The following is a 144,179-nucleotide window of genomic DNA, read 5'->3' on the forward strand; positions in this document are numbered from 1 at the left end:
TAATTCTATTCGAATTAAAGCTGAAATTTAACGAATTTTCACCATAAAACTATATTTATTTAGACCTTTTTTTACTAATGACTCTTTAAAATAATTTTTAACTATTTAAAAGATAATTTTAAAAAAATATATGAGTCGTACATCTAAATTAGATATTTAAAAATATATAAATAGTTTTATTAAAAATCAAAATTTGAATAAATTATCAAACCAAGCCATAAATGATTGGGTCAGATGAGGTTCATTAATTAACGGTTGAGATATAATATTTGAAGAATATATTATTTATGGAATATATCTTAGATATTATATATTAATATTCTTTCTTTTATGATTTGATTTATAGTATATTTTATTTTATTCTCAATATTTAATTAGTTTATATTTTCCGGTATTAGTGATTAGTTTATATCATATTTAAAGCTTATGAATATAAATGAGAACACCTTTCGATTCTAATTCTATTTCTCATTCTTTAACATTTAATAAGAGTTGGATTGAAAATCATAGAACGAGAATAATTGAGTTAGTCTAAAAATATTTTAATCTGACCCACTCAACTCACAAACACTTCTCCACGTCATCGAAAAGTTTGGTCTTGTGATTTTGAGAAAAATTAAAATTTAGTTCATATAATTTAAATATTAAAATTTAGTCCATATTTTGGGGCGTTTTAGTTCGAGTGAGTATAAACATGATTTTGGTGAACAATCATACACCCCGTATTGATACGACAAGAATAGTAAAGACCTAACTATTTATGAGAGTAAGTAGAAGGGATTTGGAACATGGATACGACCATAGACAACACATCTTGTATAAGCATGACTGAGACATCCAGCACAAAACCACAGACAACACACCTTGGACAAGCATGACCATGATATCCTCCCCCCTCCTCCCCTCAATTAGTGACGTCCCTGTCAACCGACTCTTCAAAAACTTAGTAGTGTAGGATGAGGTTGGCTCCAGGTCTCTCGACGCGCTTCCAGCTGATCTTTGCCTTGAGGAGTCTCTCCTAATCTGTCAGGAACGGTTAAAAACCACTTCTTGGTTTGTTGATTTTTTGTGTCTTCTCTATCAGAATCTCCTTCTTTCTTTGCGATGTAACCCTTCAAGTTACTAATGTGGACAACATGGCTAGTCTACCTTCATGGGAGCAATTGGATATGATGCATTCTCGATCCTTTGAATGACTTTGGCTAGTCAATAGTGCTTTTGTACCGGTCGTTGGTTCTTGTTATCTTGAAATCAGAGTTGATCTAAACTCAACTTTATTAGAACTGTTTCTCCATTTAGGAATTGTCGTGGCCAAAGCTTTCGACCGACCCTTCTCTTCATCTATCTGGATGCTATTCCCCCTCCAGCGGAGGTATTGGATTAAAGTCTCTTCAGAAGTCATTTAAATGTCTATAGATCTCAGCTAGCTCAGGCTTAGCCATATGACACGCATCTGGGGCAGACAATCTCGCCCCAACATAAAATCAATCTTGTGATTTTATCTGCCCAGGTAAAGATAAATACTTTGTCTGACTTTCTGATCTTGCATCGTGATGTTTCTATTGCGACTGTGAGGTTGTTGAAGTTAGCTCACTCGATCTTCTCTCTTCAACTACGACAACGTCAACAAGCGCGGATGACAATGTCGCCATGAAGGTCATGGAACCGGAGTTAGGGTAGTAGCATTTACGCGTGTTTAGTTAGGGTAGTAGAAAAATAGGGTCATTACAAAATAGATGTATACCATGCTAGCCTCCAAACACGACAACTTTTGAATAGATCCTTCTCAAGAATACTACAAACCGTTCAACTAAAAGAGCATTAAAAAAATAAATGACACACAATTGGTTGTAATCTTTTTCACGTTAGCTAGTCGAGTTATTTGAGTAAGTTAAATATGACCGAACAAAATTCGTGACGTACAGCTTATGAGTTGAAAGTCGATATTCGATTTACGTCAACAAAAAAAAAAAAAAAAACATAAAATAAAACGAAATACACAAAGCTTTATGACGTGTGAAAATGAGAAGTTGTAAAGAATGGAAAGATGCTATATGACAAGCTTTGAGACATGATAAGACATGAGATATGAAACACGACAAGAGGATACATATGACAAAGTATGTTTGAAAGTTTGACCAACAAGCATTTATGACGTGCACACTTTGACTTTGACTTTCAAATGGGATATATGGAAACTTGAGTTGGAATTCGGTGTACTGTCTTTGTTAAGGTAAAATGAATGATGGGAGGTGGTTAGAACCCCGTAATTGATAGGAGATATTGTCCACTTTGAGCATAAACTCTTGTCTGAGTAACTTTTGACTCCACTTTCGAAGCTCACAATTTCTTTGTTCGACATTTGAGGATTCTACCGATATGGCTAAATTAAGAGCATGACTCTGATACCATATTAGTAATCACGTACCTCCAAAAATGATATGATATTGTCCACTTTGAGCATAAGCTCTCATGGCTACGCTTTGTACTTTTCCAAAAGGTCTCGTAACAATGGATATATATTCCTTATTCCCTAAATTAGCCCGGACTCCCACCCAACAACATACACTTAGGAGAGAGAAAATGTACGTATGAATATTGGCCAGAAGTTTTTCAAGTATGTACGTTAGAGAATACAGACAGACTACATTTTCAAATCTATATATATATAACTATCTATCATATAACTATATATATAATAGTTTTTATAGTAGTTGTTTACGGTAATAACCATTTACTTTATATGTCATTTACCGTATATAGTTTTAACGGTTGAATAAACAACAGACTCCATGACCTAACATAGTTTTAGTTCGTTTCTATAGAGATAAACTCAAAACTTGATACTGTATAAAAACAAACTAGGTCTCACAAACTACAAAACTAAGTTCGATTAACTCTAATATAAAAGTGAGATTCTTTAGTTTACTAAGTCAACAGCTGCTCCATTGCATCATACTTTAGTGTTTTGAAGCTAGTCAGATAATCCATATTTTGACGGCTCTAGCTTGACGTCTTGGTTGATCTAGTTGGAGTTTGATGTTTTCAGATAATTTCCTACAATTTTCTAACTCTCCGAGAGTCATTTCTGACTCTTTTGGAGGTGTTCGACACAAAGTCAATGTCAAAGTCAAAGCCATCTATTTTGATCTTAAACAAAAACAAAGACTTGAAATTTGCATACAACTTAGTTTCTCTTTATCCACAAACCAACCACATATATATATATATATATATATATATATATATATATATATAAAAGAATTATTCTTTCTAGCGTGTGGGTTTGTATTTTATATAAAAATATTTTTAAATTTTTTAAAATTTTAGTAATATCTTTAAATATTAAAAAATTAAAAATTTAAAAAAATATACTGCTCTCAAAATATTCATTAATATTCTTAAAATTTTTAAAAGAAATTTTTTTAAAAGAAATTAAAAATAATTTTATTCTAGGACTGAAAAAACCATTATTACTAATGAGAACTTTAAAAATAATTAAAAATTTTAAGAATAGTTCATGAATATTTTTTTAACGTAACATTAAAAATAAAAGTATTTTTAGAATTAAAAAAAAAAATTTAAGATATATTTGAACTTTAAAATATATTAAAGAGTATTTTTGGTACATTTTTTTCCAAGTTAAAGATATTTTTGAAATAATATACAAAATTAAGTATTTTTCTTTAAAAAAAATTTAAAATTTAAAATTTTTTAAAACTTTTTTTTTTTAACAAGTTTTAGATTTTTTTTTTAATTTTTTTTTTTTTTTATATTAACTTAGCCTCTGAAAAAATAATAAAATATTATGTACAGAAATAATAAGAATTTGATTTAAACTAAACTAAAAATAATAAATAAATAATCATGATAACCACAAATTTCAAAATTTTCAAATAAAAAAAAAAAAAACAAAACAAGAAATAGAATGATTTCAAATCGTATTTTTTACGTCAAAAAATTTAATTTCATTTATAGTTAAATTACTTATTAATCTTTATCCTATTTTAATTTTTTTATTAATAAATCAAAACAAAATACTCATATTAGTAATTTTTATTAATAATTTTTCCACTAAACATAAAATTTTAAATACCTAATTTCAAATACTTCTTATTTTAATTATTTTAATAGAGATAAATAATTTGAAATAATTTCTCAAACTCTCTTGCGTGGCAAATTTGTAACATTTAATCTACAAATAAACCCTTTAAAATTATCTTAATAAATTAAATATGTTTTAACATAATTTTATTTCCAAAATATTTATGACGTAAAAAACAAAAAAGGAAAACTATTTTTTTAGAAGGTTCACAAATAAGGTTCGATAAAATTAATGAAGACAGGTAATATTCACATTAATAGAAAATTGCTGTAATAATATACTTTCCTTTTTTTTATTTTTTTTAATGATAAAAACAGCTAAGAATAATAATTATATTTAAATAGAAAATAAGGAACAGCTCATTGATGGCTTAGTTTGAAAAACAATGATTAATTTTAAATTGGTTAGAATTTGTAACTATTTAGATTTTTGCAAACGTAAGGTCGCTCCTGTATTATTATGAGATATACTCTTTTGTGCGAAAATAATCGTTTAAAACATTATTGTAAAACATTGTCATGAACTTACGTGTTTTATAAAAGGTTTTTAAGGCAAAACAACGGATAAAATAAAACATAAATACCCTATATTTACACGTAGTCAACAAAATTAAATACATCTACCTATGCATGTGTCATGGTTTTCGAAGTCATGATGTCGCCGTTAGTCGTGCAGGGGAACCTTGCCTTTACCTGTAAAAGATAAAAGTAGCACGTGACTTGAGTGTTTTAAGAAATATTCAGTAACTGATCTACTATTGAGGTTAGATGCAAGCACATACAATGATGAATGGAACCTATAATTGAAATTTGTATTCTCATAGGTGACTATCCTAAGCGGGTCATTGGATGTGATTTACTATTCTACACATGGCACGTTTATGCGAGTATGGACCTACCAGTCGGTTCGCACACCTCCTTGACCTTTTTTCTGGTCGGGCTAGCATTCTCTAGTGCTTTTGTCGGACACTCGGTTGGAATAGTGACCGTCGTAATATTATGAAACATAATAATCATTTTCCTTCTCATAATATATACGTTCTTACACATCGTAAATGAGGAATAAGCATGAAACATACAATAATGCATGAGGTCCCAACCTCATTTATCAAACCATGTAAAAACAACCCTCACATTTTCCTTCCTATCATGTCATTTTTATAGCATAACCTTTAAAACATATATCGGAGTTATATACAGTATCGAAACATAATGTCGCATTCATGTCATATTCTGTACATAACATGCCCTCCAACATACCATATCATACCATGCACATATCATATTATTAATCGTATCACAATATGCATCATATCGTCAAACATATCATATCATACACATGTCATATCATAACATTTATCGTATCATAGTCATATCATATCACAAACACATTGTTTCATAAACATTTTACGTACATCAAACATATGACACGTACAATCCACGGTCACGTGTCATCATACAAGACACGAACTTCTAACCATGTCGATAGTAAGACACTTATCTGATTAGGTTAAGTTGTTGTCACTAATTTATCCTTAATCAAAATTTGATTTTGTCTTTTGAAATTCAAATCAACCTATGTGAGAGGACATCAGTTTCGCTTTCGCTTTAATTTACAACGGTCTATGTGCTAGACTTAATGTGAACATTGCAATCATTCTCTCAACTTTTTTTTTTTTTTTTTTTTTTTAAACTGTCCGATCCTAAAATAATTTTAAACTATAATCTAAATAATTGCAACAAAATTACAATTAAAAAAAATGGGATAACAAACTATGAAGGCACAACATAGTGCAGGTAGATGGAAACTTTTTTTTTTTTAATTGATTAATTAATTAACTAATTTTGTTTTATTTATCATTTTATTATTATTATTATTTATTTTTAAAGGTTTTAGTTCAAGCAAAAATCACAAAATTCATTAACTTAAACAAAAATAGAGCTTTATTTAGGATTTAGTTCGGTAATCCTAAACCCTAAATCTTAAACCCTAAACCCTAAATCTTAAACCCTAAACCCTAATTTTAAAAAACTAGAAACTAAAGCAACTACATAAGCAGAAGACTGAGTTGTGCACCATGACCCGAACATTCGCCACACCTTAAATCACTATTTTCAAAATAAATTTGAAAAGATAGAATAAATGAACTAAAACATAAAACATGGGTTATTAACAAATGTACACAAGAATTATCCAAATCTGCTCTCATTGAAGCCTAAATGGTATGAGATAGAAGAGGAAACTTGAAGAAATAATAATGATATTATTTAAATGAAGAGTTCAATAGCATACAAATTCAATGAGTAATACCAAAAAAAGCCTAATCAAAGTTGAACTTCACCCCAATAATGGCTATTTATTTCAAAATTTCTTAGACTAATATGGTAATACAAAACCGAATAAGGAGCTTTGATGGATGCTACAAAGAATGGTTGTGCCTAAAATGAATGCTACAAGACTTTGAGGGAAAAAAGAAAAGAGCAAAAATGGAATGTCAATATGAACAGCAATCAAGGAATGAAGGAATGAAGGAATGAAGGAAGGAAGCAAGAAGCGAGAGCTACGTGTACAACGTTACGACGTCTCTACGATATCCTCTTACGATCAATAGCCTCGGCACATTCTCAACCAACAAGTCCAAGTACTCCATATAGAAGTAGGCAGGATGGTTGGGCGGAGGTGGCGGGAGGCTGACGAGCACGACCGCAGCCATCCTCGAGTATCTCAGAATGCTCGAGTTCAACTTGAGAGTTGTGTTTAGAAATTTCTGTACTTGTTTCTCATTCACATTCACAGGCTTCCCATCAGCCATTAGTGTGGTTGCTCTGCTTTCAGCAGCAGCTGCCTTCATTTCACCTAAATAACTAGCAATCCTGCCTTGACCAGCGGTGAACGCTTCGATTGATTCGTCTTGTTGCCCGCCCTCCACTTGTGTGGTGTCCCATGATTTGATCGTTATAACGATCACCTCGGCTTGCATCCGAAGATCATACAAGAACTTTTTGACATCAGCTTTGAGGGCCTCGGCATCAGAATCCTCCTCAGCAATGCAGAACACCTGAATCTTACAGCTTTCAAAGCTCTCCTTTGTGAGGAGAAGCTGAGAGAGGAGAAGCATAAGACCACCATCCCTCACAATCCAATACAAGTCTATAGTTCCATACTGCCTCTGATATTCATTAGGCCATTCATCCAGACCCTTAACAATCACAACAGCCTTGTTAGCATCAATGCAGTCATTGATTATTCCAACGAAAGTAGCAGGAATCTCGGTTAGATTTTCGCGACGCCAGATTTCTGGATATCGCATAACTATGATATTAGGCTTGAGATTTCCAAGACCCATCGTCTGAACAATCCCCCTGAAGCCTTCAGACATAGAGGGAGCCACAACAATCTCTGCCACACCTTCACAACGTTTGTAATCAATATATGTAGCAAGCTGCTTGCAGGCAGCTTTGGAATCTTCAACCCGCTCATGGTAATCTCCATCTAGTATGGACACAAATATGGACATTCCACGCCCTTTTTTCTTCATGCAGTTTGCAAAGTCCGCAAGTTTTGGGTGACAAGGAACATTTTCTGGCAGCTTTCCCCATGGCCGGCAAAATATCAACGGTATGGGATACCAATTCTTTGGGTGAACTTGGCTCGCTGTAATTTGAATACATTTCTATATTAACGACAGTACCAAACATCTACGACAGAACACATTCATTCATATGTAAGCCAAAGATAGGGAACAAGTCACCACAGCCATCTCTGCAGCACAGCTGTCACACACACAAACAACAAAGAAGAAAAAGAAAGGCACGTCGCAGTGTGTGTGAGATCCCACATCGGTTGGGGAGGAGAACGAAACACCCTTTATAAGGGTGTGGAAACCTTTCCCTAGCAGACGCATTTTAAAAACCTTGAGGGGAAACCCGAAAGGGAAAGTCCAAAGAAGACAATATCTACTAACGGTGAGCTTGGGCTCCCGGCATAAGAAGGGAAACATATTAACCTCGGACAAATACAGATTCCTAGGAGTTGGAAATTTAACATAAATGGTAATCCAAATTCTAGGAACCTTTGACATGATTAGTAACCCTATCGCACTGCTTCAATCAGGTACAACAAAACTAATAACCAAACACATCTATAACAGTGCGATGGGATTAACTCAATAGCTAAATCAAATTAGCAAGCGGCCTCCACATAGAACAAGTTAAAATGAATATGTACATAATTGAAACTAAGCACTATCATAAAGCAAATGACCCACAAAATAGAGTCAAGATAGCATTTATTGAAAAGTGATAGTAGTATGCTCACCTCCAAGTGAACGAAGGCTGCGGAGAGCAAGTTGGAAATATGCACTCTTGAAACCATCACCCCAGTCCCCAGCCTTACCTCTAAGGCACACATAATAATATATAAGGCTTGCAAGGGCTAGAGACACTATCGTGAATGACCATGAGATCAAGAACATTATCACTGTAAACAAGAAAAAGAAAATCAAGTAAAAGACAGCTCACAATAGTTGGTTTTAGTGACTAGCATAACGTATCCGCTATCCAACAAATAACATAATTAGTTGATGCAGATTTCTCAATCCTAAGATTTGAGGAATGCAAGTAGTTACATGTTCGATAGAAACATCAGAAGGTCATTTTTCATCCATAATATATAGAACTTGCAACAATTTGATAAATATGTCACACGGATTATAATGCTATTCATCATTGAACTTGGTGTACCAAAGAGGTACTCTGAAATTTCTCGAGTAAAGAAACAAAATAGAAATCAAACTTGTTAGATATGATATTTGTGAAATTTTCTGAACTAAAAATTAGAAAAAGTAAACAATACGAAGCACCTGAATCTAAAAAAGTCACTCAGTACGTATATGAAAGTATAGCCTACCTACACAAAGTGATGCTCCAAGAAGAGAGAGGCTCCAGTGATGAAATTTCCATCGTGGACGCCAACTGGGAGCATCTAGTAGATCCAAAAGGAAGCAGGATAAGTTCACGCCAGCGTAGCACAATAGGAAAAACATGGTTACGGTTGGTGTGATAAGATCAAGATTCCCAATTATGACACATCCGATGCAGAGAATTGCAGTAAAGAGGGTTGCAAAGTATGGCTCACAGCCATCTTCTACTTTAAAATAGTTTAGAATGGGTAATATATTATCATTGGCTATGGCTGCTAGTAAGCGGGGGGCTCCTGTCAAGCTCTGAAGAGCAGCTCCAAGGGTTGATAAAATGATTCCAACATAAATAATTGCTGGGAAAGGCCACGCGACTGTAGCAGTAAAAAGCCTACATAAGAAATTATAATTCACTATAGATTAGAAACATTCTGAACTGCTCAACTGAAGCCTACATAAATACTGTATCAATATCAAATTCCTCCCTCCCCATCTCTAAGGACTGCTCAGCTTTCCATTCATTATTCAACTTTGAATCTGACGCCTAACAATGATTTGTAAGGGGAAAAAACATAATGCTTCAGCTGTTGCATATTCTTAGAGATCTTTGCAATCCAAATCACTCACTAGTAAATAGTAATAAATGAACTATGGATAATGCGGTGGCTCAATAGCTATAAGCCACACAAGTGGTCAGGTCTCAGAACTGCCAATGATCAACATTTACATTATTTCACTTGGTACTATGACATATTACCTATCTGTTAACAATCTCTTTCTGGTTGCCAGTGCTCCAAACAACAGCACAGAGACCAGATACAATATAGTTGTCAAAAGAGTCGCAAACAATGTTCCCATAGGAATTGAACGTTGAGTATCCTTCAGTGAAGCTGATCTATTAGAACCAGCCATTATTCCCGTCACAGCAGGGAAAAAAAGACCAACCAATGCACTGCAAGAGAAGGACAAAAGTAGAAAGCTAATCCACAAAAATTTCCTCGGCAATAAGTAATCACCATTATACTTTTAACCACTCAAGAAGCTAAAAGAAATGTTAATAGTTATGCACATAAATAGGTAGTTTGAAATTACTACAATCAGTGGTCCATTAGCATCGTGGCAGAGACCGCGGGGGGGGGGGGGGAGGGGGGGGGGGGGGGGGGGGGCGGCGGGGTAGTAAGAAAATAAATCGATAAAATACTGTGCTTTGCTTTAGGATCATCAATGGCAACTAAGTCCAACATCCAACAATCCCAATTTCAATAAAACAAATGGTTCTCACTATCACATAAGTGAGAAAAACAATTTTTGACTCCAAACTGTAGAAATTCAGAGAAAATATATAAAATTAACTATAAAAAATATGCAAAGGCTGAAAAAAATAACATCCAAAGCTTACTTGAAATTCCAATATACGTTTCCCTGAGGATCGGGAATTCCAGCACTGTTAGTCATCTGATAATCAGAACTCCAATTTTCTTTAAAAGTATCCATACTCAACCCTGTGACACCATCTGAATAACATTGCAAAAGAAAGCACCAATTTAATTCTTCAAATACATTATGCACACCGTTGATAAAAGTGACGACAAATTAAATAACCTCATTGTTCAACATCATGTCATTGAGACTATGGCCTCCTGACGATTAAATATATATATATATATATATATATATATATATATATATATCAAGAATCATTACATCCAAGTTTTCATACAAAATTTATTTAAAGCTAAATAAACCACATGAAAGCCCAACACAAATCTCTATTCTTTGCCGCAAAAGGTCAACCAGGTATTGTTTCTTGTTCAAAAAACAAAGTTGAACAGAAATTTCCCAATCTCAATGACACATAAAATAAACTGACACCGAAAGTACAAAAAATGTAGGAATCAAGGTTCCTAGTATGACATTAGTAAACAATTTGTAACATCATCATTCAACCTGTCAGCTGAAGAAAAAATGAACCATTGAAACTATCATCTCATCAACAAAGCCTCATTATGTAATCTCAAGTTACCAATGCCTAAATCTCCAAGCTCCACAAACATAGAAACTACCTCGCAATTGACCAAGTGGAATCTTCTCCCCTCATTAATTATTTCCCACAAGAAATTCTTCATAAGCCTCTCAATGACCTTGCACTCCAAAACACGAATTCCAAGCAAAGGAAGATAGTAGCTAGGAATTTCATTCAATACAGGTTGGATATAAGATTGACCAAGAAACCTATAGTGCATAGCAAAGTTCTAGAGAAAAATGTTGTTAATTCATGAAATGGAACAAGTATCAAAATAAAAATTTAGTGCATCATATATATCGTAAACAACATAAACGAAAGTATAGTTTCCTTCTCCTGCTTCCTTCTTCACGCTGTATTCCCACTTTCCTTTCCCAGCAAAACTAAATTCCTTTGCTGGTAATTTGTAAAAAGGTTAAAAGGCCAGCTGTTCCACTCACCACACACTTGTATGAAGTAATTAATTAAATTTATTCACGTCTGGCCTTCCAGATTCCCATTTTGAAATTTCAATAATATTCTCCATGGGTCTTCGTACTCCTTAATCCTTCCTTTCTACCTTTCCAGTTTAACTCTTCTTTCTATCCTTTCCTTTCCCTCTGTCTTTCCAGTCTTCAGACTTTAGTCATGCACGCAGGCCGCATATTCTCTCCACCCTTCTTCTTTAGTAATTCTTATTTCTTTGAATCTGGCAGGGGAAGTACTTCGTCACTTGGGCTCCGAAAAAAGTTAGATCGATGAACACTCTGAACATGCCAGAAATGATTCTCCAATTTCTTTGATTTGTTTTCATTTTTCACTTTTTTTATGATGTTTATTTGAGTTGGAAGGTTTTGATTCAGTTCGATTCATACGATTCCAATGAAGAAACATATGTTTTAGCTCATTTACGATTCAAAGGCACGATTGAATTATTTGGCTTGCGTTTTAATCTACCTCGTGCGATACAACTCGTGTATCGTAAGAGTTAAACAATAGACCTAAGTGTAGTGCTTGAAATCTGACAGGTTGACCATTCGATACATGCAGAATGCAAACCAAAAGAACCGTCAAGTGTACATGGGACCCACATATTTAGAAGAATGACATGCTCATAAGATATTATTTTTCATTAAAAAGGAAAAAAGAATCACCTGCAGGGTCGTTTTTCTTGGCCAGAAAAATTCCAAGAAATATGCAAACTACTGAGAACAAGACTGGAATAAGGAAAGCAGGAGCAACCCTATTAATCATTTTCACACCACCAAACACAATGAAGCACAGAAAAATCGTCACGATAATGCCATAAACTTGCAAGTCATGTGAACTTGGACTTTGAATTGGTTCAACAGTTGATCCATTAACTTTTGTTACAGTCTCTGCATCGCAATAACAAAATGATCAACGTAATGTGAGAAGTCTCTACGGTAGATTTTAATTACACGTCTTGCTAGTACCAAATATGCAAAATATCTAGAATGCCATAGTGTACGACACAAAAAAAAAAATTGTAATAGACAAAAAACCATTTGTGGGATGGCCAATAGCCCAAATGACAAAGTGAAAAGTTTTAAGGAGAAGGTCAGATATTTTGTAATAAATCTTACAATATTGCTACTATCTAAAACAGCATTACAGAACTCTATATGCTTCTGTATAGGCCAAATGTTTTAAATTGGATTGCCATCCAATCCTTTAATGCAATTCCACCTCTTAATAATATTATTTGGTTTCATATGAAAAGAAAACCATCATATGTCGTAGAGAATATAGTCAAGAGAATAAACTAGAGTTCTAATGCTTCATATGTAAAAAAAATACAAACCTCACATGTCAGACAGATAAATCCTTGTTATAAAATAGAAATTAAAGACTAAAAATTACAAATGTATACATAATACAAGTCATAAATGAAAACTAACGAGATCCACAACTGATAATAATATATAAGGCTAAGGTAGACACGGGATCATTTCCTGTCTATAGAAGCAAAGATTCCCTTTACCTCTGAATATCCCTGCAGATGGTACAGCATCCAAAAATGTTTCTACAGCTCCCAACACATAACTGAACCAGCAGATTGGGGAGAGCAGAAGGGGGAAATGCAGAAGTTAACATAAAAACAGAGCTGGCGCAAATTATAATAAATAAATAAACAAAAAAAGAAGCAACTGGACAATAGAACAATGGCAAGACTACTGCAACTCTGAGGTCTTTATATTACACCAACCAGAAAAATTAAATTAAACATGTATACTTACAGAGCACCAGCAACTGCATTTCCGAGAAAGAAACATAGCCCAATGCTAACTCCAACCTCTGGACCAAGGGCACGACCTATCAGATAATATGGTCCCCCACCCTAGAAAAAAAAAACAATAAAAAAAACTTAGAAGACCAAACTAATGGGACGTGCATTTTAAGTGACAAATCACTCGACGAACTGGGAAAAAAAATATTTTCAATTGATTAAATTATCAATACAAAATCTTTAGGAAGACCTACTTGTAAGTAAAGATTCGTTTGTATTACTATTTTCAAAGAAAAAGGGTATTTTAGTAGTTTCATTTCGTGCTTTTGCAAAATTTGTTTGCTTTTTTTTCTACAATTAAAAAAAAAAAAAAAAAATCTAAGAACCAATTTCTTTGATAAAAGGAAAACACTAAAAAAGGGGGAGGAGATCCAAGCCCTAGACCGAGGGGGTTATAAAAAATACACCAATTGATTAAAAGATAATTCAAACTAAATTTGTTGAATGGAGGAACAATTTTATATCAACAGCCAAAAAGGAGGAGATTCAAGAAAAAACCTCAAAGGGCCTCTCTTTGTCAATAAAACCCTACTGCAACTTTCAAGCCAAAAATACCAAAAATTAAATAAAGTTGACACATCGGATATGAATGTTTTCATCTAATTTTTCTTTCTCATAAGTAGAAAGAAATACAAATCAGTTTGTATACCTTAAAATTGTTGAAGCCAGTTGAACTAAAAGGGCATCATTGAATATTTTATAAATGCTGCTGTATTCTTCCTCATACAAATTAACGCTCTTAATAGTTCAATGACAAATAATATATATATTTGAGAAATTATAGATATAATACAGTTAATCACGCTCTTACTAACAGGTATAAAATCCACTAGATTCGCTCACTTCAAGACTTTAAAATTAAGAAGGTTAAAATTTCAACCTAAGAAATGTACCTTCATTGCACCATTAGTTGCAATAGCACTCAGTGAAATTGAAGTCAAGAACGTACATAAACCACAAAATGCCACCAGCACTAATGACTCACCAATCCCAGCCATGCCGACAATCCTGCATTTTTGTTCAATATGGAAACATCTTTCATCTAGATAAGAAAGTATACAAAAAAAAAAGTCCCTCCCATAAAACAGGACCCAGTAAACAGGCAACTGGCTAACTATTACAAGGAGGAACCCCAATTCTATGAGCCAACATGGGTCCTTAAATATTTCGAATTATTTGAAATTGAAGCTAAACATGATTGGTTGAAGGCGTGTTACTCGTTCAAATACAAATATTTTCTAAAAGAACTGTGCCAATATCAAAAAGATTTTGACACATTCTATCCCTACCCGTACCAAGAGCAATTTGGTCCTGTTAAGCTGAACCAGCCATCGAGGCTTATCCACAATCGATGCCAAAGCTTGGCTTCATGCCTAGCTAGGTATACTTTCCAGGAACTCAGAGACCAAACGGCAATTCCTTCGTCTATACGCTAAAAAATTTCATACTACACTCTTCTGTCGTCTTCATCATATCTCTTGGGTCTTAAACCCTTTATCTAAAGATAACATAAGGATGGCCTTAACTTGAAAGGAAAAGCAATGTTCTCTTGATTGATGCTGTTTAAGAAATCTCTTGGGCGTTAAAGTTAGAATAAACTTCTGCAATCTACAAAACAAAAAGGGGGAAAGAGATCGAAAGGAGGTTTTTGACTTGACCAAGTTTCATTGCTCTTCTTGGAATTCTTTGTCAGATGACTTCTGTAACTATTTCTCAGTTCCTAATTAATATTAATTGGGATTTTTATTTATTTATTTATTTATTTTTTTTTTTTTTTTTTTTTTTTTTTTGTTAACTCTTGGTAGGAAAAAATGGATTTTGATTGTAGCTAATCATTGTTACCATGAAAAGTGTCTGTTTTTCTTAAATGGAAATAGATAGAGGAGATTTCAGCTAAGGTGCTTTCTCCAATTTAATTTTTAACGAAAGCATATGCCCTCCTCAAGGCCAAGACTCCGGAGACATCAAGGACTAGGACTTCACTTATTTAAGCTCATTGAAGATTTGAACATGCAACCTTTGGCTAGGTATCATTCAAAGACCGTATGCCATAGGCAACAATGGGTCCTAAGGGTTTTCTTCCTCCAATTTCATGTATTGTGTTAAGCATAAACATGTAAAATACAAAAACAACAGGTGGTAATTGCGTTTAAATGAAATACTTACCAAGAAAATCGAATATAGTAAATGATTCCCAATATGTTCTGTAAGCATGGGATAAATACACCCATCAATGTTCCCGATTTGACTTCCTCGTTCTGCATCAAATGTTGCAAGACGAGCATTAAAAATATATAATTCAAAGGTTAAAAGGCAGCAATTAAAATTCTACATCATTTTAACCCACTAATAATTTCTTACATGCATGGTGAAAAAAATGTTTCCATAGCACAGAAAACAACACAAGATTCCTCAAGCTACTATTTCAACGATAAGTTTATGTTGCTAGAAGAACCTATTGACGCCAATTCCATAAATGAAACAAGAAAGTAAAACAAATAGAATCGGCCACTTTCTTGGAAAAGTATCAGCACCACAAATTTCTTATGTAAACTACAAATTTGGTAGGTTTTGAAAGTGAGAATTTAGTCCATATCATTTTAAATATTAAAACTAGTTCTTAGAGACTCTCTACGAGGATTTTATCAAATCATAGGAACTATTTATGTGATTTTGTCAAAACATGAGGAAAAAAATTCCTTTAAAATCACGATGACTAAATTCTAACTTTCTCTAAACCATATAAACCAAATTTGTTATTTAACCAATTTCTTATATTACAGCCAGATCAACAATATTATATACATAGAAGCTTCAAGATTTACTATCATAAAAATCTATTAATTAGATGTAGAGAAAATTGATCCCAAATCAAATGAAACCAAAGATTTCTGACTAGACTTCTTCTGGTGACATTTTCTTTGTTAACAAGAATCTTCTTCTAGTAACATTAAACTTGGCAGATCAATGTTCACTGCAATTGGCCAATTTCAGGCTTGAATGCCAGCTACTTACCAACAAAGTTAGTAGTAACCGCCCCAATGTTGCAATGACAGGATAACCTAAAATTCATGTGCTCATGTTATTTATAAATCTACGTTGAAAAAAATATATTTTTGAGAAAAATTTATCAATTTATAAATCAGGTGAAAATAAAGAATGCATTTGTTACAGCTATCAAAAATTAGCTTCCATCACCGATCGTAAATAGTGTCAAGATCATATTTGCCCAACTTGATATTGATATAGGGGAAAAAATTGTTTCACATATCATTTCACCATCATAGTCTTTTCTCCCCCAAAAGTTTTAACCAACATTCTCGTTTCAATGGTCTCAACATGATAGATAAAATAAATAAATAAAGTTTCACATTCCCTCACTAACAATGACCACACAAAAACAAAGCAAAGCAGTCACATGCTTTAACTTCCAAAATTCTCATGAACAAGTAATATCTCTTAAGACAGCAGTGACAATTCACGATGGATGTTTATGGGGTACCCAAACTAGATTCCAAGTGCTCATATTGTCAATAAATACTACTGTAATTCATTGGAAACTTGATGATTTCTTTGCCGTATGTTTTTCCTTTACTGTTATTTAAGTAAGTCACTCCATGTGAGATGCTCCATTGCCTTCACTGTTCTTTAAGTAAGCTACTCCATGTGCTATTCTTCATGAAATAAATAGGAGACCCAACCCTTAAAACTTTTGCTTATCCTTAAACACCCTTAGATCCCTTTCCAGCAAGCTGATCCAACAAAAGAAAGGAAGCCCACTTGCCAAAATACCTTTCCTCTATCACCAAAGCATTGATTTATTAAATTCTCCAGCATACCCTACATTCCCGACTTAGGGCCAACACAGTCCCAAATAATTGCAGGAAACTGGATCAAACCTTCCTTGGAACAAAAACAGCTACAAAGGATGATCCGTATCTTCTATCTCTTCCTTACAAAATATATACCAACCTAGAGGACCTCCAGAAGAAATCCATAGTGTAAATTCTCCCATAAGCCACGAGCCTTTAAAAAAACACAACTTCTAAGAAGATTTAACCAGCTGAGGTGCAAAGGACACATGGATGAAGAAGTGATATGTTCTTAAGAAATAATTGCAAGAGAAAAAAACTCAAAGGCTTTAGGGGACCAGCAATATGATCCCGAAGATCAAGATGCAAGCAAGACCTCTAAAGGAAAAAGTTCCCATCCCCCATTGAAGTTTTACTATGTCCAGGGAAACCAACTGTGCGACAAGACATGGACTTCCATGCCTTCCTACAAGTGCCACAAGAAGCCACATTTGCATTAACCATAGACATCAAACCCATTTTTACTTATAATCTCGTCCCACAAAATCTTAAATGCTATTGGAGAGACCCATGAGGTGAGGCCTCCTAAATCCTGATGACTAAATAAGCACCCACAAACCACCATCCTCCAAAAATCTAGACATCACCTTCCACAATTAACCAATTGAGATCCCCTTTCTCTTCCATATTTTTCCATAAGTGACCTTGCATGAGATTCTCAAACAAAGATCCAACTGCAAAAAGATTGTACAGATAGAAAAATCTTTATTCTCATTTGTGGAAGTGGAAAGTTCCAAAGAAGGTCCACTTCTTCGCTTAGCAAGTCATTAAGAGTAAATATTTACTATTGAGAAAGATGTGTTCTTTGATTGGTCTGTCATGCTGTATTCTTTGTCGGATGGTGGAGGAAGGCCTTGACCATGTTCTCGAATTGTTTGAAATTATTTCTTTGAGGTGTTCGGTTTGCAGTTTGCTAGTCACATAGGTCTTCAAGAGATGATCGAGGAGTTCATTCTCCAACCGCCATTTTCAAAGAAGTGGAGGTTTTTGTGGCAAGCTAAGATTTATGTTGTAGTGTAGCGTTTGTGGGGCGAGAGGAACAATAGGACCTTTAGAAGGCTTGAGAGGGACCCTAGTAATATGTTTTCCGGTGTTGCATGCTTCCCACTGACATCTTGCAAAGGCTTTATAGAAGCGAAACATTATGTTAATAGGTCTAAAGACTTCAAACTCTGCATCTGCTTCCTCTAATTTTTATAGGATAAGGCAAATGAAAGTCGAATCCGTTGAGCCTCTCTCATTCAATGAATACCTTTAAAAAATTCATCTTATGTCCCATCTTTCTTAAATGAAGGCCATAAAAAAGCCATCACAGCCAGAAACTTTAATCCACTCAAATCTAATAACCACCCAGCCAATTTCCTCAGGGGAGAATCTCTCTAGCCACTCTCGTGGTTGCCAATAGCCCTCCAATTCCAAGAAGGGTTTGTGAATTCCGCTTCATGTCTATATAGATATTTTTTACACTCTGACTGAAAACAATATAAATATCCAGATGGAGAATAATAAGGAAAATAACACAATGATGCAAGTTAAGATAGTTCACCTTTGGCAACCCCTGAGAGATTGAAACATTCTCACCATCTCGAGGACTAGAAGGTGCTTGAATTTGTTCCCCCATCATACTATAATAGCAACAAACATACTAGTAACGTTACACAAAATTTAAACTGGGTAGTTGAAAAAATTTAAGTCGAACGAAAATCTCCAAAAGCAAATTGAACCATATAGAGAGGGATAATAAGCCTAGAAACAGTTTTGGGGGCTGACTCCACTCGAATTCTATGTTAAAGGTCCTCTCATAGATGCATTTAATAGATATAAAGAATTTTCTGGCGAACTACACAGACAAATAAAAAACACTGTACCTCTTAAGGCCTAGAATATTGACAAGAGAATCAAAACCAAAAAACTCCAGCTTGGATTCTCCCTGGGGGCCATTAATTTCGACGAGAGTAAGAGAGTTCCCTTCTTTTCCATCAGTGCCTGTCTGAGAACCCACTTTTACCTTCCTGCCAAAGAAGCAAGAGATAAAACACTCTACAATTCAACATTTAATCTAAAGCCTCCAGAAGCTAATCAAAACCAGGAAAAACGCATCTTATCAATACAAATTTCTGCGTCCAATAAACAAATGTAAGACCCTTAATACATAACATCATGATAACGATTAAGAAACAACGCTGCAAATCCAAACGCAAAATTCACTCTGCCAAATTCAAACCCAACAAGTAAAAGAACAGCACAATGACATTGACAAAACCAAAGTAGAAGGAAAAACAGATTACTTCATAGAAGGATGCCGCGTGGTAATGGAAGGCGTAGAGGATGCGGGCCCCGGATCCATGGAAGACATTTCAAGAACAGCACGATCATGGGCTTCAACAGGGCGGTATTTCCTTCCCCTCTGCCCATGAAAATCCTCTTCCCCGCTCTCAATATCAGCATTGTCCATTTCAGAACAAGCCAAGATCGAATTCCAACTTAGCTCCCCGCTCTTCCGTTGTAGTGAATCAGTGAAAACAAGAACAAGATGCAGATCCAAAACGAAGACAGGAAATGAAATGCAGATCCAAGTGAAAGAGAGAGTATATAGGAGGAAGCAAGCAAAAGACGTCGGCGACCAAGGAGAGAAATTGAAAGAAGAAGAAAAGGAAGAGAAGAAAAGGGGAGAAAGAGACATATATAGTTCATTTAATCCGCCATTTCCATGGCAATGTCAGAGCGATCGAGCCAGCGAAGGAGCGAACGAGCGAGCGACAGAAACGGATTTGAATGGGGAAAATGGCTCGCGAAGAAGAAACCTGGAAAAAAAACGAACACATTTTCAAACGCAAACCAGCACGTGAGTTTCACGGATAATTTCGCGCGTTTGCAACCGTAATTTAGGGCCTAACTGCCTGTTTTTCTGTTTTTTTTTTTTTTTTTTTTTTTTTTTTTTTTTTACCACAGATTTTTTTATTTTTATCTTTTTTACTTTTTTGTAAAAATATTATTTATTTTCTCTTTTTCTTAATTCTTTGTATTTTATTAAGTAAATAAGGAAGTTTTAATGTCCTTAATTTATGATCTATTTTCACCTGATTTTAATTTTTTTTTTTTCCTTTTTGGTTAGATTTGGATACTCGTAGTTGGAATCCAACATTATGTTCCTTTATATTTGGGTGATTTCCCCGTTATTATTTATTTAATTTATCGGTTAGTTCGCATTTGAGAAATTGAAATTTGTGTTATATGAGAATGTAAACAGAAGGCAACAATAACGACTTACTGCATATAACTATTGAGTAGGGAGAAGTTGACAACTAGTCATACTCCCCTATAGTACATTTTGAGGCATTTTAGCCCTTTGCAGGTGTAGACACGATTTTGGTAAACGATCATACACCCCTGTACTAACCCAATATGAAATGTTAAAGACCTGTTTAGGATGAAAGCATGTAAATGGGGTTTGGAACGGACATGCAATGATGGAGAACACGTCCTGGATATGTAAGACCGGGATATCTGTCATGTGGCTATTGACAACACGCTTTGGATATGCATGACCGTGACATCCTCCCCCACTCAATTGGTTGACGTCCTTGTCAACCGACTCAAACAAGCAAGACTGGGACATTTGTCATGTTTTAGGCAAACATAATCGTAACATCCCCTGTCAACTGACTCGAACAAGCAAGACTGAGACATTTTTCGTGATTTAGGCAAGCATGGCCGTGACATTCTCTTCCACTTAATTAATTTACGTCTCTGTCAATCGATTCTGTACAACCCTCTGTACAACCCTGTGTCATAGACTAAGGTTGATGGCATTAATTCCATCCAAGTAGGTTAATAATTTAGTCTCGTGTAGACATTAATTCCAGGTTTCATATGAATAAAACCAAATATTTTAAAGTAAGGTAAGTCATAATATTAAATAATAATAATAATAATAATAAATATAGTAGATCTCATCCTTAATAATTAATATTATTAAAAAAAAAGTGTATATAAATATCTATCATTAATTACTAAAATAAACCCTAATTGACACACAAAAGTATAAATTTTAGATATATTTTGAATATATTAACTACCCTAGTAAATATGAATATTCCTATTTTTTTTAACTTTGTACGGTTTAAGCCATCCCGACTGGCTACTTACACTCGTCACTTTTCAAATATCAAAATCTATTTTTAATATATCACCACCGCGACTAGCTACTTACACTCGTCAATTTTCAAATATCAAAATCTATTTTTAATATATCATAATAATTTTTCGTGCTATCGTAGAAAGTGAGAAAGCACGAGATATATAACAGAGATGAAAAATATATATAATTAAACTAATTAGTAAATAATTGTTATTACGATTTGTGTGATACATATACACACATGTCCATATGTATATATCGATATTGAAACTCTAAATTTTTATTTAACATGTGAAAATAGGCATAAATAGTCTAAATATTATATTGTTGAATTTAACTTTTTATATTCACCGCCCAATCTCGATAATTTGAATAATATTTTTTTATCGTTTGGTATGCAATTTAAATTAGATACAATTATTGTATCGAGACAATATATTTTTTTTTTATTTTATGTATCCAAATTAAAATATGAAACATTCAAATGTAAAATTACATTTAAATAAATATAAAACTTTGATAAAGATAATTTTTCATCTCATAAACTCAATTATTATTATTATTATTATTATTATTTTGTAGAGATTAAAAGATGTATAAAATGATGCTTCATAAATAATACAATATTAAAAAATAATAAATACATAAAATTTATAATATAACACACGTTTACAAACTAATTAGTAATAATCAAGTATATATCATTTAGTTGAAATGATAAATATTTTTAATCGTTTTTGAATATAATAAAAGAAAATTAAAATATAGCTTCATTTCCACTGTTCTTCGTTAAAGCACTATAACCAAATAGAGAGAGGTTAATCATCACTAACAGATATTGTTCTATTTAAATTTTTCCTTCCGGACTTCTCCTCTAGATTTTAAAACACGTTTGCTAGAGAAAGGTTTTCACATGCTTATAAAGAATACTTTGTTCCCCTCTTCAACCAATGAGGGATATCACAATCCACCCTTTTTCAGGGTTTAATATCCTCGCTGACACTCATTCTCCTGTCTAATCGAGGTGGGATTTCATCCAAAACTTGGACAAGAAACTCCATGAATTGCTATAATTCTTACACTTTAATGTTTTCTTGCTACACAAGCCATTTAATTTTATAAAGAAAATAAAGGTTCATGAAGTCATACAAAAATCTCTAAAATTGAATGAAAGAAGAAGAAAGGCGACCATACCTAGCATGATTCTGGATGTGGCACATAATACAATGTGGCTAAACAAATAGAGACGTCTGTTAGAATGAGAGCTACCACATCAAACACAAATTTCGGTGCAAACAGTCCCCATACCTGCAAACATTCTTATTCTCTCTGTTATTTTATCATAATATCAAGAAAATCACTAATTATGTTCTTATAAAACCACTCCAACAATATTAGTTTTAACTATGTATCTAAATCTTGTAAAAAAATTTGTATGCTTTAGTCGTAAAAACGCTAAACTATAAAAATTATCCCTCCATTTTTTCATTGGTTTAAAAGTTGCAATATTACTCGTGGTTTCAAAACTATCCGTAAAGTAAAAAAAATAATCATTAAAATGTTGAACAAAAAGTAAATATCTAAATATGGCTCTTTCATACTTAATCCAAGCAAACATTTTAGTAGCCTTCATCTCGTTTTAGGCTATTGTCACGTTAGTTTTCTATCTAACATTCTAATAGATTTCTATCCCGTAATTTTGAAACATTTATAGTATTTTATCTTCATTTTTTCTAAACCATTTATAAAGTTTAAGGGTATGTTTTATAACTTAGTCCAGTAAATTCATCCTCTAGAGTAAATGAAGTGAGGTAATTACCATCAAATGCCGCCTTTGAATTATGACACACAATATAGAAGCTGTAACTGGAACCGCCATTATGAGCCCATACATCAAGTAAGCCTAAGTGATCCCAGGGAAAATGAAATTGAAAATTTAAACCAAGCTGCAAAAACAGAGTTTCTTACTTCAACTTTGAAAGATCAATAAATAAATGAATTAACTTACTTGAGATAAGCGCATGAAGAGAGTGCTTTCCCCTTTTGCAGCCTGACTAGATGAATATTTCTTTGCAACAATGAAAGGAAGTCCGAAAATTGGAAGGATGACAGAGAAGCCAAACGTATCGATTGTGAGAAGGATTGCTTGTCGAACGAGAACGAACTCATCGAACCTGGGATTAGGGATTCAAGTGTCAAGGAATTTAAAATATCCTTCGATTATGTAAATGTTGACAATTGACATTGTTTTTTAACGATGACAAAAAATTTCATCAACTAAAAACCAAAAGCACAAGACCACCGCAAGCAGATATTGTCCTCTTTGGACTTTCCCTTTCGGACTTCCCCACAAGATTTTTAAAATGTGTCTACTAGGGAGAGGTGTCCACACTCTTATAAAGAATGCTCTGCTAGCAGATATTGTCCTCTTTGAACTTTCTCTTTCGGGCTTCCCTTCAAAGTTTCTAAAACGCGTCTGGTAGGGAGAGGTGTTCACACTCTTATAAAGAACGCTTCATTCTCCTCCCAAACCGATGTGGGATATCACACTAACGAGTGAATGGTAATTCAAAGTTTCAAACTAAAGAATGAGGGAAGTATGATGAAAGAATCCCATTGAGCCTTATTACTACGAAATAAATAAATAAGGGACTGAGTTAGTTTTCTAAAATGATTGTCTGTATAAACATGAACTTAATTTTCATGCATGCATGCGTACATCTCACAACACACCAAAGCAGAAATAATTAATTAAAAACATTGAGTTCTGAGCAATTCGTATAATGTGCCGACACAACAAAGGACATACCCAATAAATGCAGCACCATAGCGAAGGCCATCAAAAGCACACCTGCAGGAATATCCCCTTGGTAAGCAGACGGTAATAACATGTAAACAATTAGTCATTGAATAGAAAACAAACATTTAGCATCTGAAGTAGAACAAGAAGGCATCAGCAAAAAAGTTTATTCAAATTAGAGGAAGAATTAAGTACCAGTGGCCAGAGCTAAAGAAGAGACAGATAGCAAACAAGCTCCACTGCGTTACAGGAAGACAGTCAACTGTCAGAATTCTACCATTTCCATCCTCTCCGTGTTTTAGATTGTCCATGCCTATTATGCAATATCCTACCAGGATGAACATAAAATCAAGGACGGGAAATAGATGGAGAGAAATATAAATGAAATAAAATTAGCGACCAAAAACAGAGCCCAATCTTTAAATGTGAGAAGAAACTAATAGCTCATAAGCTACAGCAAAGGCAACTAACAATATTATGCTTCAGAATGGTACAGATTGATACGTAATCTTGTTTCTTTTTATGAAAGTTTAAACACGAACCAATTTTTAAAACAGTTCAAGAAAATTTGATTAATCACTCTCCTATTCTAAAAAAGCATGAATAAATCATTTGAGACAGCAGCATATATTCAAAGTGAAAACATCCAAGAAAAGGGCTCCAAGTCAGTCAAAGGAGGCCTAACTGGTGAAAAAAAATCGTAAGCAAAGGCCACAGATACAGATAGAGACTAACAAGGGAAAATGTGCAGTAGGCAGCAGCATATGTAGGAAGATATGGGTCAACAATAATGCAATTTATTATGTAGTGAAGCCCCAATAAAATTTCACCTCCAATAAGAGATGCCAAAGCGACCAAGGAACCTTGCTTTCCCGCTAGAATAATAATTGTTGGACTCCATGCAGCTAACATGGCGGCTGTTTTGGTTAATAAAGTTATTCTGCAGTCGAAAAGTTTGTCTTCACCAAATAGTTGCCTAAATAGTAGTAATGACAGTTGTCCTAGTCCAATGGCATAGATTATTCTAGGAATGCAATTTTTTCCAATGCCCTCAATAGCAGGAGCAAAATGCAACATATCATTTTCTAGAGCCCAATGGAATCCAATAAGGATATAACACAAAATGGTTCCATACATAACGAACTTCCATACTCCCTTTGAATGGCTCCTAGTAATGTTTTTAAGAAGCAACTGTGCCAATAATATGAGTGCAATAATTGGCACAGATTTGGTTATGTAAGTCCAACCAGGCAGTAGGGATGCAATTTCAAGCACCCATGAAGGATAAGCTTTCAAGAACGCAGAAGTATCGGCCTGCTTCAATAGACCAACTTCAATTGTAAATCTACAGTAGATCATCAAAAGAAGGAAAATGAAGACCTGCAATAGAAATCTATAGGCAGTGAACACTGATATTTTCAACAATGTATTCAAAGTAAAATTTCTGTCAACGTAAGATATAATTACTTACGTTTAGAAAATGTTTCTGCTTTGTGATTGAATATCGTAGCATGAAAATGCCGGTAGTAGCCAAAAGAAAACTTGTCACTTTTCCTTCTTCCACTGATCTCAAGGAAATTTGGGGGGAGGGGAGGGGGAGGGGGGTGAGTGACCGTATGTTATATACCAATAAATTTAGATCTTGAGAGATTTCCAACTTACAAATGAAGCTATTTGAGAGAAAGCTGCATGCACGCATGGCCACCATGAAGCAAGAAAGCATTAACTCTAAAGTTTTTCCACAATCTTTAGTTGCAAAAGAACTGCTGCATTGTTTGCCAACCCTCTTTATAGCAAGGAAATGGACAAAAAGTGATGCTACCATAATGCCGAAACCAAGAGTCATCAATTTTAAATTAAATTCTGTCCATTTAGAGCGTGCTAGCTCAGCAATACTCGCTAGGAAATTAGAGTATGCGTCAATTTGCCTCTTAAGAGAAGGTACAACGTCGGTTCCGTCACTATTAGATAATAAGCCTTTTGAAATGTAAGACCAATTGTCCATTGCATCAGCATACAAACTACCAGTGTGAAGCAAGTCTTCATCAGAAAATCCAATGACCGATGAAGCAGTATAGTTATCAATATACCTTTTCACCTACAAGACAGAGAATGCTAGTGCCATCAGATTGAATGATGAAGAAAAATGAAAGAGAATCATCTCCTACACTATTGTACTATTTAAAGTCTGCTAGAGACAGCTAAAACCTTATCAATATCATCGTTCAAATGAACGGCCAGATTGAGGAAACTATTGGTCTACCACCAAGCAAAAGGAGAAAGAGCCAGTGATAGGCAATGCCTTGGTTAAGAGAACTGACTAAAGCTATAGTAAAAGCAATCTTCATACGGTTCTTGTATACGAATAGAACCAAACCTAGGCGGTCTATCAAAAACTGTGCTTCATATGTTATAACAATGAGCCCTTCAATGTTTGTTAACCCAATCAAAATCATCACTGGACAACGTTTGGGAATTGAAATGATGTGATCATAGAATTTGGTGCAATCATACCAAGTACGATTTGGGTGGGGAAGGAGGGAATGAGATTTGATTTTGAATAAGTTTTTAGAAGAAAGGAATGGCACTTGAAAGACAAATGAAAGATTTTGTACAGCTATACAAGGACAACTCAAATATCCTATGGATCAACACAGCTTTTTCTGAACTCTGGGAAGTTTGGAATGAAACAATGACCCATGGAAGAAGTTTGTAGATGGTAGATATTCATAAGGAATCAAGACACACTTGGGAGAACCATGTCTAGGTGGGTATAGGTTTCTCTCGCTGACTCGACTTGAAGTAATTTTCTATTAGAAAGAGGTCGAGGAATGAGTACAGCAATGATTATCAAATCTGACAATGGTGTACATTATAATGGACAAGTAATACCCTGGGAAGAATAGAAAGTGGACAAATGCTTTGCATTTTCTGGATGTCATATCTGAGCGCTTTCCAGATTTTCTAGGAAGGCAAGCAGGTGAAAGATTGTAGATCATATTATATGTGGTGGATGTATGCTCTTGAGGTAAGAATGGTACATGTTATCAAATTTATGAAATTCTTTAGGATTTATAAGTATGATAACTGTGTTCTATGTGTTATAATAATGAACATAACAAAAAATAATATTTGAGTGGCATTGCCATCAAAGCAAACATGAGAGCTGCTTATCATTACCTGCCAGGAGTTGATACAAAGTACATTGACGTAATTCTGCATCCATTCTTCCTGTTCTCTGCTATTTATGTAGTTTCCAACCTTCATACCTTCCAACTTCCATGTACCAGCACCTAGAGCATATAACTCAGGATTTACACGCCCAATGCTGAAAAGATAGCAATGCAAATTCGTGAATTCCTGGTATGTTCGCCCAAGAATTGGAAGCGCAGGTTACATCTACGAGTCAAATTTATTTAATTTCAAATTTTTTTTGCTTAAGATTTAGTTTAACACGTTTTGCTGTGTTTTTAGGATAGTTTGGATTGATCAATGTCCAAGATATATAAGAAGTCATTATCATCTGATAATTCTAGTTTTAAGAATTCAAACTGGATTTCTAAGTCCTAGTCTAAATATAACACGCTTGAAGGATGGGTTAGCGTTTACTACAATGCTCCCAATTTACCGAATGAATCCCCACCTCTTCAAGCTCCTACAAAAAGTTCATAATTTTTTTGCCAAATTCCAACTAGACACTTAATATTACAAGGATCTTTTAAGAAGTATAAAAAATAAACAACTTTTTTAAAAACAAAACAAGTTTCATTTATAGATGAAAAGAATGAAAAGGAACATTGATTATAATACGAAAGAACAAGTTACATGATTACGATACTCTCTATAGGAGAGAAGAAAGAAATACGATGAACTTGAACAAACCTGAATGAGACTGCCAAAGAAGACGACAACAATAAAATTGACAGCCATTACAAAAAATCCTCGCAACCATTACGAAAGGAGAACCTACTCAAATGGATAGGGTCCAGGTAGGTTATCATTCATTAAAAGTGCACTTTCTTCCAATAGGATTTTTTTTTTTTTTAAGTTTTTCCTCCATGGGGTCAAGCCTGGTCCTCACTAGTAATCTAATGTGATGAAATGAGAAAGAAAATACAATGCACATAAACATACAAAGGACAGTATTGGCATGATGCTTACACTGCACCTTCCAAAAGGAAAAGGAATTCCAAGCAATGCAGATAATGTCACTGGGAAATCAAGCTGCAGAGAGCAATTAAAATTAGAACAAGAGAGGCAATAACTTCAAATATATATATATAGAACTTTAAAATGTGGAAAAAGATTTCCTAACAAGTCATAGATAGCACTATTCTAACCTGTTGGATGGTGCTGGTACATATCTCCCTCCCTTCCTGAAAAATAAAAAGATGGACAGGGAAACCAATCAATTAGTACTCACAAATTTGGTCCCTTCAATTCCCACTATTATGCCATCTTCCAATTCCCTCAAGTGGTTTTCTGGCGAAGGCTAATCAAACTGTTGATAGAGTAGAAGATTCGGTTGTGCCACGCACAGCAGATCATGATCTAAATCAAGCATATACATGAAATGGGCATATCTACATCCTCATTTTTCTACAGTTTGACTCGTACAATACAGCTGTAGGTATATGATGATTTTGGGACAAGTCTTTTGTCAATTTTGAATATCAATGAAATAGTTATCTCTAGGATTGCTTTGTCTCACTCAAAAGCCTCTTGTACCAATAAAATGGTACTCATAATTACACCATAATTCTATTAGTATTAGCTAGCATTTCAAACTTCATTAACTTAAAGTTAGTAGAAAGACCAATGAATCAAAAAGTTGTTGACTTTTCACTTAATGAAGAAAATGCCATTTAAACTTCTATTGATGGAAGAATTGATGATAGCTCTACTCTGGAGCTCACAAAAGATATAATCTCCTACCACCTATCTTGAAAGAATATCGTAGAGATTGTCTCTTACCAAAATATATATATATATATATATATATATATATATATATATATATATAGATATAGATAGATAGATAGATAGTAGAGAAACTACATGATTGGGTAGACTTAATTCTATCAAATATCTATGCTGAAAAGCACCTCCCTAATCCCCAATCCCCCCAAACTTACCTATCTACTATTATTTTGTAATATTGAAAACCATGCACTCGTCATTCTTGCTCATACCTCTAAAGGTCTGAATCGATCTGCAAATCTCCCAACAACATTCATAGTTAACCAAGGTTATCAGCCAACTGCTGCATTGAAGCCATAAAGCTTTCTAATATTGTCAACTGGGGGATAGTTCTTTCAGAGGACAGCATGCATTTGTTCCGAGTATGATAGCATGAAAATTAGATGTATCCGGGTTATTACCCAAGCCCAGCCTTTTGTTCTTCCCTATGCACCACGGCTCTCAACACCCACAAGTTTAATCAATGTGACTATATCAACTTCAAGGCTTTCCGACTATTAATGAAAGATTCTCTGCACCCCCACCCTCCCCCCAACACACACAAACAAAAAAATAACATCAATAATAAAATCATGGTCAGGCATTTTGATACATATTGCAAAGGTAGTTAGGCACTTCGTCATTCGGTTAACAGAAATCAACTACAATTAAGAAACTAACAACTCATTGTACCATTAATGATAGTCACAGAAATCTAGTAGGGATTCAATGAAAAATGCAAATTTGTCTATAAGTTTGTTGATACTACTATAAAAAAATTTGTTTGTCTAACTGGTAATTCTTATTTGATTCATTCATGATTATGTCAAAGAAGTAATTTATACATATTAATAGAAGACAAATGGCCATAAAATATGCACACCAATTTTTGTTGGTTCCAATACGAAACAATGATTTCAAAGATTAATGTGAACCATTCCTGAAACCTAGAAAATGTTCCTGTTGAAAGTTAGTGAGAAAAATGATTTATTCTCAAACGTAAGAGTCCAAAAATGTATTTTTCAAAGAAAAGACCTAAAAGAAATTTAAATCCACAAATATCTAGAGTTAAAAGAGAAAGAAAATACCAAATCTAGTTGACAAGAAGAAGTGCCAAATTCAGATGGTATGGATGCTGGAGGCTTCTTAAAGCTCATAGCAAATAGAGACGTCTCAACCTGCAAGGTATCACCATTATAATCATTCCAGAAAAATGTGATCAAACACAAATCAAATCTCCCTTCGTAAAGTATATTATACCTCTTCTGCACTTCCTCCACCGTGATCGCCATTCAAAGTTTGTCCATGATCACCCATCACAAGAAGAAGAGTATTTTCATGTAACCCACCCGGTTCAGATTGCCTTTCCAGCACATCCACTACTTTCTGAGAAGAATGATGGATTAGCTATGGTTGAACTAAGAAAGGCGGAAAAAAAAAAAGGATAACATAATCGTAGTTGAGAGACTTATTTGAGCTCCCAAGATGCCTCAATATACCTGAGAATTTGAATAAATGACACAGAAATGGGTGTATAATGAATACTTAAGACCACAAACGACTCTTCCCTTCTGTACCGCTAGATCAAGTTATATTGCTACAGCATACCTCTAAAATAGAATTATACTGCTCCAGCTTTTCAATCATTGGACTTGAATCAACACCAAATATATGCCCAGCATGATCCTATATCACATGCTTTCAGTTAATTGTTTCTCACATAATACACCAAGCAACAAATGTTGGAACTTAGACGGAGGAGAAAAAGTTTCCCATCTTCACAATTAAGGCATGATCTAGATGTGAAGCAAGAAAAGTAGAAAGAACCAAAACAAGATTAACAATGTACTTCAGACAAGAAGAAGGGGAAGAAAGTTATTACCACACCAAGAAAATGTGCGATAAGAACATCCCAATCATCTTCATACAAGGATGGAAGAAGATGTTCAATGCATCCATTGTCTACCTAAAACAAAAATCTTCAAAAATTTTAGCAGCTCATTATGCCTTGAAACTATAGACAACATTCTTGATGAAAGCGAAGTTTTCCATTGAAAAAGAAAACTAAAGGGAAGAAGTCTATCCTGAAATGAAACAAATTCACTGTAAGAAAGAAGACATCACAAAGCATACCGTATGAAGATCTTTAACATTAAACGAGGGATAGGGAAATGCTTTTTTAAAATGATGAGGAAACAATTGCATCCATGTGTCATCACCCATCATCACCACACGTTTTCCATTCTGAACAAGCTGTAAATTCATTTAAGTTGATAAGTAACCAAATAAACTTTAGATGTTTAAAATAATAAACACTAGTGGTTAATCAGCATCTGTACAAGCAATAGGCAGATGCGTTAACAGAGATGCAAGAATCAACCTGATGAATCAAGTTGTCTTCAATAATTGCTGGAGCACCAAAGCTGTTTCCAACATCAATAAATGTTGGAAGTCCTCCAGTCGTAATGCCCTGAAAAAAGTACAACAAAATCAGAATCAGACAACTTCTGAACTACGATTTGATAACCCCACCCCACAAAAGAAGGGAGAAAAGAGAACAACAGAGAGAAATAGCTGCAACTTTCACTTATTGCCAAGCCAGCCAACAAGACGGAGAAGGTTAAATTTTCAGTATGTTTACAAAAACATCAAAGTAATTTCATTAAAAACCGTTTACTACACAAGTTTTTAGTATAAACAATATGGGCGAAGTAGGAAGCCAAAGTTTTCATGTGGCTTATATGTACGCATTCTTGAACAATAAGTCATGTTCGACTACTGGAGAGTTGCCACCAGACGTACGAAGATCATTATGAAAAGCTAAAAGTTAAACTCTCTGAAGTTGAGATATAGCACGATAAACATCACATCTGAAATAACAAAAAATACATTACCTTCAATCGCTGCAAACTCGTCGTGGGTGGATCAGCAATAGCTTTGAAAATCTTGGCAGACGAACCCCGTTCTGATGCCATCTTGTGCAATACTCGTAACTTATCCATCCATGGTTTCGATTCTACGACAATGTACACGAGTGATTAGTCTTAATTGCAACATCACGGATTAAAAGTGTGACAAAAACCTCATCACTTGTAATGGGAGTCAATGAATAACAATTTAGAAGTAGCCCACACGTCACTTGTATCACAGAATTCAAAATACGCAATACAAACTTGAAAACGTATATTAAAACACTACGGTGTTGTAACGGAAGCGAGAGCAAGATCGATCGTACTCACACACACAAACAAAAATTGAACAAAGAGACAAAGAATTACGTGGTTTAGAGAGAAGAAATTCCCCTACATCCATAGGTGGTAGCCAATCACTATAACCAAAGTGTTTACAAGTGTATCTCTCACACTCTCACACTACAAAGTCTCTCTTACAAAGTTCCTCCCAATTGCCTCCACTCTCACACTACAAAGTTCCTCCCAATTGCCTTCAGGCAAATACAAAATGACAAATACAAAATGACAATGACTCCACATCTCAAAACAATGCTAAACAAACATTTATATAGGCATAGCAATATTAATTTTATACATGAATCAAGATGATTTATGTATCAAAATAGAAGATGAACCAAAAGGGTTATGAACTAAATAAATGAAGGAGGAACCAAATAAAGGAGACTTGTGAACCAAAAGGTTATGAACCAAATAAATGAGTTATGAACCAAATAAATGTCAATACATGCATAGGAGATGCATGAACCTATTCTTCATGACAATTTACAACAACATCCACCTTGTCAAAAGATGTCCAAGCAAATAACCGGTTTAGCTGCCACCAAAGTCAACAGGCTATTTCTTCCGTCCAACATTGATCAAATCCAAGCAATACCGAAACTTTTCACGAACAATCACATTTGTCAACATATCCGCAGGATTATCAGCAGTTTCAATTCTCAATAAACGAATGTCCCCTTCCTTAGTAATTTCTTGAACAAAATGAAATCGAAGATCAATATGCTTGGTACGAGCCTGATAGATTTGGTTCTTCAACAAACAAATAGCACTCTAGCTATCACAAAACACATCTACGTGTTTTTTAGCAATACCCAAGTCATTAACTAAACCATGCATCCAAATAGCTTCTTTAGAAGCTTCAACGACGGTCATATAATCTACTTTGGTGGTATACAATACAATAGTAGACTACAACGTTGAACGCCAACAAACAGGTCCACCAGCCATAGTGGATTAGCACTTATCAATCTCCACTTGTCCCTTGGAAGCAGTCGACATGTCATCAACATAAAAGACCAAGTAGATAAACAAGTCGTCATCAAAGAACCAAAAATACACACAATGATCAAATTGATTGTCAGTGTACTAATGCTCCACCATGAAGTGATCAAACTTCATATACAATTGATGAGGAGATTGTTTCAACCCATACAAAGATTCCTTCAATCTACATACCAAATGTTGTTGCTCAACTACTTGAAAACTAAATGGTGGTGTCATATATATTTCTTCTTCCAAATCTCCATGCAATAAAGCAGTTTTTACATTGAGTTGTGTAAGCTTAAAGATTAAATTGAGCCACCAAAGCCAACAAAATTCAAATGGATGGAGATTATCACAAATCTTGAAAATATGATTTCCAAGAACAAATAAGCAAGCTTGCAATGAGAAACTTATCTTCGTAAATTGATTATTAGAGTGGTGCAGCAGAAGCGTGGTGGACCTATTTGTTGGCGTTCAACATTGTTGTCTACTGTTGTATTGTTTACCACTGAAGCAGAGTATATGGCAGTCACTGAAGCAGAGTATTTGTTGGCATTCAACATTGTAGTCTACTGTTGTATTGTCTACCACCGAAGCAGAGTATATGGCAGTCACCAAAGCTTTTAAAGAAGTTAGTTGGATGCATGGTTTAGTTAATGACTTGGGTATTTCTCAAAAACACATAGAAGTGTTTTGTGATAGCCAGAGTGCTATTTGTTTGTTGAAGAACCAAATTTATCATGTTCGTATCAAACATATTGATGTCTGATTTCATTTTGTTCAAGAAATTATCAATGAATGGGACATTCGTTTATTGAAAATTGAAACTGTTGATAATCCTACGGGTATGTTGACAAAGATAATTGCTCTTTAAAAGTTTTGACATTGCTTGGATCTGATCAATGTTGGACGGAAGAAGTAGCCTGTTGACTTGATGGCAACCAAACCGGTTATCTACTTAGGGATCATCTAACAAGGTGGAGATTGTTATAAGTTGTCATAAAGAATAGGTTCATGCATCTCCTATGCATGTATTGACATTTATTTGATTCATAACTCTCATTTATTTGGTTCATAATTCTTTTGGTTTATAACTCTCATTTATTTGGTTCATAATTCTTTTGGTTTATAACTCTCATTTATTTGGTTCATCTCTCATTTATTTAGTTCATAATTCTTTTGGTTCATCTTCCATTTTGATACATGAATCATCTTGATTCATGTATAACATTTATATTGTTATGTCTATATAAAGGTTTGTCTAGCATTGTTTTGAGATGTGGAGTCATTGTCCTTTTGTACTTGCCTAGAGGCAATTGGTAGAAACTTTGAAAGAGAGACTTTGTAGTGTGAGAGTGTGAGAGTGTGAGAGATACATTTGTAAACACTTTCGTTACAGTGATTGGCTACCACCCGTGGATGTAGGAGAATTTCTTATCTCCGAACCACGTAAATCTTTGTCTCTTGGTTTAATTTTTGTTTGTGGGTGTGTAAGTACAATCAATGTTGCTTCCGCTTCCGCTACAACAATTGGTATCATAATATTTGGTTGTGGCATTAGGGAACAATACACTTGTAAACACTCTGTTTATAGTGATTGGCTACCAACCGTGGATGTAGGGGAATTTCCTCTCTCCTAACCACGTAAATATTTGTCTCTTTGTTTAATTTCTGTTCATGGGTGTGTGAGTACAATCGATCTAGCTTCTACTTCCGCTACAACAATTGATATCAAAGCATTTTGGTTGTGGCATAAGTACAACAATTGGTATCAGAGCATTTTGGATGTCGCATTATGTACGACATACGGCACACTGGTTTAACTTAAAATAATTGAGACTGGTTACATTCTAAACTAGCAAAGCAAGTGAAGTGAGCTGACCTTCAAAGAATGTACTGGGAGCAACAAAATCAAACCTGATATACAAATTGATATAAAAGAAAACAAAAAGGAAGATTAAAGAATCAAATCGTAGTCAGCGAATAACAAATGATGAGAAACAAAAGGGAATTGAAGAAAACCGTAGAGCGTCAAAAACAATGATGATGATGCGGTTAACAGCGGGCTTGGTCCAGCACCGGCTGGAATTCGCTGCATCGGAGGAAGGAGGAACCGAAGGATTGCTGCCAGAAAGTGAATCGGAAGTGAAACAGGGAGATTGAGAAACATCAGAGCAGCGACTGTAAAAAGGAAGCTCAGTACGAGTAAGAAGAAATCCTTTAACGAATATCAGAATCGCAACACCATGAACAATCGTTATGGCCCAAAACGGCCATAACAGATTCCATTTCCTCATTCTTTTCTCGCGAACTTGAGATTCAAAACACCCTCCAGTTTTCAAAACCAAAACGATGAAGAACGAAGCCGCGAGAGCCGAACGGAGGAGAAAGAAACAAAGTCGAACTTGGTCAAAGTGAGGCAGGCCCAATAGCTATCTCCGGCCCATTCTGGTGACACCTTCCCCGGCCCAGGCCCAATAAATTACGATTTCTTTTTCTATGTAAAATAAAAATAAATAATCAAATTCCAATGAATTATGATATTTATTGACTATATGAAATACTTTTAATTTATATATAACATAGAATTTATTCCTCTTGATTTTAAAATTTTTAATTTTTTTTAAATGATTTGATAAACCTCTAGATCTCACATCAGTTGGACAGAGAAACGAAACATTTCTTAAAAATTAGTCCCGTATTTTAAAATCGTGAAATTAGTAGCAATATGTAACAAACTAAAACAGACAATATCTATTAACAGTGAAGTTACAAATCCACATAAATAATTTTATATATTTTAATAAAATTCTAATAATATTGACTAATTTTGGTATTTAAAATTATATAAATTAAATTATAGAAACCAAATTTATAAAATTATTTAATAAGTCGAAAAGTATTTTGTCAAGATATGATGTTAAAATAAATTAAAATTATTAAAAATTATTTTCATGGCAGATTTATTTTCCATAATTCAATGCTAATAATTTTAAAATTAAATCACCTTTATTAAAGGTGCTTGAAATAATTTTATATTAACAATTTCGACTAAATAGAAATATTATTCCAAATTTGTTTTTTTAGATGAAAAATATACATTTACTCAAATTTTTTATTATTATTATTTGATTTAATTTGATTTATTTTTCCAAATCCCAATTATTCATCATTTCATCCATTTCTACAAATAATAAATAATAATAATAATAATAATAATAACAACAGTGTATGGCGTGACTCCTTTTTTTTTTTTTTTTTTCCTTTTTTTTTTTTTTTTAATTTTTCATTATAACCTGTACATGAAAGGCACGGACAATTATTATTAAGAAAGATAAAAAATAAAAAATAAAAAATAAAAAGTTGCCTTTCACGCTTCCTTTTAGCCTAAAATTCCCGGTCCCTACTTTTAGAAGATTGATGAAGAAAGGACACGTTCGCTTCCCCATTGCTTTTCAAGCTTTTTGGTTCGTACCTATGAGTTACCACAAAAGTTTGGTGGCCCATTAGTTTTCGCATTCATGTAAGAATTTAAGTCATACCTGTTAAGCCTAAAAATAAATGCTTCCTAAATGACATGGCACGGGTACGGGAGGGCCCAATGACTCGATAGAACTTGGATGGATGGATGTTCGGGAAGTCCCGATGAGATGAGAGACACGCGGGTCCGTTCTCGATGGCATGACCGAGCGAGTTGTGATGGTCGACGACACCCCATGGCATAGGCACGGGAGGGCCAATGCCTCGATAGAACCTGGATGGATGGATGTTTGGGAAGTTCCGATGAGATGAGCGACACGCGGGACTGTTCTCGATGACATGACCGAGCGAGTTGCAATGGTCGACGACACCCTATGGCACAGGCACGGGAGGGCCAATGCCTCGATAGAACCCAGATGGATGGATGTTCGGGAAGTCTCGATGAGATGAGCGACACGCGGGCCCGTTCTCGATGGCATGACCGAGCGAGTTGCGATGGCCAGCGACACCCCAAGACTCGGGATGGCGTCAAGACATATGGGTCATGTCGTTGGAGATCGAGATGGCAAGAGGAGACGCAATGGTGCATTGAGAGACCTTGGCCCCGAGCAGAGGCAAGGTCGAGCCGAATGACTTGGTCTAGTGTAGAGGCAAATTGGATATGTCACAGACGATTGAACATGCACGCGTAGGCGGCGTGTGTGGTCGAACAAGCTTGGATTCCGTACAAGCAATGTTCGATTGGCGAAGACGAATCTCGCCTAAGTTCCGACGAAGCCACAAAGTCGGGGCAAAAAATATATATATAGGGCTTAATTCCCTTTAAGGCTAGTCGTGAGTGTGTCAAGATCACGACGCCGTGCGGTCAAAAAAGTTGGACCGTTTCTTTCTTCAATCGGATTTTACAATCCACCCCTTGGACCTAGGTCAACCAAATAATTAGACTACAAAGCCGTTGATCTTTGCAGTCATTTTGTTTTAGTTGGTATTATCAAGATGATAATTATGAGGTTGAATTGGACTTTGAGGAGAAGATTCAGGATGGAATAAAGAATAATTAGTAACTCCGATCTAGGTCACCCAAGTAAGTGGATCTACAATCAGTTTGGTTGGAAGAATTGTCTTATGTATAATGACACGTGCCCAGTGGCCCCTCAACATGTCATATGTGTGATATGCTTTGATATGTGATGTTATATACGCTATAGGATATGTCAAATAATATTATGGTATAAATGAAATGACGTGTTATGTAACGATAAGCTATGTTATGTTATAACATGTCATAATATGTTATGATACGTTATGCTATGTTATGACATGTCATGATATGTTTTGACATAAAGAAATCTATGATCCATAACCTCCTTGCGTCATGTCTTAGAAGCTATGTTATGCATGTAATGATGTATAAGAATCATGTATGTATAATTACTAGATTCAATTTGTTATGAAAGAATGAAGATTATCTTACCTCATACATAACTGTGTGTTCACGCGTATCGGGATACTTCCTCGTTATGTTATGTTAGTATATGTGCATGCCTTCAATGTTTATGTTTGCTATGATATCATGCAGGCCTTTCTCTCCATGGTTTCTGGCGACGCATCAATGCGTTTAACCTGACAGAAGCCAAGCCCAAGGGGTACGTATAGGAGGTCGCCTAGTGAGTCCATGTGTGCGTGCGTGGGGAAATACCACACATCCAACCCTGTTAGAACTGGAAAGAGCTCAAGGTCATGCTATGTTGTTTTAGATGATAGGTTTCCGTCGTGTGCTACTCTTACATTTCAGGTAAAGGCAAGACACCCTTGTACGGATGACAGAGGCAGTGTGTGAAGACCATGGAACCAGTGTTAGGGTAGTTGCATTTCATCTTCCTTATTAGTCTTAGGTTAAATTAGGGCAACGTGTTGTTTTCTAATTTTTTGACGTATTGTTTATTCTCGTTTCTTACATGTTTTGGATTGATTTAAGAAATTTATTTTTAAAGTGTAAGTACACGACATCATTTCTGAACTATTTACAATGAATGTTTCCGCATAAAAAAAAGTTACATCATACACATTGTAGCGGCTATATTTCAGTAGAAAAATAATTGTGAGATCCAACAACGGCGGGAGAGGAGAACGAGTGGAACCTCTCCCTAACAGACACGTTTAAAAATCGTAGAGCTGACGGCGATACGTAACGGGCCAAAGTAGACAATATTTTTTAGCGGTGGACTTGGGCTGTTACACCGAGTGTAATGCCCCTAATTTTTCTTACCTAAATTAGAGGCGCGACTACATGCATGCCTTTGATAACATATGCGGAATTTTAAAATAAACATTTTAAAACGAATCTATGGACTTATATGTTTAATTGAAAACAAGAAACTAGATCCTATCTTGACTTCTATGGCTATTCCAACATTCATATTTATTCGTGCAGGGGCACTTTACCTTTACCTAGAAAATAAGAGTAGCACGTGTGTTCAATATTTTAAGAAATACTCAGTATGTCACCCCACTATTGGGGCTAGTAATGCAATCACACACGTATATGATTGAACCTATCCTTTAAAACCGTAGCATGTCCTTGGACTATTTCCAATTCCGAGCAGGGTTGGATGTGTGGTACTTCCTCACACACACTGGACTCACCAAGGGGGTTTGCATACGTACCCTCTGGGTCTGGTTTGATCGGGCACAACGCGCTAACACGTCGCCGAATGCCATAGAAAAAGGACATACTCGTATGATATCATGACGAACATAAATATCGAAGGTACGCGTCCATACTAATATAACATAATAGGGAAGTATCCCGATATGCATGACATACATAAATGCATGAGGTTCCCTTAATTTGAAATCATAGCATAACATCAACACCATTTCCTATTTCCTTTCATCCATGACATAGTACATATATGCATCATGTATACATGGTAGTCATCATCACCTTCAACTTATATCATCACATCCATCACATAGTTTTACATGGCCAAATGTAGCATGACGTACATAGTGTTTCATTTCATTCGCATCATGGCATAATGGATATCACATGCATACATAACATAGCATCATGTCATTACATAGAACACGTAAACATAGCGTAAACATTATGACGCATGCAGGGACCACGGGATATGCGTCATCATACACATTCAATTCTCTAGCTCCAACAATAAGATCACTTACTTCCGTGGGTCTTGGGTTAAGTCCCTAACTATTTTATAGTTGCTTTGAAAGTGTCCTTCCATTCTTAACTTCACCTATAACAACCCATATCACATTCCTAGGACATACTAGTAGCTAAATAGAGTGATTACTCTCAATATTACTCCTAAGATTATTTATAATTGAGTAAACCAGAGTCTTACTGACCTCAAATGCCCTTAATAAGGTCAAAAAAAACTTTAGAGTCGAAAACTTAGGGAACGATATAAAAATTGTACACTGAGCCAAATGCGTTGTTTTTAAGCCGCTAAGCCGAACGAATGAAGCCAACAAGAGAGCACGTGCAGGTCGGGCCGTAGACGGCGTGCGAGTCAAAATGTACGCGAGCTGGCTGAGTTCAATTTGCAATGGGTTGTGTGTGTGGGTCGGGTTGAATCCGAATTGCAACGGGTTCCTACCCGAATCCGACCCATGGGTCTTTCTTCTTCGCCCGATTCCTCCGCCTCGGATCCAGTTCCAATTCCCTCCTCCGACGTCTCTGTTGTTTCCTCTGCTACCAACAACGACAACAACACTTGTTGGAACTAATTCTCCTCGCCACCGTGCCGAGTTCGTGCCATCGACTGAGATACACTGGTAAGTACCCTCTCTCTCTCTCTCTCGATCTCTCTCCCCTACGTATGTATACTGCAACATGTGAGCGAGGATGTGTTGCATGACTTAGGGTGTGACAATGGCATTTAAGAAGGTGTCTCGCCGAAAGTCTCACGATTTTTTTCAAACCATACATATCAATTTTTTTTTTTTTTTAATTTCCAATTTATCAGAATTTAAACAGAAAAAATAAAGTAATTTATTAAAGTTCCCAAGTGCATACTTTTAAATGACCCACAAGTCAAAAAGGAGAATCATGGCCAATAGACTTGAATAGAAAAAAAAAAAAAAAAAAAAAAAAAAATTATCGGTCGATGTGTCGGTAACTTATAATAAAAACTTTGGAAAAGGATGGGACAATGGTGAAGGAAAAAGGGGTCAATGCCGGTAGCCGGTGGCCGCACGTTAGGATGGCCAATTCCCCTTGTTATTATTCTTATTCCTACTTGGAAGCCAATTGCCTTTAGTATTAATATTTGTGCCTTTTGCTTTTAAATATTTTAATAAAAATTTAAAAGGAGTGTTTGTTTTTATTACTTAAATTAATAAAAATAACCTTTTTTAACTTTATACCTTATTATAAAAAACAAAAATATCATTAAACCTAAAAAAAAAATTAAAAATACTTTAAAACTTTTATAAAAAGTTCAAAAAAAAAAAATATTTTTAAAATTTTTTGAGTAATTTTTAAATATAGTAGTAATGCTAAAAGTATTTTTAAACTTTAAAAAATTAAAATGTATTAATAAAACTTTTTAAATATTTTTAAAAGTTTAAAGGAATTTTTAAAATAAATATTAACGAATATTTTTTTTTAATTTTTAAAAAAAATTTACTAGTATTTTTTAGTATTATTGAGAGAAAAAAACAAAGTTGAATGATTTAGCGTTATTAATAAGCCATTTAATTCTATGTTAATTTTGAATTAAAACATTATTTTATCAAAATAAAATACTAACAATACACTTTTTTTTAATAATAAAAATTTAGAAATATTTTTTTAGAAAAAAATAATAATAATAAATTTAAAGTACGTCTCCCCTTAACGGAGGCTGGACTCTTTGTCTTAGTCATTTCTGACTATGCCTTCGAGGAGGCTCGACTCCTTTTGTTTTGGAGTCATTTGTTTGACATTTGAAGATTTAACAATTTATTGACACCACTAAGTTTAGGGCATGAATCTTATACCATGTTAGAAGAACACTACTCTCCACAATGATATGATATTGTCCACTTTGAGCATAAGCTCTAATGAGTTTTCTTTTGACTTATCCACACTGTCTCACCACCCAGAGAGAGTATTACTTTTATAAACTTATGATCATGTTCTAAGTTAGGACTTTGATCGTCCAACCCATCTAACTGTTACCACTATGAATATTAATTATCTTGTTATGCTTAGACAAAGTAATTGTAAGAAATCTCTCGTTGAAATGGAACAATCTTGCGTTGAAAGTTCTAGCAGAATCATACGAATTTTGGACCAATCCCCCTTTTGAACACAGTAAATTCTTCGTGTAAAGAAAGAAACAGAGAACCGCCATTAATGGTGGTTATGATGATGATGATGATTATGGATAATTGCAATTGGTGGGTTCTAAGATAAGCTTTCCAAGTCATTGGATGCCCCCATTGATTCTCGATTTTCGAGCTCACGCATTCTCTCTCTAAAACTTCCATTTTGTGTAGAGGACGAACAGAAACAGGCGGCACTCTGCTTCAGGTACTCAGAAATCACAAGCTTCTTCTCGATATTACTGAAAATTTCCCTTTCTGTTTGACGATTTTTCAGAAATCATCTGTGGTTGTCGCATTATCGATTGGTTATGGTTGATGATGTTCTTCTGGGTGTGATAGGGGCAGCGGATTCTGCGGCTGGCAGTTTCTACATGTCAGAGCGACTGTTCTAATGTTCTTTTCCATCATTTCATCAATTAAATATTCTCCTGGAGTAAAATAATTCTGCGATACTGTTCTGAGCTTGTTTGGTTGTGAGATTAATCAGATTTTGTGTTTTGAACTGATTCTTTTCCATCTTCCGTTGTCTTTTGTTATGAATCCTTGTCCAATCAAGCGCTGTAAATCGTAACGCAAAAGGAGTCGAAGTTTGAACCTCAGCTAAGAAAAGCATCGTCAAGTTTCGGTGGTATTTTTTTGTTTCCCTTGTTCTTCGATCTTGTAATTTGGCGATTGGGGCTTTGCTGGTTATGAACTTCTTTTTGCTGTTTCTTTGAGCTCTGTAATCACCTGAAATCAAGGTTGGAGAGCAGCTTCTTTAATGGAGTTCTGAGGCATTGTTTAAGTTAATTCTAGGTTTGGGGTTTCTCCCAAATCATTGTGCTTCTTGATCGTCTTTCAATTGCTTGCTTGCGTTTGTGATTGAAACTCCATAGCCAATATCTTCCATTAGCCATTCATTTGGTGAAATGGGTTGTGCTGCTTCAAGTATCAATGAGGAGGAGAAAGTGAAGACATGTAGGGAGAGGAAGAAGCTAATGAAACAGTTAATAGGGTTTAGAAAAGAATTTGCAGATGCTCTGTTAATTTACTTGCGGGCATTGAAGAACACAGGTGCCACTCTTAGACAATTTACTGAGTCCGAAACATTGGAGTTTGAAGATACTATTTATGGCTTGGCATCTCCTCCATCACCACCTCCTCCCTTGCCTCCCTCTCCACCGCCACCTCCGCCGTTTAGCCCTGATTTGAGGAAGCATAGAGCTGAAGATGGCCGGAAAGATGAATTTATCCCAGAAGGAAGCATTGTTACTGATGATGATGATGAGGGTGATCATTCCCCATCACCTCCAATTTTGAGCTCATCCTGGGAGCATTGGGATCCTTTTGAGCATTCTTCTGTGCATCAACAAAAGAAAAGTGAAATTGTTGGACCAGTTGAAGAGGAAAATTGGGTTGAAACTAGGAGTGAATTTGAGGAAGAAGCTGTAGAAGATGTTGTGAATCCAGAGCAAAGGGACTTGGTGAATTGTAGTTCTTCTACGACTAGCTTGCATATGAAATTTGCTAGAGACATGGGCATGATATCATGGAAGAAAAAGAAAACGTTGGGAGCTGTGGTGAAGGAACTCGATGAGTATTTTCTTAAAGCATCCAGCGGTATAAAGGAAATAGCTGTTCTTATTGATATCAGCGTTGGAAATGATTTTCAGCCACATAACTTCAGGGAAAACAAGAGTAAATTCTCTCTTTCTTTGTCCACTTTTTTGCCTTCTTTGTGCAGTTTATCTCATTTACAGCTTTCATATTTGAATTTCTTAGAGATTGTTCAAAAAAGAACCCATTAACTAATAGAATTTGTATGGTTTTATTTCTTCCCTTTGATTATGGCGCTGAACTTATTTGATGAGGCTAATATTGAGCGTGCTGCCCCTACATCCCTCTTGCAATTGTAGTCTGTGCCTTAACGATGTATTTGTTCTTAACTCTGGGAGCATTCAACACTAGCAGATTTGGTATGCTGATGTTGTTGTTGTTTATTTTTATATGAAACAAAAAACTGAAAAAAAAGACTAAAGCCCGGGGTATGAGACCTCCACAATGGTATGATATTGTCCACTTTGAGCATAAGGTTTCATGATTTTACTTTGAGCTTCTCAAAAGGCCTCATACCAACGGAGACGGAGATGTATTCCTTATTTATAAATCGATCGGCCTCCAATGGAGATGTATTCCCTAATTATAAATCCAGGAGATGGAGATGTATTCCCTAATTATAAATCCAGGAGACAGGAGATGTATTCCTTATTTATAAATCGATCGGCCTCAATGGAGATGTATTCCTTATTTATAAATCCATGATCATTCCCTAAACCCGCGACTCCCTCCCAACAATCCTCAACAGAAAAAAAAAAAAAAAGAGAGAGGATAGTTATAAAAGAATTTGTTAAGGCTAATGTACTATGAAGAAGGATTAAGCTTTATCATAGACCAAAAGTTAGATAATCAAGTAGACTTGTCCTAAAATAGTAGCTTATTTCTTTTCAGCCATAAGCTCCACAAAGGGCACGAGAAGTGCGGATTGTTTGTTTTTTTTATCTCTTTTTAGTTTATTATGCTGATATTTGTTGCTTTGAGGTCGATGTCTCAATCAACTTCTCTGAACTTTTTTCTGGTAGACGTTTTTTGACATTCTTTTCATGGATTTCATGTGCTTTTTCTTATTTTTGAGATGCATACTTCTAGGTTTGGCAAAATAAATACATAACCAAAAAGTTCAGAATTCTGTCTAATCCTAGTTTCAGATAATATGAAGTTTAACATATGTTTTATATATCCTGAACCTAGACTCAAAGAAAAAATTTTGAGAATGTGCTAGTTGCTTTATAAATTTGAAGAACCTATCAGACGAAAGCATTAGATACTTTTCAAAATTAAGAGACCTATTGAACACAATTCTAAAAAATTTAGAGACGGAGACGAAACTTGTAATCTAATCAATTATGATCTTCGTCATGTACATGTACTACGCATCCATGTTTGTTCTTTAGTTTTTATCTATGTCATTGATGAAAATGTCAAGTGGGAATTCTCTGAGAGTTGTTCATGTGGTTGATGGTAATCCTGAGTTGACTCGTCTTAAAATGTTTTCGGATAGGACAATCATCAGTTCCCATTATTTTTCTGCAAATCCCTTATGCGATTCTGCAACCTATGATTTACAGGGAAGAGAAGCAGTTCTGCTAAGGTCTTCAATGCACTATCGCGGAGGTGGTCATCTAATTCACTTCAATTTACAACAGATACAGTTGAGTTTTGTGGTTCCAATGAACCATGTCGGCCTGGAGCTCATTGTATCACCCTGCAAAAGCTTTATGAAGTAGAGCAAAGACTTCAAAAAGACGTAAAGGTAAATAAAATAAGAATCGTGCTGAAATGAACTGGTATGCAATATCTCAGAATATATGTTTTGTTTTCCTCGCTGTTGCCATGAAGAAACTTCTCATCCTTATCGTATTCCTATAGGGTAGTTTAATTTGAACATTTCCCCCCTTATGTCCTAAGACCCACTTTGGCATGTGGAAAGTAACTCCTCAAAGACATCCTCATATGCAAGATGAAGTCCACTTTTCCTCTCATTCTGTCATGCTGGTCTCCTAATTGGTGTTGCTTGTATAAGAAGAGTGAGTAGAAATGTTAATTCTGACCTGAGAATATTGTTAGGTATCTGATACCTTAATCGCCTGTTAAACACAGAAGAGAAAAAAAAAAAAAAAAAAAAGAACACACGGACATTTAATCTAAGAACCAACACTGTTCATGAGAAGGAAGGTTGTTGGTGCATTCATAAACCCAAATGATATCACGAAGAACTAGTAATGGCCACTGTGCGTTTAAAAAAAAAGGGTATTTTAGATATCTATCTCATTCATTTGGATCCGGTGAAACCTCGATTAGAGATCAAGCTTAGAATACACTTGGGACCCATGAAGCTATCAAGCATCTCTTCTAGAATCGGTATTGAAAATTTGTTTGGAAGAGTCATTTGATTTAGTGCTTTGTAATCGACACAAAACCTCCATCTCCCATCTTTTTCCTTGACTAAGAGCACGAGACTAGAGTTAGGACTCGTGCTTGGTTTGATAATACCTGAAGCCTACATTTCTCTGGTAAGCCTTTCGATCTCTGATTTTTGCTCATGTGCATATCTGTAACGTTGGTCATTCACGGGTTGTTTTCCCTCTTGTAACTCTATATGGTGCTTAATTTTCCGTTGTGGTGGCAACCTGATGGGCCAATTAAACACGATTCATAATTCTTTAGGATGTCTAACAGCTCAGGGGGAGTTTTATCATACTCGCTATCTGAATCTTGCTTATCCAACTTCACTCTATTTAGTTCCACTTATAATTCTTGATCAAGTTGGGACAAGGTTTTAGCTAATATTTTCAATGAAAATTATCTTTGGTCAATGACCTTACTGTTTACACTCCAAAAGACATGGTTAATTCGGTTCCCTCCCAACAATTCTCAACTATCCTCCCCTCGAACAAAGTACACCATAAAGCCTCTCCTGAGGCCTATGAAGCCCTTGAACAGTCTCCTCTTAATTGAGGCTCGACTCCACAATCCTCCCTTCGAACAAAGTACACCATAAAGCCTCTCCTGAGGCTTAATCGAGGCTCAACTCCACAATCCTCCCTTCGAACAAAGTACACCATAAAGTCTCTCCTAAGGCCTATGGAGCCCTCGAACAGTCTCTTCTTAATCGAGGCTTGACTCCTTCTCTGGAGTCCTCGAACAAAATACACCCTTTGTTCGACACTTGAGTCACTTTTTGTCTACACATTCAAGGCTCACAACTTCTTTGTTCGACATTTGAGGATTCTATTGACATAGCTAAGTTAAGGGTATGGCTCTAATACCATGTTAGCAATCACGGCTCTCCACAATAGTATGATATTGTCCACTTTGAGTATAAGCTCTCATTGCTTTGCTTTGGGTTTCCCCAAAGGGCCGCATACCAATGGAGATGTATTCCTTACTTATAAATCCATGATGATTCCATAAATTAGCCAATGTGGGTCTCCCTCCCAACCATCCTCAACATAGTCTTCATTGCTCTTAAAAAATAAAAATTCTTCTTTTAAAGTGTTTTTGAAGATCATAACTTACGTAGTATGAAGGGATGCCAACTAAATGCAGTTTCCATTGATATATTGATACTGGTGGTGGTTGTTGTTCAATGACTTGTACATGATTCTGTATGCTTCATAAATTTTTATTGAGAATTTTTTTGTGTCCCGTTTCTTTAAATTTTCTTCGTATTTTGTAGGAAGAAGAGGTTACCAATTTGGAGCGTGAGAAGAAAGCTTTGATACTGCAAAGACAAGAGGATGAACACTATGATCGGACCAAAACTGAGAAAACTTTCCAGGCTGTTGAGAGTTTAGAGACTGACATTATACGTTTGCGGCAAGCTATAGGTGAACATTGTGCTTCAATATTGGCGCTAATGGATGAGGAACTGTACCCGCAACTGGTTGCTTTAACTTCGGGGTAAATGCACATACCTTTCAATTGAGCCATTGCAAGAAAATCTTACCTTTCTTTACTTACGTATACAGGGATATTCAATGATGACTTTCTGAATGAAGAAGAATGAACAATTGTCTTCTTGTTCTCCTCAGTTTTCCTATTGTGATTCTTTGTATTTTCCCTCACCACCTGTATATTTGATTTGCTTACCATTCATGCGCCTCTGTACCCCAATGCTAATCCCAATGCTAATGTGATGTGAGATCCCACATTGGTTGGGGAGGAGAACGAAGCACCCTTTATAAGGGTGTGGAAACCTCTTCCTAGTAGACGCGTTTTAAAAACCTAGAGAGAAGGCCCAAAAGGTAAAGCCTATATAGGACAATATGTGTTACCGGTGGACTTGGACTGTTACAAATGGTATCAGACCCTAACACCGGGCAATGTGCTAGCGAAGAGGTTGAGCCCCGAAGGGGGTGGATTGGAAGGTCCCCCACACCGATTGGAGAAGGGAATGAGCGCCAGCGAGGACACTGGGCCTCGAAGAGGGGTGACTGTTACAAATGGTATGAGAGCCAGACATCACGAAGAGGTTGAGCCCCGAAGGGGGGTGGATTGGAAGATCCCTCACACCGATTGGAGAAGGGAATGAGCGCCAGCGAAGACACTGGGCCTCGAAGAGGGGTGACTGTTACAAATGGTATGAGAGCCAGACATCACGTAGAGGTTGAGCCTCGAAGGGGGGTGGATTGGAAGGTCCCTCACACCGATTAGAGAAGGGAATGAGTGCCAGCGAGGACACTGGGCCTCGAAGAGGGGTGACTGTTACAAATGGTATGAGAGCCAGACATCAGGCAATGTGCCAGTTAAGAGGTTGAGCCCCAAAGGGGGGTGGACTGTGAGATCTCACATCGGTTGGAGAGGAGAACAAAACACCCTTTATAAGGGTGTGAAAATGTCATGTCCCACCTTGGTTGGGGAGGAGAACAAACCACCATTTATAAGGGTGTAGAAACTTTCCCCTAGCAGACGCGTTTTAAAGCATTGAGGGGAAGCCCGAAAGGGAAAGTCCAAAGAGGACAATATCTGCTAGCGGTGGATCTGGGCCGTTACAATGGTATCAAAGCCAGACACCAGACGATGTGTCAGCCTTCTCGCTGTTCCCTGAAGGGGGGTAGACACGAGGCGGTGTGCCAGTAAGGACGCTGGGTCACAAAAGGGGGTGGATTTGGGGGCGGTCTCACATCGATTGGAGGAAGGAAAAAGTGCTAACGAGGACGCTGGGCCTCGAAGGGGGGTGGATTGTCGTGTCCCACATTGGTTGGGGAGGAGAACAAACCACCATTTATAAGGGTGTGGAAACCTTCCCCTAGCAGACGTGTTTTAAAGCCTTGAGGGGAAGCCCGAAAGGGAAAGCCCAAAGAGGACAATATCTGCTAGCGGTGGATCTGGGCCGTTACAATGGTATCAAAGCCAGACACCGGACGATGTGTCAGCCTTCTCGCTGTTCCCCGAAGGGGGGTAGACACGAGGCGGTGTGCCAGTAGGAAAAAGTGCCAACGAGGACGCTGGGCCTCGAAGGGGTGTGGATTGTCATGTTCCACATTGGTTGGGGAGGAGAACAAACCACCATTTATAAGGGTGTGGAAATCTTCCCCTAGCAGACGTGTTTTAAAGGCTTGAGGGGAAGCCCAAAAGGGAAAGCGTGTTTTAAAGGCTTGAGGGGAAGCCCAAAAGGGAAAGCCCAAAGAGGACAATATCTGCTAGTGGTGGATCTGAGCCGTTATAGGAAACATCTCCCTAGCAGATGCGTTTTAAAAACCTTGAGAGAAAGCCCAAAAAGGAAAGTCAAAGAGGACAATATCTATTAGCGGTGAGCTTGGGCTATTACATCTAAGGTTTATCCTACTAACTTGATATTCGAAACGAAATGAAACATCCCCAACACCTTACAAAAAACATATGGGCGACTTGGCTGCTTGAATATATTCTCCTCACTAAAATGTTCTAATCTTCATTCATTCTGTCGTGTTATTGTAGTTGGGGGAGATCTTTTAAGACTGCATATCAGTTGTTAACCAAACCTGCTTAAGATTATCAAAACTATATTCAGAGCTAAAATAATCTCTCCACCTTTAGCCATTTGTTAAAGATCCGTATTCATTTTTCTGCTTCATTCTTGTACAGGTTATTGCACATGTGGAAGATGATGTCTGAATGCCATCAAATACAGAATGAAATCTCCCAGCAGTTGAGCCATCAGATTAACAACCATGACGTAAATCTAAGTACAGATTACCATCGCCAAGCCACTGCTCAGCTCGCAGCTGAGATAACTGTCTGGTACAACAGCTTCTGCAATCTCGTGAAATATCAGAGGGAGTACGTAAAAACCCTCCATAGGTGGACTCAACTTACTGAGTTCCTTGTAGATCATGATAGACGGAGTGTCTGTTCATCTGTGGTTCTTAACCTCTGCGAAAATTGGCAGAATGCACTTGAAAGATTACCTGACAAGGTACTTGTTCTCAGTTTAATTTTTAGTTCGTGGGTACTTTAAGTAGGTTTTATGCATTAGTTAGTTACTTCATGTGAGATCCCACGTCGGTCGGAGAGGAGAACGAAACATTCTTTAACAATGGAAACCTCTCTTTAAGAGATGCGTTTTAAAACTGTGAGGCTGATGACGATACGTAATGATATCAGAGCCAGACACTGAGTAGTTTGCCAACGAAGATGTTGGGCCCCCATGGAGGGTGGATTGTAAGATCCCACATCGCAGAAACATTCCTTATAAAGGTATAGAAATCTCTCCTTAGCAGACGCGTTTTAAAACCGTGAGGTTGATGGCAATACGTAACAGGTCAAAGTGGACAATATCTGCTAAAAGTGGGCTTGGGCTGTTACAAATGGTATCAGAGCTAGGCACCGAGCGGTGTGCCAGCGAGGACACTGGGCCCTCATGGAGGGTGTGGATTGTGAGATCCCACATTGGTTGGAGAGGAGAACAAAACATTCCTTATAAGGGTATGGAAACCTCTCCCTAGCAGATGTGTTTTAAAACCGTGAGTCTGACGGCGATATGTAACGAGTGAAAGCATCTGCTAGCAGTGGGCTTAGACGGTTACACTTAACGGACTTAGGCGGTTACGCTTAACTCATTGAAAATTGGCTACTTTAAAATTGGCTACTTTAAGTAGGTTTTATGCATGAGAACCATCAAAATTCTATTCTCCTCTCCTATTATTATTCACTCTATTCCCTCCCCATCTTCTTACAGGCAGCTTCAGAGGCCATCAAGAATCTCTTGTCAGCCATTAACTCCCTGCTACTCCAGCAAGTGGAAGAACAGAATCTCCAAAGGAAATACGAAAAGCTGGATAAGAGACTTCAAAAAGAGATGCATTCCCTGGCAGAGATGGAAAGAAAACTTGGGGGAAGCTTTGTGTGTGACGATGGAAATGAGAGTTTGAGCCCCAAGAATCCTTTGTCAATAAAGCGTGCAAAAACCGATGCGTTGAAGAAGCTTGTCGATACCGAGAAGGCCAAATATCTGAACTCGGTCGAGGTTGGACGGTCCATGACTTTAAACCATCTGAAAACAGGCCTTCCCAACGTTTTTCAGGCGCTTATGGGATTTGCTAGTGCCTCTGTACAGGCTATGGAGTCTGTCTGTAGTCATGTTACACCCAAAGAGTGTCGTGATGATGCAACTGTGAGCTCTACAAACTGAGATTGTTACCCATAGAACAGAATTTGCTTCCTCTGCAAGTTCTTCAATATGAGTTTAGTCATCATATCAAAACATGAAGTCCAGATTTATATCAGGTAATGAAATGTCAAATTTCTTTCTACGGGCCTAGCGACACTGAATGTTTGATTAATCCACCACACCTTAGGTGTGAAAGTTATCTTATTTATAATAAAATAAATTACAATGATATGGAAATAGTAATAAATGAAAATAACAATAAATAGAAAGATATTTATGGTAATAAGGTAAATATTAGATATTTGCCTTATAATAAAATATCAAATATAATATATATAGTAAACTATAATTTATTATTAAATATCCTTAACATCCCACCGCAAGCTGAGCGTCGGATTGAACGAACGTGAAGCTTGGATCTGAAAAATTCAAAGAGGTTGAGAAACACTTTTCGTGAAGATGTCAACAACCTAGTTCAGAGGAGATATAGAGAAACACTTTCTTGGCCATCGAAAATTGCAGAGGGATCGCCGCTCAGCGGCGATGCTGCCTTGGCTTCGGCGAGAATACGTCTAACCCATGAAGAGGGATTGTCGCTTAGCGACGATGCTGCCTTGGCTTTGGTGAGAATATGTCTAACCCCAACAAGAAGTAGAAGGGGAAACCTAGAGCAAGGGACAAAGACAATGTTAAAGCCGGAAGAGTCGCCACATTGGGCGAAGGAGCCAATTTTGGCTAGAAGGCCAGTCGGAAGAGTTGCCACATTGGGCGAATGAGCCAATTTTGGCAGGAAGGGCGGCGGCAACTTGGTTGGCGAAGAGGCCAGTGCGACACCCAGATTCCGGAGGTAAATCTCTGCAAAAGGTTGATGGGCTTGTCGAGATTCCGTATATTTCTGAAGAGAACGCTGATGAAGATCCTAAGATTAGGGTTTCTGTGAAGGATGAAGGATGAAGGATGAAGGATGAAGGATGAAGGATGAAGGATGAAGGAGGAAGGAGGAAGGAGGAAGGAGGAAGGAGGAAGGAGGAAGGATGAAGGATGAAGGATGAAGGATGAAGGATGAAGGATGAAGGATGAAGGATGAAGGATGAAGGAAAAATTGGGAAGAAAATGAAAGAGGCTATGTTTGAAAAAGTTGAGGTTGTATGTACAGAGTATGGCGAAGGGTGATTTGGAGGTCAAAAGAGCAGAGCCGAAGAGTAATCAATCGGCTCTACATGTGGCAGCCATGATGACTGCCCCTGCGGCGTCAAAGCCAGCAGTGGTGGTGGAGAAGAATGGTAGAAGATTTCAAAAGTCATTGAAAAGAAAGGATCGGGATTGTTAAACCGAAAAGGCTCTGATACCATGTGAATGTTTGATTAATCCACCACACCTAAATAGTGTGAAAGTTATCTTATTTATAATAAAATAAATTACAAGCATATGGAAATAGTAATAAATGAAAATAACAATAAATGGAAATATATTTATGATAATAAGGTAAATATTAGATATTTGCCTTATAATAAAATATCAAATATAATATATATGCTATAATTTATTACTAAATATCTTTAACAGACACACATATGACATAACTTCTATATGTGGAAACATTCATTTAAGAAGACTTTATAAAACGAAGTCATGAACTCATATGCTTACGAAAGCGTCTTCGATAAGGAAATATTCAAAGTAAATTAAAATAAAAATCCAAAAAAATGTTAAAGAGTGCACCAAAAAATTTGATTAGCCTTGAAGAGTTAGCTCTGAACAGAGATGAGTTTTAAATCGCTCCTAAGAACCTAGTAGATCTCTACTACAAGGACGACTAAGAAAGTTTAACAAATCTAGTAGAAGTGTGATGGTGTCACCAAAGTCTGTCTCCTATCTCCTCTGATACGCCCTTAGTACTAGTGGCGCCTTTGCCTAGCGGTGGGAGTACACATACCTTCGTGTTAGGCATGATAGTGTACCATGTCGAGATGACCAAGTGTCTTTATTTGGTGGAAATGACTAGGGGTCTCCTGAGCAGGACCTCTGTACTATAAATCCATCCTGAAAGGGGGTGTGGGACCATGTTGATAACCTAGTAGTTGGTCGGCACATGGAGGTTGCTCCCCAAGATTCAAAGCGACTCTGTGGCCTTGTGAAAGGGTCGCCAACTAACCTTCCATGAATGATGTTTAGACTAGCTAGATGTCATACTATCCTAACATATTTTATGAGGTGATGTGTAATAGTCTAAGCCCACCGCTAGCGGATATTTTCCTCTTTTGGGCTTTCCCTTTCGAGATTCCTCTCAAGGTTTTTAAAATGTGTATGCGAGGGAGAGGTTTTCACACCCTTATAAAGAATGCTTCATTCTCTTCCCCAACCGATGAAGGATCTCACAATCTATCTCCCTTTGGGGCCCATCGTCCTTGCTGGCACACTGCCTCATGTCCACCCCCCTTCGGACCTCAACCTACTCGCTGGCACATCGCCCAATGTTTGGCTCAGATACCATTTGTAACAGCCCAAGCCCACCGCTAGCAGATATTGTCCTCTTTGGGCTTTCTCTTTCAGGCTTCCACTCAAGGTTTTTAAAATGCGTATGCTAAGGAGAGGTTTCTACACATTTATAAAGAATGCAATGTCAGTCTTATCCCAAATCTTCACTCAATAGTCATTTAAGTGGCTTCGAGGTTCTATTAAGCTTTATTAACTATACTTAGGTGCCATGGAAGGCTTACATCCTTAGGAGTGTCTAGGCAGTTTCGTCTACATTACATGTTTCTAGGATACTTGAGGTTAGCCCCTCGGGCTAATCCGATCTCTAGGTGGACTCATGTCTAGAAGTTTGATCGCTGCTCATGATCTTAGGGTGCTAGGTCTAAAAGAAATGGTCTAACCTAGGTCAATGTGTAAACCACTCTAGCTCTGGTGTCTTAATCTTAGCTTGGTTCTCTCATGCCTATTTTACTAGAGAGCTATTCCTATCAAACTCCTAAAACACAAAAAAAAAAAAAAAAAAAAAAAAACATATTCTATATATTCATACATGGTTATCAAGGAGATATTTCTATCCATCACCTAATACCTAATACATGAAAATCATAAAACATCAACATACGTTCAAGCAAGCTTAACGGCGAGATATCATTTATCAATCACTGAGAGCACAATTCACAACATCTCATCCTCCATTCTAATGCATCGATAAGAATTAAATAGACATACATATCAATTTTCCATTCAATATTATGTAGTATTGCATGAAAAATATAAAATTATTATTGTAATCTTGAATAGTATGTGGCTGATATGCAAGATGATTATGTTCAAGTAATAATCGGTGTATAGTATATAAAAAAGGTTGAGTGTCTTATCCTGTATAGATAATGTTGAGTGTCTTATCCTGATAACACTATTGATATGACCCACTTTGTAATTATTACAAATGATTTGATCCAAACCATTCACGTGGAGACGGTGTATAGTATATAGATAAGGTTGAGTGTCTTAAGTGACAATATTCTATACAATGAGTTTATACACGACTAGATCATGGAATATATAATTTTTCTTTCTAAATCAATTAATTGAAGAGATTAATATTTTACAAGATGGTCATAGACAACTCGATCCGGCTTAAATTTTAAAGCTATTAAACCTATCAGCTACTAAACTAAAGCTGCTGTCACGGAAGATTCAAAATAAACTGAGACATAAATTCCAATGTGTTTTGACCATTCTGAAAATTATAAAATTGGCCCAATGGTCTCTTAAATTAAAATCTATTAGCTACATCTTGAACCACATGCTTTGCAACGAGGCAAAGTAGACAGAACGGCTCTATGAACAAGGATGACCAAATATATTACACATCAGTTTTAGGATTCTTATACTAAACACGAGTAACACAACAGTAATTCCGAGTCGAAGTGTAATTCCTGAGAAGAAACAAATGAATAAACAAAATTGAATTAACGCGAATCAATGTAACCTTGTCAATTCCTCTACTCTCTTGCACAGCTCCTCGGCCGAAACGCCCATCGCCAGAGAGATGTCTTCCATTTTACTGCGGTTGAGGTCGAGGAACGACTCGATTAGATCTCCATCCAAGAAATTTTTTGCTTCTGCAGTTCTTTTCTCGTTGTTGAAAGACCTCCACTGCTCATGGCTCAGTCCTCCTACACCCTTTATCACTTTCCTCAAGTTGGATTGGAGCTTCTCCAAGAACACATATTGATCGTGAGGAAGTGAAGCAATGACCCCAATTACGCCATTGACAGAGCCAAAAATGACTGTCGGAATCTGGCCCACGTCGGAATCTGGTAATCGCATTACAAGGGAACCATGTCGGAACCGATTAACAAATTCACCAAGGTGGTATTCACCAACCACCTCTAGGCGGCTGCGCTCCTCATCAGTTGCTCCTTCACTATTCTTTCGAACAGTGAAGAGGTTGAAGTAATTTTCAGCACCGAGGTAAATATCGTCGTCGAGAATTTCAACTGCTGACATCCAATTCGCGTTGTAGTCACGGGCTCGCTCCTCAATGGCACCTTCCTCATGCTGGTACAGAAGTAACAACAAACACAGTATTCAGAATATAGAATCTTGAGCCAAGTGGAATTTGACCAAAAATAAATAAAGCATGCAAATTGATGCTTCTCTTTTCATTTTACAGGGGGAGTAGGCTTAAATTCGAAGACGAGCAATACATGAGTTATGGGATAGTGACTAACCTTGTAGATTAAGAGAGAAATGGACTTCATCAAATCACCAACAACAATGAAATCTCCACGGGTTTGCACATAGAGAGCAAGTATATGTCCATGGTGCCCACATTCAGATTGTAATTCACGAGTACCATCGTCTCGAAGTGTCCACTTGTATAATTGAATTTTCTGGTTAATAGCAGCCAGCAGCTTTCCGTTGAAGGCATTCAAGGAATAAACAGATCCCTTGGTTTCTTTTTCAGCAATAAGCTGCAGTTTACCTTCCTCAACAACAAAAACCAATATCCGGCCCTGGAGATCAGAACAGATATCAAGAAATTAGAATGAATTGCAAGGCTCAAGGTCCTACTCTCAGGTTCAAAAATATGCAGTTTGTGCTAATACCTTGGTTGGTTCGTTTTCTTCCGGCATAACATATGCAGTTCCAACACAGTAATATACATTACTATCGTCTGAGAAAGAGCAGCTAAGAATGGAACACCCGTATTCGTAAGTGTCAAGAGCATAGGTTGAGATGGACTCGAAGGTTTGATCATCTAGTAAGCGAATAAAATGCATTTCAGTGTCTTCCGTGCCTGATTGGTTATATCTCAAACTACAAATGGCAAATGTTCTGGACTGCTCCTGATGGCAGATACGACGTGCATGTTCCCCAAGCGGGATAGAGCGGATATGAAGCTTTTGAATATCATCAATAGTGCCAATTGTAAGTTCTCCTTCTTTTGCTATTGCAAGGCTAACAATCAAAACAAAGAATAATTGGGACAAAAAGTCATTAACCAAAAATCCTAAATATAAATTGAGAAAAGCAAGACCACATGAGAGTAAACAAAAGAGGAAAAAAGGCATGAAAAGTAAATGACACATCCCCGTGGAAATCGTTTTCGATATGATGACTCCTCATCAACTTCCAAATTATCATTTAAATGTCAATTGTTTCGAGAATACTAATCATTTCTCAACATATCGACCATATGAAGAACTGGCATCATCTCAATTGGCCCACTTCCATGGTCTACCAACATGATTCTAAAATAAACTTACTTGGATTTCAGGTTCTCTGTTAGTTCACCAATACTTCTATATACACACACACACAGTAGTAGTATTGTACAGAAAAATTCCTTTGACAGGCTTGTATGTATACATTTTTTCCTGTGTTTTGGGCTTAGGTAGAAATAGTAGGATTTTTAGGAGTGTGGAGAGTTCCATGAACGAAGTTAAGCTTATTGTTAGTTTTAATGTCTTATTGTGGGCGTTGGCCTCTCCATATTTGTAATTATCATATAGGTATTATTCTTTTGGATGGGAGACTGTTTCTTAGTTAGTTTTTGGAATTCCTTTTTGTGAGTTTGTTTTTCATTCACCCTTATATGTTCTTTCACCTTTCTCTATAAAAGCTCAGTTTCTCATAGAAGAAGAAGAAAAGAAAAGAAAGAAAATGTAATATATTGTATAGAACTAACATATAGTTATTTTTGTTAGTATGGTAACTTTAAATAACTACATAGCTAACTTATTTCCTACCCATCGTTGTACTTTCAAACTCAATTGCGTAAAAAATTATAGAATTAAAAAAGAGAGAGAGTTCAGATATAGAGAGACTCCCGTACTTAAGAGCCCTAAAACAGAAACTGAATATCTCCAGCTAAAAACACAAACAAGACGTACCTGTCTGGAAAAGCAGCAGAATTGAAAGGACACATATGGCTAACTTCCTTCAGATTAACATTACTGTAAAGTAGTTTCTTGTTACTGCTGTAAATGACTGTAGGTCTATCTGATGCCGCAAATACATGAGTAGCATTCTTTGATGAAAATGTACGGAGTGTTATAGGCTGGGTTCCAAGAGAAACCTTTTTCCTGTCCATTAGCTCACAAGAATTTGAATTTGTGTTTATTATAAAGTTCAACAGATGACCATCTCCAAGGGCGCACAGCAAGTAAGATATCTGAAAAGAAAATGTCACACAAACTTCAGAACCAGGAAGTAAACAAGTTCGCAAGTTATTTCCTAGGAACTCAAGGAGACTGAACATTCAATAGATCCGGTTCAAGTAAGGTCATGAAAGTTAGCCAATTATTCGATACCATGGATTTTTTTAATTTTTTGGTTAGCACAGGCACGACTCAATAATACAAAATAAAGTTAAATTAACAAGGAATAAAATCTAAATAAATACAATTCCATCTGGCCAAAGAGTAGGCCACGTATAGATGCCTTCAATAACAAGCCTTATTTTTTAAAATAAGAAATTCCTTAACAAGTTCAAGAACACATCACATCATGAGAATGTATCTTCCTCCATCCACAACCAACACATTACATGATAGCTCATCCATAAAACTATTCACATTTCAGATCCAGATTTGACCTAAACAAACAAAGGTAGAAGCAGGGGAAGAGTAAGCACAAATACCCCTTCAAAAGTGCAAAGAAGAACTGAACGAGGTATTATCTCTCCTCCCAAATGTTCCTTTGTGAGGAGATTCAGGTCAGGTAGTGAAAATATTCTGACACTTATGTCAGTCCACATTCCAACTGCAGCAAGCTGACTAGAATTAGGGTTGTCACCAATCGGGTTTATGTCGAGGCATGAAATCTCATGCTCTAACTGTATATGTTTCTTTTCGACCAATAATCCATCGCAAATCTCTAAATGCACTAAAACACCACCGCCAGTTGCCAATAAAACCTGGCATTTAAGAGAACAAGAAATGATTAATCGTCTTTTCGTTAAATTACAAAACTTAATATTAAAAAACACAATATTAAGAGGTAGAAACATCTATGAGATAGATGTGTGCAGTTCTTAGAGATGGAAATTCATCCTAGCTCATCAATCATTATCCATCCATTGTATCCATGAAAATATCATTCAAAAGAGGAGACAAATCACTTCATATCAGACAATCTCTATGTTTCACAATTTCCATGGGTAACTCATTTACGATAGAGATCTGAAAAAAGATAATAAGACTCAAACTAATATATGAGTGTCCAGAAACTTTCTTGTGGCATGGAAGAAGTTTTTAGGGAAGCAAAAAGTGAGTGTCAGTGAAAATTTTTGTAGAACACCCTTTAAGAATGCAAAATGTATAGAACACCCTTTAAAGACATCGTAACACCCTTTCAAGAATTCTAAAGCCCTACTATGGAAAAACTTCATCATGGCTTTCTTTTGAAATACGTGGAAAAAAAGAAATCAAAGAATATTCGCAAAAGAGGCACAGACTTGTACAAAAATTTTCAACAATGTTGTTTACCAAGCTATATCTTGGTGTAAAGTGTCTAATATTTTTACTTCCTATAGTTATACCTCACTCATTGTAAATTGGGAAGGTCTTTTGTAAACATCATGGATAATACATCCATTTTGTAAATTTCAATCATCGATAAAATTGTCTCTAATAAAAAAAAAAATGCAGAACGAACAAAAAAAAAATGCAGGAAACAAAACAAATTCATAATTCACGTCCTCCACAGAAGTTTCTCTGAGTTTTCATTATGTAATAATGACATTTTCCTTCACTAACTCAGAAGTTGAGGCATAAAGTGGAAAAGACAATTCGCTTTGAGCAACACTTAGTTTTCCACTAAAATTCATTCAAACATAAAGAGAACTAATTAAATTAAAATTAAAATTAAAATAAAATGAGCAAACCTGGGAGGCATTAGCAGTGGCAACATTGATAGAGTAGTTTGAAGGTGCACTCCATTCATTGCGAAGTTCTCTAGTGGTAGAACTAACTAATCTTACAGAGCTTGACGTAATCTGACATAGCATTTGATTTTAATTAGCAGGTATCTCAAGTTCAACTTTCAGTGATGAGAAAAAAAAAATTCCAACATCTAAGACAACAAGATGATAAAACTTAGAAGATACACAGGAAAGGACCAATTTTGACCATCAGCTGGATTCATCATTTCATACACCATTAGAACGGAGAAGAAGAATGACCAACCATGAGATATATATCTAGGTAAAGATATAAATAAAAGTGACGGATATAAACAGCCTCCAATTATGATTATACACGCTAGATGAGCTAAGAGTTAAGAGGAAAGTTGGTATACTTCTAGTGTGGTATAGTTGCGTAAACAAAAACCTGACGGATGGGGAAGTTTGGCTGCCTGTTAGTTGGGGGAGCTTGGCTCTTAAATTAACAGTTATGCTAACAAGTTTAGGTGAAGGAAAAACCATCGAGAGAATGGTGCTGCAAGCCCCACAATGTCTGAGGTTAATGCAACTATACCAGATTCCTAACAAAAATTGGGGTATATTTACTGCCATGAAAGTATTGCAACATATAATAGTACAAATATCACTAAATCACTAATCAAGAATCCCTGTTGCAAATGCTGATGGGGCAAGGACAAGGAATTTGTTTCCTCATTTTGATTTTGCAGACATTGACGATCTCCTACCCCACCCATCTTCAAGCCCAAGATTATACAATATTATCAGTTCTAATGGTTTATAAGAAAATAGCGATTGATTTCAAGAACAGAATATCTCTCATTACTCTCTTCTCCCACCCGCTCTGTCCTCTCCTTCGCCACAACATCAGCCACGTTTCTCCCTCGAAGTGACAGATTTTTCCACCATGGAATAACTCCTTTCCTTCAGGATTGAAGGAAATACCTTCTCCATTACAAGTGACCGCAGAAAACTGAACCACTTTAGTCTCATTAAAGCTACTAACGAATGGAGCTTTTCCCTCACCTTTGCTACAGAAACACTGACATGGCTCCGTAAGTGTTTCACCAGATTTTGCTAGCTCCCATTGACCCAAAGGTTCTTCAATGGACGAGAGTTGGGGAGACTGTTATTTGGGTTGAAAAAATATTCAACAAAAAGGCCAATGTGTTGAAATTGCAAAGCTTGGTACTGCTCTTTTGCTGGGGACTTAAATAAGCTTATCCTTCCTGGAGAACAGAAAAGGTTGCGCAGTTTCATCTCTGCAGGTCAGACGCCATTAATGGAGTTTCTACTAACAAGGATGCATTAAAGAAGAGACTTAAAATAGCCCAACGTCATCACCAATTAGGCCCCATATAATGAGTCTGCCAAAGATCCCACTCACTTACAGTTTTCTACCCTTAAGCTCTCGTCTGCAGCCATCATTCAATGAAAACATTTCCATGACAACCAGCAAGAAACCACGCAAGCCCTACTGCAAAACATTTATCTCTCAGGAAAGAGGCCTCCATTGCTAATATTTGGAATCAAAGGGATGTTCTTGGAACCTTTTCTTGAGAAGAAATCTAAACGAAGTTGAAATTGAAGAATGGGCTTTTCTCTCTATTTTATCAATTTTCATATTCAAATATCAAGAGGATCGATGGGCATGGGCTTTAGAGACGGGATTTTTTGTCTACAAGTTCATTAACCCGAAAGCTTGTATCCACTGGTAATTTGAGCAATTTGAGTAATTCTGCTTCTTATCAACAGTTATGGAAGGGGCATCCTGAAAAAGTTAAAACTCTTTGCTTTGGAGCTTAAGTCATGCGTGCATCAATACCTTTGACAATTTACAGCAAAAACCCCCATGGATGCATACCTCTCCAAGCTGTTGCATCCTTTGCTACATGAGTAATGAGTCAACAACTCACTTATCCAACAATGGTGCCTTTGCCTCAGCTTTTTGGTTGTTCCTACAGCAAGTATTTCGTTCGTACATAACTCAGCATGGTAACATATTTTCCCATCTCAACTTGTCCCTTCATGGGCATCCGTTTAAGAAGGATAAGGATATTCTTTGACACAATTTCCTCTATGCTTTTCTCTAAAATCTATAGCTTGAAAGGAATAATCGGGTCTTTACAGATAAGCAACAAAATATAGACTCCTCATTCAGTCTACTTCTTATCTTGTTTTATGTTAAGAGGATTTCATTTTGTAATTATGACTTATCGACCCACTTGTCCCAATGGAGGTCTTTCTTGTAACTATCTCTTATAGGACTTACTTTTATATGCATGTATTTTATACATCAATAAACTGTTTTTTTTTTTTTTTTTTCCTATCAAAAAAATTACAAGAAAATAACAAAATTACAAAAATATATCACATGATTATGAATTATAATCTAACAAAATCTTTTTCAACATGTTTAAAATTTTAATTAAAAAATTTATAATGGGAAAATTTGCATTCCCGCAACATTCCAGACCCTGTCCCCACCCAATTTTTTAAGATGTGGAAATGACTTGAAGGTCAGGGCAGAGACAGGGACTTTAACCTGCACCTATCAGAGACAATGACTACAGACATCCATGTCTAACTCCCAACCTAGAGACTTTTGATGAAGAACTGCAAATTTAGACAATTCTTTAGTTAGTCAGACAAGAGATATCTACCTGAACAAGTTGATTATATAGTGCATCATGGCAAAACAATGTCTGCACTTGAGAGTTGAAACCTTCTATCTCTGTTTCCTCCAATTCATCCTCCAGATTCATTGCCAAAATTCTAGTCTCACTAATAAAGCTTACAACGAGAAATGTATCGAATGGATCATCAGTAGAAGATCTCAGTGACCACATTCCTTTTATTCCTTGAAGTTCCACAGATGCCTACAGAGGCCACTCATAATTATCACATGAAAATAGTGTGAATTGAATGAAAATTTTTCAAGAACATATTACATGACTGATAAAAACACACAAACCTGTTCGTTAATTCCAATTCCATTGCGAACTACACGAAGAGAACCATCCTTATAAGCTCCAGAGCATGTTACAACCTGGCCTTGGCCTTGCCTCTCAAGGTCTACCACACAAAAATCAACAATAGGTCCCAAGTTGACATACCTCTCCAAGACTTCTACATATGATCCTTTTGTGTCAGGTTGTACATTTAGCTTAACAAGCTGCATTTGCACCATCAAACCAAAATATATTATCAACAATCCAACTACCCACATGAATTACCCATTTCATTGTGCGCACTGCAAAAAAACTTGTAAAACTTTTTACAAGTGAAAAAGATACTTCATATTGATCCCTACATGCATGCTCAGGCAATCAGTTGTAGAGATTCCTATCAAAATGAGAGGTGCAACCGCCATATGCTGTGCAATATCCCACAACATGAAAATATTTTTTTTTTTTCTTAAAAGAAGTGATGATGAGAAAAGACTCCAGAGCAAATCTATCAAAATAATTTAACCAAAATTAACATTAAAAAAGTTGATAGATGACATTCATATTTACTATACCTGTGAGTCCCCATAGCTTGACCCAATATATACAAAAGCGTTGTCAAGATATGAAATTGTAGAAGCAATAGATGTTTCCCCCAACAACTCAATCTTAAGTCCAGTGACCCTACAAATACATACAAAGTGAAACATCAAGAAGATTCATCGAAACAGACCAATCCAATTAAGGTTGTAAAAAAATGCCATGAAACTATGAACGAGGATTAGTTACCTTTCTTTTTCATGGGTTATGACAAGTAGGTGAAGTAGACCAGCATGATCACCAAGCAAGTACCTTGAACCATCAGCATCAACCCTTCCATATGCTCTGGTGATGGACTAAATATGAAAAAAATTAAAAAAAAAAAAAAAGTAGGTCAAGAAAACTAAGTTATCAGAAGTCGTAGATTAGAACGCTACTATTTTTTAGCAATAACATACAGGTCTAATAGGTATTGCTTTAAATGCTGTGGCACTGCAGTAAACAATAGTCTCTTCTCCAATAATGATGACACCACATAGTGGTGGGGGCACAGGAATCAGGACAGCAGCCCCATTGTCAAGATTGTTCTGGGACCACGGGCCTTCGACAAAATCTTTGTCCTTCAGAACAACCTCATAGGTTTTGACATGCCTAGCATCTTTATTATCCTGAAATCATAAAATGAACTGTAAGCATATCATAATCTTGCCAAGGTATATAAAGAACATGTGAATAAAATATGTAATACATGCATCATTCAGAAGGAAAAGAAAACAATTAAATCAAGAACCAGATTAAATAATTACTCCACAAGGTCCGATCGTCACATAGAATTGCACTACCAACTACCGGAAAGAACAGTGTACATTTGCAAAATTTCCCTAAAGCTCCAATTCATCTGCCCATATTCTATGTAAAATAAATGTATACATCATAATAACCATAACACACCATAAACAAACGAACATAAGTGGATACAGAATATTTCTGGCTCTCTTTTTATTGTCTCTAAGCAACATTCTTCAAGTATACAGTACAAAGAAGCCGCAACTTCTGTTATAAGGGAGATGTGAAAGGTAAAATAGATACCTGATAAAGAACTACAATTGTAGGCCTTGAACAACCATAAAGAAACTTGATATCCAAAACTTGAAGTTCCTCGAGCCTGAAATAAATATCCACAAAAGAATAAGCAGCGGCCAGATGATCAAGACAACAAAATCTTATCTTTTAGTTTAAGCATTTTCCTTCAAGAGCAGATTTAACATACTTTAACAAGATTCTAACAAGATATTTCAATTTCAGATCACATATGCAAATTAAAATGTTCCTTTTTTAATTGAATTTCACAAGATTTCATTAGGCCGATCAGTCTAGTCATGAGACTTTATGCCTTTATAAGATCAACATGAAGGTTGTGGCTAATGGGCTGAGAGAGGTTTCACTAAGTACGATCTTAGCAGCACTGAGGAGCAATAAAAGAATACAAGGGCATTCAAGAAAAGGTACCCAAAAAGGTAGTCCCATTAAAGGAAAGGACTTCAAACAAGTAAAATTAGACCTAACTAGTAATTACAAAACAACTTTGCCACCAACACCCAAACAGAAACATGGAACTTAGTACGGTACCAAACAGCATAAGAATCCCTCTCAACACCTCTTAAGGTTCTATTGTGCAGAAGCCTTCTATCAAACATCTCTGGGATATCTTCCAAGAAGGAAGTGAGGATCATTTAGTTCTGTGCCATGATAGCACTCTTGTGGAAGCGTTGGCAATAAAGAAATTTGAGAATTGTTCAGGGAAGGGATTCTAATTTTGGGACTATTTGGGACCAAATCAGGCTTTTCTCTTCTACTTGGTGCACTCTGTACAGTGATTTTTGTAGATAATCTTTTGCAAATTGTTGCCAACTGGGAATCCTTTTTTGAATCCCCTTAGCAAGTTGAGGTTATCTCGTCTCTGTGTTTTGTATGTCCCTTTTTCCATCTCTCTAATGAATGTGGTTTTGTTTCATATCTAAAAAAGACTACCCTTCAATCTTAATATTTTAGATTGGAGGTCTTTCCCATAATGAGGTCTATAGTTGTGGCAGGCTTCTTTTTGTTGGGTGTTGTTTTCGTTGCCATTTGTATTCTTTCTTTTATGCTAAATGAAAGCTCAGGTGTACAAAAAAATAATTAATATAATTTTATAAAAATCTATTGGATCACTCTAAAAACAAATATTTTTTAATGTTTGATAATTAAATGAAAATATCACAGTCCAGTTAAGTGTTAAAAAGGAAAAATGTGACTGGTTAACGTAGTAGGTTAGTTTAACAACTTCGGTTAAATTCTTTTTAGTTTTTTATACACATTGTTTGTGAAAAGATGACTCACACCTTGTTCAATGGAATATTATAAACCTCCCAATAGAAAAGAGAGACCTCGGTCTTTTCTCGAAAAGAAGAACAAAGCTCTCCTCAAAATGGATATGGAGATATCATCACGAAGAAAATGCATTGAAGCAAAATCTTGTAAATGCTAAATATACTCCTACATCAAATAAAAATCAACCCCCTTCATCTTCTACAAAAGGGCCTTGGAAGTACATATAGATATATCAAAACCTCATCACCAACCGAATTCACCGTACGGTGGGTGATGGAGGAAGCACAACATTTTGGACCGACCCATAGATTGAAAACACCACGCTAACTCTGCGGTATCCACTTTTGTACAAGCTCTCTCATAGCGAAAAGACCACGATTAAAGGAACGTGGAATTTTGTCAACAAATTCTGGGACCAAAAGTTAGTTAGGAATTTAAAGGATAACGAAGCAACAGAATGGGACGAATTAAGCCTTGACCTTGCCCCAATGGTATTGTCAAACGAAGCAAACTCAATGACTTGGCTACCCGACAGAATAATCTTGGTTTATCAAGCTATATCTTGGTGTAAATAGTCTAATATTTTTACTTCCTATAGTTATACCTCCCTTATTGTAAATCGGGAAGGCCTTTTGTAAACATCATGGATATTACATCCCTTTTGTAAACTTCAATCATCAATGAAATTATGCAGATAAAAAATATATGAGATGCTGATAAAAGAATAGCATAAGAACAGACAACCCCCTAGAAGTTCCTAAATGTCATCTAAAGTGAATTTCACAATTAACATTGGCCAGTAGTTTAAATTGAGTACCTGATGTTAAATGCCTCTTTGAGCTGTCCTTTATTGTCAAAAGGAATAACCTAACGAAAAACAAACAACAACGACTTTGCTCATAATCCAAAGTGGTCAGAAGTGTCAAAAGGATGCAGATATTTGAAAGCTATGGTAAGCATTTATATGAAAGGTCAACCACAAATTAAATAGATCCAATAGCATATCTCATTGACATCTATTAAAATACACACCTTGAACAGACCATCATATAAGTGAAGTCCAATCAATCTACAGTCTGGGTCTATAATACCAATCTGCAGATAAAAGAAAAACCATATAAAACCATGAAAGGAACTCTTTAACATGTTCTCAACTATGTTGAAATACTAAAAACTTGTCAAGAAAAAAATTAATAACTTAGAACCCCATAAAACTTGACAACAAAACATGCAACAGTTTGAAATGAATCCTAAACAAGTGGTACCTGACCACTGTCAGTAGGACGACCAATGCGATCTGAGACGTCCCCCATTGCCCTGCCAGACATGCCAGAAAATTGTGAGGTCAGAACACTTAGAGATATAATGCATATAAGACAATTCAAGTTTGATAGATTTTATTGTGCAATTAAAAAATTAAAAATAAGAATAGTTATTTCAGTCTTAATACTTGCATTCTATTTTCAATAGGGATCAATGCATTAAGTTTACTATTTTCTGATCAATTATGAAGAAAATAAAATTGTTTTGGCAGGATGCAAATTTCTTGTCTATCATATCGAAAAAACAAAAGCAAAAGCAGAAACCAAAAAAAACGAAAGAAATTGAATAAACAGATATATGAGAATCTATATCAATTATCAGATGTGGCCAGAAGTTGTGGAACTTCTTAAGCCCACTTCACAAAATTAATGAAATGTCAACAGGAAAGCAAAATGTTCCATAGGTTTTCTTTATAGTTTTATTTTCACAATAAATCATGACCACTAGATGGCAGTTTTCAGATGATAATTGGTAACCAAGTATCTGTCAAACCTACCAAATCATCATGATCGTTAAGAACTTTTTCAAGATTACTAAAATAAACACCAAAGTAATACAGCATACAGACCAAAGAAACACACATATCATACAAAGTTTTTGGTAATCATAAAAGAAACTGCAAAACAATCCGAATCTATGTAACTATTGAAAAGAGGCATCTAAGAAGTTCCCATGAAGAAAATAGTTCCTATTTCTTAGATCTCAAAGATAGCCACCGGACTCGTTATGTGCTCAACAATAACAAGCATCTTATTATCAAATAGATCAAAGTAGTAAGAACTCTTCAAAGTCTCATTAATGGACTAATAAAATTAAGCTTAAACTAATAGACTCAAGTGAAAACTAATTCACAGAAACTAAAATAAGTTCAGTCACGGGAAAGAAAGAATAACAGGGGGGGTTTCAGAAAAAACAACTGTTGAAGTACTTGAACCTTGTAATAAGCTCAGAACTCTCGGTATCCCATTGAAGAACACAGAACTTGTACCGCTCAGTTGCTATGAAAAGAAAATCTTGTGCTTCACCCTATTTAATACATGGGAAATAAAATCACGAAAAGAAGGGGAGGGGGGGGGGGGGGGGGGGGGGGGGGGGGGGAATACAATGAAGTTTGGTTATTGGGGCTTGGAAAAGATATAGCTCACATGAGGGCGAAAAAGTTCCAATGTTGCAATCCTCCCATATATTGGAACATCCAACATAGGCTGCAAGGCAGATGTTTCTAGTGAGGCATGACCAAACCAAGGAATATAACTTCAAAATAATAACCATTCGGAGTTTTCAATTCTTGCATTGCGGTCAATTATTGATAACTAGACGAAGATATAAACTTACTTACATCGACTAGAATGCTATTTACATAACCTATTCAACTTCAAACTAAGATAAATGAGCATATCTGAAAATAGATGTATAAGGAAATAAAATTTCAAAGCCAAAAAGAAGAAAAAGAAAATTTCACAGCCTATTCAACTTCAAACTAAGATAAATGAGAATATCTAAAAATAGATTTAAAATAAAATTTCAAAGCCAAAAAGAAGAAAAAGAAAATCTAAAACCCCTAAAACTGAAACTTCTTCAGTTCCCCATAATTAAAATCATAAAAGATGAATCAAAAGCAAGAGAAAGAAAGGTAATACCTGTAAGCCTTGAGCAGTGAGCAAATGAATTTCAATACGGGTACATTTCCTGAGACCCAGATTTAGGTGTGAATAAATTCATCAGCATTGCATAGCATAAATTAAATTACAACAACAACAAGAAAACTTATACAACAATGAAATGAAGTAGGATGAACCCCGGAACCATAATCTGAAGCATCTGTAGTGGTCGTTCCATTCTCAACATATAATCACTAAACCATAAAACATAAACGGCTTATCGTGTACATACCGTAAATGTACGACGACAAAATAGACCAGACCAGATGGAGAAGGAATTCATTGTAAAAATGATGAACAAAGGTGCATTAGCGAAAATCAACGAGCCAAGAGATTAAGAACCTAAACTCCTAAACTTATTCTGCCCAATTTGATGTTCCAAGGGTAAAAAAGAACATAATTCGGAGTAGCTTGAACAATTACCAATTTCCATACAATCCTAAAGACTGAAAGAAAACCCTAGGTCCTCGTTCGAGTATCAGCACAAGAGAACTCCTAAAAATCAAAGTAACTACTAACCGGAAAAACGAAATCGAACTTGGTGGAGGAAAAAAAAAACAACAGATTAAGGAAGGAACATTCACAAACAACACGCAATCCAAAAACAAACATTTCAAGAGCACGCAAATGTAAGGATTAGAGACCGAGAAAAGTTCGATCACGGAGGCGGAGGAAAAAGGGGACATACGCTATAATGAGGTTGAGCTCCTGTGGACCGGTGAAGTTGCCGACGCAGGAATGAGTGACGTTGGTGGGCTTGTGAGCGGTGACGACATAGTTCCAGACGCTCATCTTCGACCTCTAATGGCCTCTGCGATTGTTCCGTCTGCAAAAGCCTACCCTAACCCTTGCCGCTTGCGCTTCACGTCGGTTTTTCGAGGTTTATTGGGCAATGGCAGCGCTGATGCCCGTGGTTCAATAGTCCGGGCAAAGAATCACTTCATCTCCATAAGTATTTGCCACGTGTCACAATCACACAAAAAAAAAAATTTAATTATTTGGTTATTATTCTCCTCCTAAGGGAGGAGGAATAAGTAAGGGTGTACATTGAACCAGACAATTCGAATTGACCACATCTGGAGTTGGGTTTGGTTAATTTTTCTGAACCGGAATAGATTTGATTCAGTTACTAGTTCATTTGACAAAACTTTGAGTTGACTCGAACGGAATAAAATTTTATAAAATATATTAAGTTATGTTATGCAATGTTTTCGAAAATGAAGATCCCTTAACTCAAATTTCAGCTGACTAAAACAATTGATCAATGTAACCTAATTTTGTTCAAATAACTCGAATAACTCTAATCCAAATTCAGAGATTGGATAGGTCTTTTCAAGGTTCGAATTTTCAATTCGCGTATTAAAATTATTAGGTCAGTTCAAATAAAACTATACCGTTATCGAAGTTTCCAACCCTCTTAAAGTCATTTTTTACCTTATTAAAGGCAATCAAGGTTATTAAGACTCCCGTTTATTCATAACTTATATTGGATATAATCATCATGTTTAGCTAGATTAAGATGCGGATATGTCCTAAGGATGTGATATGGATTGACATAGGTGAAATTAAATACTGAAGTACAGTTTTGAAGCAGCTACAAAGTAATTAGGAATTTCGGCTAAGGACAACCAAGTAACTGACCTTACCATTAGAGTTAGATAATTGAATGATGTATGATAGTGCATGCCTTGTGGCTTATGCATGCACCATATTATTTTATGCTATGGTTATGTGCTATATGTATTGACATGTTATGTTATGTATGCATGTGATATCCATTACACCATGTTATGGATGAACTGAAATGTTATAAATGTCATGTAAAGCTATGTGATAGATTATGTGATGATTGTCATGTATACATAATGCATATATGTAATATGTCACGGATGAAATGAGAAAGAGAATGATGTTAATGTTATGTTATGAATGTAAATCATGGGACCTCATGCATGTATGTATGTCATGTGTACCGAAATACTTCTTCGTTATGTTATGTTAGTATGGATGCGTACCTTCAATATTTATGTTCGTCATGATATCATGCAGAAATTTCCTTTTCTGTGGTGTCCAACGACGTGTAACGTGTTCGACCAAGTCGGACCCAAGGGGTACGTATACGAGCCCGTCTAGTGGGTCCATGTGCGTTTACGTGGACCATGTGGGGAAGTACCGTACATCCAACCTTGCCCAAAACTGGGAAGAGTCCAAGGTCATGTTGCTGTTTTAAAAGATATATCTCAATCACGTTATATGTGTAATTGCATTACTGACCCTATATTTGTTGATTACATTACTGACCCCACCAATGGGTAACTTACTGAATATATTTTAAAATATTTAAGTCATGTGCTACTCTTATATTTTTCATGTAAATGTAAAACTCTCATGCACGAATGACGGTGAATGTTATAAAGGTCATAGAAGTCAAAGATGGGGCAGTAAAATACATTGTTTTACATTTAGTAGTTAAGAGGCGGTTTTCTTTATATGTCACGTTAAAAGACCGTTATTTCAAATTTTTCATTTTTTTAATTAAATGGGTAAGTCCAAGACTTCATTTTAAAAGTGTTATTATGAAATTTTTTGCATATATATTTAAAATATGTACGAAATAAGAAAATTACTGTGTTACAATGTTTGATTGTATGAGATTTTAGCTATTATTACGAATTAAAAGAAGAAAAGTATTTTGAATAATTAAGAAAAAAAGTATATATAATTAACAACGAAACGACCAAATTGAACTGAATCAAGAACGGACACGCAATTCTTTCGGGTGGTAGAAACCAACTCACTCGAATTTTTTAGTCGGTCTAAAAATTCTCTCCAATCCAACCCGTGTACACCCCCTGTTCCAACTTTTAATTTTTATTTTAAATTGTGGGTTGGAAGGGGAAAAACAAAAGAGGGTGAAAAAGGTAGGTAAAAGGTGGGAAAATAGAATTTATTTTTTATTTTTTATTTTTTATTTTTATTTTTTTTAAAGGATGGGAATGGATAAAAAAAGAATAAAAAATATTAAAAAAACAGCTGTCAATCTTCGTTCCCCCTCCCTCCCCGTCCTCTCGCTAACCTCCTTCTTCTCCTCCTTTAACCCTCAGAATTTCTCTCCACAAAAAACCCTAACCTTCCCTTTCTCACATTCCCCCAAAATCCAGCCTCAATCCCGGTTGAATGAATCTTCTCCGCCGCCGCCTCCTCCTCCATGCAAGCTTTTCCCTCTCCCAACCATGCCTTTTAGCCGCTCAATGCGCTCCCACTCCCTCACCAATCCGCCTCCATTAGCCGAGAGAATCACCGAAGAGCCAATCACCAACAAAACCGCTCAGAGTACCGTCACCTGCTTCTACCAGGCCAATATCTCCGGATTCTGGCGCAACGTCACCGTCCTCTGGTGCAAGAATTTGATGAATCATACTCTAACCATCACAATCTCAACTCTCGAAGGCGATTTCCATTGTAATTACAAGATCGACATCAAGCCTTGGCAATTTTGGAGCAAGAAAGGTTTCAAATCCCTAGAATTAGACGGTAATCAAATCGATATCTATTGGGATGTCCGTTCCGCCAAATTCTCCACCGGTCCTGAGCCTTGCTCTGATTTCTACGTCGCCTTGGTTGCTGATGAGGAGGTCGTCTTGCTCTTAGGCGATTACAAGAAAAAGGCTTACAAACGGACGAAATCGAGACCTGCGCTTGTGGAAGCACTTTTGATTTACAAGAAGGAGAACGTTTTCGCGAAGAAATGCTTCGCTACGAGAGCGAGATTCGATGAACGCCGGAAGGAATGCGACATTGTGGTGGAGATTTCCGCTTCCGGTGCGAAAGATCCCGAGATGTGGATCAGTATCGATGGGGTTGTGATGGTTCAGGTCAAGAATTTGCAGTGGAAATTCCGGGGCAATCAGACGGTTGTGGTTAACAAGCAGTCGGTTCAAGTCCTGTGGGACGTTCACGATTGGCTGTTTAGTACTCCGGGTACGGGTCATGGGTTGTTCATTTTCAAACCCGGCCCACCCGAGTGTGAGAGCGATAAGGAAGGCAGCGGCCGCGGCGTCGGCGTCGGCGGTGGTCCGGAGGGGAGCGAGGACGGCAGTGTTTATTACTCGACTCGGAGCATGAACTCGTCTCACCTGGCGGATTTCTGCCTTTTTCTTTACGCCTGGAAATTGGAATGATTAATTTAAAAAAATAATAATCAAACAAAAAAGAAAATAAAAAAGAAAAGAAATTCAAAATTCCGAAACTAGATATTGCACATACTAATTAATTAATTAATTAATTAATTGATTGATTGATTAATTAAAGTATTGTGCATGTCACGTGACTTCTTCGTATATATGTACGTATGTATGTATATATTGACATGTTGACCATACTTTTCTCGAACAAAAACGTCTTAGAAAAAAGGACCTCTTGACCATTGTGAATTACGTGTAATCGAGTTTATATCAAATGTATAGATTTGTTTCAATAAATTTATGATTGTGGGACGGGAAAATTTCTAATATATATTGATTTTAAGTCTAAACTTTATTCGGAAAAAAATATAAAATATGACGTATGAGCATTTTAGGGCTTAAACGACTAGACTAGAATATCACAAATTAAGTTTTGTTAAGTATTTTACTTTAGTCTTTTAACTTTATAGTAAAAAAAAAAAATTAATCATTTCGTTAATTTGTATATGTTATTTAAAAAAAATGGAAAAAATGGCACATTCTTTTGTTCATTTATTCAGGCAAATATCATTATTCAAAATGATAGATATAACAGTTCAATTCCACGGTTTGCAGAAATTGTATGCTTTGACTAGTTATGTATTAGCGTACAGTTTTAAAACACATGTACCTGAAAAAGTTTTTACATCCATATAAACAATGTTTCTGTGTGCTATGGTCTTTACTTGCAATGTTGTCATTAGTCATACAGAGGTGCATTGCCTGTACTTGAACAATAGAAGTAGCACACGACTTAAGTATTTTAAGGAATACTCCGTAAGTGACCTCTTTATTGGGGTCATGAAATGCAAACACATGCAACTCATGATTAGGGACCTATTATTAAAACCATCAGAGAGGTGCGCTCCAGTTCAAACAAAATTGAATGGGTAGTACCTCCCTACGCACGACCCACATGTGCGAGCGTGAGTCCCCAAGCGGTTCCCACCCCCTGGGCACATTATAGTCAGGCTAGTTGTCCGTAACCAGAAGTTTAGAGGCCAGTAAACATTTGAATATTATTCAAGGCATGATGATGATCATCATCATAATGTACGAGTCTGTACTCATCATCATGAATGGGGAAGTAACTTGATGTATATGAACACACAATATGCATGAGGTCCCTATATTTTTCATCTTAAATCGTTCTTATGACACAACCCTATACATCATTCACATATTACTCTAGGTAACATGCATGCATTGGCCTTCATACGTTCATCATCATTACCGTTTAGGGTTGTGTCTTAGAAAACTCTTCATCATAGTGCATTATGACATTTAGTGCATGCAGATCATCTTAATATGAAATATCATCATATTAAGTCATATCATCATCATGCATTTTACATCATCATGTTATCATGCATCATCTCTGTCATCATGTCATTATATCATCATGTCATTATGTCATTATATCATCATCATCATATCATCATATAACATTATTATATCATCATATCATCATAGTACATAAAGCATAAATGACACGTGCAAGGGCCACTAGGCATGCGTTGTCATACATAAGTCAAGTCTTCCGATCAAGCCAATATTAAGGCCACTTACTTGGTTAGCCTTAGCCAAACTTCTATCTAGCTCTAAATTTGTTTGCTTTCATCCTTCTCATTTATGTCGAGACTTCACCTATTTTGAGTATTCAATTAATTTCCTCGATAAAAATTAAATTTCATGTTTTCATTGTTTCTGAATTGTGTTTGGTAGTATGGTAGTAGAACTTATATAAAAAAAAATATGTCAATAATATTTCATGCAGTTTGGATCTTACCATCCAAATATGGTTTATTATAATATTATTTTGATACAACCTGTTTAAAATAGTTTTTAACACTTCCTAAATTTTCTTCTTTTATTTCTTCCTCGTTAATTTTTTTTAATATTTTGTTCATAAGTACTTGACCAATTTTAATTGATTCTTAATATTTTGTTCCGATAATTCAATAATACATTCTTTTGAGGGTTGGTTGAGGAGAGATATTTGAAAGAAGGGACGACCCATCAGAGGAGGGAAGTTTGGGAATGGTTGTTTAAAAAAACATAACTTTTTTTATTTAGTTCTTATTTTACGAGGGTTATTACATCATAACATGGGTCCTTGTCTATCTAGAGATGTTTATAGCCTAGAACGTACATCAAGTCAGTCTAGTATTTGTGAAGCATGGATACGGGACATATGTTATGCATTGCGAAGAGGGACGATGGTAGTGTTGATTTGTATGTCACTAGTTTGATCCAATGTAGAATATTGAAAGGTCCGATGAAACTTGAACTTAGCTTACAGTTTCGTCCAAATTTTAGTATGTCGTTCATTGAGGTCACCTTCAAGCATACCTTGATGAGTTCCTTATATTCAATAAATAGCCGCATGGCCGGATCATATCCTCTTATCAAAGTTAATGCGCTCAATTGAAAACACTAAGGTGTCAATACTAATAGAAAATCTCGAATACAACTTTCTCCATTTCCATCAAGGTGACTTGCTTTCTTCTTTTAACATTTTTTTTTTATAGGATTGACCCCTTTTGGTACCTAGTTTTGTAGCGAATATATTGGTCCGAAGTTCTGAGTTCTTAACACTTAGACACTCCCTCTAAGAGACTTGTGGGGTCCTATACTCATTGAACAACTCAATCTTGACCTATGCGCGAGGCTTCGTGTGTTCCCCGCGACATAGTCTAATACTTGCATCCAAGGCTTCATGCGTTTCGTGTGATACAATCACGTACCTATGTCCAGTGCTTCATGCGCCCTTGCAACATTGTCTGAGTACCTACACCCAGGGCTTCATGTATTCCCTACAACGTAGTCTGTGTCATCGGACCATGTTGCACCTCTCACCGGGAGGTTATTAGAATATCTCAGGTTCTAGTTCTAAGAGTTCTTTGTTATGTCTTGAAGCACAACTAAGGAAAAATTATTAACAAGTACACCCTAATCCATATGAGTCATAATCATATCTTTGCATGCATAAATCTTTCACTAGTATCTTGTCACTTGGTATCATAAAAACCTTGATTTCTTAAGAAGTGTCTTGAAGGGTAGTTTCGTACTTTTCCTCTTGGTTCACATTCTAAAGTTGTCCCGATCCCCTTAAAATCTTGCGTACTTACCCTTAATATCATAAACGTGTCTCATATAAATTTATGTAGTATTTTGAGTCTTCTAGAGTCTTGAAAACATCTTAGAATTCTCATAAGGGTATTTTAGTCATTTACCACTCAAAATCTTGTTTTAAATCCTCAACGTATTCCAATGACTTTGTAACTTTTTATAATCCATTTAAACCATGACATAAGGCTCTTCATCAAATTTTATGCCATTTAGAGGTTATTTTGGTCATAAGCCAGCCGTACATAATTATATGGGTATTTTAGTCATTTTACATCTACCCTTGGTTTATCCTGTTATCATAATCGAATGGTCACCAAATTTCACACATAACCTTATCATGTCATATCGATCCTTCTCCTAAAATTTGATGAGCAACAGAATTCATCTAGTAGGTTTGTGGTTAAGCTGCTTCATTGAAATCAATATTCATGTGGACACTAAAGTTGAGAAACTTTAAATACTTAACTGTTAACTCAACCTTAATTTCAAATTTCTCACTTTCTCCCGGATGACTTGCTTTCTTCCATCAACGAGATCAATAGTTAAAAATAATAATAATAATAACAAAACTATATATATATATATATATATATATATATCTATAGACCAGTCGCCGCCAACCCCGAGAATTTCGATGACTCACCGAAATTCTCGAGCAACCTCTTCCAAGGACACGTCCGTCCCCCTCTCACTAAGTCCAACTTCCTCGTTTGCCCACCAAAACACAAAACACTGAAACACTGAAAACGAGAAGGAGACGAACGGTTGCGAAATCTCGTGACACTGTCGTATAGTGTAGATAACGCCATGGAAGGGAAGACTAACGAGCCAAAAAACATCTTGATGCATATGAGTGATTACTACCAAACGATGTTATGATGGTGTTAATATAACACATGCGGAAGCAATTTGGATCTTAGGCACTTTTAGAACATTAATTATAGTAAATAACTAGCATGTTCATAAGTATTAAAACTTAATGAGTTTAGATACTAACCTTTTGTAGTTCAAACTCATTTTTCCTCACGAACCGGTTTCGAACTACCACTAGTGTCTTCTCCACTATCCTCCGGCCTTAGGATTGTGGAATTCGGTGAGTGACTAAACTTGGGAGGAATTTTGTATATGTGAACTTGGGAGAGTGTTTTTTAGAGGTTTTTCTCAAGGTTTTTCACCAAGAAGAAGAAGACTTTCCATGCACCATAATCACTCTATTTAAAGAGTCATGTTTGCATGTTCATGTAAATTTGAGATCACCAAATCTCAAATGTTTGGGATTATGTGGCAAGCATGCATGTTTGAGTTAACCAAATTTTGACACTCAAAATTCCACTCAAATTGTGGGGTTTATTCGGCAAGCATGCTAGTTTGGTTAAACCAAATTTTGACACCTCAAAATTCCACTAACATAGAATTTTCCGAAGTCAACATTTTGACTTTCTTCCTTTTAATTCAACAATTAATTTGAATAATTAATTTCAAATTAAAGTAACATTAAATGATTAATTAAACTATTTAATTAATATTTAATATTAATTAAAATGCCAATCCTCATCAATTCCGACACATAATTGATTAAGATATTTAAATCTTATTTAAATATCTTAGATTCTCTCTTTTTGTTTAATTCGTAAATAAAACAAAAATGCGGTTAAATATATCGTATATATGTAGCGCATATTCCCTAATTTGAATTCGAACACTTCGAACTCACTCGTCACAATGTTCTATGGTTTAGTCCGATATGAGCTAGCAGAGGGACCTAATGGACCTATAGATCATGGGCTCCAACGATCCAAGATTAACCGGTTAAACTCATTAACCTTGTTAACCAACATTCGTTAACTACTAGGACACTCCACTATAGCCTAGTAGTTGCACTCCCCTCACTATAGATATATTTCTGTCCATTTGATATAACCATGATTAGTAAGTCGATCCTTCACAAGTTGTTCGTAACTAGAGCTGGGTCAATTTACCGTTTTACCCCTAAAGTTACTTCTTGTTCCTTATGTCTCACTGATCCTCTAATGAACAATTGGTTTGTGGTCCACCCAGTAAACCGAATCCCTCTCATGCTAATGCATGAGAGGGTGAGGCCCCTTGTTCAAGACCTGGAGTCAGTGCTTAAGGGAACTACCTCTCTTCTATCCCTAAAAGTGGGTAGAAGTGAATTCCGTCTTGCACCCCACGTCCCCAGTCATTCACCCAATCTTACCCCTAAAACTGGAGGCCTATTGAGTCGGCGAACTAGAGCCACTCTCACCTGTGCAAATCTAAGGATAATTCCGAATAAACAGGAGTTCATGGTTAGCTCAGGATTAAAACCGAGTTACCTAGGTTATCGAATGAAAAGAAAATCCGTCTCAACAGTAAACGACATTATAAAGTGAGAGTGGTTTTCTTCATGGTCCGATCTTATGCAATACTCATTGCATAGGACGCCCCCACTCACATGTCTCCACATGTACAATTTAGTGATCACATTGTTTATATCATATACAAAAGTGGGTTGCATCCATAGTGTCCCCAGAATAAGGTACTCAGCCTTATCCTTATACTATAGATCATTTTGATTATATATACTTGAACTTGATCCACTCTTATGTCTCTACATATAGTTCAAGTAATCATACTATAGCCAGAATATTCTTAGTTTATTGGATTTAGATTAATGATCGTAAAGTTCACTTTATTCAATAACAATCTTTACTGAATAAACCACAATAATAACTTTATTGAAAATAGAATATGTTTTTGTATACAAACTATGAGTTTTAGGACATAAAACCCAACATATTATAGCTTTGTCGGGCAAGAGGATGAATTGATTTCTAGTAGAACTCTTTGTGCTTAAGTTTGAACCTTAGTATAGCTATAGAGGGAGAATGCTCGCCCGACTAGAAAGGAGGGGCCTAGAAAATTACCATTATAGCCTAATTTAATAAAATTATTTATTAGCAATTTTTATAGCCTAATATACTAAAATATTAATAAATTATCATAATTATATTATATTATATTTATAAAATTATCTCATCTAAAATAATTTATAACTAATTATTTACTATTAAAAATATTAAATCATATTATTCTGAATAACCTTATTAATGAATGAAATTTAATTAACTAAAATTATTTGAATAATTCCATAAAAATAAAATAACTTATAGAAATTAAATATAATTTTTTTCATTTATATAAAATTTGCCCAGGTAACGATCCTGGAAAAGGAACTACAACCTATGCCCACTAAAACCCACCACCCTTACACCGCGTTGTGCATATGAGGGAAGAGACTCTCTTATTACCACATCAACAAAAATTCGGTCTTGTCTTAGAGAGGTATCGTATCAACTAAAAGTTGAACCTTAATCAGTTAAGTAAGCAAGTGGTGCGAGATCCCAATTCCGTGTATCCGGTTAAGCGAGCCCCGCCGCCTTCACCCAGACAAAAAAGGTGAGCGCTAGGAGTTTGTCGCTAGGTATTTGACCAAATAGGATCGTCCAGTTCCTATAGAACCTATAACTAAAATACTCCGACGCTTCTCGTTCATTCTGCTTCATTCTTTCATGTTTTTTGTTTTGTTTCGTGGGATGACCTATTACACGAAAAGAAAGAAATTCCTTTTTTTAAGATTCAAATAAAAAACAAAAGCCAATTATCCATTCAATATAATAGTGATTGAACGCTCGAGCACTCATATACTTTCATGAGTCCATATATAAAGTATCTTCCTCCTTTCCGTAACTCAAAATGAATTTCGACTCCCTAATTCAAGACCCAATCAGTAGACACCACCCCCCTTCGGGGCTCAACGTCCTTGCTGACACACGTTCCTTTCTCCAATCGACGTGGGACTGCCACCAAATCCATCCCCTTTGGGACCCAGTGTCCTTACTGGCACATTGCCTCATGTCTACCCCCTTCAGGGAACAGCGAGAAGGTTGACACATTGTCCGGTGCTGGCTCTGATACCATTTGTAACAACCCAGCTCTACCATTACTGTCCTCTTTGTACTCTCCAAACTTTTGGGCTTCACTATCTATTAAAATGTTTTTTTTTTTTTTTTTTTTTTTTTTTTTTTTTTTTTTTTAATTTTCACTCTCAATTATTCCACTAAAATAGTAAGAAATTATGAAAAAAAAAATTATAATTAATTTAAAAATATTTTTTATTCTCTAAAAAAATCATTTGAAAATAAAGAAGTAGCCAATCAACGAAGAGAAGAATTGGCAAAAATTATTAAAAATAATAATAATAATAATAATAATAAAAAGTAAATAAGAATAATGTTGAAAGGGGGAGGGCTGCCTAGATTCTTAAACCATCGACAAAGAGAAGAATAAAAGTAACCTAAATTAAAAATTTACATTACAAAATATTGCTAATAAACCCCTCCCTCCTTTCCCTTTGCATTTAAGTCCCTCCCTCCTTTCCCTTTGCATTTAAGTCCCTCCCTATTTATTATTAAAATAAATTTAAATTCATAACCATCAAAATCCCACCAACCAATTTCAGCCACGCATGCCTTCCATTCTTCTTCCACTTTGAACGTGCTGAGCTCGTTGACCTGACCGCCATAAAAATAAAAAAAAAATTATTATTTTATATTAAATTGCAAGTTAGTCCTCATACTTTAAACTTTTACTATTTGATCCCTACACTTTCAAAATTTCTCAAGTTTAGTCTTTGTGCTTTAAAATTTGTAATAATGGGCCATAAATTTTCTATATATTTAAAATTTATAATTAATAAATCGCGAAGAACTTATTAAATAGTGAAATTTAGTATATATTTTTAAAATTTAGAGAATTTATAAATCAAATAGATATAAATTTAAAAATTTAGAAATTAAACGGAAAAAATTAAGATTTTTTTAGTATTATTAGTATTCTTAAATTTCATGTGAAGTAAAAATACCTCGATGCTGAATAGTCACATTTCCCATAACCTGTAAACACAAAAGGCGTTGTAATGAAGAATATTATTAGATCTTTTAGACTATAAAATAAATCAATGGTACCCATCTAAGTTCACCACGAGTAGATATTGTTAAATGAACACGACTCTCGACAATGGTACGATGTTATCTACTTCAAGCATTTAGCTCTTATAGCTTTGCTTTCGACTTCCCTAAAATGCCTCATTTCCATAGGGAGAGTATTCCTTGATTATAAACCCATTATCATTATCTAAATCAGCTTACGTGTGACTTTCATCCAATAGATATTATTCTCTTTAGACTTTTGCTTTCGACTCCTGAGAAGTTTCCACACTCTTACAAATAATGTTTCGTTCTTTTTCTAAGGGACGTGAGATTTCACATATATATATATATATATATTCATTTTCTTTGGATGCATGCAATAAAGAAAAGTAATCGAAAAATGATGATTAAAGGTTAGAACATTCACATTCACATGTATATACCGACTAGTTAAGTAGTTAAAACATTTCGACTCAAAATAAAAGAGAATTTTATCTCGAAAAAACACGACCAAAACTAAATTAAAACGGATCGAGAAAAGAGATTAGGATATTACTTGGATCTCTTTTGGTTAAAGTAGCAGAGCCACCAAAGTTGCAAGCAATATCAGAGTTTCCATTCTGTTGATAATAGCTATTAAACGCATAAGAGGCATGAGAAAACAGAGTGTCCGGTTGATAGCAACGCCCTCCCTTTTGGATGGCTCTGCAGTCGGCCTTCCCCAATCCGCACGCCCAGTCCAACGCGTTTTGTAGATCGATCTGGGACACTCCTGGCTTAGCCACGCACCACGAAGTTCCGTCCAAGAACGTCGTGTTCCCTTCCGGCGGCGACCATGTTGTCATTGGCATTGACGCCTCTGCCTTCTCCACCGCCACCGCCGTCGCCATTGCTTCCCCTGTTTTGAAGGAAGTAAAGAATGAGAACAAAGATTTGCGAGAATGTTAGGGGGAAATAGAGGTATTTAGATGAAGACACGTGCTGGGTTTTCTCTTGATTTGAGAATGAGATGAAGATAAAAACATACCCAGATGGAAAACGAGAGCATTTGAAGCAAAATGGCATAAAAATGGAGTTTTTATGAGAAAAAACATACCCAGATAGAAAACAAGAGCATTTGAAGCAAAAATGGCATAAAAATGGAGTTTTTATGAGAAAAAAAACATACCCAGATAGAAAACGAGAGCATTTGAAGCAAAAATGGCATAAAAATGGAGTTTTTATGAGAAAAAAAACATACCCAGATAGAAAACAAGAGCATTTGAAGCAAAAATGACATAAAATGGAGATCTTATGACAAAAAAAAAAAAAAAAAAACATACCCAGATAGAAAATAAGAGCATTTGAAGCAAAAATGGAGTTTTTAAGAGAAAACAAACATACCCAGATGGAAAATAAGAGCATTTGAAGCAAAAACGACACAAAAATGAAGTTTCTAGTGAAAAAAACACATACCCAGATAGAAATCAAGAGCATTTGAAGCAAAAACGACACAAAAATGGAGTTTCTAGCGAGTAAAAAAAGAAAAAAAACACACCCAGATAGAAAACAAGAACACATGAAGCAAAAACGACACAAAAATGTCGTTTTCAGAAAGAAAAAACACATACCCATAAGGAAAGATTGCAGCAGAAAAAGGGCCACCAAACCCCAAATTTGTGTACTCATTTTGATTGTATTGAATGAAAGAGGTGAAGAAGAAGGAAGTAATCGAAGGGAATATAAATGGAATGAAAGAGTTTAGTTTTTGTTTATGGGCGAAGAAGAATCATTAGTTTCTTCAAAGAAAATTATGTTCTTTTGCTTTTGAATTTCTTTTGAATAATAGAGAATGGGATTTAACGTTTATGCAGAATGTACGTTTTGGTGCAGAAGCCAAGCACCCACTTTTTGACACAACCACAACGCTGGATTCTATCAACCTTTCACTTCACCTTTTTTCAGAAGCTGCCTTATTATTATTGAACCACAACCAAACTTTGGCTATGCTTTTGGATTTAATGCTCTAATAACACATTTAATATGAATATGAATTCAAATATGCAATTGATTTTTGTTGCATACCAGGAATTATTTGATGAAATCGTTGTAGCGTGACCGTCTCTTGATAATGGTTAGATGTAAATTGAAAAATTTATGGCGTGTAATTATCTTTGAATGTAAAGGTTAAATCTTTATATCTCAACTTAGATAGTAACGGTGAGATCCCACATCGGTTGGAGAGGAGAGATTGGGCGGTGTGGCAGCGAGGACACTGAGCCTTGAAGGGGGGTGGGATAATGGACAGTGTGCTAGTGAAGACGCTGAGCTCCGAAGGGAGTGGACATCGACGGTGTGCCAACGAGGACGTTGGGCCCCGAAGGGGGTGGATTGTGAGATCTCACATCGGTTGGAGAGGGAAACGAAGCATTCTTTATAAGAGTGTGAAAACATCTCTCTAACATACACGTTTAAAAACCTAAAGAAGAAACTTGAAATGGAAAGCTCAAAAAGGACAATATCTACTATCGCTCAGCTAGTAAGAATCTAGTGTGTATTCATACGACCTCTTAAAATTCTTGTTGACTTCTTTTCAGATGAGTTCAAATTAGGATGGATATGGGACGGTGTGCCAGCGAGGACACTGAGCATTGAAGGGGATTGGATATTGGACGGTGTGCTAGTGAAGACGTTGAGCCACAAAGTGGGTGGACAATAGGTGGTGTGCCAACGAGGACACTGGCCTTGAAGAAGGGTGAATTGTGAAATCCCACGTTGATTGGAGAGAGGAACAAGTGCTAGTAAGAACGTTGGGCCACGAAGGGGGTGGATTGTGAGATCCCACATCGATCGGAAAGGGAAACGAAGCATTCTTTACAAGGGTATGAAAACATTTCTACAACAGACACGTTCAAAGAACTTAAAAGGAGAAACTTGAAATGGAGAGCTGAAAGAGACAATATTTACTTGGAGTGAGCCAGTAAGAATCTAGCGTGACAAGGTCTAGGAAGAGCTTACCTTCTTCAAGTTAAAAGAAGAGTATTCATATACCTCTTAAAATTTTTGTTGACTTAGGATGGACCATGATCACACCGACTAGGGCTCGGTTTATTGTGTTTGTCCTTAAATCATAAGGATGTCCCTAGATTATCCCTAGAATTCCCACTCGCTATTACAGGGATTATTCTAGTCTTGATGTAACCCTATAGATTCGTAAACTTATCACTTTTTTGGATAAAATATTAGGACCCCAAGGTAATTTTTGGATTATTTTTACCATTGATATTACACTTCAGATGAATTATTCTGATTTTTCTTGAACGGTAAAATTCTCTATTGAGTTCATGAACTTATCACTTTCCTCGAGAAAACTTCAAGGTTCCAAGGTAGTCCATTGATCGTCCCTATTAACTGTCATCGAACTCTAGATCGATTATTTTAGTCTTCTTGAGGTGTAATATTCTCATATAGATTCGAAGTTGGTTCGATCAATATATGTAATTACGTCTAAAAAAATAATACTTTTTTTTTTAATTCTTTTATATTTAATAAACATTTTAGAGAGAAAAATGAAGAGGCTAAGATTCGAACCTGGTTTTAAAAGGCCGACAAGTACATTGCAGCCCAGTACGGTTCCATTTTAATGGATTAAACTTTGGGCCTAAATTTGAAATGTTTGGGCCTTTGATACTCAGGCCCATCAAATATCCAACAATGACAGAAAAAACACAGAAAAAACATCATTATACAATTATCCTTAAACTTTTATACTTTTGTCTCAAAAAAAGGTCGTTCTTCAAAAAAAAAATCTCAAAAATATCTTTATAATTAGTTTGAGTTGAAACCGTTAATTTATTTCAAAAATACCCTCAAAATCGTGTATTTTACATATACATACGATTGAGTCCTTGGATTTTCGAAACAGTGTAAAGAGAGGTGCTTCGGATCATTACTATTTGACTCGAGCCTGCTCTAAAAAAGTCGAGGCATTTCGAATTGTTTGTTGACATAAAGAAAACCTCTGAAATTATTTCAACGTTGGACCTTGGATCAAAAGAAGATAACCCTAAAAAAAAGTTTCATTAATATCTTTAATTTTTTAAAAAAAAATTAAAAAATAACTTTACGTTAAAATATCTCCTAAAATTTTAAAGTAGCATTAAAACTCTTTACCTTTCGTAAAAAAATTCAAAAAAAAAAAAAAATCATCGTTAATATATGTACAAAAACAGTCTAGTAGATTATTCGGGTAAATTTTTTAATTTTTAATAAATTTTCTTTAAGGAATTAAATAAATGATACATTTCACCAACTAATAAATAAATATACCTAAAAGGAATTAAATAAATATTATTAATGCAATTTGAATATTTATTTATACAATATTTTTTAAAGTGACAATATTTTTATTTTGAATTATGCTTTAATTATCGTGAAATCAAATTATATTTTTAAATATAAAAAAAATAAAAGAAAATAAAATAATGGGAATCATTTGAGGGATAGGGCTACTTGTCTCTCACCAAAAGGTCAATGGGTCTAAGTTAATAAATTGGGCTCAATTTTTTTTTTTTTTTTTAATGATTTGTTGATGTATTTTATAATTATATATATATATTAGATCACTTGTCACAATCATACTCTTGATGACAGTGGACTTGCGATTGTGCGACACTCATTTTCTAACGACAAGTGAGCTAAGTCAATTCGTTCTTACGTCGCCTACGGTCAAGCGACGTATGCTCGAGCCTCTGGCCTCGATTTAAGAGAAGGTTTTAGAAATCGAGGGTAGAGAGAGATTTTCGAAAGAGACGTTATATAAGCAAGTAAGAGAATAACAACAACGGCTACAACATATAACCTTGGGTAGGGATATATATATATATATCCACCCATCTTCATTCAATCGATATGGGATCCTTATTCCTTCTATAATTAAGAAGAATCTTATTTGTTTAACCGGCAACTACACTCCCTTTTGTAATGCATACTGGTAAGACTGATAGACTGTCATTCTATCCCTTTCCTTGTCTTGAAAGTGAAAGAGCGTATATGATGGTTATGAATGATTGATCCCACAACGTTTTATTTAACAAGCCATACAGTAGAGTAGTCAGGTTATATGAAAACAGACCATGATATAGACAAGGAGCTAGATCGTGATAAGGGCTCAACTTAAAGTAAGCTATCTTGTTCGTACCCCATACCTCTGGGCTACTTCACTGCTCAGCCGGCTAAGAGTCGGGTTGAGTTGATTTTAGGAGAAATGGGTATAACTGTTATAGATTGGGATATATATTCTATATCGATATATATATTCTTATAGTTTTAGATTAAAAAATATTATTCAATTTAAATTTTTTTTATTAATACCTCTCAAAATTTTAAAAAATTATAAAATATTCTTACGTCTTTAGAAAATATGCATGAAATTTTAAAAGTGGTATTAATAATTATAAAAAAAAATCTTACTGTTAATATATGAATAAAAATTGTTTATTTCCATCTTATAAATTATCTACGAGCTTTTTAAATTTTTTTTTCTAAACATTTAAAGGTACTAATTTTTATTTCGAAAGTTTATGAATATTTTTTAAACGTGTTACGAACCATAAGAGTATTTTTTAAACTTTTTATAAATATTTATTATTCGAAAAGATGAAAAACAGGTATGAATCCAACATATAAGATCCAACTTTGAATATAAATGTGAAAATCCCTTTGTATTTGTCAAACATTATATGAACTTTGGTTTTGATGCCTAAATTTTTTATGGGTTTTGAATTTGTGGTTCATTTTCTTCTTCAAGTTCCAATGAAAGTTAATCCATGTGGGTGTGTAATCTTTAAGTATACTTATAGTTAGTCAACTCTAATCAATTATCTAGAATAATTAAATATCTCGGGAAGCATACGACGTTTGAGTAAAAGAGGAATACACGGAGGAACTAAAACTATATTCGAATGAGAATGATCTTAAGTATACGATAGTTATAAAATATTTAAAAGAATTGATAGTTACTATCGATTTTAATAAGGTATAGGTTCTTTTTTGATAACTCAGTGTAATAGTCTAAGCCCATCGCTATATTGTTTGATTTGGTTCGTTATGTATCATTGTCAGCCTCACGAGCCTCACGGTTTTAAAACGGTGTATTAGGGAGATGTTTCCACACCCTTATCTTCATTCTCCTATCTAACCGATGTGGGATCTTACAATCTACCCTCTTGGTCGCCCGCGTTCTTGGTGGCACACTGCCTAGTATCTAGCTCTAATATCATTCATAACAGCTCAAACTCATTGCTAGTAGATATTATCCACTTTGCCCGGTTACGTGTTGTCGTCAGTCTCACAGTTTTGAAACGCGTGTACTAGGGAGAGGTTTCCACACCCTTATAAGGAAATGCATTGTTCCCCTCTCCAACCGTGAGATCTTACAATCCACCCCATTAGGGGCTCAACGTCCACGTTGGCACACCACTCAGTGTCTGACTTTGATACCATTTGTAACAGCCCAAAACCACCGCTAGAAGATATCGTCCGCTTTGATCCCTTACGTATTGTCATTAGCCTCATGGTTTTAAAATGCGTGTATTAGGGAGAGATTTCCACACCCCTTAAAGAAATGTTTCGCTCCCCTCTCCAACTGATGTGAGATCTCACACTCAATCATAGGAGTTCGAAAGTTAAGTATAGAGTAATCTTATGTTGACTGAGCTCCAGAGAATCTTTCAAAGAAACATGTGAGTGAGGACAAAACATGATAAAACGACGTGCATGGAAGCTATTTCAAGACAAATAGGTAACATGGTCAAGTCATAGGAGCGTGTGAGTCAGAACAAAACAACCCTTTGACAAAGAATTCTCGATGCGAAAACACAGAGACAAAAGGCTGATATTTGAATAGAAAAAATAGTGGATCTGCAGGATCCCAAATGAATTGGCTTATTCGAAAAAAGTCTTGTTCGTTGGAAGATCTATCTCGTGTCTGGTACTACACAGTTCCACTTTGCAAGAACTTCGAATCATTCTCTTCATCAGAAATGATCCGCTTGCCCCGAAATGACCTAACCCAATAGGGAAATCCCAATTCATTAGGTCTTTCGATACAATCAAATAGAAGGCCCCAAGGACGCTAGAGCAAGGACGAATGTAAAAGTAGTTAAACACAACTAAATAACATGAAAATATCGGAACTATCAAGTATCAAATTTTAAATTCAGTTCAACATCAAGAACTGAAATTCCCGGTCGAAACCTTACGATTAATTAATTATATTATATTATATATTATAAAAAGGTATTTAAAGCATAACTTGGAGCGGACACAAAGACAAGCAATGTGAAGAGCTTTGGGGACACAAGGCATATGCTATATTTTTCATGGTACCAAGAAAAACAACTCAGATTCCTTCCCTTCCAATAAATAAATAAATAAATAAATGTAATTACAATAAATAGAAAAATTGTTGTATTTTTAAAATTTAATTATTAAAATAACCTAATAATATATAATATTTACAACAAAACTTATGGTTTATTATTTTTAAATAAAAGAAATTAATTTAAAAATTGATTGAAAATAAAAATAAAGGTTTTATTATGATGTCTTAGTGTACCAAAAAATATATATATATAATAATAAGAGTTGGGTAGGGATTTAATATTCAAAGTTAGATGACATGATTTTCAACTACAAAACTATATAATAGTAAATATAATATAAGGTTTTAAATGTATAAATGTGACAAATTCTGCCTAGGTGTCTGCCTATCAAAACACCGGGAATATTGGCTCTCTGTTTTTATTTTTTATTTTATTTTTTATTTTTTGGGATTTTTCTAATTTGACAAAAGCTCTACAAAACCTTTAATTAATTAATTAATTAATTAATTATGTTGTTCCCTTGATTATATAGTACGTAGACATTGGCATTTCCAAGGTTTCTAGAGAAGGCATTTTTAGGCTATTTTCTAAAATATTTTTATTTTATTAAATAAATAAAACATGCCTTCTTCTCATTGGTATATATTATTAATTGATGATATAATGAGTTTAGAAATTATTTTAATTAATTGTTGTTTTTTAACCAGATATGTTGAAAGGACTCGCGTTGGTTTGTAGGGATAATTTTCACTCTAAGAAGCTAGGAGTAAATAAGATGATTATGTCATAGGGAACGAGGGGAATGTTGGGACTATTGGGTGTAGAATCAAGATTTTGAATCATGGGTATAGATTGTTATAAATGATATAGAGTGGTAACTCTCTCAGTAAGATGTGGTTCAAGGACGGACCAAGGTAGAAACTGGTGGACATGTGACACCCGAAAAATGACTTGTGTTAATCCCCGTTGGGACCCAACGTCCTTGTCTTGTATCTACCCCCCTTCGACGAACAGCGAGAAGACACCCTTATAAAGGGTGTTTTGTTCTCTTACCCAACCAATGTGGGACATCATAATCCACCCCCCTTCGGGGCCCAGCGTCCTTACTGGCACACCGCCTCGTGTCTACCACCTTCGGCGAACAGCCAGAAGACACCCTTATAAAGGGTATTTTGTTCTCCTCCCCAACCAATGTGGGACATCACAATCCATCCCCTTTCGAGACCTAGCGTCCGTCCTTACTGGCACACCGCCTCGTGTCTACCATCCTTCGGCGAACAACGAGAAGGCTGGCACATAGACACCCTTATAAAGGGTGTTTTGTTCTCCTCCCCAACCAATGTGGGACATCACAATCCACCCCCCTTCGGGGCCCAGCGTCCTTACTGGCACACCGCCTCGTGTCTACTCCCCTTCGACGAACAGCGAGAAGACACCCTTATAAAGGGTGTTTTGTTTTCCTTCCCAATCAATGTGGGACATCACAATCTATCCCCCTTCGGGGCCTAGCGTCCTTACTAGCACACCACCTCGTGACTACCCTCCTTCTGCGAACAACGAGAAGGCTTGCACATCGTCCGGTGTTTGGCTCTAATACCATTTGTAACGGTCCAGATCCACCGCTAGCAGATATTGTCTTTTTTGGGGTTTCCCTTTCGGGCTTCCCCTCAAGGAAAGGTTTCCACACTCTTAAGGGTGTTTTGTTCTCCTCCCCAACCAATGTGGGACATCATAGTCGGTATAGTCTACCCTCTAAGAAGTGAGGAGTTAATTTAGATTTTGAATATATTAATGATGTTTTATGGGATTTGGATGACCAATAATTGTTGTCATTTTGTATCATTGTACACATACCAAAAAAAAAAAATGGCAACAATAGTAACAAAATTTCTTGTGGTTTGTGCTTAATTACCCTAAGTTTGAGGGTTCATAAAGCTTTTGGTCCTACTTAGATGATATGTTCTTTGACAATTCTTGTCAATACCTCACCCTATCATATTTTGTTTGCTTTCTAGTTTTTGAAACTAACGCTATCCATTGAAAAAATTGATCAAAAGAATTAAAATATTGACCTTTGCATTATTGGCTTTTGAATGGTCAAATTATATCAAGCTAGATCTAGAATTTCACTTTTTGATTAATATAATGGTGAGATCTACATCAGTTGGGGAGGAGGACGAAACATTCTTTATAAGGGTGTGGAAACCTCTCTCTAGCAGACGCGTTTTAAAAACCTCGAGGGGAAGCTCGAAAGAGAAAGCAAAAGAGACCAATATCTGCTAGTGGTGGGCTTGAACTGTTACAAATGGTATCAGAGCTAAACATTGGGCGATGTGCCAGCGAGGAGGTTGAGCCCCGAAGGGGGGTAGACACGAGGTAGTGTGCCAACAAAAATGCTGGACCCCAAAGGGGTGGATAGTGAGATCCCACATCAGTTGGGGAGGAGAACAAAACATTCTTTATAATGGTGTGGAAACTTCTCTCTAGCAGACGCGTTTTAAAAACCTCGAGGAGAAGCTCGAAAGAGAAAGCAAAAAAAGGCAATATCTGCTAGTAGTGGGCTTGGACCGTTACAAATGGTATCAAAGCCAAACATTGGGCGATGTGCTATCAAGGAGGTTAAGCCCCAAAAGGGGTAGACACGAGATGGTGTGCCAACAAGAATGCTGGGCCCCAAAGGGGGTGGATTGTGAGATCCCGCATCGGTTAGGGAGGAGAACGAAACATTCTTTATAAGGTTTGCCTCTCCCTAGCATATGCATTTTAAAAATCTTGAGGGGAAGCTCGAAAGGAAAAACCCAAAGAAGACAATATCCGCTAACGGTTGGCTAGGGTTGTTACAATAATTGAAAGACAATATTATTGAATTGTTTAGATTATCCAACTTCACAACACGAACCCACCACCACTAAGAACGTTAACGATCATATCATGACAACTAAGCTAACAACCACTGTTCTTGAACATTAGCTCGGTGAGATGTGCTTTAACTTCAAACAGACATAGCAACATGCACGTAAAGCCTTGTAACTCTCATGCATCCGTCTCAACTCAATAGAGACTTTTTTTAACCACATACGACATTATCATACATCTACTTAAAGAAACTTTCAATCAATAACGTGGGCCACGAAAAAGACTTGACCTAATTAGACACGTATAGCCTAATTCTCTAACTTACAATACTACATTAGGCTTAGACGATAAGGAGACATAATGCAGGAAACGTCTATTCTTCCTTGCTAGAAACAAAGTACACGACTATAACTTTATGTTCTTGCTATTTACCGTAACTTTACAAAATCAAGTACGACGCTTGTATCAAACACATTTATGGCATTACCTAAAGTTGGTCTTGGACAATATTTCTTTATCATACAATTGAATGGAAGGTATAGAATGGGCATTTGCTTGATGAATATAAACCAAACAAGACCATCAAATAAGGTTAGGTTTGATGAGTTAACCATAGTAGGGAGTTAAGTTAGCCAAGGGCATGTAGGTAAATAGTGAAAGTTTCGTGACATGTCATGTAAGTACGGTTGTGTTTCGTCACGTGGCTGTCTCCTGATGAACCATAAATTCCCATATGATATGGTCATGTTACCTACTTCTTGCTTTTTAAGAGTAAAGATTGTCAGTACAAACAAAACATGTTTAACTATGAAGTTTTTATGATTGAGCCACTGAAAAAAAAATGCACCTTGTTGGTATAGCTAATAACTTTCTTGAATGTGGTTTTGGTTCATTCATATACTCCTCATTTACTCGAGTGTCACAGAAGCACAAATTTAACTATTCTCACAATCCACCTCCCTTCGGGGCCCAACGTCCTTGCTGGCACTCTTTCCTTTCTCTAGTCGATGTGGGATCCCTACCAAATCCACCTCCCCTTCGGGGCCCAGTGTTTTTACTGGCACACCTCCTCGTGTATACCTCCTTCGGGGAATAACCTCCTTCCTCGTTGGTACTTGTTCCTTTCTCCAATTGGTGTGGAATCCCTACCAAATCCACCCCCCCCCCTTCGAGGCCCAGTGTCCTTACTGGCACACCGCCTCGTGTCTACCCCCTTCGGGAAACAACCTCCTTCCTCGTTGGCACTTGTTCCTTTCTCCAATCGATGTGGGATCCCCACCAAATCCACCCCCCTTCGGGGCCCAATGTTCTTACTTGCATACTGTCTCGTGTCTACCCCCTTTGGGGAACAACCTCCTTCCTTGTTGGCACTTGTAACTTTCTCCAATCGATGTGGGATCCCCACCAAATCCACCCCCCTTCGGGACCCAGTGTCCTTACTGGCACACCGCCTCGTGTCTACCCACTTTGGGGGAACAACCTCCTTCCTCGTCAGCACTCGTTCCTTTCTCCAATCAATGTGGGATCCCCACCAAATCCACCCCCACTTCGGGGCCTAGTGTCCTTACTAGCACACCTCCTTGTGTCTATCCCGTTCGGGGAACAACCTCCTTCCTTGTTGGCACATAGTCTAGTGTTTAGCTCTGATACCATTTGTAACGATCGAGATCCACTGCTAGCAGATATTGTTCTCTTTGGGCTTTCCCTTTCGAGCTTCCCCTCATGACTTTAAAACACGTCTACTAGAGAAAGATTTCCACATCATTGTAAAGGGTGTTTCGTTCTCCTCTCCGACCAATATAGGATTCTCACGATAAAAACCTATTAAATTTCATCCACTCGAATAGATTTTATCAAAATCTTTTTGTCGAAATAAATGTATGGTTTAAAATTAAGCATTGTGAGAAACCATTGGTTATGTAGGAAGAAAGAGGAAAGGTATTATTCTATCTCTCTTCCAAGATATTTTGGTCCACAAATTAGGGTTTTTCTCAACATATTACTTTTTCCCTTTTTTTTCTCTTTAAAAAATTAAATATTAAATAAAAACATGATATCATATTTATTGCGTCACATTTTAAAATTTACAAAAAAACCCACAAAATCCATATTGAATATTATATAGTTTTTTTTTATAATAGTATATATATATTTTTTGTCAATTTCATAATTTTTTAAATGGAATTAATGGGACTTTTAGTTATTGGGGGAACAAAATCTGTCTATTTTGTGGAATCAGATGCTAATTAAATTATAATTTCTACAAAAATATCTTTATCAAAATGTACAATTTAATTACTTGAAAAAAAAAAAGGGAATCCAACTAATTTTGTTCTTTTTTATTGTTTTTTTTTATTTCTCCTTTCGATTGTGAGAGTCCCACATCAGCTGGAGAGGAGAACGAAACACCCTTCTATAAGGGTGAAACCTTCCCCTAGCATATGTGTTTTAAAGCCTTGAGGGGAAGCTGGAAAAGTCCAAACAGGACAATATCTGCTAGCGGTGGGCTAGACACTGGACTATGTGCCAGTGAGGAGGCTCTTCCCCAAAGAGTGGTAGACACAGGACGATATGCTAGTAAGGACGCTGGCCCAAAAAATGGGTGGATTTGGCGGGATCCTGGTTGGGGAGGAGAACGAAACACCCTTTATAAGGGTACCCTTGAGGGGAAGCCCGAAAATTTACGTGGTAAAGCATATTGAACATGGTTGAGTTATGAATGTTTGGGTTGAAAGAATTTACCACTCGAAACAATTGAGTTGAGCCTACAAAATTTTCTAACACAATTAAACTCAACCTACGAACATCTTTAGCTCTTTCGTTGTATAATTGGTAAAGTTAGACAAAAAGGACAAAATCAAGTTAAAAAGAAAATTCATAGGTGAAATTAATAGGAAAAAGCCAAATACGTAATAAATTCAGGATAACACAAAAGGACGAGGTCAGGAGAAGCCAGCAAAGCTCATCGAGCACCCAAATGTTTTGAAGTGACTTCCTTCTTCTTTCTCTTTGTAATTAGAGATGTCAACGGGGCGTGGCGGGGACGAGGAGCCTTTTCGGTCTCCATCCCCTCCACTTATGTCATTCTCCCTCCGAGCGAAATTTTCCATTTATTTTTTGCGGTGATCTAGGCAGAGATTCCTCACAGGGAATTGGTGAGGACGGAAATTTCTCCCAATTTATTATATTTTTTTTTTTAAAAAATAGTCATTTTAAAGAAATTATTTAACGTATACACTTTGGTAAATATAAAAAACATTTGCTATTACACAAATCAAACAAATGAAAGCAAGACATTAAACCCACCCGAGGTTGGAAGACAAAGCATATGAAACTTGAAAATAGAACTGAAAAAGTCTTTGTTTGAAGTGGAGCGGGGACGAAGCAAATCGAGGTATTGGGCAGGGACGGGAGTGAGTCAAGGAATTGGGTGGAGAAAGGGACGGGGAATATAATTCTTGTCCCCGACCCATTTATCTAACAGATAGAAATCTCTCCTCATTCTCTCATATATTTCTCGTTCAAACGAAAAATCTTCATCTCATGGGACCCGCTCAATAAGTAATTAGACATCTCTATTTGTAATATACATAAATTTTTAGATCTAAGTTGATTCATCAAATAGTTGCCTTCAAACTTGATTAGTGACACTATTCACTACAATAAATAATGAATATGATAGCATACGAAAAATGCTATTGTAGACTTTTTATAGCATTTTTCGTACGTCGTGATAGCCTATGTTATTAAAATTGCTCTCATTTGGATGTCGTTTCGATTCATTCAAGTACCTCTCATTTACTCGAGTGTTAGGTTGAACGACACTGTGACCTATATAGGTCACGACCTTATGTATTTATAGATGTGTATAATGAGGATTACATTGTAACAAACCAAGAAATCATAGATTCTCCTCGATTCATGGTAAGAAACAAGTAAAACAGTAGATCATCTTACTATGTACAGATATGATCTATTCTACAACACCTCTTATTTACTCGAGTGTCGAGCTAAACCCAAATAAATTATTTTTTCAATTTTACATAGAAACCGACCCGACCTAATGACACGATGACATATAAGAAAAACGAAAATAATATATCTAATTAATCCATTATTAAACCTACAAAATTTAACCATCAAATTTAAAAAGAAAAAAAATGAAAAAAAATGAAAACACTTGCACCTACCAATCTTGTCCATGTTACTTATTGGAATACACTTAATTAGGGTGTTGAGATCCAAACTTATTAATTCCACTTTTGCCCCTACAACAAGCTTATGCATGTTTCTTATGTCCCTACTTATTTTTAATCATAATTTTAATTTTAATTTTAATTTAGTCACATCCGTATAATAATGTTTTCAAACCCTAGGAGGCTTTCTTAATTAAGTATGTTTTTAGTCCTAATCCATCTTAATCAATCGTTTAATTAAATTTGATTTAAGAACTCGAACCGGTTGAATAGATGATCGTAAATAATGAACCAAATTATTTTATTGAGAAGTTGAGAAATCTTTAAATTGGAGGGTATTTTTGTAATTTTAGCATTTGTTTTCAATTTTTTCAGGGGTGTACATTCATTCCGACAACCCGGACCAACCCAACCCGAACTATAAGAGTGGGGTTGGGTTCATTTTTATTGAGAAGTTGAGAAAACTTTTAAATTGGAGGGTATTTTTGTAATTTTAGCATTTGTTTTCAATTTTTTTCAAGGGTGTACATTCATCCCGACAACCCGGACCAACCCAACCCGAACTATAAGGATTGGGTCGGGTTCATTTTTATTTTATTGAGAAGTTGAGAAATCTTTAAATTGGAGGGTATTTTTGTAATTTTAGCATTTGTTTTCAATTTTTTTCAGGGGCGTTCATCTTGACAATCCGGACCAACCCAACTCAAACTATAAGGGTTGGGTCGGATTCATTTTTCTGAACTCAAATTGACTCAGTTCTGTTTCGGGTTCATGAGATAAAACTCTCGGATTGACTTTCATCCAACAATAGAGATAGTATTCCTTAATTATAAACATTAACTGATCGGGGACTTCATCAACAATTATCGAGTCTTTTGACTAATCTTTTTATTTATTGCAAAAGAAAAAAAAAATTGTAAAAAAAAATTCAGAAACAAATGGCATAATAAATAGAGGTCACGTCTCATTTAATTCAATTAAACCACGACAAAAATTTGAGTGCCATTCTACTATTTAATATATATTCTTTTTCCAACATAAATAAAATATCCATTAATCTATACATATAAATTAGAAATTTAATATTCTAATTTATTATTACTAATTATAAATAAAAATTTTACAATTTTATTCTCATAAAATTTAAATTTAATATACTTTATTTATTCTTTTTCGGGATTGGGCAGAGATGGAGAAATCTTTCTCATTCTTATTTAATTTCCGTATGTACGAAAATTTTCATTTATTTTTGTGGGGATCGGGATGCTGATTTTCCACTCTCTCGGTTATGATTAGAGAGGTTTATTAGGCAGGGACGGGGAAGTCTTTCTCATTCCTGCCTCCACCTCCTATTTAATTCTTGTATGTGGTTATTCTCCACTCACTCTCACATTCTCAGAAATTATCTACTTCGTTTAAGACGGGACTCCACGGATTATAATTGAGTATATAAGTTCGATTAAGGTTAGAGATGTCTATTGGGCAGGACAGGGACGGTGGGACGGAAAAGTCTTCCTCATTCCTGTCCCCACCTCCTATCTAATTTCGGTCGGTACGAAATTTCTAGTTTATTTTTGTGGAGATCGGGATGGTGATTCCCCACTCTCTTGATTATGAGTAGAGATGTCTATTCGGCAGGGACGAGGAAGTCTTTCTCATTCCCGTCCCTGCTTCCTATTTAATTCCCGTCTTTTCAAAATTTCTTTTTTATCGGATGGTGATTCAACACGCTATTTGATCAGAAATTATCTACTTTGTTCAAGACGGGACTTGATAGATTATATGAACATGTTGGTAAAGTAAACTATGGTTAAAAGGGGGATTTGAAGTTTTAACCATGGTTAGGAATCAAAGCGTCCGTACACCTAAGCATAAATACCCACACAGCTACTTCTCGCGCTTCCATCGCTCATTTTAGTTTAATTTTCTCTCTCTAAAATAGGTTCTGTGTGAATCAGAGAGAGAAAGAAGAAAGCGGCAGAGACAACTTCCCTTCTTCTTCTTCTTCTTCTTCTTCTTCCGTATTCTCTTTCTTCTGCAACAAGAACAGACCTCTTTCTTCTGCTACACAAACCCTAATTTTCAGCTCCGATCGAAATTAAAGCCTGCAATCTCTGATTCCGCTTCACGACAAGAAATACTCTCAACTGTTCTTCCTCATCCTAACCAAACCAAACTAATCCTGTTCTCTTCTTCCTTCTGGTATCTGATTCGAATGCCATAGAACAACTTCGATTCATTGTTTCTGTTTTGATTCTGTAATTTTTTCGGCCGATTTTTGTAAGCGCACAGTGTTTTTTTAGATTCCGTTCATTCTTGCCGCCTTGTTTCAACGTTCTGTGATTTTTTGGGGATTTTTTTTAATATAAGATGTTAGAAGAGCTCGCTCGAGGATCAGACGCGGAGTTAGGTTACGAAGCAGCTGTTAATTCGAATTCGAGTCAGAACTCTATGAGTAGTGAAAGTTGTAGTAGCTTCAGTCGTCTCTCGTTTGATGCTGCGGTTGATTTTCCTACCTCCCGATTCTCGCCGGGGAGTCTCGATTTGAAGCCTCATCGATCGTCTGATTTCGCTTACTCCGCCATTCGTCGACGGAAATCCAAGCTTACTTTCCGTGATTTTCGGCTTCTTCGTCGCATCGGCGCTGGCGACATTGGTACGGTTTATCTATGCCAGTTGCGGAAATTGACCGACGGTGGCTATGACGATGAAGATGACGATTCGTGTTTGTACGCAATGAAAGTGGTGGATAAAGAAGCGTTGGAATTGAAGAAGAAGGTGCAGAGGGCGGAAATGGAGAGAAAAATATTGAAGATGCTCGATCATCCGTTTTTGCCTACTCTTTACGCTGAGTTTGAGGCGTCTCATTTCTCTTGCATCGTCATGGAGTTCTGTTCCGGCGGTGACTTGCATTCTCTCCGCCATAGACAGCCGCGTAAACGCTTCTCTCTCAGCTCCGCAAGGTAATTCATGTCCATAAAAACAAAATCGTATATGCTAAAATTCATCACTGCAAATACTGAGATACCATGTAGATTCTTGGAAAGCTGTAACTCTTCTGGAACGATTGAAAACAATCATCCTCTCTGTATGAAATTGAAAAGATAATATGCAACATGTACATAATTAATTTTGCAGTTTTCAGTATATTTTTTGTTTGCTTGTGATGTGAAACCTGAGATGTTACAATCTTGTCTGCTTTAGCTTTCTGTGATGTCTCCTTCAATGGAAATTATTATTTCTTTATTCCTTTTTTTTATTTATAAAATCACTCTGCTCTGCAGACGAAATTGCTCGGATATCTTCTGACTTTGCCGCATTCTTTTGCTAATATTTAAAACAATTTCCATTTTCATTGAGTGTGGGCTCGATTATATTATCCTCTGGTTTTCTCTTCTTGATCAGGATTATTTTACTTCTGTTCTTGTTCAAGCAATTACTGCAACATGAACTGTGAATATATATATATACATCTATATATTAGTTTTGTATTATGGTGTTGCTTGCTTTATGTACAAGCAAAATCTCTGTACTGCAATACAATATTATAGAACAAAATACCCAAAAACTGAGAAACCTGAATTTCTTATCCTGTAATTTGGTGATTTATCTGTAATGTTATGCTTAATTTTCAGGTTTTATGCTGCTGAAGTTCTCGTTGCTTTAGAGTACCTTCACATGCTTGGAATCATCTACAGAGACCTTAAGCCGGAGAATGTCCTTGTCCGATCGGACGGTCACATCATGCTGTCGGATTTCGATCTATCTCTCTGCTCCGACGCCACTCCGGCTGTTGAATCGCCGGATTCCTCCCCAAATCCTGCATTCCCTGATGCGATGGCGTCCCCCAAAACCAACACTGCATCCACCGCCTCCGCCGCTACTACCAGCCCTTTTTCCTGCTTCTACAATCGGCTTTTCCGGTCACGGAAGGTCCAAACCCTGACCCCGAACTGGCTCTTCGTTGCTGAACCCGTCTCTGCTCGGTCCTGCTCCTTTGTCGGTACTCACGAGTATGTCTCGCCGGAAGTTGCCGCTGGCGGGTCACACGGCAACGCTGTTGACTGGTGGGCTTTTGGCGTATTTCTCTATGAGTTGATCTTCGGCCGGACGCCGTTTGCAGCTTCATCCAATGATACAACGCTAAGAAACATCATTAAGAAGCCGTTGACGTTTCCGACCGCCGAGACATCCGGCGCGCTTGAGCACCACGCGCGGGATCTAATATCCGGTTTGCTCAACAAGGACCCGACCCGGAGATTGGGTTCAAAACGCGGGTCTGCCGACATTAAGAAGCATCCATTCTTCAAAGGCCTTAACTTCGCTCTCATTCGGTCTCTCACGCCGCCAGAGGTCCCCGGCGTACGACGGCGGAAGGCGACGCCGGTGGCCAAATCCATGGAAAAGGCAGCTGATTCGGGCGGGTTCGATTACTTCTGAATTAATCAACGGCGGGATCCAACGCCTCGTGGCGCAACCTAACTTCCGTATTTTGTCACCGGCAGATTACGATCAAAGCGTGTATATATTCGATCTGCTCCTATTTTCCACCTCTTCTAATCGACTTTGAGATTTTTTTTTTTTTAATAATGTAATTTTAATAAATGAAAGCAAATACAATGTAGTTGCAAAAGTATTGTATAAGATAGGGTGCTTAATCTAAATCGTTTAAATGAACCATTTTAAGGTAACATATTTGTTAAAAATGAGTAAAATTTTTTTTTTTTATTAATTATTATATAAATTGATTTTCAATTTATGATATCATATTTATCTAATTTCAAATGGGCTTATATTTTCACCTAATTTAGTACTCATTATTAACAGAGTTTGAGATGAATAAAATAACAGTTTGAATCAAAACTTCAGATTAAGCAATGGTATGTTGATGAGTTTGTTATAAGAGATTATGTGAAAGTTTAATATCAAATTTGAACTAATTGATTGATGACAAGCATGTTGAATCATAGTATGCTCGTTTTTTAAGATTATCTTGAAACGAGTCTCAAATTCAATGAAACTGAAATCGATTACCATACTATGTTCTATCAATAATGTATTGATGTATGATATGTTTTTGTTGCGTCCTTATCGATAATATATCGATACATGATATGTTTTTGTTGTTATATGAGGACGATTAACTTGATAGGAGAGTTTCTTTCAAATGAAAAATCTTAAAAGTATACTTTTAAATTATTTTTGTTGTCGTAAATAGAGCATATTGAAGACTATTTGAAGCATTAACAAATTTTTTAATCTTTCGGTTGAGAACCACTAACAATCTTATAAAGCAATAACGGCCTTACTAACCCTACTCTCGAGAATGTGACGAAGGTGGGAGACAAATCGAGAAGCACTCGTATGCAGAGGCATTGATCTAGGTGAGTGATGATCGGTCTGGCCTGGTTCGACTGAACCGACTAGTCCGATCCAACCAAATCGACTTTGGTCAATTTTGTGTGATTTTTCTCGTTTTAACTCTGATCTTGCCCTGTTTTTGTTTATTCTCGTGATTTTTTCTCATCTTTAGGAGGATCTTGTAAAATTTTTGGATTTTCTAAGTACCCAAACCCGAGTATAAAGTATTGTTTATACAAGTAAATTACACCTCATAACTTCGGATTTAGTTATGTTTGTAGTATATATGAAAATATGATTTGAAAAACATGTTACAGAAATTTGAGGTTGAAATGAGTTTGACTTAATTTATGAAAAACTAGCCTCCAATCGTAAATTTGACCCAATTTTCGGGGTTCTGTATAACTAGAACTTATTTATGATCTATGATTGTACTCGAATTATTTAGGAATTTTCCAGTTAATTTCGTGTTAGTGAACCTGTCACAAATAATTGGGTCTGCTGTAGTATCTTGATAGTTGATTGAATTTTGTTCATGCGATTATATGGAGATGATTACTGATTCGCCAACTAGCCCCTAATCGTAAACCTAGCTCGATTGTCAGGGGTCAGATAGACAGAAAACTGGCTTATAAATTTATGATTGTATTTTATGGGGATTATTAGGGCGTTTGCCAGTTAATTTACCCGTAGTGAACCTATCATGAGTGGTAGGGGTTGTCACAATTTAGTGCAACTTATTTTAGTTTAAATTAGTTATGGAATATATGATATTCGTAATCTTCCGGAATATATTAGTAAGGAAATATATCTTAGATATCGTAATCAGTTGAATTTGAATAGTAGTATATTTTATTTTATTATGAGGATTTAGTTAGTTTATATTTTGTTGGTAGATATTATTTAGTATCTTGTATCCTATTTAAAGGTTGTGAATATCAATGAAGATTGAACATTTTGATCCCAATTCTTTTTCTAATTCTTAAATCGGTATTCTTTCGTTGAGTAATAATATTTTCATATCTATGCACACTTTTGAGTGGTAGATATTGCGTCAGTTGGTATCAGAGCCAAGTTGGTACGGTTTGATATTATTACTCAACGAGATGAATAGTGGGAGTGCTTCTATGGGTGTAGCTATGGAGAAGCTGGTTGGCAATAACTATAGTTATTGGAAGTTATGCATGGAAGCTTATCTACAAGGGCAAGATCTGTGGGATTTAATTGAAGGTGATGACACAGAAATTCCAGCCGATACTCCACAGAATGCAAAATTACGCCAACAATGGAAGATCAAATGCGGAAAAGCCTTGTTTACCTTGCGGACTTTGATTAGCAAGGAGTATATTGATCATGTTCGTGATTTAAAGTCACCAAAGCAAGTATGGGATACACTTCAAAAGTTGTTCACTAAGAAAAATACCGTTCGACTGCAATTTCTAGAGAATGAACTAGCTATGGTAACTCAAGGTAATTTTTCTGTTGAAGAATATTTTTTGAAAGTGAAAAATCTGTGTTCTGAAATTTCAGAATTAGATGCTGAGGAGCCAGTGAGTGAGGCTCGATTACGACGTTATCTTATTCGTGGATTACGAAAAGAGTTTATGCCCTTTGTTTCCTCAATACAAGGGTGGGCAAATCAACCTATGGTAATTGAATTGGAGAATCTTCTTTCCAATCAGGAAGCCTTGATTAAGCAAATGACTAGCAGCAACGAGTTTTCCCCAAAGTTAGAAGGTGTGTTGTATGTCAAAGATCAAAGGAGACAGAATTTTCACTTAAGGCCTTCATCTAGCAATGAGAATAAATTCAGAAGTGACGAGTCGTCAAAGAAGCCATTTAAAGCTTGTTACAGGTGTGGAAAACCAGGCCACTTTAAACGAGATTGTCAGGCGAAAGTGGTGTGTGATCATTGCGGAAAGCCAGGCCATATTAAACCAAATTGTCGAGTCAAGATGCAGGAATCAGAAGCAAATGCGGTACATGAAAATAAAAGTTCTCCCGATCCAATTTGGGAATATTGCTTAACCACTGAGGTTCTTGACCAGCCAACAAACGTGACTTCAGCCGTATATCAAGATGATGTCTCTACAGGTGATCAAAATTCTAATTCCACTACTTACGCTTCTGAGTTTGATTCTCTCCCAATTTCGCATCTGGACTCTCTCTTTTTCTCCGATTTCAATTCTATTGCCCCTGATGACCCTTCTGTTTACTCCACGGCCTTGGATCTGAGATTCGACGAAAATGAAGTTGTCGAGCTAACGTTTGACGATCTTGACGGTCTTTACCTCCCCTCTGAGACTGACGATTTTCTCATCTTGGAGAATTTAGATCAAACTACCAATTCGCAGGATTCGGCTACTGATGCTCCGCCCCAGTCTGACCCAGAAATAGCTGCACTGCTTGATGATGATGATTTATCACGATTTGGTTCTGATGTTGAGGACTTGGAGGAGGATTTCGTAGTTCAGGTAAATTTATGTGAAGAAGGGGAGGATGGTTCAATGGATAATAAGTTTAGTGTGGCTAAGGATTCTGAGAAGGCGACAGGAAGCCAGAATATTATTAATAACAAATCTTTTGGCGATGACATTTTTGAGGATGCAGATGTTGACCATGTGGAGGATGATGTTGATAAGCCACGAACTCGACAACTTTTGGATGATCGATTTGATACCCTCTTAAGTCAGGACTATGCATCTAGTGACAACGGTGACCGTGCTTGTGATGAGCATGATGGTTGGGTAGCTGAAGAAGATGAGTCCCTTGCTCAAAATCTCAAGCATGCCCTTGATGATCATAGTAAGGATGACTTGGACCTTGACCAAGGATATAAAGCTTCTGCAGATCAACAGCTTTTGCAGTCTACCAGTGATGTAATTCACCGGTGTATGGAGTATGCTGAGTCTGCACAAGTTGAGATGAATTATTACTCTTTCTCATTAGAATTGAATCGCTGCGATGTGGAACTTATTAAGAAGGAAATCATTGAACATGATGTGTCAGTGTCTTATTCAGGTGGTGGCGTGCCTAAGAAGTTCATACGCAAGCCTAACTGGAAGAAATTCTTCGTAGATTATTTTGTTCGAGAGAACGTGTTAACGCAGGATGTTGAATTGCAGGAAATACATACTAATGAGCAAGTTGCAGACATATTTACTACGGCACTTGCCAAAGTGAAGTTTGAAGTTTTTCGTAGAAGCTCTCGGAGTTATTGAGAAATAAGCTTGCACTAAGGGAGGCTGTCACAATTTAGTGCAACTTATTTTAGTTTAAATTAGTTATGGAATATATGATATTCGTAATCTTCCGGAATATATTAGTTAGGAAATATATCTTAGATATCGTAATCAGTTGAATTTGAATAGTATATTTTATTTTATTATGAGGATTTAGTTAGTTTATATTTTGTTGGTAGATATTATTTAGTATCTTGTATCCTATTTAAAGGTCGTGAATATCAATGAAGATTGAACATTTTGATCCCAATTCTTTTTCTAATTCTTAAATCGGTATTCTTTCGTTGAGTAATAATATTTTCATATCTATGCACACTTTTGAGTGATAGATATTGCGTCAGGGGTCTCCAGCAATACCTTGAGAGTTGGTTAAACTTCGGAATGCATGAACCTTATGAGAATTTAAACCTGAGGTTGTGGTTCGAGGGCCTGGGGATTATTAGGGCGTTTGCCAGTTAATTTACCCGTAGTGAACCTATCATGAGTGGTAGGGGTCTCCAGCAATACCTTGAGAGTTGGTTGAACTTCGGAATGCATGAACCTTATGAGAATTTAAACCTGAGGTTGTGGTTTGAGGGCCTATGATACAGGTTTAGAACTACGATGATTATGTGGAAAGAGACACGTAGAATGATAATTCAGAAGATATATAGAACTCAAGAGAAATTTCGAGGGTAGGAGGTCCAAATTGGACCGGGAACTAAAGATTTAAACTAGATTCTACTAAATTACCCTAAGTTGAGCTTACGTGGACAAATTAACCTAGACTATAGCGGGAAAAAAACATACCCTTAGTGAGGAACTCGTAAGAAAGAAAAGACACCGGACCAATGAAACTAATTTCATAAGACTTAAGAACGAACTAAGAACTACCAACAAACTGCTTACTTAGTATGAATAACACCGTTCTGTGTGGCTATATTTACGTGTTATTATTTAGGTTATGATATCTTAATAAAATATATGATGCATGTACTTCCTTTTATGTTCGATTATGACCATATTTATGCCTTGTGAAACACATGATAAGCATGAGTGAGGTACCATGAATATGTATGCACGTCATCGTAAGGAATTTACATCATGATAAGTATGGAAGTATTATGCACACCATCTCATTGAACTCTACTTTTTAATGCGGGACCTCATGCATGTTGTATGCATATGATCATAGATTACTTCTTTAGCATATTATGTACAGATACGTACACCACGATATTATTCATGGTTCTTTCTTTTCTATTGGTTTTTGGCAGCGTGAACGTGCACTAGCCTATAGCCAAACCTACAGAGTGAATTAATGAGCCCACCTAGTGGGCCTACACGGGACCTAAGCATGATACGTACTTAGAAAACTGCATTTTTCGACCAATCTTGTGTTCAACATTTCTATGCAAAGTTGACGGTGTCTACTACGTAAGTCATAGAACAAAGCTAGTTTATTCTACATGTTACTCATGTTTTTCATCGTTACGATAACATAATAATGTTTTCTGTTTCAACTCGAGGTCGTTAAATCTTATTTCAGCTACGATTTCTATACTTGCAAGTATACGAGTATTTAATTCTATGAAATTTTTTAAGATAAAATGCTTTTAGATACGTTTTCTCACAAATTAATCATGACATGCATGCAGTAACGGTTTTATCTTAAAAGAAAAAAAAAATAGTATCGTTCCTTTAGTGATAAAAAGTTTTTATTTAGAATATTCTTACGAAATTTTCAACTAAAATTGAAATAAGTCAAAAAGAAAAAGAAATTAGATTCGTTGTTGATGATAAAGTTTACATTATGTCCTTTCAATTATCATAAAACATAATTAATTATGCAAATAATTTAAAGTTACCCAAAAAAACAAAATACTTTTTCCCTTAATTTCACTACAAATCCCCAAGATTATGTTCTTCCTTTTTCATTTTTTTAATGTTTGTGGTTTTAAATCAACCTTTCACAATCAATTTGACTTAACTTCCTTTCTTAATCTAATAAATTAGTTTTTTAAACCATCATTATTTTGATCATTTGGAAGTATATTGGCGGAAAATTCAACCATCGACCTCGAGATGGTAATTAGTGTTTTTGTCGTTGAACTATGTTTGGATTTATAATATGATTATTTGTAACGACCCTCTTTTCGAAGAACTCGAGCCACAGACTGTGTTTAGTGTTTTTGTAGATCGTATCGTGGTCGTACGCGATTTTTACATTTCTATTCTCTCTCTCTTTTTCTTTTTTTTTTTTGGAATGGAACAGGTATTACATTATTGTCATAATTAACGGTGTACATGGATTGAGTTGGGTTGGAAAAATGTTACGGACCAACCCGAAATTTTGAGTTAGTTGGGTTGGTGACTCTAAGAACCTGAATAGAGCTCACAGCTCAATTTAATCTAACCCATGTCAGAATTTAGTGCGCAGTTTGAATTAGTTAATTTCATAAATCTTAGATATTCCGTTAATATTTTTTCTTATTAGTAGTATATTTTATTTTATTCTCAAGATTTAGTTAGTAGCTTGTATCATATTTAAACGCTTTATTGAACCTTCGATTTCAATTTTATTTCTCATTTTAACTTTGTATTGTTTATTTGAGTAATAATATTTTCAGATCTATTCACATTTTTTAGTGGTAAATAATGTATCAACCCAACCGTTGTTAGGTTGTTTGATGGTTCTTATTTTAAAAAATATATATATATTTTAGAATTTTTTACTTTTATATTAATAACTAAAATTTCATAAAACTAAAATATCAAATATTTACGGGTAGTATTGATTATAAATATCAAATATTCTTGATTTTCATAATAATTTTAAAAGTAGGATAAGTTTGAATTGCAACCCTATGTTCGAGTTGATCAGTTTGACTAGACCAAAAATGTCAACTTACGAAACGACTTAAATTTTCGATGTTACAAAAATTCAACCCAACCCAAACCCAATAAAAAAATCTAACAAAATCCAACGCTTATGATGTGAGTTAGGTAGTTGGAGTTAGTCGAGTTATCGAGTCATAGGAACACTTCTGCTGAAAAAACAACAAATTATAAAGATAAAAGGCCTCACAAATAGCAATGCTTAGACATAGAAGATATTCATCATGTGATATAATAGAATCATGTGGGGAATAAGTGGGACAAAACCAAAGCATCAACGGCCAAGATTCTCCCATCAATCCCTTTTTTTTCTTTTAATTTTTCAACAATTTAAAAAATAAAATAAAAATTAAATCATTACAACAATTATATAGCAAACATACCATGTAATTATATTTCTTTTTAAAAATAAAAAAATAATTTTGCATACGTCGAGGTTCTAAAACTTACCCACACTCAACGAAGGGTTTTAAGACCCACGCGCTGGGTGGAAAGGTGTAAGGTTTAGCGCGTGGAAAACACGACGTGTATTTTGATGAGAAGAATCAAAACGGTAGCGTTTTGACAACACATGGAGTGTCCTTGTGATCACCTGCCAACCAGGCAGCACAAACAGACCTCTTTAAAGCACTGTCCCTAAAACACTTACCAAACAAGACAAAACCTTACCTGTCCCAACCCACCAATGGGCTGTTGCCACGTCGACTCTATTTTATCATAATTTTTTTAATTAATCTGATAAATCTAATTTTCTAACTACTTAACTAACCATATCACATGTCAGAATCGAACATAAATTAGTAGTTGAAATTCGTGTTATCAGTTCGAAGCGATAGTTTAACTAATTTGTATTGATTTTGGAGTTCAGATCATTATTATTCTCATTGCAAGATTGGATTTGTCCTACCGAATGAAGATTGAATCCTTGTGTTTATCAGTTTTTACCTCGGTTTTTTCTTGAAACTAGAGGACGAGCAGTAGGATTGATGAGCTTGAAGACCAGGTGTCTTAGCGGGTGAAGGAGTCTCGACGAGGTATTAAAGGGACTTGCTTGTGCTCTTCTAACGAAAATATCTCCACGAGATCTTCAGCATTATTTGGGAAAGTCAAGAGAGCTTTAACTAGCGAGAGTTGGAAATTAAGTCGACGCGAGTAAGCCAACGAAACCAATAGTGAGATCCCACATCGGTCGGAGAGAGGAACAAATCATTTCTTATAAACGCGTGGAAATCTCTCCCTAATAGATGTTTTTTAAAACTGTTAGGCTAATGACGATACGTAACAAGCTAAAGCAGACGAGGTCTCGAGCTGTTACACGAATGATCAAGTATATATATTCTCATATGAACATTATATTTTATATAACATACCAATAAGTTCATTTTCTTTAAAATAAAAGATTAGATACTATCTCGATGGTATGAAGAGCTACGCTTTTGTTGACGGTAGATATGAAATACTAAATTTATAGATGATCGAGATGACAAGAACAACGAACCTCCACAACAGTATGATATTGTCTATTTTGAACATAAAATCTCATAACTTTACTATTGATTTTCTCAAAATGCCTCGTAACAATAGAGATAACGTCTCTTATTTTATTTATATACTCATAATTGAACCCTTTATTATTCAATATAAAATTACAACGGTAACGACGTAGGCCTATCGCTAGCAGATATTGTCCTCTTTAGGCTTTCCCTCAAGGGTTTAAAACGCGCATAACAAATGGTAGCGGTGTGCTTGGATTGTTACAAATGGTATCAGAACAAGACATGGAACGATGTGCTAGCTTTCTCGCTGTTCCCCGAAGGGGGGTAGGCACAAGACGGTGTGCTATTAAGGATACTGGGTCTTAAAGAAGGTGTTTTTGGTGGGGGTGATTAGAGAAATGAATGAGTGCCAGCGAGGACACTCGGTCCCGAAACACTTTTACAAGGGTGTGGAAAGTCAAAAAAAAAAAATATCTACTACCAGTGAGCTTGAGCCGTTACACCAACCATCTTCGACACGAGAAGTATATACAAATTATTTATTTTATTTGTTGGGTTTGTAAATTTGTGAATTATTATTATTTGTTGAAAAAAATGAGAGATCAAAATAAATTAACCTTTAATCCTAAGATTAGAGAGAGTTAATTAAGAAAAAGAATGAGACAAAAGACGCAATAATTATAACGTGGTAAAACTGTAAGTCAACCAGACAGCATCATGTCTTTTTACCTCAACAAATACCTACTCAGTAGAACTGTAAAAAAAGGTAAAAAGAAATATATATATATATATATATATATATTTATTTATTATTTTGATACAGTTAATTTTCAACGACAAAACACAGATTAGCGTCAGAATTTTAGCCGTTGAGTCGGGTCGCTCCACTCCCAATGAGTCGGTTTCTTCTTCAATGCAAAAACGGCGTCGCAGGCCTATACCATACTCCCCCTCCCTTTGACCCTAATTATTTCATTTTTCTTTTTTTTCTTAGTCTTATTTTTTTTAATTGTCCCGCCTTGGTTCGGGAAGAGAACAAAATACTATTTTATAAGAGTGTCAAAACCTTAAACCTTCCCCAGCAGACATTTTTAAACCCTTGAGGGGAATCCCAAAAGGACAATATCTACTTGTGGATCTTGGCGGTTACAAATGGTATCAGAGCCAGACACCAAACGGTTTGCTAGCCTTCTCACTATTCCCCGAAGGGGGTAGACACGAGACAGTGTGTCATTAAGGACACTGGGCCCAATGGAGGTGGATTTGGTGGGGGTCCCGCATCGATTGGAGAATGAACAAAGGGGGTGGACTGTGATGTCCCACATTTGTTGGAAAGGAGAACAAAACAACATTTACAGGGGTGTGGAAACCTTAAACCTTCTCCTATGTGATGTCCCATGTTGGTTGGGGAGGAGAGTAAAATATTGTTTACGAAGGTGTGCAAACCTTAAACCTTCTTGAGGGAAGCCCAAAAGGGGAAACTCAAATCAGACTAGACTACCAGTGAACCTCGGCCGTTACAATTGAGTTTTTAAAAAATCGAAAATTTAAATTAATTCGTAGATTGATAGTTTATTTGGTTGAATTAACTCACCGAAAATTTTATTAGATATTTTTATTTGGTTGAACTTAACCTTACTTTCTAATCGAGTTGTTCCGGTTACTGACAAAACCAAATTATGATTTAGTTCAACATTTTTATTTATTTATTTATAGAAAATAGAGAAATTGATGGGGGTGGGTCACGTGAGATAGGCATGCACCGTAACTTGTGCCTAGAGAGAGTATTACGCGGCCTATTAGTATTTTTTGCGAAAATAAATAAACAAAAACATTAATTAATTTGAAAATAATCCTGCTAGAGTGACACGTAGGGGATGTACAGTTAGGAAAAGAGGGGTGGCCTAAGAAATTAGTGTTACTGATTACCACGTGTTCGCTTGTGATTGGTGCGTTACGGAGCTACCATCACGTACCCGTCATCCTAGACGCTTTCTGGAAGGCCTCTATTTTCGCACTGACACCCTTCTTTTTATGACTAAAATTAGAAAGCTGGTGTTAATTAATTACGTTTACCAATTTTACACTAACTATATCAACGCCAATACCTATATTTTTTTTATTTATATCGATAAAACATTACAAAAATTACTTTTTTTTTTTTAATTATTTATTTTTACAACATCTTTTTATTATTATTTATATATATATATATATATATATATATATATATATATATATATATATATATATATATATATATATATATATATATATATATATATAATATTTTATATGAACTTCTAAAAAATATATGGTAAATTGTTTAATTGTATGTATTTATTATAAATAAAATATTTATCTATTTAATTTTAAAGTGGTAAAAAAATATTTAATAAATCTTTAATTTTTTTTTATTCAAATAGGCCATTAAAGATTAGGAAATATATTTTTATTACTTTTGTGTTAAATCATTTTTTGAATTTTCTATTTAGTTTTAATAGAAATTCAACATTTTTTTTTCACAAAGTTTAAAATTTAAAATTTTAGATAAAAGAAAATCAAAATGAGTTGATTTTTTTATTTATTTTTTAATAATTGAAAATGTTTGAAAGTTGTTTATACCGCACGAAGTAAATATCTAGATATTTACCTATAATAAAATATTATATATGATATATATGGTAAACTATAATTTAATACTAAATATTCTTAATAATAATGATACGAATAAACGTGACTTATTAAAAAGTTAATTCTATTTAGTTTTTTTAGTTTCCTATTTTCTACTAAAAAAACAAAAATCATACTCTATGATATTTGTTTTTTGTTTTATTTTTTAAAAGAGACAAAAAAAAAAAAAAAAAAAAAAAAAAAAAAAAACATGTTTTTGATAACTTATTTTTGTTTTTTTTTTTGTTTTTAAATTAGAGAGTTGAAGAGTTGTTTAAGATCATGAGAATCCAACTACATTGCATTGTCAGAATCCATGTCTACAGCTCGTTCATCCAATTATTATAGAGATGGACCTAATCCAAATGTGAAAAGCTATGGTCTCACCAACTAGCTAATCAGAAGTGAGTCACTCCTCTAATGGATTCTTCCTTTTGCTCCTCAGTGTACGGAGTATTAGCAACGGTTTCCAACTATTGTTCCCCTCCCAAAGGCAGGTTCTTAGCTTTACTCACTCATCTACCATATCTAAAATAACATAGAATTACCAAATAAATTTTGGTTTGTTAATATTTAAATCTAAAATACACACAGACGTACCGATCAATCTAACTTTTATCTCCCTATGAATCGGATGTTTGTAATCGACTAGTCGTATCTGGAAATTCTCTTGGTTACAATCTATTTCCAGTCGAGTCCCCTTTCTCCTTAATCCACATAGACAAAATGGAGGATTGGAGCCAACAATTCATCACGGAAGAAAGGACTCCTTGAGTATCTAATACTAATAGAAGATAAGATTGAGACCGGGGGGTTGAGTTAGGTCTTTGAAAGCATGGTTCTTGCCTCCCTCCTTGGAGCTCGTTCATTCCTTGGGTGATCCTTGCTCTCACATTCGAGTGTTTGCTGGACATTTAGGCTAGTGAGTAAGATTTTTGCTCATTGCAGTCATCCCGTGGTTCTTCGCACCTGGAGTATCAGGACGTTTATGCCTCGACCCTTGATCAAATAAACTCCCTTCTGATCCACAACTCAAAACGAGTCTTGCTAGTTATTTTAAAGTGAAATTATTATGATAGAAAAAAAAAAAGTTTCGTTGACTTCCTTAGCTCAGTTTAGCTCTAATTGGCGTAGCTCGATCGTTTTAGACCATTCCATAAGTATTTTTAATCGAGAAGTTTAGTATAAAGAATTTTATTTCCATTATTTCCATTATTTCCATTATGTAATGAAGAACTATTGCACTTATTTTCATTAGGTGTTGTTCGTGTTTATATTAATAGTTCTAAACTTTCAATCATAAACTAGGTTTGGCACCATCGTTTGGAGTTCATGCTAACTTGAATGACGTTATCGGTTTGAGATCGTGCCACTGAACATCAGGAGAAGAATCATCGTCGCACGAGAGTGCGAGAGAAGTGTAACGGCCATTCATGCTAGTAGATATTGTCCTCTTTAGGCTTTTCTTTTCGAGTTTCCCCTCAAGGTTTTTAAGATGCGTACACTAGGAAAAGTTTTTCACACATTTGTAAACAATGCTTCGTTCTTTGACCTAACCCATATAAGATTTTACACTAACTCTATTTTGATCACCCATTCAAGTGAGTATAGATGCGATTTGCAAATTTGCGTGGTCAACATAGTGACACTCGAGTAAATACGGAGTATGTGAATGAACCGAGACCACATCTAAATGAGAGAGATCTTAAGGAAAGATAGCTAAGAAAAGTTTAAAAGAATTTATAGGAACTTCATAATTGAGCCATGAAGCATGTTAGTGAGTTGATTTGTGGGAATAGTCTTTACTCTTATAAAGATTTGATTTTTTTTTTTTTTTTTTTTTTTTTTTTTTTTTTTGTATAGGATCGAGCATTTGTATTTACGATGTTTGGGTGAGCTAGAAAGCAATCCCGAAAACCATATTCTTTGTAATGAAAGAAAAAACACAGCAACTGTGCTTGCCAAAAACACGAGATTTTCGGCTAGCGTCGTAATTTTCGTGGAAACAACTGTCCACAAACGCTACAAAAACCTCACTTCTTCCCCTCACAAATCATCAAAAAGTTCTCATACTCCCATATGCAGCACCTACACAGTAGAAATATAGAAGAAGAAGACGTTATGCGCGTACCCGAGTGACTCAACTTGAACTGATCAAAAACTCGTGCGCCTCCAGCCCTTGCACGTGTGTGACACGTGCCTTCTCACGTTTCACTCGGCGGCTCCAGCGGCGTAAACGGCTTGGATTGGTGTAATGATACAAATTCCTACATTTTTAGCCCTCCAAAGCTGATTTTGACCCTATTGAAAGAATTTAAGGTTAGTATAATTCTTGATTTATTAATCTAAGTTAAATTAAGCTAGGAATTAGAATTACGGAAGGAATTAGACGAATGTTTCTAATAGGGTGAAGTGCCTCTCCATAAGTGGAAACAAATTTCGAGGGATGAAGGCAAGCCAATTCAGAATTAAATAGAACTTGGGTTAAATCCAACCAAGTAAGTGGCTTTACTATCGGTATTGTTGAAAGAGTTGTTTTATGTATGATGACACGTGTCTAGTGGCCCTGCACGTGTCATATGTTTGATATGTTTATTATGTTTTATGATATCATATGTTTCAATGATATGATATGTTGTAATGATAAGATATGGTTTGTCATACGATATGTCCAAATATGCCCAGTAACATTAGAATACAAATGAATGTCATATTATGCCGGGATGAATTATAATATGTTATGAAATGTCATGATATATTGTGACATAATTACGTTGGACCTTAACATGTGTGACATGCGATGAAATATTTTGAGATAAAAAAAATTTATGATCTACAATCCCTTAGACATGTTTAAATGTTATGCTATGAATAAAATGAAATTGAAAAAGGGGTTGTCTTGCATGATTTGTTTACAATGAAAAATGTTGGGACCTCCTGCATAAATGTATGTTCACGTGCATCAGAATACTTCCTCTTATGATGAGTATGGATTCGTATGAAAATGAAAATGATCATCATGAAGCTACGACGATCCCTATTCTTTTTGGGTGTTCAACAACAACATTAGAGACGCTAGCTCGACCAGTAGGAGGCCCATGAGTGTGCAAACCTCTTAGTGGGTCCATATTCACACGTGTGGGCCGTGTGTCGAGTAGTACATACACATCCAATTACCCGAACTGAAAAGCCACTAAAAGCATACAGTTTTAAATGATAGGTCTCATTCATGTTACATGTATTTGCATTCTCTGACCTCAATAGTGGTATCACCCGAGTATTTCTTAAAATACTCAAGCTTTGTGCTACTATTTCATTTCAGGTAAAGGCAAGACACCTATGTACATTTGACGACAACGTCTCATCAAAGACCATGGAATCTGCATAGGGTAAAGGCAAGACACCTATGTACATTTGACGGCAACGTCTCATTAAAGACCATGAAACTTGCCTAGGGTAGTTACATTTTTATTTTATAGATCTTAAGTTAGTCAATGACATCATTTTAATTGTTTTCTTTGACTTTTATTATTTCCCTTTACATTCTTCTCATTTATCACTATATTAAAACTTACCCACATCATTTATATCGAACAATTTTAGCTACTTACACATTCAAAACTACGTTATTATTATTGACCGTCTTTTCATTAATCCTCACTTTGTGATTATTTACATTGTTTCGATATCTTATCTTACAATAATTTGAGTTTCTATAGATAATCAAACATTTTTATATTAAGATTCAGCGTCATATTCTTATCATTTATCACTATATTAAAACTTACACCGTCCATTCATATTTAACAATTTTAGCTACATAGACATATTGAGAGCCACGTTATTCGAGCCATTTAAACAATTATCATTGACAAAAATAAACAATTAAGGATTAAAATCCCTTATTTAAAAATTAAAAAAAAAAAAAAAATCCAAATTGGTTAAAGAAAAATAAGAACTTCTCAATGCCAATGAAAAAGTCAATGGATGGCCAATAATTGCGCACAACACAGCCAAAACCGACCATTTTCAGACATGTTTGCACCAACAAAACGTACGAAAAAAAAACAGTTTTGCAAACAAAGAAGAGGGAAAGGAGAGATTGAACAAAAAACAGTCTCTCTTTTTCTTCAAGTAATTTTTATTTTTATCTTTTTACCATAGTTTTTGCATTAGTTTTCATCCTTGTTCTTCCCTTTCTTCTCTTTTTGATCTATTTTTACAGCCATCTATCTCCTCATGGAATCCCTTGACGTTACCCGTGTTCGAGCGTTATCGTTCTCTGAATTAGCCAATGCATTAACCAGTCCACGACAAAATCACGTCGATCAAAACTTTGTCGGTATGTCGTGTTTTTCGTGATCGAACAGTTTGCAATTTACGCGTTTTGGTATGTGTTTTGATTGATGTGTTTTTTTTGATTGTTTAGGAGTATCTACCAATGTGAGGCTTTTATTAAAACTAATCCATGAGTACAAAGATGCTTCGGTGAAAGGCAATAATGGAAGTAGAGATCAAAGGATATCTGAAATGATGCTTATAATTGATGATGTGAAAACCCAAATCCAAAAATCTCAATTTCTTGGTAAGAAAAGGGCAGCTGAGCTTAGACGGTGCAACACCGATCTTAGGCGAAACGTTCCGAGGGACAAACGGAGTAACGAACCGGTGATGGATGAGAAGGAGAGATTGAGGAGAGAGCTGAATGCAAGCATGGCTGCAAGGAAAAGCCTCGAAAGCATATGTTCGAGCATCGGAAAGGAGAAGGAGATCATCGCGAAGGAGCTAGCGAGGACGGTTCAACAATTGAACGGAATGGAAGAACATCTCAATGATCTCAAAGCACAAAATGAAATGTTGATGTGCAAAGTTCAAGCTTGTGTTGCAGAGCATAGAGTGAAGAAAAACAATGTACCTGATGCTCAAGCCAACATGGAAGCCCTCCAAAAGAGAAACAAAGTGTTGACCGAACAACTTCTCAAGTCGCTCGATGCATACCGATCGTTGAAACGTAAGATCAAAGAATATCAAGAGAAAAGAAGTGGGGAAAATGCAAGAATGGAAGAAATGGGACTTCGTGTTCGAGTTGGACTCGATAGGATTCATAGTTTTAAAGAAATGTTCACTCAAAACGACGATGAAAAACATATTGATATTGAGCATGAGATCTCCGCTTTGGAGCATATGTTCAAATGTTTCGATTTGGAGATATCGAAACATGTCAAGATGAAGAAGTACCCCGTCGAATGCAAACACGAGCGCATCAATGCCGATAAGTCCCCGGTTCCGGCTTGAGCTTACAATAGAAAAATAGAAGTAATTGATTAGTGATGGTACAATGACAACCTTGTTTTATTGTCATGTGTGCACATGTACTTGCTCGGTTGCTCTAGTTTTTAATGCATTGTTTGAACCTTAAACCATTTTTCTTCTACCAAAAACATCCAATTTTGGGTCGATTTGAATACATAACGTAGTCGTTTTTGCCGTTTCGTAACGATGAAAACTCGAAAGAAGGCATCACACATCAGTGTTCATAGTAGCTTTAGATATCAATGAGATTGGTGGTGGAAGGATGAGTATCAAAAGTCTCCCATTTGGTTGTCACAATGACTGGCTTTACTACTTTCACTCTTGCATTTGTTACCTTCCAACACATTTCTGCACTCTCTTTCCCTACAACCAAAGAACCAAAAGCAAATAATTTATACGTTCAATGTGACTAAAGATTGCTCGGTTGAATCAAAATAATTTAGTCGGGATCATTTTTCAATGACCCGGGTTGATTTAAGTTCTTTTATTGCTATAATACGTGTCAAAGTTCGAAGCCCTAACATTTTGATTGAGAATATATGGCTTGATTAGTTAAATTTTTCATCAAGAACACGACAGCCTCTCGACACTGGGGGCTGTCATCTTAAGGATTAGCGTTTGATTAGGTCAGTTTTAGTTTGGTTTGATGGTCCGACCTGCAAAATTTTCTGAGTAGAGGCATCTCCTTGAGCAACAATGTTGTCAAGCTTGATGGTGATCTGAATTTCTAGAACCTGTAATCCATTTGAGAAAAAGTTATTATATATATAAAAATTCAAAAATTGCAATAGAAAAGAAAAGAATAAAAAAAGAAAAAAAAAAGGGTTTTTGACACATTCTCCCTAGGGCCCTCTTATCTCTTCCTTCTCCAAGCTCGGGTAATGAAAGAAGGAACCGAGAAGAAAGTATTAGCAACAACAGGTTTTATTACGAGACAACTCATGATGTTCACGGAATCCATAAAAATTATTCAACAAGCTTTCGAAGGATTTCTAGGGGGACCTTATGAAAATTTAGAAATACGATCTTCTAATCGAGGACAGTCTTTTGGCTGGACTTTCCTAAGGTATCTAATAACTTTGCTTCTGCTCCCCCGCCCGCTGGCACACCTCTCCTAACTACTATCCATTTATTCTGGAATAATCTAACTTATGAGGCATTTTTTTCCTTTTCAGCAGCAGCAGTATTCTCCCTAGAAATTATTCAACCTACAATCAATCAGCGATTTACCAACAAGTCTTGGGTAACTCATTCATTGATGAATTTAGGTAAAAAGGAGGAGTCCGGGTCAAAGCTCCAACCTCTGTGCACCTGTCGCATGAAGGAATAGAAGGAAGGCTCTTTGCGAGAGAGTAGTTCATCCCGGGTTTGAGAAAAGTAGCTTCTTAAAAAGTGAGGGAGTTATAATCAAATAAGATCAAGGGCAATCCCTCCTACAATTACGATGACCGGTAAAGGAGTCTCGAACGAAAAGGAAAAGAAAGATAATGAAACCTGAACCTTTATATGAGAGTCAATGAATTCTGTGGTAGAGAAATACAAGATGGATGAGAAGGTAGCGAACAATTCTGTGGTAGTTCATAGGGTTACTCAAATCTGATTAATTTCTTTGCCTCGAGGGGAGCGAAGCCGAGGTAGAGGAGAGAAGCGCATTAATAGGAGCGAAGCTGAGTTGGGAGAGTCGCGCTCACATTTAGTTTTACGCGCTTGAAGGAGTGAGACCGATATCTGCTTTTAGCTCTTTCATATACTCAACTGTAAAGCTTCTTCAAATAGCTTTACCGAGTGAAAGAAGAATCGGCCAGGAGAATCAAATGAAAGAAAAACGAAATTCAGAGAATAAGGAGAAAGATCAGAGCTAGAAAGTTTGTACAAGTACAACACAGATAAATGGAAAATTTTTGATATACTGACGGGTATCCTTATCAATAATTATCTAATAGATAATTATATTATAGATCAGAGAAGTTGATCATTAAAATGATAATTGATACATCACAAGTCCAAGATATCAATTCTTTTTCGAGACTGGAATTGATAGGCTAAGGCGCCTTTACCAGTATTCTAATAGTTGGCCCAGAAGTTCGCTTTTGGCGACTAGCTTCTACCGCTAGCGCTTGGACTTGGAAGCAAGTATCTTTTGATTAGGAAAGCGGCACATACTAGAGGGTAGCAACTGTTTAATACAAACACTACACATATATACATATACACGAGTGTACAAAGTTAACATCAATACGAAAGGGTAAGAAAAACTATATAGGACAACAAGCTTACACATGTTACTTACAAAACATAAAAGGGTAAGAAAAACTATATAGGACAACAAGCTTACACATGTTACTTTCAAGACTATGTTTTGTCTAATATTAGCTGTAGTAATGCCTTAGTTTTATAAGTAGATGGGATTTCAAGTTAGATCTTAGGGAAATTATTTATAGCTACAAGTGTTAGACAATTATTGGTGTGATATTGCTGGAAACTTGATATTGAAACAATTAAAGCCCTAGTGTGCTCGACGAGGTAAGAAAGCATGAACTATTGGGACAAGAGTTAGTCCAAGTCACCAACGAGGCTCAAAATGATCAAAGCAAGAATGTACATGACTTAGAGTAGACATAGAGTTTATGCCGACGTGAGGCGTAGAAACTTGGAGTATGAGGTAGGCAAAAAGATATTGAAGGTGTTCTCGATAAAAGATGTCTTAAGGGTCGGACGAAAGGGGAAGCTTAGCCCATGCTTCATTGGATCCTTTGACATTCTAAATCAGATCGGCGACATACAAATTAGTCCTACCACCATTCCTTTTTGTGATTCATATTGTATTCCACATGTCCATACTTGGCAAATATTTGAATGACCCAACTTATGTCAGATTACAAGTCGTTACAGATAGATGATTACCTAAGTTACGAGAAAAGACCAATAAGAATTTTAGCCCGAAAAGTGAAGGTCCTATGTACGAGGAAAATTGTCTTTACAAAACTACCAAGCTGAAAAACTATGTGAGAATAGAAGGAGAGATGTGGAAGAAATACTCGAAGTAATTCAAAGATTAAGACATTTCAAGGACGAAAATTCAATGTGTATGATGTAATAATCCAAAATTAAAAAAAAAAAAATGAAAGTTGTCCTCGCTTAGAAGAATATATTTTCTGATGACTCTAGGGCTAATTTGGCTTGTGCCTGATGCGCTCAGACTTTTTTTAAATCAAATTTAAGTTATTTTGATGCAAAATTGGGTGAGTCAATTTCTATATTAAAATTTTAATTTATGATTGTTGGACTGTAGAACTAAATTTAAGAGAGTAGCCTTAAGCTAATCTCAAAGATCAAGGTTGTAGTAGATTTGGCTTAGGTTAAACACGTAAGTGGTTCTACTATCAGCTTGATTGGAAGAATTGCTGATACGTGTTCAGTGGCCTTACTCATGACATATGTGTGATATGCCTTGATATGTGATGTTATGTTATGTGTCGCTATGATATAAATGAAGTGTCATGTTATGTTACAATAAACTATGTTATATTATGAGATGTCATGATACACTACGGTATGTTATGTTAGGTCATGATATGCTGTAATATGCTATAATACGTTTTGAAATAAGATGAAATATTTTTATAAGAGTTTATATATGCATATTACCGAGTGTAAAATGTGATGAAAGAATAAAAGTTGTCTTGCATGATTTGTTACACCACGGTAGAAAATAAGGGGACCTCATGCACAATTATATATTCACGTGTAAGTCCATAACATTGTTTTATAAATTGTTTTTGATGATTGGCTCAAAACTATTACGTTTCTTTACCGAATGGGGATGGGGAGTTGATGGCGATATCTAATCGGGCGGCCCCGAATTTGATTTTGAGGTGGAGAATCAGGCGCCGGAGATTCCGATTTGTCGGTGCGCTTCTGAACTAGCATTTCACTTGATCGCATTTCCCATTTGATTGGTTCGTCGCCTGTGGCTACAATAGAAGAAGACGATGACGATGTCGTTGAAGAAGACGACTCGCTCCCTTTACCAATTAGCATATTGTGATTCTGATTGGACCTTTTGTTCATCATGACTGCTTTCTTTTTGTTTCGAACAATTTTAAATTAGGATTCGTTGTTATAATTTAATGAAATGGACTTGAGTCCACTAAATTTCTTGTTGATGATTGTTCTAAGTTTTGGGAGAGGTTCCTAAGTTGGCTAATTTAAGGAAGGATAGTGTATTTGTATGTTTTTTATTAGCTAATTTGCAATTATTTTTTCTTCTATTATTATGATTTGAAGCCTTAATCTACATTTGTACTTTCTTTTATTAATAAAAATATATTATGTTATTTTGGATTCATTTTTTTTATAAATGGTTTGGATTCAAATATTCAATTAACCTATTTAAAAATTGTTTGAACTATCACTTCAAATCCTAAAATGATCGGATGAATAATATCCTCTCGATCGATCAAATTAGTCACGAACACTATCCAAGAGGAATGCTCTTTCGATAGCTTAAACATAATTTAATTGGTTAAAATATATATTATCGACCAAAAAATTAGATGTTCAAATCACTCGCTTACATATTATTGAACTTATATATGATTTGATCTTATCTCTTTCCAAAATTTCATCTTCATTTGAGTAGTTGGACTTCAAGATTTAGATCCAAAATTTTATTTATGAGAGAAGGTAAGAGCTACATATGATTTTAAGTATACGTAGCGAAACATATATTAATAGGCAATTTGATACTATTCGTGTAGTGGGTGTATGGTCCCATCGAGCTCGTAGTGTGACCAGCTATAATGTACTTTACTTTTTTTTGGGGCGTTTATGTTTTCTGTAATGCTCGATTTTTCTTTGGGGTATACTATTGGATGAAAGGAAATCAATGGAGCTTGAATTAACCAAACCCATTTATTGAATATAAGTTCGTAAATTGAGTAGATTGAATTTTAAGTCGGTTTTAGAATCTTATGAACTAAACCATTCAAGTCTCGAGTGTTTTAAATTGAGGAAGTTGAGATTTCCTCAATATCCTAATAGAAACCGATACCGATTCGATTTTAGTTAGTTCCATTCAATTCGATTATAGTTATGCCTATGTTTTGTCACTCAACACCAACAAGTTGGCAAAAAAAAAAAAAAGAGAGGGAAGCAAGAGTGAGAGTGAAAGTGCATATACAAGCAACCCCACTATTCGGGTTTGAAAGTGCATATACAAGCAATCATGGTGGGACCTATCATTTCATAAAAAAAAAATTTCATAGCCTTGAACTCTGCTTTTCAGTCGAGACAAAAATTGGATGTGTAGTACTTCTCTACACACAACCTATGTATGCGGGCGTATACATATCCCCTGACCTACTCTTTAGCTAGTGCACGCTCACGAAGTAGGAGCCATGAAGGAAAAAGAGCCCTCATAATATCATGACGTACATATATATTGCAATGTAAGCATTCGTACTCATCATAACGGAGAAGTATCCCAATGCATGCGAGATACAAAAATTGATATGAACCAAGAGACATCAATCATACAATATACTTCAATGAAGATGTGAAGAAAAGGTTGTCAAAATTATCAAAAAGATGTTTCAATTCATGTTACATTGAAGAAATGAAGTTTGATTGTTGTAAATTTTGGGTGGGTTACAATTTAGAGTAATTTAGAGTTATTGTATTTTAAGACTTGTTATTTAATTTCGGTTACATTTACATAATGGCTAATTATGGCCATAAAGTAGGAATGTTACAACTCTTGGAATACCTTTAGTAGTTTCATTTTTGAGGCTATATAAAGCCATGTATGTTGTATGTTGTATTTGTAAGGTAGACTTGGAAAATATATTAAAAGAAGCATTTGTGTTTTCTTTAGCTAATGGCTAAGTTTCTTTGCAATTCTATATAAAGCCATGTATGTTGTATTTGTAAGGTAGACTTGGAAAATATATTAAAAGAAGCATTTGTGCTTTCTTTAGCCAATGGCTAAGTTTCTTTGCAATTCTATGTAGTTTAGATTGCATGTAGAATCATTCAAGCTCGACATGATCAATCTTGCTTGTGGAATGATTCGAATCTCAAACAAGTGTTTGAGATATTTGATCAACAAGAGTCATTCAAGCTAGACATGATCGATCTTGCTTGTGGAGTGATTCGAATCTCAATCAAGTGTTCTTGCCTTGAGATATTCGATCAACAAGGTAATCCGAATCTTACCCCCCTTGTAGTTGATTCCTTATCTTATCATTTGGTATCAGAGCTGCAGGCTCAAGATCGGATATATGTTTCCTTTGCGTTTCTTTTCAATTTGTTTTTTTTTTTTTATCTTTTTAGTTTTTAATCGATCCAAAATAAAAAAAAACCAATCTGGGCTCTACTAAAAAATTTGAGAGGTAAGAATGAAAGCTTCATTTGTGTAAAAGAGTGTTGTGAGGTCCGTCGTATTTCCATAACTTATTTTTTGCAGCAAAGTTACACAAATAGATTCGAGGATGAATCCTCTTGAAGAAGTGGAGAATGATATGAACCAAGAGACATCAATCATACAATATACTTCAATGAAGATGTGAAGAAAAGGTTGTCAAAATTATCAAAAAGATGTTTCAATTCATGTTACATTGAAGAAATGAAGTTTGATTGTTGTAAATTTTGGGTGGGTTACAATTTAGAGTAATTTAGAGTTATTGTATTTTAAGACTTGTTATTTAATTTCGGTTACATTTACATAATGGCTAATTATGGCCATAAAGTAGGAATGTTACAACTCTTGGAATACCTTTAGTAGTTTCATTTTTGAGGCTATATAAAGCCATGTATGTTGTATTTGTAAGGTAGACTTGGAAAATATATTAAAAGAAGCATTTGTGCTTTCTTTAGCCAATGGCTAAGTTTCTTTGCAATTCTATGTAGTTTAGATTGCATGTAGAATCATTCAAGCTCGACATGATCAATCTTGCTTGTGGAATGATTCGAATCTCAAACAAGTGTTTGAGATATTTGATCAACAAGAGTCATTCAAGCTAGACATGATCGATCTTGCTTGTGGAGTGATTCGAATCTCAATCAAGTGTTCTTGCCTTGAGATATTCGATCAACAAGGTAATCCGAATCTTACCCCCCTTGTAGTTGATTCCTTATCTTATCAAAAATGCATGAGGTTTTCATAGCTTTAAACCATAATATAACGTATGATGCAAGTCGAACATTTGTTCTTTTGTAACATAACTTTCATGAATACATACGTGACTTAACAATATTTCATAATCCTAAAGTACCCATTCTAACATAATGTGCATGACATATCATTTAGAAGTATTATACATCATACGACATGGAAGTCACAACAAAATCCATAACATAACATAAACATCTCATCGCCTAACTTACAATATACATATCGTAATATAAGTCATTGCATAATATAACGTAACATAATACATGTCATACAATTATAAAACATGGCACATGGAGGGTCACAAAGCATGTGTCGTTTATACATCATTCAATTCATCCAACCAAACCAATCCAAGACATTTACTTGGTTGACCTAAGCTAGAATTACTATCATATCCCTAATGCTAGTTCGAAGCTATCTTTGAAATCTGATTCAATCTATGTGGACCTACGATATCGAGTGAAGGCATATTAGATGATTCAATTCATTTAACAGAGTCAACTCAATCAACTTTCAGCTAAAAAGTAACTTAAATTAATCAAAATGATGTCATACTGACCTTAAATGCTTCTGAAAATGTAAAAAATGACTCTAGGACTGTCCAAAGTGGTACGAAATGGTCCCGAGACTTCAAGTCGAGCCACCTAAGTCGAGAAAAACAAGTTGAACTGTCACGACCCAATTTTCGAAGCTTCGAAACTCAGTTCGTAAGCGAGAATTAACAAAAAAAAAAAAAAAAAAAAAAAAAAAAAAGAAAAAAAGAAGAAGAGTATAATAGAAGGGAAGAATCTAATAAAATTAAAATAAAAAGAAAAGAGAAGTGTACAGTTTCAAATATTACAAAGGTACAAATATAAAATAGAATAAAAAAGACTCCAAAATGCGAAAACGGACTGACACTCCAGAATGACCCCCTCTGTGACCGCACAGCTCTCGAACACTCCTCCACCTCGATCAGTAGCCTATGAACACCTGAAAATGGAAAGAAAACTGGGATGCGTATAAAAATTATACTCAGTAAGCCATCTACTTGTAGGCTCTCGTCGCATTCTAGACTGAACATATTCCCACGAGTTTCTCATTGACTTTAGGACATCTGGTTCTGGTCTTATCCTATTGGGACTATTCCGGTTCTTTGTCCTTTCATTTAAGCCCTAAGAGTTCCTTATGTCAAGTTGTGAATGACGGGTATCTCTCTATGAGGCGCTACCTCGTACATGGCTATCTAAGACTATATGATATCTTAACTAGGGGTGTGCTGAGTACCTCCTACGTCCATGATAGTCTCCCTCATTGGAGGGCGCGACCCCTCCCTTATCCCATGTAGCTAATGGGCTAAACGATGTGGGTCTCACGTTTTTCATGTGAAACGGCCCCCCCCCCCCCCCCCCCCCCCCCCCCGAAGCTATAGACCCCCCCCCCCCCCCCCCCCCCCCCCGAAGCTATAGACACCATTCACGCAACTAGATGCCTAAGAATACTCCTAAGGTGCTACATTTGCCGTGGTGATCTGTTAGGCTCCTAGAGAATTGTTAGATCTAAACTCAGTGATTTGTAACTCTAACCACAAAGCCCTAGACTTCATAATAGGTTATGGAGATTAACTGAGTATGCACACAATAGTTATCTAGAATCAACATACTCCTTTGCCAGTTTCAAACATCTTCACTATCTCATATTCAATTCCTTTGGCATGAATAAGTACTTGAGGCACTTATAGTCAGTGTATAATTGCACTTTTTCTTCATACAGGTAATGTCGCCACGTCTTCAAGAAAAACACTACAAATGCTAATTCAAGATCGTGAGTAGGGTAATTTCATTCATGCTCCTTCAGTTGCCTTGAAGCGTAAGCTATTACGTTACCCTTCGCATAAGCATGAACCCTAAAACCTTATCATCTCTTTACGCTACAAGGTTGTCTGACCCATCTGGTACTGAGAGAACTAATGTAGTCACCAACATTTTCTTAAGTTCCTTGAAACTCTGTTCGCATGCTGGTGTTCAAACGAAGGGCTTGTCCTTCTTGGTTCCTTATATAAGCGTTGCATAGATTTAAGGATTTTATTTTTAACTTGTAAGTCCATAACATCGTTTTTGAAATATATTAAAGGAATATTTTTGCATAAAAAGGTCACGTCATACATATCGTAGTTACTCTATTTCAGTAGAAAAATAGGGTCGTTACATGATATATGTTCATTGCGGGAACAAGACAATCAATGACTTTTCACAAGTTGATAGGTACTAAATAGTGATGGAGAAGACAATAAAAATGTAAGAGAAAGATGTCCTCTTTTGTTTTAAGAAAGAAATAACACAATAGTTCACATGACCCAAGTGAACATGCCATAATCATATGAATTACGTATAGATTTATTTTAAGGATATAAATAAAAGGAGAGTTGCTGCGCCCTAGTACCTATAACCCTCTATCACTTTTACCGATCACCACCACCCTTCCTGTTTGACGATTCTGGACAATACGAAGATTATTAGTTAATGTAATCCAGGTAGGAAAGTCAAATGTTAATTTACTAATTGAAAGAAGATCTTGAGTGAGATGAGGGACAACCAAAATATCTAATAACTAAATGTTTGGAAAAGTAGAAAGAGTACCAATGTGGGTAATGAGGATAGATGCAATGTTTCCTACCATCACAGAGTGTGTAATTTTTGGAATGATCCAAAATAGATGGATTGGTGGTCATATAGGTCAAAACATCAATGTCTAAAAATCAATCAGTAGTGTCGAGTCTAGCAATAGAACATGACATGTTGAAAGTTTCGGCAAGGTGAGCATGAGCAGAGTCAATCCAAGCGTATTGTTGGTTGTAACGGTCAACATAATGGCCCTTCGTGCGGCATATTTGGCAGCAAAATGGTTGATGACCTTGACTCAATTGAGTTCGTCTTCAGTTAGAAAAGTTTTTGCCGTGGGAATGAGAATGACCTTATTGGTTGCTATGGAAGCAGGATGATTTTCATGGGTGCGGCCATGATTAGAGACTGTGAATGTCGTAGGAGTGCAGTAAGAAGACTCAAAGAAGCGCTGTAACAACTCAAAACTTTCAGCTTTAGAGACTAAATATACAAAATAGGGGAGAAGGGTGAAAGTCATCTAAGCAATAGAAAAAGTTGAAAAATCAAGTGCCGAGTCCAAGAAGGAACTAATGCACTTTATCAATGTCCTCGACGGTTTGCCAATGGCCTGAAGCCTGAAGCTTGTCACAGATTGTTTTGAAGGTACATGTATGCTCAACAACAAGTTTGGTGCTGTATTTTGTTAAACGAACACGACTCTCCACAATGGTATGATATTGTCCACTCTGAGCATAAGCTCTCATGGCTTTGCTTTGGGCTTCCCAAAAGGCCTCAACCAATGGAGTTAGTATTCCTCACTTCTAAACCCATGATCATTCCCTAAATTAACCGATGTGGGACTTTCATCATCCAACACCTCCCCTCGAACAAAGTGCGCCTCCCCTTAATCGAGGCTCGACACCTTTGGAGTCTTAGTCATTTTTTACTGCCTTCGAGGAGGCTTGACTCCTTTTCTTTTGGAGTTATTTGTTCGATATTTGAGGATTTACCAATCTATTGGCACGACTAAGTTTAGGGCATGGCTCTGATACCATGTTAAACGAATACGATTCTCCACAATAGTATGATATTGTCCACGTTGAGCATAAGCTCTCATGGCTTTGCTTTGAGCTTCCCAAAAGGCCTCAACAAATGGAGTTAGTATTTCTCACTTCTAAACCCATGATCATTCCCTAAATTAGCCGATGTGAGACTTTCATCATCCAACACATTTCATCAATTTCAAAGCTTCATCGGGATAGATCCAACCTCAGGTATCCATTTGCAGCCTAATCAGGAGTCTCGACCCATGCACAACTGCCCAAACCCAATCTCTTTAGGAATCGCAGCCCAGACAGTACCACGATCCAATATCCTGACGCTCGGCACAGACGCTCGCAATCTGAGTAGACGAACCGCACAAACCTGAAGTATACACCTCAACCCAAAACGCGACCCATGTACATGTCAGCTTCTCCCCTTGCCATGTGTCATGCATACAACCCTCGACTCCTTCAACTCAGTTGGCTCGGTGCGGCTTGGCTAGGCTCAAGTGCGTCTCCTCAGCTCGAAATTCAGTCATTCGACTCGGTTTTAGGAAATTTGTACTGATTTCCTCATTTTTTACCCTCCCGGAGTAGAATTCAACCTTATCTAAGGCAATAAAGGTTAGTATGATGCTCAATTTCTCAATTCAAGTTAAATTAGATTAGAAAAATAAAATTATTAAAGAAATTGAGTGAATATTCTCATAAGGCCAACCAAGTAAGTGTTCTTACTATCGTATGGTTAGAAGTTTGTGTCATGTATGATGATACATGCCCCATGATTTTGCAACGTTTTATATGTGTGAAATGTTTATGAAATGATATGTTTGTGATATGATATGTTAATGATATGATACATGTTATGGTATGATGTGCGGATGATATGATATGTTTGATGATAGGATGCATATTGTGATATGGTTTATGATATGATATGTGCATGATATGGTATGGTATGTTGGAGGACATGTTATGTGCATGATATGACATGATACGATGTATGACTTGAATGACACCCAGTAAATATGTTTCGATACGTTATACAACCCCGATATGAAGGAAAATGTGAGGGGTTGTTTTTACATGGTTCGATAAATGAAAAAGGTTGGGACCTCATGCATCAAGAAATTTTCCAATTTATGATGGGTACGGATGGGTACATTATGAAAAGAAAAATGATTGCATTTATCATAATACTATGACAATCACTTTTCCTACCGGTTGTATGGCAAGAGCACCAAAGAATGTTAGCCCGACCAGGAAAGGGGCTCAAGAGGTGTGCAACCGATTGGTGGGTCCATATTCACACGTATAGGTCGTGTGTAGAATAGTAAATACACATCGAATGACCCACTAAGGAAAGTTACCTAAGAGAATATGGATTTAAATGATATGTCTAATTCATAATTGTATGTGCTTGCATCTAACCCCAATGGTACTGAGTAGTTTTTAAAATACTCAAGCCACGTGCTACTTTTATTTTTCCAGTAAAGACAAGACTCCCCTACACGGCGGGCGATGACATCACAATTTTAAATACCATGGCACATGCATAAGATAGTTCTATTTAATTTTCGTAGACTATATGTTAGTAGAGGGTATTTCTATTTTTTTTTTTTTACTTATTTCTATTTTAGTTTTTCCATTGATTTTTTTTAAATACCTTTATTAAACGTGTAAGTCAATGACAATGTTTTATGATTAGTTTCAAAGGATTATTTCCGCATAAAACAGTTACGTAACGCAGTAGTGACTTTAGGTTAATAAAAATCTAGTGTCGTTACAATTGACTAGGGACCAACCAAAGTTGACACTAGAAAGCAACGTGCACACATTCTCACCAAGACCCTAGCAAGGATTAAATCTACAAACATGCAGGAGTTACTAGAAGTGAAGAATCTCGAGCAAAGTCAAGCTTACCGAGGAGAATGTGAATCAATAAGCTTTACCTAGCAAAAAGAAAGTTATTAACTCCCATCAATTTTAGAATAATTGTTAGTAGTTATTAACTTGAGTAACATACTGCAAACTAATAGATAAAGTTTAGAAAGTTTAGAAATCTATTAGTATTTTCTCTCCTATAAGTAGTCTTACCAATGGACAACAAATAAAATTGAAAATCATAGTATTCAAGGTTTTTCGTTAAAAAAAAAAAACTCTCCTCCAGTTATTCTTTTTGCTTCATTAATTTGTTTTGGTGTACTTCGATCCAGAGCCATATTCAACCAGCTATCTTGATCAAGTAATCCATCGACGCCACAATCGATTCCGAACACGAAATTTCCTTCGAAGGATTCATTTTTATCAAAAGCTCTGGCAAAAAAAAAAAAAAAAAAAAACTATTCCTCACGTTCTTCACGAGACCTGGTCTCGTGCACGAATAGAATTAACGCCGATATAGCTTCTTATAACATTATTGCAGCTTTTGGATTATCACAAAAAAAGCTGCAATATTATCCGAATAGCTGTTTAAAGAAAGGTTTGGATTATCTTGTCAAAGAATCAATTCTCAGTCCATAAAATTTTGTTCATAAATCAACCCGCCAGAACAGTTATGAGTATCAGAATAAAAAATGGGCGCTTTTTCCCCGCGTCGTTTGATGTCATTGTCTTTAGGTTGTGGGGTGGTGGAGGCTGTCGATAGGCCTCGTGGATATTAAGCCAAAAATGTCCATGATAGCAGATCATCGCCATGAGTGCAGCTATCAACCAAATCAGGTGCAACTATTAATAGCAATTCTCGCACATGGACACCAAGCTAAAGATGTGAGGGGATGAGAAGGATCTTCCGGTCACGTCACCTACTTCTCGCTTTCAAGATTGAAGACTATCCTCACGTACCAATCAGTCTTTTCATATGTTTTGTTCTCACTCACATGCATAGTAAGAATACTGTCAGGATGTCATCTAATATAGAATTATTTCAAGCAAAATACGCTTTAACTATGGAGTTCTGCCACTGAAAAAAAGTAACTTTCTTAGTTATCTTATTTTCAAGATCGCTCTCATTTGAATATGGTTTCGATTAATTCATGTACTCCTTTACTCGAGTGTTCCATTGTTAAGTGTAACGAGAGTTTAAGAGATAAAAAAAGCTTACCTTCTATAAGTTGAATATCTGTCTTTATATGTTTTTTCAATAAATTAGATTAAAGATGAACCCGACCAAATTGAAAAAGGAAGTTGGAGGCATGCATAACTTATTCCCCTTTGGGAGATTGATAATACGGTTAGCTTTTGGCTCGTAGGCAACAACCAAGTAGCGATCTATCATAATCAAAATTTCGAGCTAAAAGAAAAATATACTCTCGTGTAAAGATCGCTCTATAATTGTGGTAGATAATTTTGTGCTTAGATCATTGTATAATTATGATGTATAATTTTGTATTAGATTTAAAGAATTTAAATGCTAGGTTAACTTTTCCCCTCTCTCTAATTCCCTTTTCCATTAGAAAATTATTGGTCCTCACTTCTCTATATAGATAAATTATTCGAGCAAATCGCTGTATAATTGTGATCAATAATTTTGTATTAGGTTCAACAAATTTAAGTGTAACTCCCTTCGTATAAAGAACTTATTAAGCATCAGATATCTTGTGAGGATAGCGAGGACGCTGGCTCCGAAGGCGATTGGACTGTGAGAATCCCACATTAGTTGGGGAGAACGAAACACCATTTATTAAGGGTGTGAAAACCTTTAAAAGCCTTGAGGGGAAGCCCGAAAGGGAAAACACAAAGAGGACAGCATCTGCTCGGTGGACCTGTACGGTGTGCGGTCACATATTTAATGAGAATAAATTATTGAAGTATTTAAAAGATCTCTATTATTGTGATTGAATAAAGTATTGGATTTTGTATTTAATGGGTTATTAGAAGATCCATATTGTAACGATTTCATTAAATAATTCGTACGAAATAATTTCCGCTCTATAAAAGGTGGAGCAATTTAGGAAGATGTGCATCGACAACAAAACATTTTCAAATGGGTAGCATCGAACACGAGAACGAACACGAGAACGACAATCATGTGATCGACCCGATAGATCCAGAAGAATTCAGAAGTCAAGCACACAAAGTTGTGGATTTCATAGCAGATTATTACAAAAACATCGAACAATATCCGGTTCTTAGCCAAGTTCATCCTGGTTATCTCCGAAAAAACATTCCAGAAGAATCAGCTCCAAATGTTCCGGAATCTTTGGAGCAGATTCTTCAAGATGTCAGCCGATTTGTGGTTCCGGGTATCACTCACTGGCAACACCCTAATTTTTATGCTTACTTTTCTGCTAGTAAAAGCACTGCGGCTTTTCTTGGAGAAATGCTTAGCTCTGGCTTTAATGTTAATGGTTTTAATTGGCTGTCGTCGCCGGCGGTGACGGAGCTTGAAATGTTGGTTGTTGATTGGCTTGGTGAGATGTTAAAGCTTCCCAAGTCTTTTCTCTTCTCCGGTGGCGGCGGTGGCGGCGGCGTTCTTCAGGGAACTACTTGTGAAGCTATTTTGTGCACTTTGGTGGCGGCGAGGGACCAGAAGCTTAGAGAGATTGGAAGAGATAAATTTAGTAAGCTGGTTGTTTATGCATCGGATCAAACTCATATGTGCCTGAAAAAGGCAGCTCATGTTGCAGGTTAGTAGATCATCGATACAACATAACCTACTTTTTGTTAGGAATTACGACTCTCCACAATGGTATGATATTGTCTTATTTTTCTAAAAGACCTCGTACCAATAGAGATACAATCCTTTACAATCCTCTCGAATAAATTACACGATAGAGTCTCCCCTTAATCGAGGTTCGACTCGTTTCTCTACGGTCCTCGAACAAATTACACCATTTGTTTGACACTTGAGTCACTTTTGACTAAACCTTTGAAGCTAGCAACTTTTTTGTTTGACATTTGAGGATTCTATTAGTATGACTAAGTTAAGAGCAGGGTTCTGATACCATGTTAGGAATCACGACCCTTCACAATGATATGATATTGTCCACTTTGAGCATAAACTCTCATGGTTTTTCTTTTGGTTTCTCCAAAAGAACCCATACCAATGAAGATGTATTCTTTACTTATAAATCCATGATTATCCCCTTAATTAGCCAACGTGGAACTCTCTCCCAACAATCATCAACAATATTCCTCCCCTTGAACAAAGTACACCATAGAGTCTCCTCTTAATCGAGGCTTGACTTCATTCTCTAGAGCCCTCGAACAAATTACACCATTTGTTCAACACTTGAGTCACTTTTTGACTACACATTCGAGATTAGCAACTTCTTTGTTCGACATTTGAGAATTCTATTAGTATGGCTAAGTTAAGGGTATGATTCTGATACCATGTTAGAAACCACGACTCTTCACAATGGTAGGATATTGTCCAATTTGAATATGAAGTCTCATGGTTTTGCTTTTGGTTCCCCAAAAGACCTCGTAACACTGGAGATGTATTCTTTACTTATAAACTCATTAGTATCTCCTTAATTAGCCACGGTGGTAATCCCTCCCAACAATCCTCAACAATTTTCCTCCCCTCGAACAAAGTACACCATAGAATTTCCGCTTTATCGAGGCTTGACTCCTTTCTCTAGAGCCCTTGAACAAATTACACTATTTATTCAACACTTGAGTCACCTTTTTGACTACACCTTCGAAACTAACAACTTCTTTGTTCGGCATTTGAAGATTCTATTAGTCTGACTAAGTTAAAGGCATGATTCTGATACCGAGATTTCAAAATGTTATGATATTGTCCACTAAGAGCATTATAACAACGTAGATGTATTTCTTACTTATAGACTCGTAATCATCTCCTTAATTAGCTTACATTGAACTCCGTATCAATAATCCTCCAACATCTTTTACTCAGGTTTTGGAGAAGAAAACTTGCGAGTAATCGAAACAACAAAATCCGAGCTATATGCGCTATCTCCAAACTCTCTAAGAATCGCAATCCAATCCGACATCGAAAACGGGTTCATCCCATTTTACCTTTGTGCAACAATCGGAACCACTTCCACCAACGCCGTCGACCCACTAGGTCCACTTACCGCCGTAGCTCAACCACACAAAATCTGGGTTCACGTCGACGCCGCCTACGCCGGAAGCGCCTGCATTTGTCCAGAGCTCCGCCACTTCCTCAACGGCGTAGAAAACGTAAACTCCATCAGCTTAAACACCCACAAACAATTCTTCTCAGCGCCGGATTGTTGCTGTCTATGGCTAAAAGACCCATCGGCGTTAAAGAACTCTCTGTCAACAAACCCGCCGTATTTGAGAAACGCCGCCACGGATTCCGGCGAAGTGGTGGATTTTAAAGACTGGCAAATCACGCTTAGCCGCCGGTTTCATGCAATTAAATTATGGGTTGTGATGAAAAGCTATGGACAGGAGAATTTGAGGAGTTTTATTAGACATCATGTGGAAATGGCGAAGCTTTTTGAGGAGATGGTGAAGAGAGATCCACGGTTCGAGCTGGTTGCGCCGAGGAATTTTGGGATGGTTTGTTTCCGATTGTCGTTTTGGGATGTCGACATGTCGAATGTGATGAATGCGAGATTGCTGGAGGAGATTAATAAGTCGGGGAAAGCGTTTATGATTCATACGGTGGTTAAAGGAGTGTTTGTGATTCGGATTACCATCGGTGGGATGATGACGAAGGAACGACATGTCGTCTCGACGTGGAAGTTGGTGCAGGAACTGGCGGAGAAGGTCATGGTCATGGAGGGTATTTAAGGCAATGCATTTAATAATATTAATAATATGAATAAATGAAGTACGTGAGCGGAGAAACCGTTTATCGATACTTCATAGATCATCTTTGTCCTCAATATTAATGCTACTTATGGTTGTTTATGAGTATTTTTTAAACATGAAATTAATGGTTTCATTCACGTACTAATTCTGCGGGTATTTTTGAATTTTTCAAAAAAATTGAGTATAGAATGAAACTTTTGAAAAATGAAATATATATTATACTCTGTCTTCTTTGGACTTTTCCTTTCGGGCTTCATCTCAAGGTTTTTAAAACGCGTCAATTACAGAGAGGTTTCCACACCCTTATAAAGAATTTTTCATTCTCCTTCCCAACCGATATGAAATCTCACAATTCACTCCTCTTCGGGGCCTAGCGTCCTTGCTACCGCTCGTTCGCTTCTCCAATCGATGTGGAAACTTCCAATCAACCTAGGGGAATAACGATAATTTTACCATAACATACATACAATACATATTCATTCAAAAACGTCCTTCCAAAGTCCTTAACATACATTTTCTAACTACAAAAGGTAAAGAATGCTCACACCCTAGCATGTCCTAGTGATCTCTACCCGTATTACTTGCCTAAAATCTGTGTGGTTACTTACTTAGATGACACGTATCTTCCCAAGTTAGCTTTTCAACGTGTTAGGAGCTCCAAATTTTTTGGAATCTCTCTGGTTGGTCTTATTCAACAAAAGTTAGGGTTAGTATCGAAATCGAGATGAAAAATAGAGAAACAGAGGTCGAACGGGTCATCACGTGCTGTCACCTACGCATTGTGCTCTTTCGTCAAAATTTCTAGATTTCCAAACAAGTTTTAGATTATTTTCTATTTCTTTACCCAACTCAAATTAACTTAGGTTAGGGGTAATTCTGTATGTCCTAAAAATAGAGATTTAAGGATAAACGTTAATATTGTCTCATATATATTATACTAACAAAATTGTTGTCAAATTGTTGTCAAATATTTGGTGCAAGACTTCAAAGAATGATAATGATCATTGAAATAGTATCCTAAGTAACCTCAAATGTCGAGAGTATGATTAATTATCTTTCCTGAGTGGGAGACAATTAATGGGCAGATGAGAATTAACGTTAGATATACAGTTAGTTAAACTAATGGTATGACCATTAAATGAAAATTAAAGTTTTCTCAAACTAGGGATGGATAATGAGAATTTTATATTTTGTGTATGGAGTTAAAGATTTGATCTTTAAGGCAATACAATAGTTACATAATTTAGAGAAATTTATGTTAAAGATCAATTTTACCTTAAATTGTGAAATATGGTATACAAGTGGAATATTTTTTGCTTTTAAAGCAACAAAACGACTTGTGTGACTATAATAATTTCTTAAATATTTGAAAGGTGTTTCAGATATGATTTAGTCTTTCACTTTTCAGGGATCTTAGTGATGCAAAGACTAATATTAAGGAAATTATAAAAGGTCAATCTATAAAGAATGATATCGAGAGAAAGCATCGTGGTACTGACCCAGATGACTTTTAATGATAATTATTTTGATGTATATAAAATAGCTCTCTAGGCTAAAGTGTTTGAGGGTCACCTAGAATGTCTAGGATTACGAGACATATCTCATATTCTCTAGGGCGAGTGGGATAACATATTGGGTATAGAGTATGCCCTAGGACACATGTCTCATCAGCTTTAGTGCGAGTGAGAGATTGTTGGGATTTATGATCTAAAGCTTCGTAATTAATTATTGAGTTTTTAACAATAATTTTATTTGTAATTTAATTGTTATTCATGGTATGAAAATCTAAGGTTATTAATGTAATCTTGAACAGTATGTGGTTGACATACATGAGGATCGTGTTCAAGTAATAACCTAAAGAGTCTATAGTATATAGATAAGGTTGGGTGCCTTATCCTGGTAACACTATTAATACAACCCACTTTGTAATCGTTACAAATGATTTGATCGAAATCATTCATGTGGAGACATGCAAGTGGTGGTATCTCATACAATGCGTTTGTATAAGTCTGGACCAAGAAATATTTAATCTCTCTTTATAAATCCGTTAATTAAGAAGATTAATATTTCACATGATGATCATATACGACTCGATCTTAATCTTGAGTGAGTTATGAACTCGTGCCCGTGAGGGCTTGTCCTTTCATTTACATGAGTGAGAATGACTCTTCTAGCCAATTCAATATGCCTACTATCTTGGGGATTTGACCAAATAGGGAGTTGAGAACATAATATCATGAGATGGAATTCACTCCTTTCCATATAAGAAAAGTAGATGAGTTGTTCTCTTAAGTACTGATTTCGGAACTTGAACAATGGGGCCCCACCCTCTCATCGGCCCGAGAGGGACTTGGTTTATGATTGGATCATAAACAAATTGTTCATTAGAGAATCAATGGTACTTACGGTGAAAAATGTAATTACAGAGGTAAAACAGACCTTTGACCCAGCTGTAATTATGAACAACTCGTGGAGGATCGACTTACTTGTAATGGTTATATCAATAGACATAACTTGTCCTACAGTACATAAGAGTGCAACTCTAGTTCTATAGTGGAATGACATATAGTTAATGAATGAAAATTGATTAATTAGAGAGTTTGATTAATTAATTGTGTATCATGAGAGCTTATAATCGGTAGGTTCATAAGGTTTCCTTGCTAGCTCATAGTAACATTAAAAGGTTCAATTTATTTAAAAGAAAATTTGAAAGGTTAACCCGAGGGTCCGATTCGTGTGTTTTAGCTCAACCCGAGGGTCCTATTTATAGGGACTCTTGGAGAATCTTTGATATAATACCTTATACAAATCCTATTTAGATATCCTAATATAATTAATCTGAATCTCTTTCAAATTTCAAATATATTTTTATTTAAGGTATCAAATACATTAATTGATTTAATATTTAATTGTATCAACTACAATAAATATATTTTTTCTTTTTAATATATAATATATTAAATATTAATTTGAACCCTTCAAATTAATATATTTTTGTTTGGCAAAGATTCTCAAAAGACTCCCTGTAAATAGGACCTCTAATTAAGTAAAAACACACGAATCTACTTTGGAAAGGATCTTAAAATTTAATTTTATTAAATTTGAAATTGTTTAGATGGTGAAGACTGAGATAGGTCTTGAATTTAAATTATTGTAATTTAATTTATTTTCAATCAAAGTATATGCCGCATATACTGATCAATTTTGTTTTGACGTATGTTTTAAATTAATTGATTGAATGCATAAGATATGTCATTTAGCTTAAAATCCCACCATAGATGAAGCATAATTATACATTTTAATTATTTTTTTGAATATAAATGTTATATTTGAAAAAGTTTGATTACGTGTTTCCCAATAGAATTAAGATAATTTCCTAATGAGCATGTATTTTCCATATACATTTGAGTATGATATTTACCTAATAGGATTACGGTATAATCTAATATGATTAGAATTTTGAGTAATCTATTAAATTTGGTTCTAAAGAATTTAAAATGCTAAAATTTTAAGATTATTTAAGAAGTGAATTAGTTTATAATATGATCAAAGAAAGTTTAATCCATGTGGGTTCATTAATCTAGTAATTAATAGTTAATTAAAGATTAATAAATTTCAAATAAAAATTAACTATAAGAGGACTCTGTCTAAGCCGAAGGTTCTAACTAAGCGGAGGTATTTAAGCTGACACAAATGGAACACCTCTACCCGAGATGACCTGGGAATTGAATTAATCAAAATTTATTTAATTTCATTAAGTAGGCTCATAATCTTATTAGTTTTTATTTTTAATAGTTTAAAAACTTGGTAATTCACCTTAAAAATAATCTAACCAACATAAGGGTTATGAAAGGGTAGATTAGAAACTTAGATAAATGAGGTTAGCCTAATTTGTCTTCGTAATAGAAAATCCCATTTCAAAATCTTAGTGGGAGAAGGATGTCTATCAAGATATCAAGATATTAAGGATACATGTCAGGATATCCTACGTTCTCTATTATTGATTCACACCGTGAGATTCATGCGGGGCCTCATGGCGGCTTTTGGACGTCCCCCAATGGAAGGTGTTTGCATGAGTCAATATAAGGTGAATATCTTAAGAAAGTATTTATAGTAAATGGGAGAAGAAAATGTGTCAACATATCCTATGGTCTCCATCATTGGTTCATAACGTGAGATTCGTGCAAGGCCTCGTGGCGGTTTTTGGACCGTCCCCCTACAGAAGGTGTTTGCATGGGTCAATAGCAGGGTGAACTCTTGAGAAGGATGAGATAGTAATTTTATTTCCAATACTTGACCTACCCTACGACGACACTTGTTGGGATAAAATTACAAGATCTAAAATGATGGGCTACATTTACGAAGAGATCATTAAGATTGTTAATGATATTCTTGACCGAACTAATTGTAACCAAATATTATAGGAATAAGAGTTGTTCTTGTATAATGTTTGGTTGAGATTGTCTCGGTTTAGTGAAGGAACACTTGACCTACCCTACGGCAGCACTTATTCTAAATCACTGAAGTACCATAGCATTAGAAATGATTTATAGGGTTCATTTTATAAAATTGTTTGTTCTCATCTGAAATTGAATAAATACTCGATTGTTTGTAATTAAATAATATTTTATTTATTTCAAATATACTTTCACTACTAATAAGTTAGATGAGAAAATTTTTGATATTTAGAAAAATAATATTAGTATATTAGCACATTATATATATATATATATATATAGTCTTTATTGAGAAATGTTCTCCAGACCTATTGTCAACGTGAATCGAATTTTTCGAAAACACATGATTGATGAATCAAAACTGATGAGAAAGGTTTTTTCATATCTTCTGGTTGACATGTCATCGAGACGATATGAGATGTTTAAGTCAATAAAAAACTAAATTTAGATAATTATCTAAATGATCTCCAAATTAAGTATTACAATATTGAAGAAAAATCTTTTGACAGAGATGAAATAGTTCCTAATTAATCACGATAGAGAGATTTTCGAAATAGGACCCTCGGGTTGAGCCAAAACACACGAATCTCTCCCACTTTCGTTGGAAAATGAAATTACATCTCTAGAGAATTCTCGAAACTCTTCTTCTCCAATCTCTTTGGGATTTTCTTTCAAAGGCTCCCACAAGCCATGGCCTTGTATTCGAGTCATAGCAAAGAAGAACTTGTGGAATATGAAGAACGTTTCCATGGTTGAAATACTTCAAGAAGTCTTGCAAGCTAGGGTTTCTACAAAGGTAGAGTTTTTACTATCGTATTTACTGCTTTTCTTTTAATTCATAATAAAAATCAAAACGGTTCCCAATGCTTCCGCTACGTGGATGAAGAGTTCATTCTCTTCACGAACTTCTTAGAGTCCAAAGAAAAGCCTAAGGATATCTACTAGGTTAAGTGTGTGACGAAAGCCTATAAGTAGGTTGCTTATTGAATATATTTTTATACTCATGACTTCCCCTTTGTTTTAGGTGTCCGCAGGCTACCGATCAACGTGAAAGAACATTCAAGAGTTGTTCGGTCACTTAAGGATAATTTTGGAGTGTCATTCTATTTTTACATTTTAGAGTTTTTTTTTTTATTATTTTGTTTTATAATTGTATCTACTCCTTTCTCCTTTTTGTAAAATTTTGAATACCATCTTTTTATAATTAGATTTAACTTTAGTGATATAGACTTTTATTTCGATTTAAATTTTTTCGAATTTTCATCTTTTATTTTATTTTATTTTTACTTTTATGTTTTCGCTTTTGTCTTTTAGTCTCGACCTGAAATTCAAAACTTCAAAAATCGGGTCGTGCCAAGGGTAGTCATAGATCACAAGTAAACTCTTTTTATATAAAATGAACTTCCCGAAACCATAGAATAACGAACTATAATAACTAGGGACACGAGCTTACGAGGTTTTCAAACTTTCTAGAAGAGAATAGAATATAATTTAGGACATTGGAAATTGATTGCTTTTTTTATTTGTATTTGGACCAAATATTCCTTTTTCTTGGCTCCCAAACAATCTCGACTTCTTCCTTGGCTATCCATCACCTTTGCTTATATTTTATTTTATTAAATTATTTTATATTTATTTGCCCGTTTCGTGTGCTCAAGCCTTCGACCCTGCTCTTAAAAAAAAAAATTCTAGAAAACGGGATTAGAGAAGCTTTGGGAAAACGTTTGGAAAGTAACTTTAAAAAGAAATGTTATGAGCTAACAAGCAATAGACAATAATAACGATATTGATAGCATATAACTCTAGTAGGAAGAATTGACAACTAGTCGTATCTCCCTATAGTACATTTTGACTTGGCCTGGTGTAGAGGCAAGTTGGATGTGTTGCAGACGATGGAACATGCACGCGCATGCAGCGTGTGTAGTTGAACAAGCTTGGATTCCGCACAAGCGATGCTCGATTGGCGAAGACAAATCTCGCCTAAGGTCCGATGAATCCACAAAGCCGGGGCGAAAAATATATATGGGGCTTAATTCCCTTAAAGATGGTCGTGAGCGTGTCGCAATCACGACACCACGCGGTAAAAAATGTAGGACCGTGACACCATGCAACTATTGACTACATTTTGGACAAACATAATTTGACATCTAGTTGGGAGTAATTTTATGTTAAGTGAACTCTTGAGAATTTTTCTACAAAACATACTAAAATGACTCGAGTTAGTATGTGGGAATAATCTTCAGATCTAAATTTTAAATCTTTATTTTCGAGTTGCTAAACTCATAGAACCATGTTCAATCAGTGGAACGTATTAGTTAAGTCAGAACAACCGTTGTGGTTTATCATTTAACGGTATATCATAATTCATTCATTTTAAGGTATCGTTATCCTCGAGACGTGGCATGAGACATCTGTCAGTAAATAATCCGTCGTATAAAAAATTGAAATGGATGTCCCTACTCCAAAAGGGACTCAAACATGTCAACTTCTAGGAAGGTTCTAATAACCTAATCTCTAAGACCAAGTGGCTCATGAAATTAATTATTAGCAGCCAGCAGCCAAATGTCCCCCCTAACTTAAATATTTTAATATAATATAATTTTCAAAATAGGCCTTTGAAAATATTTTCAATAATTTAGATCCTAAATATAATATTTTTAAAATAATAATATTATTTAATTTCTTGGTTCATGAATTTCAATGTATTTAATTTTCAATTCAAATCTATAATTATTTTTTTATTCTCCAATCATTCTATTTTTAGGTTTTTGTATATAAATTTTTTAAAATGTATATACAATTTTAAATAAATGACTCGAACAATTTAAGAATTGGGTCTAACTCAACTCGACACTCGACTTGACTATTGCTGATAAATTCATCGACTAGAGTTTTACATTCGAGCATTTGAGCTAACACTATTTATGATTGCTATTCTCAACACTCGACTTAACTATTATAATCAAAACAATTGCCGACCCAATTTTTGAGTCGACTGGGTTAACATAATTTATAATCAAAACAATTGAGTTGATTCCATAAATATGATCTAGCTCGACTCGACACTTGCCTTGACTCGATCCAATCCACAACCCACCCTTAAATGCTCTGAGTTAAATTGAATCTAACCTGATCTTTGATCGTTGACCAAGTGTGAGCCTCACTTGACCACGCAATCCTCAAAACGTGTTCTAAACCAAAATTTAAAATTCATAGTCGCCATAGCCAAACCTTTTCTTTCTCCTATAAATTCTAAGCATCCCATTTCATTTCACCCCAAAATCCTTCCATTCCCATCAAATTTTCTCTGTTTTTTTCTCTGTTTTTTTTTCCTCCAACTTTCTTGGAATCCAAACAGCCCTTGATTCCAAGAAAAATCCTTCCTTTCTTCAAGAACAACCATGGATGCCAAAATGGTTACACCAAGAACAGTCCCACTAAAAAAGGTAACCATGTTGAGAAATGGAACGAAGAAGACGAAGTGGTACTGGAAATTGAAACTGGGAATCCGACTGAGAGCCATAAAGAATGCCTTTTCCACTTCCGTACACCAACACCGCCGCTATCTGACATGTTCCACCGCCGTGCACGGCCAACAAACACCCAAAAACGGCGCCATTTCGCCGCTTGTAATCAAACACAAAAACCCCAAAAAAAACGACCTCCGGTTAACCAAGCCGCTCGCCTCTCTCCTCCGAATGCCACTCCGCGCCCCTGACTTCATCGACTACGGCAACCACCACATGACCCCAACAATTTCCCCTCGTGAAAACATCTCCGCCGTCTGGCGTGACCTCCACGGCGCCGGGAATTGGGCTGACCTCCTCGACCCACTTCACCCCTTCCTCCGCCGTGAGCTCGTTAAATACGGCGAGTTCGCACAAGCCACCTATGATGCATTTGACTTCGACCCATTATCGGAATTCTGCGGCAGCTGTAGATATAACCGCCACAAGCTCCTCCATGAATTGGGTTTGGCTGAAAACGGCTACAAAGTGACTAAATTCATCTACGCTTTATCTCCCGTCGACGGTCCGGATTGGTTCGAGAGCTCGAAGATCGGCAAGGTATGGAGCCGTGATTCGAATTGGATGGGGTTCGTCGCCGTTAGCACCGACGAAGAGAGCGATCGAATCGGACGGCGCGACATCCTTGTCGCATGGCGAGGCACCGTAACCCCGACGGAATGGTACATCGACATGAAAACCAAGCTAAAAAAAATCGACCGGAGTAACAAGAACGTCAAAGTCCAACGAGGGTTCTTAACGATTTACCGATCGAAAGACGAGCAATCACAATTCAACAAAACAAGCGCATCAGAGCAAGTAATGGAAGAGCTACACAGACTCATCGAATTCTTCAAACAAAAAGACGACGATAGAGAAATTAGTTTGACGATCACCGGGCATAGCCTTGGCGGTGCATTGTCGTTGCTAACGGCGTACGAGGCCGGAGTGTCGTTTCCCGACATACATATTAGCGTGATGTCGTTCGGAGCACCAAGAGTGGGGAATTTAGCATTCAAGGAGAAGCTAAATGAGATGGGAGTGAAAGCCTTACGTGTGGTGATCCGACAAGACATAGTTCCAAAGCTGCCGGGATTGGTAGTGAACTCGATTATGAACAAGCTGAGCGCGGTGACGAAGAAGCTGAATTGGGTGTATCGGCACGTCGGGACGCCGATGAAGATGGATATGAACATGTCGCCGTACTTGAAGAAGGAATCGGACATGTCGGGGAGCCATAATTTGGAGATATATTTGCATTTGGTGGATGGGTTTGTGAGTAGGAGAGGGAAGTTCAGGTGGAATTCGAGGAGGGACGTGACGTTGGTGAATAAAGGGAGTGATATGTTGGTGGAAGAGCTGAGGATTCCTGAGTTTTGGTATCAATTGCCACATAAAGGGTTGGTGAAGAATGGGTATGGGAGATGGGTGAAGCTTGGGAGGAACCATGAGGACATTCCTTCGCCATTGATTCAGCCTTCCAAGATTTGAATTTGTTGTTATTCTTTTCATTTGTTTTTGTGTATATCAAAATGTTTAGATTGAGAAAGAAATAGAGAGTTTGAGGTTGAAATTGATTCTTATTCATTTAATTCTTCAAGTAGTGTGTCGACGAGGAGGCTGGGTCTCAAAGGGAGTGTACATGAGGCGGTGTGCAAACTGTTGGATTTTATGTTCTAAAACTCAGTTTGTAAACAAAAACATATTCTGTTTTCAATAAAGTTATTATTGATGTTTATTTAGCAAAGATTGTTACTGAATAAAGTGAATTTTACGATCATTACTCTAAATCCAATAAACTAAGAATATTCTGCCTATAGTATGATTACTTGAACTATATGTAGAAACATAAGAGTGGATCAAATTCAAGTATATAGTCAAAATGATCTATAGTATACGGATAAGGATGAGTACCTTATCTGGGGACACTATGGATGCGACCTATTTTTGTATATGATATAAACAATATGATCACTAAATTATACATGTGGAGACATGTGAGTGGGGGTGTCCTATGCAATGAGTATTGCATCAGATCGGACCATGAAGAAAACCACTCTCACTTTATAATGTCGTTTACTGTTGAGACTGATTTTTTCATTCGATGACCTAGGTAACTCGATCTTAATCCTGAGCTAACTATGAACTCCTATTTATTTGGAATTATCCTTAGATTTGCATGGGTGAGAGTGACCCGAGTTCGCTGACACAATAAGCCTCCCATTTACGGTGTAAGACTGGGTGAAGTAGTTAGGGACATAGGGTGTAAGATGGAATTCACTCCTACCCGCTTTTAGGGATAGTAGAGAGGTTGTTCCCTTAAATACTGACTCCA

The 144,179-nt window shown here is 35.9% G+C and overlaps 9 protein-coding genes and 1 pseudogene across 10 annotated transcripts; 6 read left to right on the forward strand and 4 right to left on the reverse strand.

Moving 5' to 3' along the window:
- Positions 1-6,348: 6,348 nt before the first annotated feature.
- Positions 6,349-20,037, reverse strand: LOC111801347 (cation-chloride cotransporter 1). The gene is made up of 13 exons (XM_023685308.2): positions 19,497-20,037; positions 19,077-19,220; positions 18,755-18,833; positions 15,503-15,594; positions 14,230-14,344; positions 13,287-13,387; positions 13,031-13,092; positions 12,180-12,404; positions 10,423-10,537; positions 9,781-9,975; positions 9,014-9,414; positions 8,423-8,584; positions 6,349-7,759 (listed from the first exon to the last, which is right to left on the reverse strand). Exons 1-13 carry the CDS (start codon positions 19,889-19,891, stop codon positions 6,666-6,668), a joined length of 3,180 nt encoding a protein of 1,059 aa, XP_023541076.1. The 5' UTR covers positions 19,892-20,037; the 3' UTR covers positions 6,349-6,665.
- A 2,203-nt stretch (positions 20,038-22,240) lies between these two features.
- Positions 22,241-35,711, reverse strand: LOC111801936 (Alkaline-phosphatase-like family protein). The gene is made up of 20 exons (XM_023686176.2): positions 35,366-35,711; positions 35,226-35,260; positions 32,003-32,124; positions 31,489-31,578; positions 31,242-31,361; positions 30,991-31,074; positions 30,717-30,794; positions 30,369-30,494; positions 30,197-30,286; positions 28,490-28,525; positions 28,318-28,373; positions 27,330-27,477; positions 25,812-26,247; positions 25,621-25,712; positions 24,980-25,529; positions 24,345-24,477; positions 24,159-24,200; positions 23,358-23,523; positions 23,169-23,252; positions 22,241-22,657 (listed from the first exon to the last, which is right to left on the reverse strand). Exons 1-20 carry the CDS (start codon positions 35,638-35,640, stop codon positions 22,544-22,546), a joined length of 2,877 nt encoding a protein of 958 aa, XP_023541944.2. The 5' UTR covers positions 35,641-35,711; the 3' UTR covers positions 22,241-22,543.
- Positions 35,712-42,215: 6,504 nt separating this feature from the next.
- LOC111801794 (protein ALTERED PHOSPHATE STARVATION RESPONSE 1) lies at positions 42,216-51,495 on the forward strand. 2 transcript variants are annotated; one of them, XM_023685950.2, is made up of 6 exons: positions 42,216-42,368; positions 42,503-43,840; positions 45,328-45,512; positions 47,439-47,662; positions 49,829-50,159; positions 50,922-51,495. In XM_023685950.2, exons 2-6 carry the CDS (start codon positions 43,072-43,074, stop codon positions 51,372-51,374), a joined length of 1,962 nt encoding a protein of 653 aa, XP_023541718.2. In that variant the 5' UTR covers positions 42,216-42,368; positions 42,503-43,071; the 3' UTR covers positions 51,375-51,495. The 2 variants fall into 2 exon arrangements, with proteins under 2 accessions (XP_023541718.2, XP_086982819.1); XM_087126693.1 differs by having other exon boundaries at positions 42,240-43,840.
- Positions 51,496-55,081: 3,586 nt separating this feature from the next.
- LOC111801684 (DNA damage-binding protein 1) lies at positions 55,082-69,524 on the reverse strand. Its single transcript, XM_087126893.1, has 19 exons — positions 69,297-69,524; positions 68,588-68,636; positions 68,093-68,152; positions 67,882-67,973; positions 66,890-66,941; positions 66,657-66,719; positions 66,442-66,491; positions 64,344-64,419; positions 63,713-63,922; positions 63,504-63,610; positions 63,290-63,398; positions 62,741-62,941; positions 62,430-62,645; positions 59,731-59,841; positions 58,486-58,761; positions 57,737-58,017; positions 56,450-56,801; positions 56,072-56,356; positions 55,082-55,898 (listed from the first exon to the last, which is right to left on the reverse strand). Exons 1-19 carry the CDS (start codon positions 69,398-69,400, stop codon positions 55,317-55,319), a joined length of 3,276 nt encoding a protein of 1,091 aa, XP_086983019.1. The 5' UTR covers positions 69,401-69,524; the 3' UTR covers positions 55,082-55,316.
- Positions 69,525-71,511: 1,987 nt separating this feature from the next.
- LOC111802263 (uncharacterized) lies at positions 71,512-73,079 on the forward strand. The gene has a single exon (XM_023686563.2). The coding sequence runs from the start codon at positions 71,599-71,601 to the stop codon at positions 72,787-72,789; it is 1,191 nt and encodes a 396-aa protein (XP_023542331.2). The 5' UTR covers positions 71,512-71,598; the 3' UTR covers positions 72,790-73,079.
- Positions 73,080-80,206: 7,127 nt separating this feature from the next.
- Positions 80,207-82,814, reverse strand: LOC111802403 (glucan endo-1,3-beta-glucosidase 13). The gene is made up of 4 exons (XM_023686751.2): positions 82,565-82,814; positions 81,511-81,852; positions 80,888-80,918; positions 80,207-80,537 (listed from the first exon to the last, which is right to left on the reverse strand). Exons 1-4 carry the CDS (start codon positions 82,620-82,622, stop codon positions 80,435-80,437), a joined length of 534 nt encoding a protein of 177 aa, XP_023542519.1. The 5' UTR covers positions 82,623-82,814; the 3' UTR covers positions 80,207-80,434.
- A 14,453-nt stretch (positions 82,815-97,267) lies between these two features.
- LOC111801535 (protein kinase PINOID) lies at positions 97,268-100,034 on the forward strand. Its single transcript, XM_023685557.2, has 2 exons — positions 97,268-98,333; positions 99,006-100,034. The coding sequence occupies exons 1-2, from the start codon at positions 97,741-97,743 to the stop codon at positions 99,808-99,810; spliced, it is 1,398 nt and encodes a 465-aa protein (XP_023541325.2). The 5' UTR covers positions 97,268-97,740; the 3' UTR covers positions 99,811-100,034.
- Positions 100,035-115,084: 15,050 nt separating this feature from the next.
- On the forward strand, positions 115,085-116,650 carry LOC111802625 (uncharacterized). Its single transcript, XM_023687056.2, has 2 exons — positions 115,085-115,361; positions 115,449-116,650. Exons 1-2 carry the CDS (start codon positions 115,259-115,261, stop codon positions 116,312-116,314), a joined length of 969 nt encoding a protein of 322 aa, XP_023542824.1. The 5' UTR covers positions 115,085-115,258; the 3' UTR covers positions 116,315-116,650.
- Positions 116,651-131,077: 14,427 nt separating this feature from the next.
- Positions 131,078-134,026, forward strand: LOC111802303 (tyrosine decarboxylase 1). Its single transcript, XM_023686614.2, has 2 exons — positions 131,078-131,759; positions 132,995-134,026. The coding sequence occupies exons 1-2, from the start codon at positions 131,117-131,119 to the stop codon at positions 133,858-133,860; spliced, it is 1,509 nt and encodes a 502-aa protein (XP_023542382.2). The 5' UTR covers positions 131,078-131,116; the 3' UTR covers positions 133,861-134,026.
- A 7,641-nt stretch (positions 134,027-141,667) lies between these two features.
- On the forward strand, positions 141,668-143,429 carry LOC111802375 (phospholipase A1-Igamma2, chloroplastic pseudogene; annotated as a pseudogene).
- The last annotated feature ends 750 nt before the right edge of the window (positions 143,430-144,179 follow it).

The sequence above is a fragment of the Cucurbita pepo genome, chromosome 9 (assembly GCF_057944985.1).
Source record: "Cucurbita pepo subsp. pepo isolate OVF chromosome 9, ASM5794498v1, whole genome shotgun sequence".
In the NCBI taxonomy this organism is placed as follows: Eukaryota; Viridiplantae; Streptophyta; class Magnoliopsida; order Cucurbitales; family Cucurbitaceae; genus Cucurbita; species Cucurbita pepo.

Bases quoted from the DNA above. Each gene is read 5' to 3' on its own strand.
- LOC111802303 (XM_023686614.2), top strand. From the start codon at position 131,117: ATGGGTAGCATCGAACACGAGAACGAACACGAGAACGACAATCATGTG. The intron at 131,760-132,994 runs GTTAGTAGATCA...TCTTTTACTCAG, and splicing joins AAAGGCAGCTCATGTTGCAG to GTTTTGGAGAAGAAAACTTG.
- LOC111802403 (XM_023686751.2), bottom strand. From the start codon at position 82,622: ATGAGTACACAAATTTGGGGTTTGGTGGCCCTTTTTCTGCTGCAATCT. The intron at 81,853-82,564 runs GTATGTGTTTTT...CCTTCAAAACAG, and splicing joins GCTGCAATCTTTCCTTATGG to GGGAAGCAATGGCGACGGCG. The intron at 80,538-80,887 runs GTATTTTTACTT...TATGGCGGTCAG, and splicing joins TGTGACTATTCAGCATCGAG to GTCAACGAGCTCAGCACGTT.
- LOC111801347 (XM_023685308.2), bottom strand. From the start codon at position 19,891: ATGTCTCTTTCTCCCCTTTTCTTCTCTTCCTTTTCTTCTTCTTTCAAT. The intron at 14,345-15,502 runs GTAAGTATTTCA...ACAAAAATGCAG, and splicing joins TACTATATTCGATTTTCTTG to GATTGTCGGCATGGCTGGGA. The intron at 8,585-9,013 runs GTAGGCTATACT...TCTTGTTTACAG, and splicing joins TGGAGCATCACTTTGTGTAG to TGATAATGTTCTTGATCTCA.
- LOC111801794 (XM_023685950.2), top strand. From the start codon at position 43,072: ATGGGTTGTGCTGCTTCAAGTATCAATGAGGAGGAGAAAGTGAAGACA. The intron at 45,513-47,438 runs GTAAATAAAATA...CGTATTTTGTAG, and splicing joins GACTTCAAAAAGACGTAAAG to GAAGAAGAGGTTACCAATTT. The intron at 47,663-49,828 runs GTAAATGCACAT...ATTCTTGTACAG, and splicing joins CTGGTTGCTTTAACTTCGGG to GTTATTGCACATGTGGAAGA.
- LOC111801936 (XM_023686176.2), bottom strand. From the start codon at position 35,640: ATGAGGAAATGGAATCTGTTATGGCCGTTTTGGGCCATAACGATTGTT. The intron at 31,579-32,002 runs GTAATGTATTTT...TACTTTTTTCAG, and splicing joins CGAGTTTGCAGCGATTGAAG to GGCATTACGACTGGAGGACT. The intron at 30,795-30,990 runs GTAATAACTTTC...CATGTGATATAG, and splicing joins TCGCACATTTTCTTGGTGTG to GATCATGCTGGGCATATATT.
- LOC111802263 (XM_023686563.2), top strand. From the start codon at position 71,599: ATGGGAATGGATAAAAAAAGAATAAAAAATATTAAAAAAACAGCTGTC.
- LOC111801684 (XM_087126893.1), bottom strand. From the start codon at position 69,400: ATGAGCGTCTGGAACTATGTCGTCACCGCTCACAAGCCCACCAACGTC. The intron at 68,153-68,587 runs GTATTACCTTTC...TCTGCCTTGCAG, and splicing joins TCACTGCTCAAGGCTTACAG to CCTATGTTGGATGTTCCAAT. The intron at 66,720-66,889 runs GTACCACTTGTT...TTTTATCTGCAG, and splicing joins GTCCTACTGACAGTGGTCAG to ATTGGTATTATAGACCCAGA.
- LOC111801535 (XM_023685557.2), top strand. From the start codon at position 97,741: ATGTTAGAAGAGCTCGCTCGAGGATCAGACGCGGAGTTAGGTTACGAA. The intron at 98,334-99,005 runs GTAATTCATGTC...CTTAATTTTCAG, and splicing joins TTCTCTCTCAGCTCCGCAAG to GTTTTATGCTGCTGAAGTTC.
- LOC111802625 (XM_023687056.2), top strand. From the start codon at position 115,259: ATGGAATCCCTTGACGTTACCCGTGTTCGAGCGTTATCGTTCTCTGAA. The intron at 115,362-115,448 runs GTATGTCGTGTT...TTGATTGTTTAG, and splicing joins CGTCGATCAAAACTTTGTCG to GAGTATCTACCAATGTGAGG.